Source organism: Sander lucioperca, chromosome 3 (genome assembly GCF_008315115.2).
Source record: "Sander lucioperca isolate FBNREF2018 chromosome 3, SLUC_FBN_1.2, whole genome shotgun sequence".
NCBI lineage: Eukaryota > Metazoa > Chordata > Actinopteri > Perciformes > Percidae > Sander > Sander lucioperca.
In genome coordinates, this window is record NC_050175.1 from 31560873 (window position 1) to 31705051 (window position 144179).

At 40.7% G+C, this 144179-nt stretch overlaps 1 long non-coding RNA gene and 1 pseudogene across 1 annotated transcript; one reads left to right on the top strand and one right to left on the bottom strand.

The window, feature by feature from the left end:
- Positions 1-22616: 22616 nt before the first annotated feature.
- LOC116054508 lies at positions 22617-103483 on the top strand (annotated as a pseudogene).
- Positions 103484-111079: 7596 nt separating this feature from the next.
- On the bottom strand, positions 111080-122029 carry LOC116054769. Its single transcript, XR_004106135.2, has 3 exons — positions 121832-122029; positions 120229-120234; positions 111080-111090 (listed from the first exon to the last, which is right to left on the bottom strand). It is a non-coding gene; the product is annotated as an uncharacterized LOC116054769 (long non-coding RNA).
- Between the last annotated feature and the right edge of the window lie 22150 nt (positions 122030-144179).

The following is a 144179-nucleotide window of genomic DNA, read 5'->3' on the forward strand; positions in this document are numbered from 1 at the left end:
AACATGTAAACAGTTAATGTGAAGTGCCAAACATAACTGATTTGATAATAAGGCTATAGTAATTTATTTAACTCCAACATGAATAACTTTACTTCATTGTTAATGCTGTGGGTTTTAGTGAATTTCAGAACATTTAACTGGTAGGCACGCTTGCGCCTTGCAATGTTCAACCAATAGTAATAGTCATTTCTAGAGTGTTAGTGTTAATTATTCATGATGATGCCCATAGACTTTAACCTCTCATCTTTATCACCTACAGTATGAAGTGTATGTTGCATGTTTCTGTGTCACAAATACATGTATGTGAACTTGCATCAGCGAGCATGGATCTATTATGCATACACTGTACATATCTAAATGCAGTATATGTGGCCTGTGTTTATCTGTAAAGACACAATTTCTTAACAAACATTGGCCAATACCTTTCACAAAACTCTCACATGGTATCCCTATTTCAACATGGGTAAAATTGTCAGGGCTTTCCCTGCCATTATAAAGTTTAGGTGCGGCACCCGAGCCGTTTTGGGCAGCACCTAAGACAAATGAATGTAACTAAAAGACTTTTCTCAGATCTAATGACTATAGATGGACTTCTTTAGCAAGTTTTGCCTCAAAGCTTCTTGAGAGTTATTTATTTATTATCTGCTCTAGCTTTTCCAACGTTTTAGACACAGATATGGTGATAATAACCGTCCAAAATGATGTGAGAAAGGGATGCAAAACTACCACAAAGGGACAGAAACCAACTACAAAGAAACACCAAATGACCACAGAGACCCAAACCAACCCAAAAGAAAACAAAAATGACCAAAAAGAGACACACACAACTACGAAGAGATGCCAAATCCCACAGAGACAAAATTCCACAAAGAGACTCAAAATGTATGGGGAAATTACATTTAACTGAAAAACTTAACATTTTCCTGAGGAAGGATGCCTAAACCCCCGCCAAATACGCGCACCTAATGGGTGTTATATACTGAACGCATCCAAGCTGGCGCGCGCCATCGTGACGTCAAAATGATCTTTTTTTTTCAGTGGCGCGACAAAGCGGAAACGGGAGGCCGAACAGGTCCGCAGCCAACCGGATGCCAGGGCTCTCACAGTGACTGCTAGTCTCTCTTGTAAACTTACTAAGCTAAGATGAGTTCTTTTATGGTGAATGAAAGGCTTGATCCGACGAAGTAGGTCATTGAATCAAATCGAAGCATTGACGGCAATGCTGCAGCCAGTTCTGCCGTTGTTTACCTTTTTCTTCTTCTTCTAGTCCGTAGAAAGAGCAACGTCGGTAGTCTTTGCTCATTAGCGCCACCGCTGTTCAGGAGAAGACTGTAACTAGTGTCGCGACCACCAGCGCGGGTATAAATGGTCACGGCGATCTCATGACGTCACATTTGGATGCCCCACGCGGGCTACGGTTACTGTAAAACGGCCTTAAGTCTTCCACAAAGCTAGGGAAAACACTGGCTGTGCGTGTGTTTGTGTTTGGGAGTAAGGCGTCAGAAGTAGGAGTTGCCACAGAAGATGAGTGTGAACATGAGCAGCAGGCCATGGCAGACTTTCAGAGAGGTGCTGTAGCTCCCCTGCACTCTGCCAGAATCTGCCATTCCTCATTTTCAGACCTAATTGAAAATAAACAGATCGCTTGAGACTGGAGTGTAAATCTGACAGACTGGAAAAGTCCACTACCATTGGTGATGTTTAATCTCACTGTATTATGCTCCAGATCTGCAGTGAGATTAATTAACCCAATTAGACTTGAAGACATAGAAAACTTGTCCATATAAAGCAGAGAGTAATTAGAAGAGTAATTTAAATATAAATAAAGTAAATTCCTAAATGATAAAATAAGCTGATTGAAAATGACTCATATGAATTTTTCTGACCTGTCAACTTATGGTATAGGAATGGTTTAAGCTGCTTTAAACAATATGTTTATATTAAAGGTCCAATATGTAATACTGACAGCTAGTGTTTAAAATAGTTACTGCAGTACAAATTCAAAACACTGGAGGGAGTCGTCTCCTCCGCCCCTCCTGCCCAGACTCGAAATTCACGTTGGTTGCCAGGCTGAGACCGCAGCATTCATCAATGTTAGACAGCGGAGTAGTTAATGTTAGATGCTGGCTATATTGACTGTGATAAAAGCCTGTGCTCACGCGGAGCTCTGTACCCAACTGACAGGCACACTTTTTCGGCTTAGAATTACAGTAGGAACCGTTAAAAACCCGACAACTTCGCTGTCCTCTCCACACGCCAGACAGGCCCACTTCCTCAGCTTAGAATTACGATAGGAACCACTAAAAATACCACTACCTTGCCGTCCTATTCCACCCGACTGAACACACTTTATTGGCTTAGAATTACGGCAACAATTGCTAAACACACTGCAAACTCACGGCCCTCTCCTCCCGTTTCACAGCCTCCCTCTCTTGGCTTAAAATAACTTATTGTACATGTTGTAAACAGCCATGGATTGCCTGCCTGGTCCTCCGGTAACGTTAGCAGTTAGCAGGGTTAGCATGGCGGCGTTAGCCAGGACCAGTCGGGATCACTTTACTGGCTGTGTCTCATTGCGAGTAACCAACTCGGGTACTCTAGCTATATAATTCAATGTGAGTACACTAATGTTTAAATTACATAAAATGCCCGTCCCTTGTAGCTGTGCTAAATTAGCCTGAAGCTAATGCTTACCTGTTCAGGAGTAAATTAGCTAACTCGGCGTCCTTTTGGGCTCTAAGCTGTCTCCATCTTTCAAATACATCTCCAATATTTACCCGGGGTTTGTTACGTCTCTGGTCACGCAACTGTTAGAAACATGCAGTTTTTTTTAATGTCATGTAGAATCTATCTCCGTTGATCCCGTTCGTTTGTGTGCTGCTTTCATGGCTGTCCTAACATTACAGCTGTAGCACGCTGGGTTTACCTTTTTACAGGTATATCTGGCAACCCGGCCTGGCTGTCAAACTGGGCAGTTGATAACAACACACACGCCAAAACACAAACAGAAATTCCCTCACAGAATGGAAATTTCAAAAGGAGAAAATACTGGCATTAGCAATGATGTCAGAAAAGATAGTATTTCAATTTAGCATGTTTCCTTAATATCTGATGACATATTGGGGTATTTTTTTATTTATTACAGTAAATATATTACATATTGGACCTTTAACAACAGATCAAATAACTATGTGTAATATGAAAGGGTTAGCCTGTGGCGATTAACCATCAGAGAATTATTACCCTATCTGCAGTTCCTCTTGGCTCTCATGTCGCCTTTCAGCTCATTGGTTTGTTTTTTTTTCCACCCACAACTTAACTGTTTTGGTTGACTGTCACTGCTTTCAGGCTCTGATAAACCTAGTGTATGCTACCTTTCAACTAAAGTGAAACAAGATTTCCATAAAAAGTTTATAAGGAAATGATCTGATGTCTCTTGTTTCTTTTCTTTTTCCTTTTTTTTTTCTTCCTCCAAAGTGACCAAATATCAATAGGTTTAACTTTAAGCAACTAAAACTACCAGGTTAAGGTCAGGGAGATGTTGTCTTAATTGTTTATTCTGCCTTTGATCACAAAACCGCAAGAGATTGCTTGTCATTTTACGCATCCGGACAAGCTGCCGATGCTGTCATTTTTTCTGGTGAGGACTGGCTCGTTACAAAGGCCCAGCCCTGCACTGGGCTCATGTATATGCATGACCTGCAGTCATCTGGTGCCTCCCTTCACAACAGACACATATGGTTTGAATCAGCTACATCACAGCATCACATTTCCTTGAGCTATTTGTCACTATTTGTGATAATTAAAACATCTGAGAGTATAGGGTTGCTAATTAATTCATTTATTTATTTAATGGAATACCTGCAGGAATTGAGACCTCAAATTTAAACGACCCTATACATTAAAGGGCCTGTACTTGATATTCAGAACAGTAATATAGCATGTCAAATGTTTTGCTATTTAGAGATATAGTGGAGTAAGGCCGTCCTGGGCAGAGAATGAAGTATACGTGTTTAAATAGTATCCTAGACCATGGTGAGCTTTTGCCATCAGGGCTGTTGGATCCACCGGTTTAGGCTGTCTAAGTTATAATGGATATATTTTATGAAATATATGTCACTGACAGACTTTTTATGCAACAGTTTTTGTTCTTTATCTTTTTTGTGCTGCTTGTGTTTCTTATTTTGTTTTAATCGCTTGCATTTTTTTAGCTTTAGTTGTATCTGTTTGTAAAGAACAGTTACACATTCCTCTTCTTCTTCCTCTATTAAAGTCCTTGTATCTTGGGATGGTTACTCTCTCAAATCCAACATCAGAGAATGCAGTAATTGATGAATTGTTTTAAAATGGGCAGCAAACCAATGCATCGAGGTTACCTTTACAAATGGCAGATTTATGGCAGATTTATGTTTATGTAAGTAATGGGAAATACAGTAGGTGCAGTCATTGCATACAGTGTAGAAAAGAAATACCATACATTTTTACAGGATTTGGTTTGTCTCCGTGACATCTACCAGATGATGGATTTGGCATGACAGCTACAGCCTGAAGGTATGAATAATCTTAATCTACATGTATTTATATAATTAAAGTGCATCTTGTTTTTTGAAATTGTGTGGGCTGTACTTTGCATTTAGATTTCCTGATCTACATTTTTAACTTTGTTATGGTCTCTGTTGCTCTAATCTGATTTTTTGGGTTGCCCCAGTTGTTTCATGTTTTCTTGGAACCTGGATGTATAAAATGTGGCAAATGACCACTGTTTTTTGATAATGCTTTGAAAGAGTGATGTTGACCTAAATGAAAACAGCCGATGTGAATGTAAGATGATTAAGTCTTTCCAGCATCAAAATGATCATTTGATGTTCAAAATAGCAGATATTCAAAGCAGACACTTCATAGTAGAAAACAGCCATTTTTTTTCTTTTTAAACTATTTTTTATTACCTATTTTATTCTTAATTTTTTAATTTATTACGGTTGAAGTCATGTCATCTATGAGGACAGATCTTGAATATTGCAATGCATAATACTTTACCACATTTCCCATATACAACATCTGTTATAGGCCTACTCTGAGCAAATCATGGACATTGGGGAACTTTATACCTCATATTGTCACTGGTAATGTAATGTATACGTTGTGTACACTGGAGTCGTGCTATAGGTATTTGAAGCAGTTATTTCTGAGTGGATTTGTCTATACATGCTTATGTATGCTTGTGCAAGTATGCGTGTTTAGTTGTTGGGACTGCATTATGTCACTGTATTTGTTGTCAATAAACAGAGTAAAAACAAAAAACAAGACCCTGAAACTGAAACTGCTACAAAATTGAGCCATCATTAATTTAATGATTTATATCTGTGTGTTTCCTACTGTGACATGTCAAATGTCTTCTTTAAAAAAATAAAAAGACCTGAATAAGACAAATACATTGTTTGTCCATGCCCTCTGGAGAGACAATGCGTTTTCTGATCTGATGCCCTAATGGACATCATTATTCTGTACCTTCCAAAACCGTTACAAATCACCGCTGAAAAAAAGAACTGTGTTTTAAGATGTGGCGCTACAGTCGTGGTTTGGTTAGATTTCGGCACAAAAACAACTACACAAATACAAAGGTACTTTATTTGGGTTTGTGGACCTTTGTCATCATGGTCAAAATAATACACATATGGTGAAGGTTAGGAACGATCGTGGGCATGCTTTAAAAAAACAAAAACAATGTTGACTGTTGGTTGGAAACAGGAAACAAACACCTTTCTCCCGTGTTAAAGGATGATATTTTATTTACCCATCCATCTATGCAGACTTTGTCGCTCTATAAAAAAAAAATCCACTTTTGTTTCTCTTTCTTTCTGCATAAATAAAAACGATGCACATGTTGTATTGTTCTTCATCATTATGTAAGTAATTTGTTAGTGGGTGGCATGTTTGTCTGAAACTAATATAACCTTATGCTGTATGATGGTTTTGTTCTTAATTGTTTCTCATTAATAAAGTGATTTGATGGCACTGCACTGTGGCTATATTAGTGTGTGTGTTCTTTTTAAATTAAGTCACTGTCCCATCATTTTTATTTTATGAGAGAGGTTATAAAATATGCATACCAAAACTCAAGAGATGCTACAGACTCAGTACTTTGAAGTGTATCCAAACATAACCTGTTAGCACCCAAAAGTCAGTGAGAAATGGTCAAGCATGCTTTTGAAAATAAGATTTACAAAGGTTATCATGGCTGTGTGTAACTAATGGATGAGAAGCAGTGGTGTAGTCTACATGATACGCAGGTATACGCTGTATACCCACTAGGAAAGGTCAAAAATTTCCTTATACCCACTTACAAAAGTGCAGGTATACGTACAACTGTTGTTTTGTGACAGAACCTTCACAGTTTCGTTCATAAATTCACTCTGTCTGTGTTGTGTCTGAGTTGCGTAGGAACAACAACACAGTTGCTTGGTGGTCATTCTCTGCGCAAATTTGAAATGAATTAATGTGAATCACTAAAGGAGATATGAACCGAAAGCGAATTTACTGTAAACTACAGTCCTTCTGTATTTTCGTAAGCCAGCCCCTGAAGCCACTTCTGGTGACACTGCAGCAGACGTTAACGTTACAGAAACTACGGGAAATGAGCCAGATGACGCTGATGTTATAATGTTACAAAAACGTATGGGTTGTCGCTCTGGGACGGGCAAGCATGAAGCTGGGAGGGAAAAATCACAGTATACTCACTACAAAAAACTGGACTACACCACTGACAAAAACAACATCCGACAAGCATTAGCGAAAATGTAGCAGCCTCTAACTTGTTTATGTTATAATCCTTTATTATCGAAATGGTGATCGAAAAAGGCTGAATTATGCAATTTGCTTTCACTGAGTTTCGATAAGTGACCACATTCCGGTCATCCCAAGAAAAAGAAAATTACATCATATTCAACCATTTATATTTATATATTTATATTTATATTATATTATTATATTTTTTTAATTTTATGTTAAAGAAAATACAAATGAAAACAAAGTAAAGAAAGTCAAAACATTACAAATCAAAACACCCTGCCTGTTTGGAATGACTTCAGACAACACAGTGGTTTCTCTTTAAAGTACAGCCTCGGGCCTCTTCTTAACTCTTTCGTGTAACTACTGATCCCATTCAGTTGTCTAATGTTTAAGGATGTGAGTTGAGTGGGCTGAGCTTCTCAGCAAGAGGATTCTCTTTCACAGTGTTTTCCAGCTCATCCTCTTGCATCACCATTATCATGGTAAATAATTCAACTTTTTTTTTTTTTTTTTTTACGATATAACCTCCCTGCATTTCCCTATCCCTCTTTTCTCTTTTCTTCTCTAACACATAGTTTGGTGATGACAGAATAACCTGTTAATGCACACCTACAAAGATGTGCCTCTCTTTCTCGTGGACCTGGTCATTTAATACATTGTGTAACCCTTTTTACACATGCACGCGCAGTCCCACTCACATTAATGCAACCCACATACTGTAGTGGACTGATACTAGTACCAGTCATGATAACAATGATTAATGTGTTCACTACTACTATCATTCTACTCTCACTGACTGAGTGCACCGATAATTGCTTACTGCTGATGCTGCCCTTCTCCAAATCACAAAACGTGTATATACAATCCACATGACAAAAAAGCCTCTGGTCCTAAAACAAATTGTGAACAAGGTATTGAACACGGAGCCAAAAAGTCCTTATATGTCTCTTTCCTTTTATTCTGTGCATTAATGAATGTTTCCATGTCTGTCCATCCCCCAGAACAGACATTCAATTCAAAACCATAAGACAGACACATCTCCAATTGTGAATGGATTGCATTAAGCAAACAAACACAAGCAGTAAACGCCCAGATATATGCAGTAACAAGTGCAGTAATTTGATTCAATTCACTTGTTCTGTTCATTAACTATGGCATACTGTTTTATTATTTAAGTTTTATTATATAAGTGTTATGAATATGCTAAAGCTATTATTGTGGTCTGTTTCGTACAGTGCAAAACAGCAGATGAGCATTATTGGAACTGTATTAAGTGCCCTTTCTCCTGAAATACTGATGAGAAAAATGAGATTTCATCAGGACTCAATTTAAAACACAACCAATAGCCACAACACAACCTGTGTACTATAAAACTATGAACAATGTGCATTTTCCAGCAACCTGTTTTTATGTGCATTTTTAATTTGCACCTTAATCAATAAATCGTGATGTACATGCATTAATTTGAATTTTCTTTTGCCAACTTTTTGGAAATTTAGTTGAACTTTGGATGAAACCCTGGCTAAAGAGCAGTGTTGATCTCTGTTGACTAAAACTAAGGCTTTAACTAAGGCTGACTTTCAAATGGAAATTCATGGTAAGAAAAAATACTTAACAATTTCATATTTCAGATCACATTAATAGTTTCCCCTTATCCATCCATCTACATTACTTTCTACACCCACTTATTGCTGTTCAGAGCACTGTGGCAGCATCATACAGGGTCCAGGATCACAGCTATAGCTTTACCTATACTGTGGGTATCACTTGTGTCTGCCCATATCATTCAACACCACATACATCAAATCTGAGGCCTATGAGTAGGAAAGAATGATGATGGTGCAAGGGAATGCAAAATCAGTGCATTAGTATTTAATTGTTTTTAGCCTGAATTCCCATATATCTATGTCATTATGAGCTTGGAACTTTGCCTGTGCAATTTTCTCTTTTTCTTTTCTCTTCTGTTCTATGCCGCTTTATCTTCATCATCTTCTACTGTATTTTCCATGTGATTAAGTCCCCTGTGGTTATGCGCTTTATAATGCCTTCTAATCACAAGCTCCATTGTAGAAAATTCGTCTTGAACTGCCATCTTAATTCCTTTCTGTCCATTGACTTTCATATGACATTCACCCCTCTAGCTCTCCTCTGGCATCATAATGGCATGGCTATGTGACAAACAGCATGGCAGCGGTAAAAAAAGGTTAAATGACTTGCCTCTAAGACAAGGAGTTCATCGTTGCATCTGCTCTATAATGAAGGTAAAGGATTACTGGCCTCTTTACCTCTGGGGAAAGAAAATTAGCACCTTCCAAACATTCTGCCATTTCAGGGAAAGCTACTCACACTGTGATATGCTCCCTGGAGCCTTTTACATAATATTCTGATTTTATGGAGGAGAATATTAGTGTTTGGTTATTAAATTCAAATAAGCCAATGCAGTATAACTTAGATAGAGGATATTGATAAAGGCAAATAATTGACCAGAGCCTGGTGAGCACACCTTAGAATTAAATTGATGTTGAAGGTTTGCATTATGCTCTATGTTATGAAAAGGTGAGTTCTAACTGATTAAATCTGACCTAAGAGGTGAGGGCTGACCTATTTAAGATTATATTTAATCCAAACAATTTGGCCCCTGGTGCTCAAGAGCTCTCTCATTATAGTACAATACAAATCATTTATATTGTATTGCCGAAGGCACAGTTTTTGAAAAATCATCAGCTTATGGGGTAAAGTTTATGCTGCCTATCCATCATTCAAAAGTTCTCTTGCTGTCATGGTACTTGTTTGCTGCCTAAAGTTTTTCAGGATGTCTTGTGTAGTCGAGCCCACCTACCTTTAGGTTTATGGATGTAAGAATGTACAGTGTATGTATTCTTATTTAATATTGCTAAAAGACGTGAATTTTGGTAATTATTTGTATTTCACAGTAATGCTGCAGTACTTACAATGATACAAACAGTGTACTATTCAGAATTTGTAATAAGACTGAAAACAGCTACAGCTGCTAATTATGTGTCTATTATTAGTTCAGAAATATTAGGTAGGATATCTCTTCGGAATCACTTACTTTTACTTTAGCTTTTTATACCTGTATCCTAGCAACCTATCAACAGCCGTCGGCTTGGCTCGACATAGTTATTTGCATCAGTGTTTTTCGAGCGCAGGCGAAAATGGATTATAATGACATTGTCAAATTTACTGACTTTGAATTTCTAAACAAGTCTCTGATCGGTTGTAGAAGGTATTTAATGAAACATATGGAGTTTATATCATTAGCATAATGCAATTCCAGTCAGAGTCACTGGCTGTCAAACATTAGCACCTCCCTTGTGTCCACCAAACACCAACAGTTTATGGACAGCTACAATTCAAGTATCACTGCAGGCATGAGAGATCATGGCTGTAAGTGGACGTAAAACAGAAACCTCTCTTGAGGTTTAGTGGCATGATGGAGCCATATTTTATTCATTGCTTAAAGAATGTATCTATATCAAGGCACAACTGGATTTTCTCTGTATATATAAACTTTCTCACTAAGGTTTTTGTGTTACAGTTGTCTCATCTAATTATAAATCTCTCTAATTAAACTTTTGGAGAAGAGCATTGACACCCACAATGTTGAGTTGTATTTGTCACACTCTGAAACGCACTCTCTCACATAGGCTATTATAGTTATTATTAAAGTTTCTAGTTTTCCATTATCTCTGTCATGTAAGGGGTTCTTAACTGGTCTAATCAGTTAAAAACACGATGTTATTCCTATATTTCACCACTTTTGCAAGCAAGTAAGGACATTACATTACAGATATTACGCTTATTTTTCAGAAGCAAATGCTGTGCAGCTGTAAGTGTCACAAGGGCAAAGAGAACAACAGTGCAACAAGTGTTACATGGATCTCATTACAAGGCAACACAGTGTTTGACAACCTAATTTAATAGTGTAGCTAGTATAGATGTACGAGGAAAACTTACGAAACCTAAACAGACAGAGAGAACATGGTGCTTATCATTTCTCAGACTTCACTAATCATTTCCATCCATTCATTCCTTGTATGCCTGTTCAGGGTCATGGGAGAGGGTGGGCATCTATGCATTGGGAGAAATGGGCATTATTGTTCTTTTTAGAGGAAAAGAGTTTTTAACAAAAGTTAGTACATGTTTAACTTGGTACCTTCAAGGTTCACAGTGTTTGATCTTCAGCCCAACACTCTTTGTTAACTGTATTTTTGTTTCCAGGTATAGCCAGTTTATTTTAAAGCAATACAGGTTAGCTACTAGCCTACCCTAAGCTAAATCACCTCGCTGTCAGAGACTGCCTGAGAGGTTGGAACCTGTCTTGCTTTCTTTTTCTCGGGGCTCCAGAAAGCTACCAATGGTCAAGACCTTTAATCATTTTGTCCCTACTCCTGACAACTGAATGACTTTCCATTGTTTTCTTTCTGTCTCCTTGATACAGTATGTCCTGGAGACACTTTCACCTTTTTTAGCAGTCATTGTTTGTCCCTAAAAAAAATAATGAAATATTATAAATTGCTGTACTAATGCCATGCTTTAGATAAATAATTATATTGTATTTAATATTAAGACAAATATGATATATATTTCTAGTTCCATTTGCAACCAACTGTTGTTCCTAAAAGCTATCTATTAGTCAAATGTAGTTAAAGTTAATTCATTCACCAGACATTTGTATCAAGCTTCTTACTCCCCTCCAATCATAGTTAATTTTGCTTTGGTCCTGTTTGCCCTGTACACTGATGTTCTAGTGCTTACCACACATATATCTGAACACTCCTGACATTAAGGCAGGCAGTTCATGAAGTACAAGACTGCAAATGTTGGTATTAGAACAAAGCATTTAACCTCTATCGTTTTAGATTTAATAACTTTCTGAAAAGACCATTGAGAACTGACACTAGTGTGACATGGTATGGTTAAACTTGAGATGTTTGACTTGGAGTTTTGACAAAATACACACCACCACAGCAAAGGGCATCTTTTAGAGCAGGCATCAAAACCTGCTGCATCCCAACTGTAGAAAATAACTGAAAACAGCTATAGTGAATTTAAAAAACAAAACAAAAAAAGTCATCCTGTCTTATTACGATTTCAGCATGGCTGATGTTTCATGCCTGCAAATTAAGTCTATGAATTATTTAGCATGCATGCTAGTCTTGAGGTGTGAAATGAGTCACATTGACGCTCAATCTGTGCTCAATGTACACCTCAGTATACTTGAATTGTCATTGCTTCTCAAAGCCAAATGACCACATTCCCTATTCGACAAATATAACAGTATAACAATAAGTGTTCAAGTATAATTACTTGGAGAGGAATTCAATAGAGAGTCCATTTATCAAGATGGATGCTTCATTTGTTATTCTTTAGTGTTCCTTAGTGTTCCTTATATATATATTTATTTAAAAAAAATAAAATTCAATTGTGCGCAAAATGATTTTTACTAGAGGCGTTTTTGAAGTATTGAAGGTGACTCTCAGAATTGATGTGTGAATGGGATCTTTGGCGGTAATAAACTGTTGTTGAATGATGCATCCTTTCTTGTTTGAAACTGTGTCTCCTGAAGCTTTTGTTGGGGCACATCTAGGGAAAAGGACCGAGAAGACGTGTTGATTAGACTTGGCACGGTGAATCATATTGTTCAGCTATCTCCTAATGATGAGACTTAATATTAAGGGACTTGATACAACTAGTGCAGCAGGTTCCTTATAATTGTTATACTCGGTTTGGAATGTTCATGATAAATTAGGCCAGATCATCTAGTTTCTCTTATTATTGAAGTTAATCACTGAGATTAATTGTAATGGAACCCATTTATCAAAGTAATAATGCACGTCTGTAAATGTATCCGATGTACAATTATTATATGTAAATGCTGTATTTATCAGACCTCCGTGCAGAAGCGGGTAGCATTTATGTGTCAACTGTTCGCTTGATAAATCTTTAATCTGTGCAAGCTCATTCACAAAATGTTGAGTTGATTAACATACATCAGCATAGCATAGTTTATTTCAATAAAAGCAAAGTTAATGTTCAGTGCAATCTATGGCCAGTGACAAAATATCAAGTAATCATGTTTTTTTTGTTCTATATGATGTTATGAAATTTTAAAAATGATAAGGTGGAGGCTTCAAATAAGCCCACTGGGTTTTTGCTTCTCTCTGCACTGTATTTGTTTGTTATCTTAGTCATTCTGTACATTTTACATTGTGCAAATAAACCTATGAACTAAAAACCTATAAACCATCATGCCATCATGAGTGTCCAGGGAAGAGGCTCTTGCATAGGAGGTCACATATAGTAGTTAACTAATACATGTGCTTGAATTTGTGATTCAAATATTCTAATTCTGAATATTTTGCATCTTGGTTTAGGACAACAGCTTTACTCTAAATTTGAGCTCTCTGGTGTCCTTAAGACCAACGATAATAATGACCTCATTATTATCGTTGGGCATACACTGAACACACACTTCACTGTCTTAATCTTATTCAAAATAGGATACTTTTTCTCGGACCTCATCAAAAAGAGTTTAAGTAACATCCAACTTTGTGGCTTGTGTCCACAGCGGCTATTTTGTGCTGTGGGCGTAGCTATTCTCCCATAAATCTCTCTTATAAATGTGAGCCACAAACAGTCAATAGACACCCACAGGCTTCAAACAAAGTAAGTTTGGTAGCTGATGTTATTTACTGTGAAATCAAGCATCTATCACAATCACAATGGTTTTAAGTTTTTCTAGCTTTTACTTACTTACTTACTTATATTTGTGAACCTCTGAAAAATTTTGTAAAACTGGGTGCACATGTTAATCTTTTTTTCAAATTGAAATATTCAGTATCTATCACTGCTATACAGTATAATCTGTAAATACTTTATTTACATTGAACAAAAGTTACATCGGCAGACATTAAGAGAGGAAATTCTTAACTTTTATCTGACTAATCGGAAACAATTCAGAGCAGCATTCAATCATGTGTGAAGGAGAGCTACGATTATGATGTGAAATATGTCCTTAGGGGCCGCACAAACAGTAGGTACTGCAGACTTATTGGCTCTAGATACTGCAGACATCTGCACAGCAACTTTAAAACAGAATAATGGGAAATCAAATGGACCTAACCGGGACCATGACTATGCCTCTACTACTAATAAATAAAACATTCCTTTACACAGTATTACATTGTGGTGTAATGGTTTTGTGTTAGAAATGCATGATTGATTACCATTGCATAAAGGTTATATGCTTAATTGGGAATGCTAGTCAGTCTCACTGACAAATGTCACTCGAGGCCCTTCATATGCTGTGTAGTGACAGCATTTCATCCACAGGCACAGGCATGCTCACTATAGTCATTCATAGTCCCCTCACACAAAAAACTTCAATAAAAGGTTGTCTCTTAGTATTTACATTATTTATCCATGGGTTGTCACCTCTGAGGTCCAGATTGTTTTTCAGGCCCTCAGGCCACAACCAAGGGATTTCATTCATTTCAGCTCAATGTGCAGTGGTGATAAAGTCCCAGTATACTACCTATACTATACTACTATATATACTATTAGGCTGTCAATGTTTCATGCCTTATATAAAATGAGCCAGGCGGTTCATTGCATATCCTTATTTTGAACAAAAAGGATAACAAAACTATACATCTATTTATCCACTTCTGTTACCTGTATTGTCTTGGCATACCAAGTATGTAATTTTTTTTTAATATCTTTTAGGGTTCATATTAAAGTAATGATTTGAAGTAGACTGAATAATAACAAATTATGTATGTCAAAAGACATTTTTCAGTCAATTTAGAACGGTAACAGATTTTTGCCAGTGGTACTTGATTGGCACTCAGTTTATGATATCACCATATGTGATATTTCTAATAAAACCTATAAAGAAAAAAAGTGGAAGTACAAATGATTGCGTTCAGAATCGGAAATGAGTATGTTTATTCATAGTTGAGCCTATTAGCATTACTTAGTAATAATTAATTAATTAATAATTAATAACTGTAAGTTTTGGTTAGGGGCCATTGTTTAGTCACCCTCTCCCAAAATCGTTTCTTCCTTGGGTGAGTTAACTCTTTACTCATCTGGCCTTCAGTGGGAGCTTCCTATGATGTTCAGGTCTCTCTCTTGTGAGCCCATTGAAGAGATTTCCCTTAAGTTATTCTTTCTGAAGAGAGCCTTATTGCTGGCTCTGACAAAGCAACTGAGTGATCTGTGCACGTGGAACAACAGACTTTGGTTAAGGGAAGTGCTAAATTTGAGAGGAATGACAAAAGTAGCTTACCGCCACCTCCTTGCTTCAGCGTAAATGACTAGTATTAAAGCTTAGGGCCTAGTGGGCACATTATCCTTGTGTAGTTCTTTGGGACTGATAATGTACATTAGGTGCAACCCCTTCCCTGTCCTCAGTTGAGTGTTGTGTGCCTATTGTGCATGATCAGTCAAGCTGAATTGAATGTGCCCCATCTGCCCTTCATCACTGGTATGGAGGCGTTCTTGAAGGCTGACCTGCTCTTGCGTCATTTCTTGCCTTGCTGGTGTCACAACAGGGGATCATGGCAGGATCATTTAAAGGAAACAGTGTGAAACTGATCGAAGGTTATATACTTGTAACCCTAATTCTGAGAACAGGCAAATCCCTCTAACCTCAAACCTGCTGGAGTTACTTTGAGACATACTTTGAAGATGCTGTTCATGGGTGAGGTGTGACAGACATGAATAAAGATGATACTGGGTGGGTTGTTGGTTCGTTTGTCCTGATTTGCAAACAAACATTCAAATATCAGCCAGCCAGCAGAGCTTCTTATAGAGCCGGTTAAGGGGGATTTACCCGGGCTCAAATTACAGTGCATAACCTTCTTTCTACTTTTATATAAAAGTCACCCCTACATAAAAGTCTTGCTATTATTTATCCTAATTAGCTGTGAATAAATAATGACCTCATGCTTTACCACATGACTACTGCAGCATGCTGCAGGCAGCGGCCACATGCAATAAGCTAAGATATTGCAGTAAGGCAAAAGAACATATTATGGAGTAGTTTCAAGCACAACAAAGATTGACCAAAATGGAGGTGAAAGAATTTACAATCCCATAGGACAAAATATTTATACACTTGATAATTCAATATTAAACATTTAGGTGTATAAAAATAAGTAAACCATTATCTCATTTATTTACACCATCCCTTCATTACTCCCCTAACCTCCCAAAGCAGAACAGACACTGTTTAATGTATCCCTGCGTCTGTGAATCTCCCAGAGGCACAAGGAGAGTACAGAGGCCATCACTTATTACTTGGCAAAAGACAGAGTTCCCATCAATGCCGTGTACAACGGGGGTTTAAAGAAAATGATTAATACCCTTAACAAATGTTATATAATCCCTTCTTGCAATTGTTTCTCAAAAGCGGTGCTCCGTGTTCTGTATACCAAATGTGGAGGGAGAATTCGAAGGATCTGAAGAAAGCTGAATATATTTCTACAACAGAGCCTTATATGAGCCTTACAGTTCATTATATCAGTGGTGACTTAACGAGGAGAAGTCTGAAAACTGCATTTTTTTTCCCCTCAAGGGCCTGGGGGAGGATTTGAAAAGGAAAAGATTGTCTACATTAATGGTTTGGACTTTGGTTTGTCTAACACTGTGATTTCTTCGCAAATTATACCATATTTCGCCAAACACAGAGATTGTGTGATAATATTAGTCCCATGCGATTCAGCATCTCTGTGATAAGGGGTCGTATTGGCTGCGTTTGCAATTATAAATGAAAGATTTCACAGAGCCATGACATCACATACGGGGGATAATGTCAGTAAATTTGAGTAAAGTACAGACTTTGCTTATCCTGTGTGAATGTGCCGCACAAAACACTGACATTGGGGGGTAATTTCGTAATCCATGAGGTCCCCTGGTAATACTAGTCCAGTGAAAATAGGGCTAAAAACTACATATATGTATAAGCAGGGGTTAAATTAAGCGGCCCACCATAAAAAGACAAAGATTCGACCTCAGCGCACTTGTTAGTCAGTCAGACAGAAAAGATGGCAGAGAAGTAAGCAGCAAGTTAGTTAGTTTTTTTAAATATGAAGTTTAAAGCCTGGGAATTGCTGCTGATACATGGGGAGAAAAAAAAGAAGCTGATGAAGCGATGTGATGAGGCATCATTGACAAACTTTTATAGACAACTCTATGTTTTGTTTGATTTGTAGAGTCTTCCTTTAAATGGATCAAGTATCTCTTTTTAAGTTTCTGGTGTTCATAAGAAGCCAAGTAAAACCTTCCCTGGACATTCATGTCTAGTAGCTAGTATGCAAAGAGTGTTGTATTAACCCTCTAGGGGGAGCGCTAAGTGGAACAGCTTGATGTTCAACCTCACGTGGAGAAAGAGAGAGAAAGAGAGAGAGAGAGAGAGAGAGAGAGAGAGAGAGAGAGAGAGAGAGAGAGAGAGAGAGAGAGAGAGAGAGAGAGAGAGAGAGAGAGAGAACATGCCTCCCACTTCCAACTTCCCATATCTGGCCATGTTAAAGGAATAAATACACTGGGGACTGTGACTAATTAGATGCAGCATTGACAGGGGAATGCAGAATTGCATGTGTGGAATACACCTGGGAAAGCACAGAGAAAGACCAGAAAATAGAAGCTAGTGTGGCTTCCCCAACAACCATGACACTTCTTCTGTAAGAACAAGCTAGCAATAGAACTATAGTGCTTCCTCAAAATAACCTCTGCAGCAAAGAAGACTCTCTAGACCAGTGGCCGAAACATGTGCGACAACAGCGATAAGCCTACTGTATTCACCAGAAAAATACAGAAAATACACCTTGATGACACATATTGGCATAAAAGAACAATAACCAAACCTCTTATGATGGTATACAACTGAGCAATTAGAATTTTGCACAGGAAGCCGATAAGATCTCATCATTGCCATGTTCTTAAGAAAATAAACATGTTTCATTTTGATAATTGTATTAAATTTACTAATCTTAAACTTGTATATAAATGCCTACATAGTCAGGCTCCCCAGGTGCTCAGTGACCTTGTGGTTCGGTTACGTAAATCCTCATTAGGACAAACAGCTTTTTCTGTTCAGGGGATCAGCATGTGGAATTTCTTACCTACTGAACTCAAACTAGATCCTGACAGGGATAATTTTTAACTTGATCTAAAACCCTTTTTGAAAAGGGGGCAGTCATGTTCTGGTGCTCCTGTTTTATGGTGATTTATTGTATTAGTCTGTGTCTTGCATTGTTTTGTCTGTATGTTCTTGTTGAGCATGTGTTCCCTACTGTCTTCTATGTAAGAGCTGAGTTTATTGTATTTAAAAAAAAAAGGTCCATCTAGGGAAATGCATTGCAAATTAGCTTAGGCTATAAATGCTGTGGTGTGTAGCATAGTTCTATGCTACATACTGGTCCCTATACAAATAAACATACATTAAAAAAAATATGTACATAATATAATGTATATTTCAGCATATTGTGCACATGTAGACATGTCTGCACAGCTACACGGACAACAAATATATATAATATATATGTCCATATATCTATGTCCCCTAAACCTGGTTCTATGAGCAGAGGTGGCCTGGGTTTAGAAAATGGTTAGGACTTTAACCAGGAGTGGCCTACCACAACAATTGTGCAGATATTAAACAGATGTTGGCAGTTTTGTCCCTAGTAAACGATACATTTGGTAGTACACACAAAATCAGGACAGCTCTGCATTTATTTCATTTTGGTCAAAAAAGTTAGAAGAGGAATGGCAAAACTTTCGTTGGCAGAGCCACAGTTTCGAGACAGCTGTGTCCAAGCCAAATTCCCTTTTACCAGACTTAGTAATATTGTCTAAGGATCATTTTCAAAGTGTGTGTATATGGTGTGTGCGTGTGTGTGTGTGTGTATGTGTGTGTGTGTGTGTGTGTGTGTGTGTGTGTGTGTGTGTGTGTGTGTGTGTGTGTGTGTGTGTGTGTGTGTGTGTGTGTGTGTGTGTGTGTATGTGCATGCGTGCGTGCATACATTCAAGCACACTAGTATTGGAAGCTGTTCTCCTTGAAAAGCTGCCAGTCGTGAGACAGCCAACACAGCACGGGGAAGTTAGAGAGAAGAACAAAGTAAACAGGGTACATACACTGGAGAGAACTATGACGCCAGTCCAGCATTAGAACACACAATCACCTACACAAACGCACACATGAAATCACACATACATACATGCATACATCCTAGTGGTGCAACGGACCATAGTTGATCCATCCGTTGATCAACACTAAATGTTTACTGTCGCTGTTAATTAAAGTAGGCTGATAAATCTCTATGGAGGATTGCCGTGAAAAGATAAAGGCAACACAATTTTCAGTTCAAGTGAACGGCGCATCAAATCTGGTGCTAAAAGAAACCAACGTTAGAGGCAACAGAAGCATTGCTGCATGTCACGTTAGTTAACACTAACGTTACACTTGGCAGCAGGTAACTATGGTGGCCGACAGGGGCAAACACACTGCAACTTAATGAAACACACGCAAATAGACAAAACACAAGCAAATTAAGCAAACATCTTCATTAATTTGATAACACATGCGCAGCATTTAGCAAACGCACTGCAAATACACACAACACAACCAAATACACAAACGCGCTGCAAATACACAAACGATGCAAAAAGAAAAGTACACAAACTCCAAAAACAGAAACAATTCAAAAAGAAAAGCACACAATCCCCGAAAACAAATGCAACAAAAAAAACGCTGCATCCAGATTACACAACGGAAGTTCTGCAGGCCTCTAGGGGGAGCACTAAGTGGAACAGCTTGATTTTCAACCTCACGTGGAGAGAAAGAGAGAGAGAGAGAGAGAGAGAGAGAGAGAGAGAGAGAGAGAGAGAGAGAGAGAGACGGGCACGTTCAATCTCAGAACGGTGTGCACCGTTGTGAAATGGTGTGCAACTGCTTTGAGATCATAGACTGTAAATATTAATAGAGAACTTCCGTTGTGTAATCTGGATGCAGCCTTTTTTTTTGTTGCATTTGTTTTTGGGGATTGTGTGCTGTCCATCGTTTCTGTATTTGCAGCGCATTTGTGTATTTGCTAAATGCTGCGCATGTGTTGTCAAATTTATAAAGATGTTTTCTTAATTTGCTTGTGTTTTGTCTATTTGCGTGTGTTTCATTAAGTTGCAGTGCGCTTGCCCCTGTCGGCAACCGTAGGTGACGTTGATGTTAGCCTACCGTTAGCTAGTAGCTGGATTAAACACAGTTGAAATGCTGACAGCTAAACGGTGTAAAGTGTGACTGTATTTCACTGTAGAGGATTCCAACACAGAGACGTACAACAGTCTGTCGCTAAAGCTATGAGCTAACAGACACAAACTAGCACTTGGTTACTGCTGTTGTCTGAAAAACAACACAGACCTAACAAAGGTTGCATTTACTTAAAACTGGTAAACTTCGTGGTGCATTCAAAGTTATTGTAAAATACCCTTTTCTCATCTGTATTGTTGTTTAACAGCAATTTACTGGTGAAAGAAGTAATTATTATTACATTTTTAATAAATCACTTAAATTTATTTAAAAAAAATTGATCTGATCCGTGACTCAAGACTGTGATCCGATCCAAACCGAGTTTTTTTTGTTTTTTTTTAAGATTATTTTTTGGGGCATTTATACGGTGGCCGACAGGGGCAAACGCCCTGCATCTTAAGAAAACACACGCAAATAGACAAAACACAAGCAAATTAAGAAAACAACTTCATTAATTTCATAACACATGCGCAGCATTCAGCAAACGCGCTGCAAATACCACAACACAACCAAATACATAAACGCACTGCAAATAAAAAACGATGCAAAAAGAAAAGCACGCAAACCCCGAAAAAAGAAGCGATGCAAAAAGAAAAACAACTTCATTAATTTGACAACACATGCGCAGCATTCAGCAAACGCACTGCAAATGCACACAACACAACCAAATAGATAAACGCACTGCAAATACACACAACACAACCAAATAGATAAACGCGCTGCAAATATGAAACGATGCAAAAAGAAAAGCACACAAACCCTGAAAACAAATGCAACAAAAAAACGCTGCATCCAGATTACACAACGGAAGTTCTCCAGGCCTCTAGAGGGAGCAGCTAGTGGAACAGCTGGATTTTCGACCGTTATTAACCGATATTAAATTCATATTATTATTATTATTATTATTATTATTAATAACATAATATATTATTAATATACAGTCTATGCTCCCGTCTCATGCCCTCCCGGCTGGTGCCGTCCCCGAGCTTCGGCTTTTCAAAATAAAAGCTTGCGTCTGGTCCGCTATGTGTTTGTACTTTGGTGTGTTGGATTTTTGTGAACTAAACAGTACGGCAATCATGCTGATGAATACAATAACTTTTTCAGCAGATGTCTTACTTACAACACGTTGGAGTTAGCAAAGCAGTTTTGGCGAGATTTATTCAGTTTGATAAATCCCACGGTAAATTGTCTGGTTTACTAAACAGGGAGGGACTAGAAATCCTGTCTGGTTTTTGTATTTCAAGAGCGAATTGCTCCACAATATGAATACAGATTGATCACTTATTTTGTTGGTAACCGTTGTTGTATAATCACAATATTACACTTGAGGAGGCCTACACTTCAGTAATTTCGGACCTCGAAATGAAACCCTCTCATGTAATATGGCTTAAACAAACGTCAACATTAAACGCTGATGCAGTTTTAAATGTTTTATCACCACAAGTTTACAGACGTCTCTGCTGATTGAGTATCACCTGTGACCTGAGCCGAGACACACCCACCAAACGAGAGTAAACATATCTCAAACATCGATTTAATATTTGCAGTCTATACAGTTTCTCTCTCTCTCTCTCTCTCTCTCTCTCTCTCTCTCTCTCTCTCTTTCTCTCCCTCTCTCCCCGTGAGGTCGAAAATCCAGCTGTTCCACTAGCTGCTCCCTCTAGAGGCCTGGAGAACTTCCGTTGTGTAATTTAGATGCAGCGTTTTTTTGTTGCATTTGTTTTCTGGGTTGGTGTGCTTTTCTTTTTGCATCGTTTCATATTTGCAGTGCATTTATCTATTTAGTTGTGTTGTGTGTATTTGCAGTGCGTTTATGTGTTTGGTTGTGTTGTGTGCATTTGCAGTGTGTTTGCTGAATGCTGCGCATGTGTTGTTAAATTAATGAAGTTGTTTTTCTTTTTGCATCGCTTCTTTTTTCGGGGTTTGCGTGCTTTTCTTTTTGCATCGTTTCATATTTGCAGTGCGTTTATGTATTTGGTTGTGTTGTGGTATTTGCAGCGCGTTTGCTGAATGCTGCACATGTGTTGTCAAATTAATGAAGTTGTTCTCTTAATTTGCTTGTGTTTTGTCTATTTGCGTGTGTTTTCTTAAGTTGCAGGGCGTTTGCCCCTGTCGGCCACCGTCATTTTAGGCCTTTAATTCCACAGGTCAGATGAAGACATGAAAGGAGAGAGAGAAGGGGAATGACATGCAGCAAAGGGCCGCAGGTCAGAGTCGAACCCGCGGCTGCTGCGTCGAGAAGTAAACCTCTAGATATGTGTGCCTGCTCTACAAACTGAGCTAACCCGGCCACCCGAACCATGAGTTTTGTGATCCGTTACACCCATAATACATCCCCCACCATCCAAGCAAATACATGTTCCTATATCAAGATATAAAGAGCACAGCCTTTGATCCTTAGCTACTTCATCTTTTGAAGTACACAACTCAGCTGTCAATCAGAACCACACCTGCAATAGCAATTCAGGTGAAAAAGATAAGTCCGATTTGAAGGATGATCAGGTCAGTTGTAAATGAGAGCAGCAAGCCACATAGACTGACAACATTCCAGATGAGTTCTACATGTGTAAATAACAGAAAACAAACTGTCGTGATTGCAATTATAAGCACATGCCAACCTTGAAATGGATTTGTAACGTTTCTGAAGAACCTGAGTGCAGATAGCAGCCAACAGATGAATGTGAGTAGATGAGATTAGATGTAGAGCAACTAAGGATCAGAAACTGATAGCAGCATGAACATACTAGTAAACACAGAGAACGCTCAATAATCAGAGGCATAATATCAAGCAGGTAGATTTGACAGTCTAGCAGAATCTGTGACTAGAAGTTAAAAACGGGCCTGGAAACCAGAAGAAACTGTCAGCTCATGTTTCATCTGCTCTGGCAGATACGTTTGGCACCCCTCCTATTCAAATAGGTTTTCCAGCTGAAGAGAACCTGGACGAGCCAATCACAGCAGTTTATCTCACAGGAGGCGGGTTTAAGACAATAACTGACAGAGGAGCGTCATGCATGAATGTAGTTACTGGACGTAACTGGCTCTGTCCAGCGCAACAGGTTCACGAAACTCAAATTAAACTGTTAAACTAGGCCCGCACTGATCAAATGCAAATCAAGATTCTGTTACTGTATTGCATATTTCTCGCCTAAAACGTTTTCAGAGGCTTTTCCTTTTTCTTTTATTTATGACCTGTCATATTTCCTGTTTTGTTTTCTTTGTATGTTTATGCTTGTAAAGCACTTTGAATTGCCATTGTGTCTAAATTGCGCTATATAAATAACTTGCCTTGTCTAAACTTTAACAATAAGATTAGAGCAAATCCATGAGTTAAGTCTTTTAATCATGATGTATGGTTATTAGCATATATCCAACAGCGATTGGCTCTTCAGACTCTGCTTTTGAGAAATGATTATGGATTGCACCTGTCTAGTTGTCATGTAAACCTACTTTATTGCACAATTTCTAAAATAAATTGGGGAATAAGAGATGTGCCGACGAATATGTGTGGAAAATATCATGGAGTTGTAGGATTGATTGTATTCCTCCTTAGCAACACATCCTGCTCCTTCAATTGGTGCTTGAGCATCCTCTTTTCTCTCTATTCAGCACCTGGTAATGTCGCTGTGACAGTTTACTGTTTGATTTCAATGAATTGCTTCACAATGATTGACAGTTTGATGGGCCCTGTAATTGGCTGCCTGGTATGCTCAGTCACAAAGTAAATAATAGAGATGGTGATGGGAGACTGGGGCCTTTCATGTCTATTCATTATGGAAACACACATTTTATTACTTATACATTCTCTTTATTAAGTTTCATTTAGTTTCATTCTGTACTTTTTTTTAGATTGGCCAGGTCCCCAAATGGTGGGCACTGTGGGCTGTAGGCTTAGTAATTTGTTTTCCTGTGAGCATGGGAAAATAATCTGCAGTGACCTGCTGGCACAAATACAACCACAAAAACTCTGTGAAAGTGGGCATAAGATCAATTCAGTAGTCTTTGCCAACTCCGGTTACGCCACAGTCTAACTTTTACAACTTTGACAAAAATGTAATTGATTTGTTCTTTTTTAAAAAATGTAATACAATTAGATTATGTACATAGGGAATTTTATGTGAATGACCAACCGAAACAATGAGTTGAAAATGTGAAAATGCTCCGTAGAGCTGAGGGTGACTGTAAAAGCAACAAGCAACCACGTTTACATACATACATATATATACATCTATTTGATCTAGTGTTAACGTAAAATGTATTGAATAATGAGCTTTAATTCAACAGTGAATTTGGAAAAAGAAGAGGTCACATGAACTTAGTGGGTTCTGTCCTGGATGCTTTACCTTAATTTAAATTTACAAACGCATTTACTAATATCGATAGAATGGATTCATGTGGTTCTCTGAAAGCTCAAAATGTGGCTAATGTCACACCAGCTTGAATTAATTACCTCTCGGTACCATCTGAAATTTGCTACAGCTTGTTTTAAGAGGGTTTTCTAGTGTGACCTCTGATATGCCATTTATAACACTTCATTCGTTTGTAGACTTGCCCAATCACATGAGCCTCAGGCTTGATTATGGTAAATTGGTTCAATAGCGCCCCCCACAAATTTTCAAAGAAGTAGCACCTGCAGTGCGTTTCACCTAGACATATGAGATTTGGTATGCATATGTATCATCTCCAGACTTACAAAAAAGCCTCTTAAACCCAACAGGACGTCAGCTATATTAAAATAAATGTGCAAATTATCGATGACTACTTTAAAATACTTCTCATACAGATTTAACCTGATCAACTTCAAAATTAGTCAGTACAATTGTACAATTGCCAAAGCTAAATTATGAAGCCTTTGTACTTGTGTCCAACGGTGTGGGCGTAGCTAGGTGTCAAATTACCATATAACGCCGCTAAACAGGTAGTTGTTTCTTACTCGCGTGTACATTGTCCAATCAGCCCCAAATGTATTATTCTTGAGCACATCTATAAGTCAATAATGAGTTATTTTTCTAACTCCGTTCGGTGTTTCACTATGGGAATCGCCGCGGCGTGACCAACTAAGGAAGCTCCAATAACACCACGTCTGTCCGTGACAGACAGGTCGAACTGTACTAGGGCCACGCCCCCTCATATAATCACAGTCGACCAGCTCCTTACAAATCATTCTCACTTTCTTCCCGTGAAGAAACTATACTAAGCTCCCTCAGCGCTTCTGGGCTAGCTTGGTTGGTTATCTGCTTACAGTTAGACAAGCCGCTGGTCAACAGACTAGCCAGCAGTCTCGGTCAGACAATTCCAAGCCGTGGGGAAAACACTCCTTTGCGGCTGCAGCAGCAAAGAGCCGCCACTCCCACCTCGGAGAGGGGAAGAAGAAGCGGCCATCCTAACCCCCCCAGCTTCTCTCTCAACCCCTCCTACAAAGAGGAGGAAGGTTGGAGAGGTGGAGCAGAGCCCCGAGGTTTGTGGTTCAGGGGCCCTGGTGTTTCACAGTTCTCCAGGGGGGCCCTCTCAGTTTCTCTCCCTCCTCATCCACGAGGAGAAGAGTCAGGGGCAGAAAGTATTCCAGTGTCACCAAGCATTTTCACCATGTTCTCAGTGTCACCAAGCACCATGTTCAAAGAGGCAACAAATAAAGCCTGCATTCTCGCAACCAGGCACAGAGCCAAGGGCGAAATGCTACCCATAAAACAAAATAAAAATAAAACCCAAAATAAACCTGAACCATCAGGTCCCTGCAGGGGGAGCTCACACTCCTCCAAGGGCAGACCGCTCCCTCCGACCCAGGGAGGTGACGTCACTGCAGCGCGACACCAGGGGTCCCCTTTATGCTCAAACGGACCGGTGGCGCGCATGCGCAGTTCACCCGTGGGTTTTATCCACTGTTTGTCAGGGTTACACGCTACAGTTTGCTATGAAACCACCCAGATTCAACAGTGTGATTAGTTTCAGTGCCGATAGGGGATGCAGCACAAGTCCTAGAGGACGAAATAACATGCCTATTAAACAAACGAGCTATCAGAGCTGTGCCGAGTGAGGAAACGCATCAGGGGTTTTACTCCCGCTATTTCCTCATTCCCAGTAGATCTCCGTGTGTTAAACAGACACCTACGAAAATACACGTTCAGGATGTTAACACACAAAGTGCTCTGTCATTCAATCCGCCCGGGGGATTGGTTTGTGACAATAGATCTTTCAGATGCATATTTCCACATCGCCATTTATCCCACACACGGAAAGTTTCTATGGTTTGCGTATCGGGGCATAGCCTACGAATACTAAGCCATCCCATTCGGGCTGTCGTTAGCACCGAGGGTGTTCACCAGGTGTGTGGAGGCAGCGCTGTCACCGTTAAGGAATAGCTATCAGGTAGGTATCAGAATATGTTCGTACATAGACGACTATCTGGTCTGCTCCCACTCACGGGAGCAGGCAGTCAGAGATTCCACTACGGTGATAACTCATCTCAGGGATTTGGGGTTCAACATAAACTGGGCGAAGAGCCGAGTAGAACCCACACAATGTACAGAATATTTGGGTCTCAAAATAAACTCCCTCTCCTACCGCGTCACGCTATCGGAGGTTAGATTATTTAGAGATTAGGTTAGAGATTAGCATCTCTGGGGCAATGTCTCTCCCTTTTCTGGCTGAGCAAAGCCGTGCCATTCAGACTATGCCTGCGCCTGCTCGGCCTGATGGCGTCAGTAGTGTCTGTGGTACATTTGGGGCTGTTAATGATGAGGAATTTTCAGCATTGGGTTGCAGCATTACACCTGTGCCCACGCCGTCATCTCAACAGAAGGGTGAAAATAACTCTGGCGTGCGTAGCAGCCCTCTGCTCATGGAGAGACACGGCGGCGCTTGCATCGGGCGTCCCGCTAGAGGCGCTGTCATCCAGAGTAACCATGACAACGGACGCGTCCCTGTCAGGATGGGGAGCGACACTGTTAGGGAGAACTGTGAATGGCACATGGAGCCGGAGGTTAGCCCAGGCTCACATAAACGTCTTGGAGCTTATGGCGGTGTTTCTGGCTCTGAAATATTTTCTGCACTTTCTCCAAGGTCGTCATGTTTTGGTGAAAACAGACAACTCCACAGTGGTTGCGTACTCGTTCACTGCAGTTGCACAAGTTGGCTCGCACAGTGCTTTTGTGGAGCAGCGGGAGACTGCTGTCTCTTTGAGCAACACACGTGCCAGGCGTTCTAAACAGGGGTGCAGATCTTCTGTCACGGGGAAACCCTCATATACTATCCTATACGGCGAGTGGACTCTCCACCCACAGGTGGTGGGACAGATACGGTCAGGCAGCTGTAGATCTCTTCGCCTCGCAGGAAAACACACAGTGTCCAATGTTCTTCTCTCTGGCAGATGTAAATGCACCGCTGGGTGTGGATGCTCTAGCCCACCCGTGGCCAAACGTGCTACTCTATGCATTTCCCCCCCTCAGTCTGATCTCCCCCACCCTGGAGAGGGTGAGAGGTCAGGGCCTGTCACTGATCCTGATAGCGCCGCGGTGGTCATACAAGCATTGGGTAGCAGAGAACTGCAACCCCTCCCCACCCCGACTACGCCATCCATAAATATTACAAACAGGATTGGTGATAAAGCGCAGCCCTGGCGGAGGCCAACCCTCACCTGAAACGAGTCCGACTTACTGCCGAGAACCCAGACACAGCTCTCGCTTTGGTCATACAGAGATTGGATGGCCCTGAGATGGGACCCCCTCACCCCATACTACCCGCAGCACCTCCCACAGTATCTCCCGGGGGACCCGGTCATATGCCTTTTCCAGATCCACAAAACACATGTAGACCGGTTGGGCATACTCCCAGGCTCCCTCCAGGATCCTTGCAAGAGTAAAGAGCTGGTCCGTTGTTCCACGACCAGGACGGAATCCGCATTGTTCCTCTTCAACCCGAGGTTCGACTATTGGCCGAACCCTCCTTTCCAGCACCTTGGAGTAGACTTTACCAGGGAGGCTGAGAAGTGTGCTACCCCTGTAATTGGCACACACCCTCTGGTCCCCCTTTTTGAACAGGGGAACCACCACCCCGGTCTGCCACTCCGTAGGTACTGTCCCAAACTTCCACGCAATGTTGAAGAGGCGTGTCAACCCAGACTGCCCCTCCACACGCAGAGCTTTTAGCATTTCTGGACGGATCTCATCATTCAATTTACCTGAAATTTACACAATGTGGTTTAAACATGATATACAGCAACATGACGTATAAATAGTGTGTTCTCTAGCGCCACATAATGGACAAAAGAAGTGGTGCACTATATGGAGGGAATTGATTTTAAATCTTGTGTGCAGTGTCCGACAGTCCCAGAAATACACAGCCGCATCGACAGGGAGCCACTGGCACCCCCAACAGTGCGAGGAGTGAAAGAGCTGGTACATTGCCGCTTGCAGCTTTAATTTTTTTAGTACATTCTTATTATTGTAGAGTAAAATGCAATTTAATTGCACAGTTTATCAAAAGCCAAATGTTTCCACCAAGACCACTAAACAGTATGGGAAGTAGCACAGGAAGTGTGCGGATGATATAGAATATTAATAACAGGTTGGGATGAAAGTGTGAGAAGCGGATCCAATTTCATGGATGTATCACTCTAAAAATGCTGGGGCATGTCTGGCGGATCATTATTATTGCATTGCTTTTGAGCTGAAGTAAAACGACTGTATTTCTAATAAACTCAAATGTGGATTAGACACACCGGAATGGATCATATTGTGTTGGTTTTGGATGAAATAATGAAAGTGTAATCATTCATTGAGAAGGAATGTAAACAGAAAAACTGACTTTGAGAAGTATTTCCTTGGATGAGTGGCGTAACTTACAAGATCGTGTTGTGTGTCTGATGATGTAAGCCTTCCTCCTTGGTTAAAACAAGGAGGATTTGAGTATAAAGTTCCACAGGAAAAATGGCTGGTACTATGCTCAAAGTCACACTGTTATCCATTTCACAAGTAAATGAGACAACATTAACTATTATGTCAGGTCATCAAATCTTTCATCACTTCTTGTAATGGTACCATGTTATCATCTTAATCGATCAAACTGCTGAGAAAATGGATTACTTCAATACCTTGAAACTCTTTTCCATCAAAGTCAAAACTTCATTGCAAGCTACTGCAAGCAGCATTGTGGCAATGAAGGTACTTTAGGCTCAAGTGTTTCTTTGAAGGCAGAGTACCACAGCTCATAATCAGAAAGTCCATGAACTTTAGTCACTGCTTCCCATATTGAATGAAACGTCTTTGAAAACAGAAAACCCATCTTCAGATATTGAAATGGGCTCTGTTGTTTTTTCGCTGGCTCTCTAACATAAGTGATGGTTTAGTATAGTATGGACTGGACTGGCTGCCACTCTGTATATAGTAATACAGACTATTAAAGTCTTAATATAGAAACATATAGTCCTATAATAGCACTAAATGTTTCTGCCAGCTAGTTTGGATATGCTGCATTGTTTTTTATTTTCCTAAGCCAAGTCACCATCTAATGTTTTGGTTTTTTTTTTCTTTTTATGGCTGGCCCGTCCACTTTATCTTTAACTGTTCTCTGTCTTTGGCATTTTTCTTTTGGATTCATATTTTGAAATGTTGCATATTAGATATCTAAGCTCAAGGGCTCTCTATACACTCCACACGCACGCACGCACACACACACACACACACACACACAATTTGGCTCTTACCCCCCATGCTATACACAATGTTATGGCTGGTTTAATAATAGTAAAATTGTGAGTGCAGGTCAGCAAAGAGAATAACCACTAAATGGGATTAAATGACTGAAACCCAGAAACATCTGCATTTACTGACACTATACATTTGTGTAAATGTACTAATACGGTAATTATGATTTAACTGATGTGTGAAACACATATTGTGCAAATGCCTGAATTATCTTAAAGCAGCATTAACTGATGTTTTTGGCCACTTAAGGGGCACCAGGGCAAGCTGTTAACACAATATTGACATATTAGAGAGCAGAGAAGGCAATTGGCTGCAATCTGCCGCCACTCCAGGACCTATACACCACCAGGACTCTGAAGCGAGCTGGAAAGATTGTGGCTGACCCCTCCCACCCCGGCCACAAACTTTTTGAGCCACTCCCCTCTGGCAGGAGGTTGAGGTCAATCAGGACCACAACCACACGCCACATAAACAGTTTTTTCCCCTCCGCCACTAGCCTTATCAAAAAGGCCCGGAAACCACCCTGACTCTCTCCAGACTACACCCTACATGCCACTGTACCTACTCTGCTGTAGCGTTCCTTTTTACTACTGTTTAACTAATTTTGTTATTTATTTTACATTTATTTGTATCTTTATTAATACATACTGTGTGTATATGTTTATACTTATATTGTTTATATTCTTCTTATATTTAGAGAATGTGTGACATGCACCAACAACACCATGACAAATTCCTTGTATGTACAAAAAAAGGCAATAAAGCCCTTTCTGATTCTTATTCTGATTCTATTATGCCTGATAAAGTAGCGTTTCACTGATTTATTGGCAGAACATCGGTATTGACCCATATTTGCCTTGTTGACTGCCATTGGCCTATCAGCAAATAAGATGGCAGTGGCCGATGTTTATGTGTTGTTTTTTGCGGTCGGACTCCGACAACATTCCGCTAGCATATGCTGCTACTGCAGCTGCTGATTCAGAGAAGAAGCCACTGACTGGACACTATGCTGACCTCTTACGTATGATGTGAAAGGTCAAAGGGTGCTGTGCACACACCTGTGGTTTGTTTACAGTAAAAACAAATGTTGGCTGTGTGGGAGTATTATTAACACATCCAGCAGATGAGTAGAAACATTAGCAGGCATTAGGAGTTTTGTTTGTGTCCACCCGGCGAATGTAAGTCCAACACTCACTCACGCTTTTTAGCTCTGTTTTTGGTCTCTACCAACTCCTAAGGGTAAATATCTGCAACGTTAGCTGCTAAATGCTCTACTATGTTCACCAGCTAATTGCTAAATCTGACTTTGTCTGTTACATGGAGATGGGCCAGTAGCATACAGCTAGTTTATCTCAGCTTGTTCGGTGATAACAGCTGCTTGCCGCGTCTAGAAAATACATTGATTGGAGCATGAAAGTGAAACAAATAAAGATGAGTGCTGTAACAATGAGCTGCAAGAAGCTAAAACACTACTTAGAGCTAATGGGAGCAGCTGAGTTGGCTGTAAACGTAGTTACAAATTACTTATTTCACATTACACAAAGTAATTTGATCCCTGTTAACAAAAAAAACGATTTACAAAGCTTTGATCAGAGTGAAGTCACCGTAAATAAAAAGTTAAATAACCCACCAATATTTCTAAAGCTGGATTTATAATGTTTCATCATTCATTTAATAATTTGCATGTTGGTACCAGAGGTTGTATTTACGAACCTACAACATGCATTCAATGATTTGGCAAGCAGCAGCCCACTTATTAAATTTATTCATTCACTGTGTAAACTGGTTTGAAACCATGCAGTAGAACCATATAATCACTGTAATTAAAATATTGCCTTGAACTGATTTATCAAAGTAATAGGTGCATTGATGTTCATGTAAAATTATTCGATAAATTACTATTCAGTGACAAGAAATCTACAGCAATGCCATGATACAACGTACACACAATGCAACACATGACAATGCCATCTGGTGATCTAACAACATGGCAAGGGCTCCGATAATGAAACACTTAACTGCCAAATCCATCCATCAAATCAGACAGCAGGTTTCTGTTGTGCCAAGACATTATACTGAGGGCATACCATAGACAACAGTGATCTTTTAAAACCAGCACATACAGTATCACATCAAACAATACTGGGGATGTACACACAATGGTCCTTACATTGACAAGTTCGCCTTCCTTGTCTTTGCCTTTGAAAACTGGGTTATCAAGTCCTGAAAAAACAACCCTCTCAGTAGCTCTGACTTAGCGGGCATCAAAGAGAGTGCCGAAAGCAGTTTCTTACTCTTGGATGTTCTTGTTTAATATTTGATTTGCTTGATTTGAAATTGACCTGTTTCCCTCACATCTTGATACAGGTAAACAGACTAATAATTGAAGCACTTCCATCATGTGATTTAGAATTTCTCTTCACTTTGTTGTGCCTTTTCGGAAAAGGTGCAGCGCCCCTGTGGCTCCACTGTTACTGCGTGCACACAAAAGTCACACTGATTGAAATGGGGAAAGTCATGGAGGACATGTGGAAGGTGAATGGACAGGACTGTATATTTAGAAATGCTTTTCAAAAGCTGTGACCAGATGAGGCAAAAAGAAACAGCAGCATCAAAACATGGTTATTTTTCTACCCATGCCATTGTGTCAGCAGGTTGCTACAGTAACAGCAGGGAAGGACCCACTGACTAATCGTTCTTTAATCCCGAAGGACATCTGATTCTGAATATGTAATTTTGGTGGTAAAGCAGATGTGCAGTTACAAAATTAACTGTTCCTCACTAATTAAATCCAAGTGCATATTGAATGTTTAGGGGTAGGCATAATTAAAGGAGTAAAATCTACTTAAAGTCATGCAAGTTAAATAAGTGCAATTAAACCAAAGAAATTAATGTATTGATCTGAATCCTCCTTTGTTTATGTGTAACATTCTGCCTACAGTGTGCTCCATAAGTTCCTGTACCTTGTAACACTACAATGAACTAATAATACTTCTTCTGATGCACAGGGAGTAATATAGCATTTCCCAGTGATTTCCGGTATCAGTTTGTCTGTTGCTGGTTTTGGTGATGGCGATGCTAAAAAACAGTCACACCATCGCCCTAAAGCTTAATTACACAGTGAGAAGTACAAGGGCGACAATGATGTTACATGAACAACAACGAGCCCTATTGTCCACTTGTCACTGTCTTTCCTTTTATGTAAAGTTAAGATTCTTCTTTTTCCATCAACCCATGTGCTTGCCTCGTCACGAATGACTCATTCAATTATCTGACTCACCAAGCCACTCAATCTCCAACTGTGCTCAGAGCTGCATGTGGGCCAATTTCTACACACAATATATATCTACACCAATATATCTATGCCTATTTTTATGTATTTTATATATTTCTCTATATATCTACTGTGTGTCTATATGTATATGTATATATATATATATATATATATATATATGTATATGTATATGTATATATATATATATATATATATATATATATATATATACGATAAAGATACAGACCAAGTCCCTCCTCTTTCTGTGTCATGGTGATTTGCGTAAACAAGGCATCTGTCTCTGTTGCCAAAAATAGAGCAACATGATGGTTCACATGCCCATTACACCCTGCTGTACCAAGACACACATGCATGCACATTCAAACAAACAGGCTTGCATGTACAAAGACCCAAGGACAGGCAACCTGCGATGCCATTTTTAGAATAACATCAAGCTGTCTTGCCTGTTAGCAATTCTCAGTGTCGAACTGGAGGTGAAGGAGGTGAGCCGTTTTGTTAAAATCATTATCATGGCTATTCCATTCACTAAGTGCGGTCATGACCAGAGGGACATACGGATGTTAAAAAATGTCTTGAAATTGAAGTAATGTCGATCCTTAATGCGAGAGCATCAAGCTGATGTCAGAATGTTTTAAAGCTTTTACTTTCAGCCATTATTGATATGATGATCAAAGGAACAGAACAAAGAGTATTGAATGTTAGACTGGCTTCTAATCTGTCTCAGCACAATGGACCAGAACTGAGTTATAGCTGTGTTGCTCAAGTCAGCAGCATTGTGTGAAAAGGACAGCAGCTTTCTTAGTGTCCTTCAGTTGTTACGTATTGTTCCTTTTTATCATGGACAAACTTTGGCTGATGAATTACAGCAATGCTGTGGAATCCAGTGTGTGGACGTTAACTTCATTGTATATACTGACTTTAGAAAGACTAAATTTGAAGGCATACAATGAGCAATGTTGTGCATAGCTGTCAATTTCTGTTTCATGCATCTGAATCATCATGCATAGCACATTCCTTTAGATTCACACAAGAGGTCTATGCTTAAAACAAAGAGCCAACTTAGCAATTTTCACAAGTTTTACCAGGCACATGAAAGCATATTCATACTATGTACAGTACAAAGGCTCAATGAATAAATAAGTCACACAGTGATTGTGCTTTTTTTACCCGCTTCACTTTCAAGAGTTTTCTCTTACTTTATTACTAATTCTCACCTACTACCCTCGTAAGGATGATATACGACCAAGGGATCGGCACGATGAAACACGAGATTGTCTGCCACTGTCTGTAATTAACATGAGCAGGTACACACAGAAAGCCCAATGATCTGACAGTATTCCCCTTGAATGGGCTGAGAGGGCCAAGGGACGCCATTACCCTAACTGATGAGGGCTATTTCTCATTCCTGGCCAGTCACTTCACAGCCATTAGTGTGTGCATTATCGACCTGTGGAGAGGTCTTTGTGCTCAAGGGGAAACACCTGCAGGTCAAATCATCCCACCTCCCCTACCCCCTCCACAGTCCTCTCTAACCCTCATCAGCAGGCATGAGAATAAAAGCTGTGGTCCCCGTGTGGGAGATGAAGTGACCAAAGAGAGAGCGAGATAGTGTGTGTGTGCAATGTAATATATGAAGTGGGTGTGAATAGATGTACAGTATGCATTCAAATGCCTGGCACGAGTAAAAGGGGAGAAAGGTAGAGCAAGAACGATGGAGGTGGTAACATAACTTCACCTTTGCTTTTTAATGGAGGATTTTTTTTTTTCCTTGAAATTACTAATAGTTATATTACATCATTTTAGAGAACTAAATGATATGTGACATTTAAAATGAAACAGGCTTTTGCCAGACACAAATTATTTTTTGTTATTTGTTATCAATTTCTAACACACTCAATTATATTAACAATTTAAAGGATAAGGCTGCATTTTTATATAATATTTTTTTTATTGTCAACAAATCCTATGAAAAGACCATTAGTCCATCTCTTGATACTTTCCGACTTCCCTGCCTTATCTCTGTTGCTCTCAGCCTCCAGTCCCTTTGTTCGTACTGAAGACATGAATCTTTACAAATTAGTCATTTTTAATAAGGCTAAATAATCTCCAACTACTGGGCACTGTAGTGTTTAGCAAACTGCAACAAATAGTATATTTTTGGGAACTATTTTCAGTCATGGATTTTTATGGCAGCAGGAGGGTGTATGTAGGATTTCTTCAAAATGAACTATGCACATGTTTATTGTAATAAAGGGAGATGTCAGACAGCACAACAGTGTGGCTCATTGATGTGTTTTTAATAGGTTCTGGACAATAATGGAGATCTATGGCACAGAGGAATATGATATCAGACATTTAGCTCCACAGGTAATTATAATTAGTGGCAGCAATTCATTGTTGGTTTTGGTCTGTTAATGGGATTTGATGACAAATATCACCAGACGTATCCTTTAAACAGTTCTTCCACTCATTTGGGATTTTACACAAATTAATTGTCCAATTTTAAGAATTAATGTACAGTAATTGCATCCCATGGTCAACATTACCTGTAGTGTTTCTGAACACTACTTCTGAACTTTAATGATAATTTATTTAATTCATTGTATGGGTTATGTACCATTATGTTATGTAAAGTGTTCAGTTTTTTTTCTTCTTTTTTTTTCTCTGCACGCATCAGCTAAGGCAAACTGTTAAGGCTGAGAGGGTGACTAGCTGTCATTTAACATAAGTTGCCCTCTGTACACACAGTCAACTAGCCTCCTCTGGTGTGGCCTCATCTCCTTCTCCACTGTCATTCCAACTGACAAGTGACCTAAAAACTCACCTTGGAACTGCACACATCGCCCTGTTTAGACGAAGTGCCAGGGAGGCCACCCGACGCTCGCAAAATGCTTGACAAGAGACACTGTACAAATTTCAACAGCCCCAAGCTGTTTGTCTTAACAACCCCTGGGAACCACTTCGATGGATTTAAGTTCTCTTCAGCTAAGTAGATTGGTGGAGGGCTGCAGTTAATCTCATGACTGATGTATCTTCTCAGCCGCTGGTCACAGCAGCATCAATGGCCCGCGCACAGATGAAAGCATTCATCTGTTATTCAAAGTGAGAAGCTTCAGACCTCTGAATGCCTTCTATTCTTTGCTTTATAGATACCATTAAATATTTTTAAACATGTAATGAATGTTAGGCTTTTCAGAGGCTGATGTTCATCTGTGTGAGTGTGCTTTACTGCAGAAACAATGTGAATGTTCACCCAACTTCAAAGCCAACTCCTCATTGCAATATTAAGCTGCTTTGAAGCAAAAGTGTGTGTGTGTGTGTGTGTGTGTGTGTGTGAGAGAGAGAGAGAGAGAGTGAGAGAGATAGAGAATAGACCTTTAGTCAACCACCACTGAACCCTTATTCAGCTTTTATTCACCCACCAATATGATTATATTTTAATACACATGAATTAATCCGAACTGTACACATTTCCACCTGTCCTCCTGTCTTGTTCTACTTAGTACCAAAAGGAGCAAAGACACATGTTAGCCCTTGTTACAGGCCTATCTATTCTCTGTGTGAGAAGATCAAAGCATTAATGCTAGACAGGTAGGAGACCTGAATGAAATGCTAATCCTATTAACATTCTAGGCATGCAGAGTGGCTTGCTAATGGCTGGCGCTATGGGTTGGATGGGAGTCATCTTATTTAGGGAGATCGAACTGAAGGCATTCATCAGAGCATTGATATCATCACACATTATATGAACAGCTGCATATATTTTTCATAGGGTTGACATCGTAAGGAGATGCAAGTGTGGCGCCACATAAATCAAACTGACAATACAATGGACCTGAAATGGATCAGGGTAAGACAAAGAGGATGCAAGAAGTAGCATGCATATTACCTCGCACTCCCACACACACTGTATCTTTTCTCTTTTCATAGCTAAATCTAAATGTTTCGCTTTTTCCATGGTTCATTTATCCGGTATTTAATTAGTCTATTCTATTTCATAAATCAATGACTACAGAATCTTCCACTGGTCTTTGACAACCAAGTTCTTGTTTCACAGAAATGAGAGTTTTATGACCTTGCGGTGGGGGGGAAAAAATGATACATTTGAAATTTTACCAGGGTCAATATGAAAATACATATTCAGTCAAATCATTTTAATTTTGCTGACTGTACTGTATGGTACTTTTAAGGCTTATGAAAGAAGCTGAAAGCCTTTTAACTGACAAAGTCTACCACACTGACATCTTACTCATTGGTTCCCATGAAAGCATTTTTTTTTTCTTCTAATTATTAGGAATGTTTTCTAGACATGATCATTGCTTTTGTCTACATTGATATTCCTTTGGTTTTTATTGTGTTGAACATCATTTGTTAGCATAGTGAGTGTTAATATCAAACCTTCAAAGGGTGAAACAAGATTCTCCTCCCCAGAAAAAAAGATCCCATAAGTCATGTTCAAGCAGCAATTATGACCGATATTTATGTTTTATTGTTTAGTTGTTGTAATTGTGATGGTAAAAAAAAAGTAAATGGCGAGTTTTTTTAGCTTTATGGAACAAACAGACCTATGTCACATATTGCATCACGTGCAAAACTAGAAGTGGAGTAATGTCACAACAGCCCAGTCTCATGGCAGTTCGTTACTTTATTGAATCTACTGATTCGTGAACAGGACACGATTATGTCGTTTTTTTCTTGTGGTGATTACGAATTTTAATTTTATGTATTTAAATGGGAAGCATATTTCGTGATCACAGCACGACAATGGTAGGGAGTAGTATGAAAAGCAGAAAATCCGCGTAGGGAGGTTGGTTGGGGTGGTGGATGGCTCAAACAATACAGGACTTTCACCCCAGAGAGCGTTGGTTGGTCACAAATGTACTGATTTTAACCCAAACCATGATCTTTTTCTAAACTTAACTAAGTAGCTTTGTTGTCTAAACCTAACCAAACTGTGACTGTTATACAAGTTCAACGAAGTGTTTAAATCTGCGACCTATACGTTTAGATATGAGGATGAAAAATGCTCCTGTGGGTCGGATTGTTGTTGATAAAGCATTACCTTAAATCTACAAAACCCTAATATATTTGTTAAGTTGTAGCATTTTAATTGCAAAGGGAAATTCAGAATGAATGAACTTCAATAACCAAGGTAGAGAATTTTAAATCAGGCATTTCAAACTAATTAGGCATTTTTGTATAATTCATGCAAGAGAGGTAAGAGGTTATCTTTAATTATTCACTAAACATCTTACATGTTGAAAAAAAGAGTAGCTGTAGAAGCTGTCAAATGACGTTTAGCCATGAATGGTGTGTTAAATGCACGTATTTGCCTAAGGTCTGTAAACAAGACAGATGGCTAAACTATTCAATGAATTAAAATCGGCAAGTCATCCACACAGCTTTTTTGAAAATACTCTGCATATGGTGGTTGATCCTCTGTCACTTCATCATGATTATATATCTGCAACACACGTGCAAACCAATGCATTCATCAACTCAGATGCCTGCAGCGTGCTGGAAGGTGTATATTTTTTTCATAGTAACTTTGCCAGACCCCAAAAATAATTTTATCTTTTGAACCAACCAGTCTCAATATATTTCAAGTCAAGGACACTTATTGTGGAAATTCTCTTCCAGTGTTGTGCTGTTGTACATTTCCAAGAACAATCTATATCATTCACTGTCTTCGGCCAGAGAGCAGGGATTTATATAAAGAACAGGCAGACGGGCAGAGAAAAAATAGATGGCATTTTATTTCCTGCAGAGAGAGAGAGAGAGAGAGAGAGAGAGAGCAAGATGGAAAGAGTATGGAGTACAGTATGTCTTCTGTCTCCTATTCGTTGGAAAACACTTTTGGTGCAGAGGTCATTATTTAGTCTTGTGATCTGGATAGCCAGTGCTACAGAAGCCTAATGAAAAGTGCCTTAAACCCCCTTCTCCATGTGTCACTTTTTGTTAGACAATATGATGGATGGTCCATTTTACAGCCTATTTCATCTGCTGTGCTGTTCTAAACTGTATTTTCAGGGTGATTTTACTTGAAACATCCATTTTTGTGTGACATAGTTATTCATCAGGGAGGAAGCTCAAATGCACCAAAGCTTTCAGGAAGGTGGGGAGAGAGGCATGAACCCCGTCACACCCCAATCCTAGCTTCCTCAATATTGTGTCAGTCTTATCTTGTCCTAAAAACACTTAAAAATGCAGATACTTACTACTTACAGCAGTATACTGTACTTGACTCCGACAGAGGTAATCTAACATCTTATTTTTAACCTTGCTGATGGCACACCAGGGAGGCATTATGAGATTGACAAACAAGTATTTGTCAATTGTTAAAAAAAAATAAAAAATAAAATAGAGAGAGGAAAAATGATCAGCTATGCCATCCCTCTTCCGATTCAATCACAGCAGCCCAGACAGCCTTTCTTCTTGTTCATAGACTTGTCCCTCTCACGTTGTGACACTCTGAGGGGAAGGCTGGGTAATGAGCAGACCTACGGGGGGTTGATGCACAAAGCTAGTCAGCCAGTCAGTCCTCTCCAGGTCACACTAACACAGAGAAGAGGCATTAAAAACGAGCCCAGGGACCTCAAGGGGGTTTATGTGGTTATAAGGTCTCATCTGTGTCCGGTTGTGAAAATTATGGCTGTAATTTCCATTCTGCCTGATAAATGGCATCTACAGTTTTTACTTGGGTGATTGCCTTCTATAAATCTCCTCAGATTAAACAGTGTACTCTGTACTGATAGCACTTAAAAAGCAATCTCCTTCTCTAATGGCATCTTGTGTGCTGTAGTTCATAAGGTACAGTGGACTCAAAATATTCAAGTAGGTACTCACCTCACAGTATTTAATGCTGATGAACTCTCAAAATTATATTTATGTGATATTCTGTCTCAACCAGACACATGCAGTGAGATTCAAGCTTAAAGTGGCCATATTATGCTCATTTTCAGATTCATAATTGTAATTTGTGATTGTATCAGAATAGGTTTACATGGTTTAATTTTCAAAAAACACCATATTTTTGTTGTACTGCACATTGCTGCAGCGCCTCTTTTCACCCTGTGTTCAGGTCTCTGTTGTAGTTACAGAGTGAGACATCTCAACTGTAGCTAGTTTTTAGTTACGTAGAAAGTCGTGCAGATTTTGAACAGCTCACCCGGAGACTGAAGGCAGGACACCCGTATCTCACTCAAAACAGCATGGATGTTTTTTTTTCAAAGTTTGTATGCGTGTGGAAGCACCAGAGACACAAAATAACACCCCAAATCCCAGAAAAAGTGATTTTTTTCATAATATGGGCACTTTAAGGTTTGCAGATGAGCTGCACTTGAGGAATCCTTTGTGATATTAGGTTTCCATATGTGACTTTTCTCATATGTGACTACTCTTGTACACACAGAAACACACACATCCAAAGCCACCAGTGCACTCCCCATACAGCAGTATTCTCTACCAAACTAGTGCCCTGCCCCAAGGGTAGGTCATGTCATCCAAGGCCACGGTTGACGCACCGCTCTGGGGTGTTCACACATCTGGAACCCCTCGCCCTGCCCCCTGCTGGTACCCACAGGCTGAATAGCCCTTGCATAGACCTTTGGACATCACTGTGTCTAGCAGCTGGGGACTACACATGTTTTTTCTCCTACCCTGTCAGCAGAAGGTCAGGGTCCTACAACACCAACTGACACTCACACACATGAGGGGGCACGCATACATTTTTTAAACACTTCCTACTGTATACAAAATGTTGTACTGTTACATACTGTATGTGCAATAAACCCCTGTGTTCTAGTACTACCTGCATCAGAGCCATGTTGACAAGGCTACCTTCAAATGTGTTCCCCTAATCTGTTGCACACACACACACACACACACACACACACACATGATCTGTTGCACACACACACACACACACACACACACACACACACACACACACACACACACACGCACACACACACACACACACACTATCACACACAATTGTATTCTTTTTCTCTCTCTGTTCCCAGTTGGTAGCTGGACACTAAAGCACCACAGGGGAGATGTTGACCCTGTTTGAGTAGAGTAAACCCTGCATCTGTCAGCAATACTACTTCATCAGCAGAAAGCTTGCCACAAGGTATATGTCCAGCAAAGCAATTGTTTATGCAGAACAGCCTTTTCAAAGACAGGCACTGCATCACTACAGTTAACAGCCTCACGGCAGCAAATGGGAGAGATGGAGGGAATGACAACCCAGCATGTTACCTATGCAAACATGTTTAAGGGTTTTAAAATATATAGTGAAAGAAGAATAGCATTTATAGAGATGTAGGGCAAGCTTTGAATATGGTGCCTTCTTTCTTTTATGATTTAAATAAATTGAAAGGTACATACATACTTAGCAAATAATAATTTAATTCATTCTAACTAAGATGTTGAAGAATTGTGAATGCGCTGCATGCCTGCTATGTCTGACAGACATCTGGAGAGGCATCATAAACAGGTACCAAGAGCACTTATTGTAACAGCAGCTGGCAGATTTACAATGATGTATCCTTTTAGATAGTCAAGCTCGTCTGGCCTGATACTCCAGAGGTATGAAGTGCATCAGTGCTGTGGAAGAAGGAAAGAGAGAATGAAAGACACATGGAAAAAAGGCAGACACAAAAAAATAATTATTTAAGTCTTCAACAGTCTTTAGATATCTTTGCCCAGCAATTTTCTGATGAATAAGGTCATCCATTGATCCAGCACTACATGTATTACAAAGGCAGATGGTACATGAAAAAGTTAATACAAATCGTTGGCAAGTATTACACAGATCTATGATACAATTCCAACCACCTTCATCAAATGAGTTATGTGATATTAGGTAATCAAAGTGTGAATTCTCAAAAAAAACTCATTGCACAAATATATTTTGTATACATGTAATGTAATGTAATGTATTTGTATTTAGGGTCAGTGCACAACTAAACATTAACCTTGTATAAAAACAAGAAGAGGTGCATTGTACCATGTTTTAGTACAATTGCTATTTTCCACCCGCATTCCCTGGGCAGGTAGATAGAACAATGAATTAATAACAGAGTTCAACACAAATGGAATACAAAACCCCAGGTTATACAATTGTTCAAACATTATCATTCACATTTCACACTCCACCTAATTACAATAATTCGCAAATATGTGCAAAGTTGCAGCAATAAAATTATCAGGGGCTCAGTCATTCCCACATCCTAAAAAAAACACTACAAGGCATCATGATATAGCAAATGGAGAATAATTAACCCTTAATTTAAGAGGTTATAAGAATTGTGGAGATAATATTAACAATGCAGCACATTGTTTCCACACAGCAATGAATCATTCAGTCATACCATTGCTTCAAAGGGTGCTTTGGAAATACACATGGAGTCATCAAGTCATAATACAATTTGCAGACAGCCTGCCCGTGAGCATAATAGAATCTTGTCACTCAGACGGAGCACAATTGGAATTAATTCAATTTGTCACAGTGACATGTCGGACTTTGATTAAAAAGGACTTGCAGACAATGGCTTTGGTGCTAATGTGTATTGTTTGAGTGTTTTTTTTTTTTTTGATTGTTTGAACCAAGTTTGCTTGGTTGTCAGTGCGCCTGGGTTTATTGACTAAAATTTAGACTCTGCGACGTGCCTGCATGACTTTTCAGTAAACAACTATGGCTGCTAATGCTCATGTCGCGCTGTGAGTCGAATGTTAGCAGAATACAAACTATTCAAAATGATCTGCATTTGCTTTTAGTGCGTCTAAGAAACAAAAGCTCAACAAATAAAAGGAACAATTACAGATAATGAACTCTCCCTAAATTAAGGCTCTTACACAGCAGCTAGAGTTCATTACACTGAATGCAGGAGTATGAAAGAGACAGTGTTCATATAATGCCACTGTTTACCTCTAAAGCCAATTTATTGTAAGTCTCCATGCATTTCTTCTCTCCCTGCTCTTCCCTCCTCCAAATCATCCAACTCCTCTCCCTCCCTTTTGGTCCTGTGAATAACCTCCAATCATTTACAATAAGCTCTCCTCAGAGAGCTTAGTAATATGATGATGCTGTATTTCTAAAACTAGGTGGTATAAAACAATAGCACCATGTAAAAAATGGAGAAGGAGGGCTCAAACAGAGGCCCTGCTCAGCCATACATCACAGTATAGATGCAGGACAGGGAAATATGCTGACATCAGGCCTCTATCTACCTTTCTTACCCTCCGTGGACACTTCATAAAACAGAACGGTGGGTGTAAATTTAGAGGATGCAGCCGTAAACAATAGGCCACTGGGAAAAGTTTAGAGAGTTCAGCTCGAATAACAGTTTAGCCAGGAGAACCTGCTGATGATAAATAGGTTTGTTTGTCACCTTTCTTCCCTCTCCGGGGAACAATGATATGGATCACAGAGGGAGAGGGTGAAGAGGATGCGGTGGGTGGGTGGGGAGTGTGGGGGGGGCACAGCACAGAAAATAGCTGGTCTGTGAACCTTTAACAATCCCCCAAATGTGTCATGTCAGATTGTGTTTTTCAACATTCTGAGTTTTTTTTCAGTTGTCATGTAAAGACTACAGTCCATATTTCAGCCAAAACTCATTATTGAGTGGTTTGCTTATATTACTGTTTAAATGTCCCCTATAGCAGGCATGTAGATACGCATTAGTATGCACACACAATTACACACTCAGACACAACCTTTGAGTTTATAATAGCCTTACGAGCGCATACCTCATAACGTACACAAGTAACAAACAAGCTCCCTGGAGAATGCACTGTTCATTCAGTTCAGAACATAGCATAGCTTGACAAATGATGCATCACTGTTTCTGCAAAATGAATTATTGTGTGTAATGCTGGAGCCTTTGAGTGAGAGAGAGAGAGAGAGAGAGAGGGATAGAGAAAGAGAGTGTGTCTGCAAGTGTGCTGTATCTTTCAGACTATCTCAGGGGAAATGTGGTGTTTTAGATAATGACAGGTCCCTTGTATTTGCTGATACCTGGCTCTGCATTATGCCATGAACAAAAGTCTGGCTGCTGTCATCTATCAGCAACACACACTCTGAATAGGTAAACACAGTCACTGCAAGGCTATAAAGCATACAAAAATCAGGTGTGATGGTGATGATAATGGTGTGCGTGGATGCACCTATGGATGCCATGCAATTTCACAGATTCAGCCTGAAGATCATTGTAAAATAACATAATTCTGTAATTTACTGCTATCATGGGCAGTACAGAGGGGAATATAGATATATGCACCCAGACTTGTGTACGCTCAACCAGCCAGTTCCTTGTCAGACTGAAAAATGAAACAAAATGATCTTTAACTCTTAATGAAAGTTTTGTTTTAGTAAAACAAGCCAGTTGTTATTTCTTTTATTGATTAAAGCTACAGAAGACGCTGAATCTTCACTCCAAAACAGGTTGTAGGAGTTGTGGTTTGTTAAAAACATTGATGTGATGTGTAGCTGTTTTGTCCTGATCAATAACCTGATTATAACCTAATCCTTATAGTTCAAAGCAGAATGCTCTTAATGAATATTATTATTGAAGGATTAAATGAAATATGTTCATTTTAAGTGTAGGCATTTTAACATTACACTACACAAACAACTAGTTAGGCCAGATAGCTGTCACAAGAAAATGTTTAGTCACTCTTATGGCCAAATCTGTCAATAAAACTGTACGGTTTGAATGAAATGGATCACTGGTTGATAGCTAGTGGCTGTAAATTTGAAGAGTATAAAATCAATGTAGTTTTTAACCATTCATAAGAGGGTATACACTCACTTCAAGGTGCAATCTTCTCACGTAAATCTAAGAAGTGGAGTGGAAATAAACTTGGGATGCTTGTCCCTATGATGGATGAGGGTTCTGTCATGGAAAGGGCATACTTCACTGTTGTTCCACTGACTGCTGTTTTGAGAAGCATATCTATTGTCAAAGAGCAAATGTGCCTTGTCCTTCAAGAAACCAGAGAGTAGATTTGGAATTCGTTATGGAGGCTATTGTCTGAATTCACACTTCACAAAAAAATCAAGTTCCGTGCTTTGTAACATCAGAGGAAGGACAGGCTTGCTTGCATATACAGTATCTTGGCTCAAATCTCAGGGAAGCTGTTTGCACTGTCTTTCTGTGTTAAGATCAAGTCATGCTTGGAGGAAGGGTAGGCAATGGGATACAGAAGTCACAACCTTGCCCTTTGCAGTTTGTGGACTGATCATGAGAAAGGCTTCTTCAGTAACTTAAAAAAGGACATATTGTGAGACACTTGGGAGATATGAACCTTGAAATCACAGTGCCCTGGAGACTGTGAAAAAAACCTGTAAAAATCAGTTTCACTCACTCTTTCACACTCTCTCTGACACACACCCAGACACACAGCATTGTCACAGGGTGGAACATATAGAGAAAAATCTGTATTTACTTAAACATTGTCCCCATATCTTCAGCACATTAACGCATTAGAGCTGTCAAAGGCATCTCAATTACATGTCTGGGTATCTAAAGAAAACTGATAGAATAAAAAAATGACTCAGAGGCAGGATTTAAGGTGTTATTTTGCAACAGCAGCAAACCGTGAGTCACAAAAAGCTGTATGCACGCACGCATGCACGCACGCACGCATGCACGCACGCACGCACACCCACACACACACACACACACACACACACACACACACACACACACACACAGAAATACAAATTAAAGTGTCTTATCACTGGGTCATCTGTTCATGGGGCTATACCATTTCCTTGGGCAGTTATAGATACACTCATCTACATTGGTAATGACATAGCTATTGCTGCCTCCAGAGATCAAATCAATTCATCTCTCTGTAGACACACACACACACACACACACACACACACACACACACACACACACACACACACACACACACACACCAGGACACATAGCAAATCTAACTGTGTCTCTTATGAAATGCATTCAGACATAACCACATTAATACATTTCAGAGGAAATGTAATCCCAGCTAGATTGTTTCTTATTAATCATATGATGAAATATGTATATTGAAAGTATCTAAAAAATGTTAACTGCCAACACAAAATGTTAATCTTGTATATGCAGTATATACCTGTAAAGTATACATCTGCAAAACATCAACTGTCAATGATTTTATTATTTGTTTTTTTATGATTATTTGTTGCTTTAATGGACATGTTGAAGGCAATTTAAAACAACAATGTCATACAACTTCCTGCACCAGAGCAAAATGCTACAGGTGAACATAAATTGCTATTGCATACACAGTTGTGGGGACATTTTTATTTTCAACAGAAATGTTCTTTGCAAATAATAAATAATCTAATGCAAATTAGTTTCATATGAACATCATTTGTAGGAGAAAGCTTTGACCAACCACATATAGGTGTTGGCAAAAGCAGCCAACAAGTAAACCTATTCCAAACATAGTCTTGCACCTGTAAAATTGTGTAGGCCGCTTGACTCAAAATAGTGTTGGAAAAAGTGGCCCTTGACAGAACCTAATTGCCGACCCCTGACAGAAACCATCACTTCCTCTGGCATTTTCATAATGAGAATTCCATTCAGTGGTGATTCTACACCTGCATGTCAACAAAGCTGCTTTGACGCACAGGATTTGTCAAACTAATGGAAATAACGTCCGATGAAGGTCAGTAGTGTCACACGGTGATGAACAATAAGAGGAAGCAGGGCAGAGACTACGGGAGGCTGTTAGGTGACTACATTAAACAGAGACCGGGGTTTAGCGAATGAACTCACCACAAAGCAGGATAATGAAAGGAAGAGGGAAAACAGGAAGCAACAGCGTGAATGATGCATGGATGGTGCTGAGAATATGAAAAACAGATACACTGTAAGGACAGAGAGGGGTGAAAGGGACCAGGGGTGAGAACTCATGGCAAATGATGAGCTTGGAATTATAAGATTCCCAGCTGACTTTATATTTTTTTTAAATTAGATTAAATTTTTCAAATGACTTTGAATGTTACTTTAAACTGGGTGGTACTTCTTATTACTCCATACATCAGGAAAAATATTGAAAAAGACTGAAACTACGTAACAGTTTTTCCAGGTGGCATGTAAAATCTTTAATGTGCTGTTTCCGTGCTGCACTACACTGCTCGGTTAGAACCTTATGATAAACTAGCTTACAAAATGGTACTGGTGGGGTAATCACTGGTGTGTGTGAGAGAGTGGGTGTGTGCGCAAGCAGTTTATCCACAACTCAAGCGCATATCCATCTTTGTCTGCTTAAATAAAGCATATGGATTTGGATTCTTCAGGCAAAAAAGCTGAGCTAAATTTGCCAAGAAAAGCCAAATGTCTGGAAATGTAGATGAATGGCTCATTTTAGGCCACATTTATGGAGATGGACTGACAGAAGGGAAAAGTAGCCGTCGGTCAGGGCCCTGGCTAGGATTCATAATGACCCCAGGCCAGATTACCAGCCATCTGCCCAGTGCTATAGATATCTGCAGACTGCTCCAGTGGTGGAGGGATGAAACATCGGGGATGGAAGAATGGAAGACTGACCTTTGGGTGAATGAGTAAAGACACAAGGCTCATAGGACAGACAGAGCGGGTGAGACGGACAGAGGCAAAGAGAGAGAGGTGACTGATAATGATGGATGGAGACCCTCACAATCTGGAGGAAACGGAAGGAGCATGACTTACACCCGGCCATGTCCTACAGTATATCACTTATGCCTGCTTGGCACAGCCCAAGGCTTGAAGGAAGAGGAAAGGTGAAGGAGTCTGTCAGTTCTATCTTCTCGCAGGTGCTTGGAGACAAGCCATTCGTCAAAGTTTGGCATTGGCTCTGAGGTTATCTTGCTTCTCTGATAGAAGATGATAGGAGGAACATCAGTGTGTGTGTGTGTGTGTGTGTGTGTGTGTGAGTGTGTGTGTGTGTGTGTGTGTGTGTGCGTGCGTGCGTGTGTGACAGGGAGGTGTGTGGAAGTGGGGGGAAGGAGGGTTTCATTTGGTCTCTATATATAAAACATCCATCACCCATCAGACGTGTAGGTGTCACCTAACCAGGCAAATCTAATGATGTGATCCTGTGGAGGTGAGGAGGAGGAAATCGATCTCGAAAAGTTGTGAGTGAAGTTTAACGGTGCTCTGCTTTGCAAGGGCTATAAGCCAGCATCAGTCATTCAGAAACAACATATTTATTTTGAATAAATAAAAACTGTCTGCTGTACAGCCACAAGAGAATAACTTGATAAAAATGTTCTGCTACAGTATGCAAATATAAACACCATTAGCTGTCAAACAGGATTTATCTTTTATAAATGTTACACATAAAGTATGCCATGGCTAAAAAAATATGTTTTTTAGTTTGAATTGGTGTAATATGGGAGTAATACTTCCATTGCAGTCTACAGAACCATTTGTAAAGTGCTTGTTGGTTTGCTCCATTGGATCAAGACCAGGAGCTTCACAGTGGCCAGTGGCAAGTGTTAGTGTAAAAAAAGTGACCTGTCGCTCTTAACCACTGATGTAGTTCTATGTAGATGTCAGTCCTTACAAAGGACACCTCTGACCGCACTGTCTGTAGAAGGATGATGTCCCCTGGAATGGTTAGTGACACCAAAGCTGTCCAAATCCATTTCACAGTCACGCTTCAACTTTTCTGACATAGCATGACAATAAGAGGCATCTGACATCTCTTCAACATTTACTGTAAATGTCAAACATGACCGCATGTACAAGAATATGACTGGCACTACTGTTGTTAGCCCAACTCCCTGCTGGCAGTCGTACCTCCTGTTACTTTATTATTAGGGCTGTCAAACAATTACATTTTCTTAATTGCAATTAATCATTGAATTTCTATAGTTAATCGCGATTAATTGCATATTTTATCACATGATTAAAATTCTATTATTTTGCATTTCAGAACTGTTTTTAAGTACATATTAACAACGGAAAGCAATTCTTACCAGTGTATCTTGATTGGGAATCAAATGAATGCAAAGAAAGTGACTTTATCAACTTGATTTTAAGATTTGTATTTGTTTATTATATATTTAATCTGGTCACACATTTGAATCTAGAGTCAATATTGGGGTTGGGTATTGCTTGGTTTGGATACCGGTGCTAAAGCGGTACTTTTAAAACGGTACCGGTGCCTTAACGGTGCCTGAACCGATACTTTTTAAGTAAGTTAAAAAAAGAAGGGTACTAAACAGTTGGCAACATTAAAGAACGGCTTGTTTATTGCTAAGGCCATATCGTCAAAATTAAATGTTAAAGTGTTATAGTGATTACATTAATAATAATGTAATCACTATAACAATAACTTATTTCACTAGTAAATAGCTGTTGAATGACAAAAACAACCACCAGATGGGAAAAGAGCATTTAACAACAACTTTGAATGCACCACGAGGCTGTAAATTACCAGTTTCATTGAATGCACCGTCTGTGTTTTTCCGACAACGGCAGCTGCATCCCGGTGTTGAATCCTCTACAGTGAATACAGTCACACTTTACACCGTTTAGCGTTAGCTGTCAGCATTGTAACCGTGTTTAATCCAGCTACTAGCTAGCAGTAGGCTATCGTTAGCTGCTGTCGAGTATAGTGTTAACTAGCGTCACGTGCAGCAATGTTTCTGTTGTCTGTAACGTCTGTTTCAGAGCATCAGAGAGAAGTGCAGACATATCAGTGGCACCAGAATGAGGCACCGAAATCCGTGTTGCTATTCCTGCAGCAGCAGGATGTGTTACGAGGAAGTACGGCAAAATAGTAGCCTGTTAGGCACGACGCAAAGCCGAGTGAAGTGAAAATAAATTAATAAATGGCGGCATACGATTAATACGATTATAAAAAATGAACGCATTATGCTCGGCCCTTAATCGCATCGCGATTAACGCGTTAATGCTGACAGCCCTATTTATTATTCAATCTAATAACAGTGACCAGTATTTCGCTCATCAGCATGGGAGCAAGTGATGTCCAACTGCTGAAATTGTCATGTTTCATGCATGTCTGTCTCATCTCTCTCTCTCTCTCTCTGAGGCAGCCTTTTCCACGAGCTCATTTCTGCTCATTGCAGGATTTTATTTTCACAAAGGGGACTATTGGCAGCATTAATTCAGTCAGAAAATGTGCACCTTGTGAAATTAACATTCAAATATTACATTAAACCAGACAACACAGAAATGGACATACGGTATTGATAACAGACTCCTACAGACACTGGCAAAACGATTACAGAAATATAATTCAATAGTTTAGCTGTCTCTAACATGGCACAGTGCCCGAGAACAGGTTGGCTTCTGTTCTCCAAAATAAAATAATAAAAACGATGACCTTGAATTAGCTTGGTCTGACTCTCTGGCGCAGCCTACATAAAGTCTAAAATTACTGCTGGGGGGTCAGCAAGGGCCCCTGTCGAGGGAATGGAGAACCACAGGCTGTGTTTTGCCTTGCCAGTGAGGTGGAGGAGAAACAGTCAGTGACAGATGAGTGAAAGATAAAGAGTGTGACTCTGTAGTCACCAGATTTCTTCTGCTTTGTTCTTTGCATTTCCTCTGTTCAGGCTGGCCATGAAAATGCAAGGAAAAGCCAAGGTCACGCTAAGTGAGCATTATAAACATTAAACCTTGAAAGCTAGAATAGTAAAATCCCAACGCTCGTTCATTTCTTTTATGGAAATGGAAAGCAATCCTCCTGAACCATTACTATTAATTGGGTCAGAAGGATGTAAAGAATATCACATATTTTGTGGTGATTATATCACAGGGTAGACTGAACTATAAAGTAGTTACATAAAAAAGGTAAAAATAGATTTAGATAAATTTGAAAATGTAGAATTAATTTCAACATGAAACTGATTTATTCACAAAATATGAGCACTCATACAGAGTAGCATCTAAATTAGTTTTTGGAGCAGATTTAAATCACTGAAGATACAACATTAAATGAGCTAGATTGTCTTACTATTTGCATAATCACTAAGGCTATTTACTTCACTGAAACTCTGTTGTCTGTTTTTAACACTTGCTCTACTCCACTCTTTACAGAGCAGTTTATGGTCTGAAATATTCATAGACAGAAAAAAATGTTCTGCCTTGTACCCCTAAGAAGAAGAGTTAAGATTATTGGCATGGTGAATTTGGCAAAAATTAATTGGCAAAAAAACGTACAGACAGTCCAATTTCTTGACAAATGCCTTCAGCACAACATCTTTGTGGCCTCTGAACCCAACATGCTAAAATTCATGGTAACCAGATGGAGAAGAGATCATTTAGATGTTTTTCTTCATCTGCAAAAATGACCATTATGTATTTGTAAAGTATCTGTAGTTTACATTTGTGTCAGCAGAATGTGGTTTTATTCAGTTATATAATTTAATCTGGAGACTCTGGAGAAATTTTAAAATGAAATACCCTGCATAATCTTGTTTTGGCCCCAAATATTGCCCCTACACCAATGCTGTAGAAATGTAGGCTGCTTATTAGTTGTCCCTATTTGTTGACCTCAGTTATTATGCTGTTTGTCACTCACTGCCTGATTAACACTTCTGTCTATAACTTGTCAACACACACGCTAAATACTAAATTATATATATTTATAACTCAGCTTACTGAGCAGAGATACGATCAATAAAAACAAACATGAAAGCATGAAACTGTCGACAAAGACAAGGCAGGCAACACCACTTGACCTTGTGATGCTTTCCACATTCCAACATCCACTCGACAGCCTCTTTCCTGCCTCTCCTTTTTGGAAATGCTTCACTGAAAGACAGAAAAGCTTAACCTATCATTGAGTCCATAACCTTCAACCTCTGTGACAGTGTAGAGCAGCTGAGGTATGGTTGAATTTCAGCACAAATGAATAGAGGGTAGAAGGGCGTTTGGCTGTAAATGGTGTCCGTCTGGAAGATCACAGGGCAAATGAGTATAACTGGCCCTTTGCCAGCCATCTATTTAATTAACAATGACGGCGGGAAAAAACACCCAAAGACACTGCCACACGTTCCAACAATTTGTTAGGGTTGGAGAAGCACAAACATTTGAGAATTAAAATAAAGTCAAAGACTCCTCTTAAACAACATGAGAATATAAACAACTGTTTACGGTTGCTGAAGCTGTCATCTAGATTTGAAATGTTTCTCATCTAGTTTTTCTCAAAGGAGCAATAATTCATATCTAAGAAGAGGTGATATTGGAGTGTCACAATGGCTTCAATAAAATCGCATCCCCCTGAAGCTATCGGCAGTCTATCTCCATTACAGTCAAGCACTCTGATGAACCCTGCCTCTGTTGATATCACCTTTCATGAAAGAGCCTTTCCTCATTGTCTCTTTTCATTTTTGTTTATTCATTGTTAATAGAGACCCCTACACTCCAGTGGACACAGATATTCTCAAAAGGTAAATAAAAGCACAAAAAAGCCCTGTACATGTGAACAGCGTCCAAATAATATGCATAATATTCACTGATCTGTTACTGCTAATGATGTGAGCTGAGTTAACAATGCTTGAGGATGAGGATGATAAAAGAAGCCAGTATAATACTGATTACCGGAGAGTCTCACTCATCAAATAGACTGTTGACCATAAGGAACAGGAGGATATTATGAGCATATTGATATACCAAGTGTAAGCCCCTTCAGCTATTGTATCCGCTTGACTGAAGCTACATTTTTCACGCCTGAACCGATAAAGTAGTGGCAGGTATCTTACTTTGAGTTTTGAAATTGAGTTTGAAACAAAGGCTACATCATACACTACTAAGTTTTGGTTTAAAAACCAAAAAAATGTTTACGCCTCGTGTCCACACTGCTTTCTGAGCCCCTAAAACGGAAACATTTGAAAACACTGCTGCCCCCGTTTTAGTTTGAAAACTCCGGAGTTGCTTTGTTGTCTGACTTATCAGTTAGGTAGGCTTACATACCTTTCAGTAACAGTTCTACCTCGTCGTCGGTCCAAGCAAATAAATCCTTGGTCTTAACTTTTGGCCATTGTTGTTCTTTCTCCAAAGTATTTTCTGTATTTTCAATGTATGCCTACCATCCACTAGAACAGACTTTAAAAAGACTAAAGTCTGACGCCATCTCACATCTAAAGACAACCATCTCACATCTAACGTTACATTTTAGTCATAATATGTAATGACTGGGGATCTTGCAGGGTCACAAATTGCAAGGCTACAACTAGATTTGTTTTGAAAAATTTAACCAAGCTAGCTAGCTACCGCAAGCGTTAGCTGGTAACTTAAGGGAAACGTTCGCCGATTTCCTGTTCTGCCGTTCATTTGACGCACTCCAGAAGGGTTAAAAAACTGCAACTTTCCCTCTTTAGCGTTTAGCTTAGTGCGGCACTTTATGAGGTTTTTTAACATTAATATGAGTTCCCCCAGCCTGCCTATGGTCCCCCAGTGGCTAGAAATGGCGATAGGTGTAAACCAAGCCCTGGGTATTCTGCTCTGCCTTTGAGAAAATGAAAGTTCAGATGGGCCGATCTGGAATCTCGTCCTTATGAGGTCATAAGGGGAAAGGTTACCTCCCCTTTCTCTGCTTTGCCCGCCCAGAGAATTTGGCCCGCCATGAGAAAGAGAGAGACATCATGGCTTGCAAACAAGCAAAGTGGCAGTTGGTCAAGGCCACACCGCCACCCTCCACCTTGCCCTCCCCTCTCTCCTCCTCAATAGCATTTAAAGCTACAGACACATAAATGGAACATCCTAAGTAAAGCTCATTGTGGGACTGGCTCTAGTGGCTGTAATTCTGCACCAAGGCTGAATTTCGGTAAGAGACTTCATACAGTATTAGGGGACCACTAAGGCCTATATAAAAGCATCCAAAAAGCAGCATGTCATAGGACCTTTAAAACTTACAATAATATCAAACATCAAGACGGAAAAAAGACTGTCTCGGACAGAGTTTTATGACCACCTTACACAAAATGATAGCAAGACTGTCATGACTTCATTCCGATATTGGAAATGTGTATGCGACAGTGTATTCGCTTGAAAAGTTGTTTGGTGTAAGGTCAGCATTATACATCCATGATTTTCAACCGCAACCCAGTGGCCAGAAGGGATACAGCTACAGCGTTTAGCCGAGAAAAAGTGGCGACAGCAGTTCAATTTAGGCACCAAACCGACAAGTTTGGAAAAAAGATTGTGGTTTGGATTAAAACCCTCCTGAGGAAGGAACACGCGTTTCCTGGGTGAAAGTATTAAAATCATATCATTATATTAGATTAGATTTTGCGAGTTTTACGTAGCTGTATCCCTACTAGCCACAACCGAGTAATGTCACACAATCTGCTTTCTGTTTACACCGGCACGTGCATGCCCAGTTTCAATAGGTGAGGCGCACCTCCCCTGGGGGGCGCCAAAGAGCCACAGGGGAGGCGTGACACGCGAAGAAAAAAATAACTCTGTATGCAGCTCTATTGATATCGGTAATTGTGCGTGCGTGTATTAGCTTTAAAATGCATCGTTTCCTTGTCCCAAGTCAACAGAAGTCAGCATTAAGTGAGGAGATAGGACCCAGCAAAAAACATAGGAAATATGATCCTGCGTTAGGTTTCACCTGGTCGTGGTCCGAGGCTGCACCTCTGCTGTAGTGTGACAGAGACTGGGAGAAATGCCGATCACGCTGTCTGTGGAGAGCGAGTTCCCCCAGATCTCCACTAAGGCTATGAAAGTCCTAATCCCCTTCACCTCCATCTACTGACGCACTGACCCTGATTAAAAACAAATAGAGATCAAGGCTGCAGGTGGAGGACGACTTACGTTTATTTCTCTCTGCAATGCAGCCCCGCATCGAACACCTCTGCGCATCAAAAGCGCGGCCTCACCACTGACACAGACGCGGCGTCAGCTGATTTTGCCGGGGCTTCAGCCCCGAATGTTTTGAGTGTATTCCCGAATGTATTTTGAAAAGTTGACTGACAAATATGAAACTGGACGTCGCTTAGTGTCCACTCTCACTGTAAAAAGCTGTGCAGCTTCAGGTTTATGGATGCGCTCTGCTGTCGACATGCTGAAGCAGATGTAACGCGTTTGTGCTCCGTGTATTTCTGCCGTAGTTTAGGTTTTCCACCTCCGATGTAGAGCAGCGTACAGCCACTTCCCTAAACTTTGTCTCATTCAGAGACCAGAGTCTCAAATGGGGCTCTGTCAGAAGGTCTGAGATCTACCGTATCAGCAGAGCAATCACGTATTGCACAGCAGGCTATGGTGCAGGTAGATTATTTTCTGAAATATAGTGACTTTATTCTTGTAATAGCCTATTATCACTTTATTTTTCACAAAATATCACTACTCCTCCGAACCTCAGAGAACACAGATGGGATGAGTTATATTTTGAATGTGCACAAAGTTTTGGATGAGCAGAGATCTTGCTCAAACATCTGAAATATTACAGTCCAGGGGTTTATTAATAAATTAAAATGAATAATGTATCATTAATTGTCATATGCACATTTACGGAGGTTACTTCCCCAACAAAAGATGCAAAAGAGGAGGGAAGAGTAAATTATGCCTAGGCTACATGTGTGCTATATTCCATTATGTTTTTATATTTGGATTGTAATCTGTTTCCCTTTACATAAAAATATTTCCATCATATTAATTCAGAAAAAGGTAGAAATAGGGGCATAAAAATTCACCAGAATGCAGGAAATGAAGTGTTTAATGCTAAAACAATTCTGGAGGTGGACCCCCAGACCCCCTGCATCATAAGTTGCCACATACATCTGGAAAAACAACCTTGGCCTTTGGGTTGCCAGGCCAGTTATGATTAGGGCAAATGTTGGTGCCATCTAACTTGCCAATGCACATGTTAAGCATGTTATGTTGACTTGTGGATAGGCCCACTGATGTTCAGTGATTTAAAAAGTAGCCTCAATTAGGCCTGCATGAAGTTGGAAATTATTTGCTGTTGCAAAGAATCGTTTGATGAATGCACTTTTAAAAAAGTTGTGGAAATAAAATGTCTTCAAATAAAATATTAAAAAAATATTTACATTTTATCAGTTGTTATTGAAACTCATCAAACACACAAAAGATGGCATTTACTGCAGAGGCGTGTGTGGGTTAGGGCAGGCGGATGGGATTTTGGGGAAGGGGGGGCTCGGCTGTCCTTACCTACTCTAAGGGGAGGCTCACATTCACCCAATTTGAAAACCCCTGCTCTATAACATCTTCCTTTTGCATACAAAGCTTTGTAATGGTGACCAGCTCAGGTGACTCTACCTACTTATCCCTTGCATGTCAAGTAACACCCTACTTGACATGTTGTAGCAGTCATTGCACTTTGGTTGATGCTCGACCCTGCTCCCCGCCACAACCAGTGTCATTTCCTGTCTGTGGTCTCGTAGGATCTCCTGAGCCCTGCTGTTGCCCTGCCTATGAACGTGGATCCAGGCAACAGAGGGCAGCCTCATGGAGGTTTGTCATTGGACCTGTGCTTCTTCAGTGGATTCATGGTTCATGTCACGTCTAGTTTAAATTGTCTTTTGATTAAATTTTGCATACAGCCCTTTTAGGGTTCACAGTGCCTTAACCTAGACAGGCTTATATAAGTCACATGACTTGACAGGTGCCTGATCAGTTGACCAGTTCTGACAGGGTGAGCTGTCATACTGCCACACTCTCATACTTTGTGGCAATAGGAAAGATGAAAATGTTCATTATGATGACTCACATTATTAAATCATTATATACCAATAAAAAGGATTGTGTAGAAAACATCTGGAGCAGTGGTGGCCCCAGAGATATTCTTTTGCTGGTGCTATGGGGTTGCTTGATGTTTCAGTGAGGGTGCTCTGAAATTTAGAGTTTGCCTTGACACGTAGCCTACACACACGCGCAGATACGCACCCACCTCTGCTGTGGTTTACTAAGCGAGAGGGAGAGAGAGATTGATTTATGTTTTTTATGTAAAAAAGTTGCGGATACAACAGCACCATAAAACTCTGATTAGCCCACTGAACATATTTTAAATACCAGCCAACAGGTCGGGTTTATACAATCATTACTGCAGGTTTCATACATAGGCTCAGAAGAGTAAAGCAGCAGGCCAATATACATCACACACAGCCAACCACACACATAAACACACGCATGCATCCTCACACAGTATTCATACTTGCACACATGGTAAAAATAATGTAGTCATATCTGTAGTGACTTAATATATCTGAATAAGCCACTGAGAGCAAACGGCTGAAACTGTTTCGAACACGTTTTCTGGGATAAAAATAAACCAATGTCCAGTGTGCTGTATAACTTTGGATTTGGTGATCCATTTATTCACAGTACTATAGAACATGTTCACTGTAATGTTCTACTACGAGACAGAGAAAAGTTCTTGCATGGATCCCTATTAGACTCCTCACCCACTGTGGCCTTGATGTGCGATCCCCTGGTCTAACGTCATTTACAGCAGTGTAACATTAAACATCCTCAGCAGCAATCACAGCCGCGATCAGGTCATCTTCCTTCTTTTCTTCGTCATGGTTGGTGATAGGTTCACCATATCTCAAAATCTCATTTACAGGTTTTGATAAAGTCTCCACACGTTGATGTTTAGGGAGTAAAAAAACGATACATTGCTAACGTTACACTCACTTCGCTAATCCTAACGGCTACCAAATATCGCGCTCTTCTTCAGTGTGTAAATACGTTGCTGCGGAAGTAACGTCAAAAGTTGAACGTGTGCTGCGCCCATTACCTGTGTTGGCTTTATGTTTTTATTCTAAAAAAAAAAAGGTATATTTTATTAATGTATTTATTCTTTTTTCAAATATAAATTATAGTATTTACACATTAACGAAAATATTTTTCAGAAACCACGGCAATTTCTTAGGGGTGCTATGGGAATCCTAGGGGCCACAGCACCCCCAAGCCCCTCCCTGGCACCGCCTATGATCTGTAGTAATGCCACATGCACAATTTGCTCCGCTATTTTGGCGGACAGCCTTTGTCAATGGAATCACTGGTCCTGGACAGGCAGAGTGGAGCTCTTTGCTTGACAGAATTCGACAGAATGGCCAAAACAACATGAAGGAGAGCCTAGTCCTTGCTGTGTCCAGGTATCCCTGCCTTCATAACCCAACATCATTATTGATAGTGTGTCCAAAATTCAAAACTTGGTTTGCACAGTTTGGTTCTCATGATTAGAAACGGTCTAACAATGGCAAATGTCAAGTTTGTGATAATGAGACGAAGCCCCCTTAAAATGATACATTTTGGAGGGAATGGGTTGGGTGAAAAAAGGCATGTTACATTATAATAATCTTTTTATCACCGGTGACATTACAGAGCGACAGAGTCCACTGGAGGAGGTCAGGCTTGATGGATGAGTCTTAAACATGGGAGACCCCAATTCCAACCATGAGTTAAAGTTGTCTTATTTAAGCCATGACCACGATCGTTCCCTAACCGTGAACCACATTTTTATTGTTGTAACTATGACAATGATCCCCACTCCTAACCTTAACCCAACCAAGTCGTGTTTTTGCCTAAACCAGTTTAAACAGATGTATCTTTTGTTTTTGGAGACACAGACAAATTATGTCCTGCCGATAGGTGTGTCAGATCAGAAAACGCTTCTAGTGCTTAATTTTAAAAGGGCAGTTACAAACAACATATTTTGTCATTTAATTTGGTTGACTGTAGCAATGATTCAATGGCCAGCAGATCCAAGTGGGCAATAGTTAATTACTATCTGTCATTCACTCTCCAACTTTACAATGATATTAAAACCATAATTTAGGATTTAAAAATAACTGCTTAAAAAAAGGACATGTAGAAATAAAATATATACTATACCTCATTTTGTCATATTGAGGCCCTAACATTCTAATCACAGAGCACTTTATAGCTAAACCTGATTAGTGTCGAACTATCAAAATTCAAAAGTACCCCTTGGTTTAGTTTAAATTAAAGGGTATATCAGTTAAATAATAATCAAATAATCAAACGCCAACATATTCGCACACGTAAAAAAGCTAATACCTGATGCTGTATCTGAGAAACTGTGAAATGCAATTTAGCTGACCAACACGGCCCTCAGTCTGATCACCCAGTTTGTATCTCACAGGTAATGGCCTGAGTGTGTTATCCTTTGCTGCACTGCAGGAATTGTTATGTTCAGTTAATGGCCTGATGTGCTCAAACTGCTGCAGACTGCAGTCCAAATTGAATTAGTCAAAGATCCGTCTTACAACTTAATCAGATACACTTTCAGACCGCTAATTAAGAAGAATAATTACATATGCCTGTCCCCTGTGGGGCAGAGTACGCCTAAGTGTGTGTTTTAGAGGGACTATTATTAATTATGGTGGCTAAGGACTAAAAATGATTATGGCTTTCTGCATTGTCAAATCAAGTGTGGCATGACTGAGGAAATAATTGTTTTGATCTGCTTCGCTGCGTTCAAAGTCTCAAGTCATCCTAATAAACAATTCAGAAACGTCTATTCTATAATTGTCTTCTATGAGTTATCCCTCAAAAGTGTCTCTCCTAAATTGAGCAGAAAAGTTTCCTTCCCACCCCCATCTGCTTTTTCTCCTCATTATTTTAACTCCCTAATCCTGGCCTATATTATACAACTGTGACAATGGCTGATCCACACTAAAATCCTAAAGAGGTTGAGTGAACCTCTGCTGGATTGTGGGATCTGGAAGACGGGGTCAATATCAGGTATCTCGACAATATTTAGACAAGAGAAGAGGTGCAAAAGCCTTTGTGAACATTGGGATTGTGCCCTCTTTAATGTAATGCATTTACTTCTTGATTAATTGAGTGAATTAAGTGTGTCACAAAATGATTTACTAGCCAACTGACTATATATTGTAAAGTGGGTTAATTTTAAGCATAGAAAAAAGTATAATTCATCACATATCTAAATAAATTCATCATCATTCATCATTACAACCTGGTTCTCGTATTTACTGGATGAAAGGTTATGAGGTACATAAACCTTGCACAGATGAATCTGCAAAAAAAGAAATTTAAAATGTTATATACCTAAACATAAACCACTACTTAAGCGTGAGTTAGCCCCTCAGCTCAAAAACGCCCTGCTCTCATATGAGCATGTACGATGTACTATGTGATGTACTGTATTTGCAGAATATAGAGGTTGATTGCCAGAAACATCAGTCCCAAGAGTTTCTATTATAAGTCTGGATTTCTTTATTTAAATGCCTCCAGCACCAAAGTTATCATTAACAAACTCATTACCTCCACCAAGGAGGTTATCCTTTTCCAAATGCTTTATTTTACATGGTTCTCTCTGCCTCCTATTCTGTAATGGCTACAAATGATCCTTTCTAAACTTCTGTCTGTAAAGTGGAAGATGTCATTAGCTGGAGACGTTTCATTGCATGGGGTGACAGTAAATCTTGGGTAGCAACACTAAGGAGATATATAGGTCGCAGTAAGGTCACATTTAAATGATTTGTGTGAAGAATTAGATTTGTAATGTAACAAGACACAACACAGACATCCTTTTCTCATCAAGCATAATTGCTTCGGGCATATACTCTGTAATACGCTTATAAGATTAAGACTCGCAGAATGAATGTGTCATCTGCAATTCAGAAAGAGATGGACATTTTCTTTATTAAGTGTGACGATATAAGTCACAAAAGTTGAGCCATTCTGCAAAGAATTTTCAAATGCACAAACTTATATTGCTGAATGTCATACTCTCTCTCTTTTTCTAAATCTCTTTTACATATTTTCAGTGTCAGTGGGTCTCCCTACATATAGGCAGCGCAAAGAGAAAAAGGGGTATAACAAAAGTATGAGATAGAAAACAGATAACCATCAGTGCTTCACAGATGACACATTGGTATGGGCACTGTAGATACAAGCACCTCCTTCCTGCTCCTGAGTGCCATTCCATATACACCTCTGTTAGAGCACAGAGTGATCAATAGAGTCACACAGATAAGAGCTCTCCTCATCTGATAAGGCTCTTGAAAAATCAAGCCTTTTACCTAAAGGGTAATCACGGATTAGAGCCACTCGCAATGCAATTTAAGATACGTTGGGGATAATATGGGGTTGCCATGCCATTCTTTGCTTGTACTTTAGTATTGTGTATGCATTGATATTTCTTTTTTCGCAACAAGAAAGCTGTAATTAAGGAATAAAAGAGGTTTAGGCATGATAAAAATGTCCCGTCCTTTGCATTATAGAAATCTGCTATTAATCATTCATCCTGAATCAGAGCAGGCATACTTAAAACTTTTTTTGTATCCAAAGACTATAACACAATAAAAGCAAATTATAACTTGCATCAACTGACAACTGAAAAGAAAAGTATTTAATTCCAAATTCATGTCCAGGATGGCGAAACTGCCACTGTGCTAAAATGTACATAAAAACGTACAAGCATAAAAGTACCAGGTAGATATTCTATCTTCTACACACAAAATAAAATAAAAAAAAAATGTAAGACATGCAGATTATAAACCTATCAATCATGGGCTATTTTTTCTTTTTATATATTTTTATTTTATTTAGCTGTCTCAAATGATTCAGTTAGATTTCTGTTGTTCTTCATCAAATACACAGTTTTTGAACCAGGCTTTAAAGGGTCAGTTTACCAAAATTGCAAAGATAAGCTTTTCCTCACTTTACCCAAAAACAGCAGCACAAACATTATCCCTTTCACCCTCTTTTGATCTTTAGGTGAACTGGCCCTTTAGTTATTTTGATGAAACACAGATCAAGCGATGGTTAAGACACTTTAGTTATCCATCTTTGAAATTGTACCTGCTGACACTACTTGTTGACTATATGCACATTTTATACAGCATGATGTGTGTTTATAAAAAAGGGCTGATATACAACGTGATTCCACAAGGGGACAAGGAGGTACATGAGAATCACAAATACCTGAATTGTTAAAGTCAGGGCTGTTTTAACCAGCAACTTTCAATTATAATTGACAAATTAATGTGTCATGCGAATCAGTTGTTTACCTTATTAAATGCCTGGGAGTCCCTTCTAGCCAGTAGAACTGATGAAGAACCTTTGATTAAGACGTCGAAAAAGTCTCTCAATCTACTACTATAGTCTGGTAGATAGTTCCATTTCAACCTGACTTCATTACAAGCCTTTTCCCAACAGACAACGCTGATGGAACACTACTTGCTTTATTGTCTGTTGCCTTCATTTAGTCCTCTATTGTTCCTAACAAATCTGTGTCATTTGAATAGCTGCACAATTGCAAGCCACGTAAATCAATAATAACACCATACAAGAAGGGATGCCATCATAACTTAAACAGGGCTCTCATTCATTTTCATAAAAGTCAATACACCCTTTTAAAAAAAGGGATGCAGAGAAATTACTTCATTACTACATTCCAGTAGTCAATGCATAATGAATATTTTCCCACTTGGGTTAAAAAAAAGTCATAACCACAAACATGTGGCAACTATTCATCAAGGTTTCAGGTCAAAGAATAATCATAACGAAGACAAACCCAGCAACAGTTTTCTGTGTACAGAAGATGTTTCGTGTCAGTATGTTTTTTTTGGAGCCCAATTATTTGTGAATGTCTGAGAAAAAGGCAGAACAGTCCTGTTGAAAATGTATGTGCAGTACTTTCGGAGGTTTAAATTGGTTTAAAGTGGATTTATAACTGGAGGTCACCAAACCCATAGAAGAAACTCATGTCAGCTATAATAAATCCAGAAGGAGAATCTCATTATGTTTAACCTTGTCACTGGATCTCAGCTTCTATACACGATAGTTATTATGAAACAGTGACAGACTGTGTTAATGTTTAAAGTCAAGTTGGCAAAAAGATGAAGGTTCATGGTTGAATGTTTTTCATCTCTCCAGTTAGGTAAGCCTAAATGTCCCATTTTACACCATCTGTCTGTCAGACAAACCAAACTGAGTGGTAAGGTGCACAACGATGTATACATGTGTTGTAAATGTAATATTTGTTCTTGACAGCACAGTATTGACATTTGCATACCTCTCATCAAACGGCACAGAGCAGTAGCATTAACCATTTAAACCAACAGATTTATGGATAACATCAAGTGAACTTAATACACGTTATTAAAAGTATTGCACTTATCAATTAACAATGCTTGCCATTGTTCAATGAGTCATAGGTAATCGTCTTAGCCCTAGCAGATGATAATAAAGAAATGTGTATGTTGTTTTGCCAATAACTAAACTATCCATGCTCCATAAAACATAAATCCGTCACAGGGACATTTATCTTTTTAATCATCATCCCTTTGCCAAATGACACAGTAATGAAATGTTCATATTTTTCCATTTTTATTTTTTCGTTCTCAGCCAGAAGGTGCGCCAAGTTGTCTGTGTGACCATCTGTGTGTTTTCTGCGGGTCACGATAGTGAGCAGAGAGATGGCATGTGTTACAGACAGGTTTCAGTGGCAGCCATAATGTGGAGTTACCACACTGCTACGATGTTAAGCTTTGCTGCTCACAGGCAATGCGATAGGATGTTAAGGAGGCAAGATTCATTTGTGATTTTGGCATTTTGATACGCTAGCACTGAAGCATTTTAATGTTGACTAGACACTGATGACAACCTCTGATAATATATTGCCACGGGTAAAGTTGAGGCTGTGTGAAAGGTTGGCATTGCCATGCACTGACCAACACATAGTAGAGTATTTTGTCTAATTCTATGGTTCTATGGCTATATTTTATTGTGAGATGATTGGGAAAACAAAGCTTTGGGATTGGACAGAAATGTGGTATCACTATGACAACAAGACTGTTATCTTAAATTGTTTTTCACATGTTCTGTCCTGTAATTCAGAGCTTTAAGTACACAAGAGCACTTATGTCGGTGTCTCGGCAGACTAAAATCTGTGTGTATGTGCTCAGTCGACCAGGATGAGCATGTTCAACCTAATGGGGGCTATCAGTTTAAAAAGGGCATCAGCAACTGTGCTCCTCATACACTTCTTCAGCTGGTAAAATGAAAGTCAAGGATCACTTTTATCTGATGGCACACTGATCAAGTGCTCCCCTTTTTGCCCCAGCTTGGTCATCACAGTTAATCCTCACTGGCTCGTTTCTATGTGTCAAGAACACTTCTGGGATTGCACACAAATTGTATTGTGCAGACTGCCAGGCTTTGTCAGGTGAGAGATTGCAGCAGCAATAAATGTACTTTAGGGTATTTCCTGATGACAAAGATGACTCGATGCAGCTCAAAAGAACCAAAATGACATCCTATTGTCTTTCTCCAGAGCAGTGCCTTCACTGTTCTGCCTCTCTCATCAGTGAGGCCTGACTTTTTGTTGCTGTCAGAGGGGAGGACCAGCATGTTGTGCTGCAGCAGCTTACATTGAGAGTCTTCAAGGCACAATCGGTGTTCCAAATGTAAAAAAAAGTGCAGAAACAGAAACACCATCCGAATTTAAAGCAAAGGACATAGATTCTACTACCACTTCGAGATGGAAATGGACAGGTCAAACAAATGACTATATGTTATTTTTTTCAGTAAAATGTCTAAACACAACAGTAAAGCTGCCATATTTTTTTTTAATTATGACCAAAATGATCAAGTCCCTTTTCTCCCCAAGTCAATGCAAATGTTTGTAAGTCAATTGCAAATGTTGTGATTTATTCAATTATTGAATAACATGCAAAGACCATTTCTACAGGTGTTCTTGTTTACCTTTATTGTTGGAAGTATCAGAAGATTGCACCATCTGTTTTACTATTTCCTTCAGTCTGTTGTAGGTACTCAATTTGTCAGACCAAAGTGATTGTTGAGGCTGTAGACCCTTGCCCTTGGATTACCATACTGAATAGCTTTCTCCCCAACAAGTAATACTGACTATTTTATGATGAGCTAATCTTTCTTAAAACATTTGAACACAAAACAGTCTATGCTGTTACATTTCTAATATTGTAGTACGTGTACTGTATCTCCAAAAAGAGGTAGAGAACAAAATGGGGGGAAACGATCACTATTTTCATAACAGTGAGAGAACAGAAATAGCCAGGTCAAGGTTGGACCAGATGAATGCAGATTGTTTTGGGTGTTCTGCATCATTGCTGCTTGACCTAAGAAGTGCAGCCCTTGACATGATTGATCATGGAAGTCTGGATGATAAATTGAGAAATGGTATTGACATCAGCGGGACTGTCTTGGACTAGGATTGTAGAAAAACTGGGGTTTACACAAAAATCCATCCTCACACAAATGTTAGTCTGCATCTATTCTACTGTACTTACAACTTATAACAAACAAGTGTTTTAAAATGGCACAATGGACACCAATATGTCGTAGTTGTAATAGGAAGTGTAGGTGAGGTAAACCAAACAAAATACCTCCCATTCCATGCCCCATCTCAGAGGCATCGTTGGTAAATATGGTACCCATTTGAAAAAGGGCCCAAAAAGTCTGCTTTGCACAACACATTAATCTCACAATTCAAGGCTAGGGTTCAACCCAGGCCATTGTGCTCCCCAAACGACAAGTGCAGGAGAGAAAGCATTCCTTATTTTCTTTTTTTTTTTTTGAGGTATTTTAGGCCTTTATTTGTATAGGACAGCTTAGATTTGAAAGGGGAGAGAGAGAGGGGGAATGACATGCAGCAAAGGGCCACAGGTCGGAGTCGAACCCGCGACCGCTGCGTCGAGGAGTATACCTCTATATATGGGCCCGCATTCCTTATTTTCTTTTGCCTCTTTGTCTTTGTTGAGTCATTTACTGTCTGCCTGATCTGTAACTTGCTGCCTTGTTTATTTTGTTAATTAAGTCACTGCCTCATGCCCTGAAAGATAAAAGATCAGACTTTGTCACATCACCCTTTTAAGTGTACCAAACTACCCTCACAAAAAGTTATTAGTGCTCCATTGCTTTATACTGTATGTTCACTAATGCATTTCTCCTTCTGCTTTTTTGCATTTCTTTTATCAGCTTCACAGGAACCAACGCCATCTGTTTTCTCTAAGGCTGAGGGACAATGGTTGTGTAGATGAGATGTTTCTTAGAGCAATCTTTTTTCCTCCTCCATTGTCTGCATTAACTGTGTTCTATCTATCAAACTCTGGCATGCTTGTTTTAAATTAGATACAAATAACTTAATTTACTTTCAGAAACACTTAACATGCATGAAATTAACCAAGCTCATATTAGACCAAATGTATTTTTTTTAATTCACATTTACCTTGAACATCATAAAAACCACAATGGTAATACAAAATTGCAAGCAAGCTGAATTATAGTGATTTTTTTTTTTACAGGCTTGATACTTTGGACAAGCGCCTTCAGCTACCTGCAGATGAAGGTAAAGGAGGTGTTGCTAGCTTTAAGCTCACCCACAGGTGTAAATGACAGTTAGTTATTGTACTTGTATACCAAAAAAAAATATTCCAATTAGACCTTTCACACTAATTTCACAGTGTATTCAAACAGTCACTTGTTCCTGTATTTGTGTCACTGGAGCAAGTGAAAATTATGTGCATATATCAAAGCTGTGGTGGTGCTGCAAAACAGTTTCTACACACAAACACACACAGCACAAAAAGTGGATGGGGGTGTAACAGTGGGATGTACCAGAACCGCAGAGAGAGTAAAATCCACTATGCTCTGCTACATCTGCTTTGATAGTTTTGCAGGGAAATTATGACGTCTGGTTAATTAGAACATATTCAGCAGCACCCAAGTAGTGTTTTGACATCCTGGCCATGTACTGGGCCTTGACTGGGTACAAAAAGTGGATGGGGGTGTAACAGTGGGGTGTACCAGAACCGCACATAAAATCCACTACGCTCTGCTACACCTGCTGTGATAGTTTTGCAAGGAAATTATGACATCCTGTTAATTAGAACATATTATTCAGCAGCACCTAAGTAGTGTTTTGACATCTGGTTCATTAGAACGTATCATTCAGAAACAAAATGCAGTTTTGATCACACCTGTTGCAGTAATCTTACTTACATTATCAAATTCATCCATCAACTGAGACACGTTTTCCCCATGCTTCATGAATAACAACATTACTCACTTCCATGTACTCGCTGATTAGCTGCATCCACTTTCTTTTATGTGAAATGGCTGTTTTTGTCTAGAATGTAAAGGTTTGTTTCACTCGGTTGCTTTGGAAATTTAAGACCAAAGCAGTGCCAGCATGCTGGCAAAAAAAAGTCACTGCGCTTCTCTGCAGAGAAAATGGAAAGAGAAAAGTTTTTTTTTCTTCTTCGTTTTCACATTGAGTGACTCAATTTCACGCTCCATTGGCATATCTGGGGTGAAGCACCATGAAATCAGTCCAATTCTGGGATTTCAGAGAAACAGTATTTTGAAACCTCCGCAGATATGGCCATATTACGTTCTCCACCTTCGGACAGATTACACTATTATGTGACAGTTACAAAGGTGAAACTGTGGTGATGGTATGTTCCCTACATTGGTAAACTGGTTTCTGACATCCCTCTGAACAGAAACTATTGAACAAATCACAAATGATTCAACTAGAGGCATCAATTCATTTTGCAACTTACTTATTTTTTCATGTTGAAAGCTAAGAGCAGACAAAGAGAAAAAAAATACTCAACCAGGGTTTTGGTCACTTAGTGACCTCCTGAACATTTTTACAACAAGGTATACGTGTGAAGGGTTTGAAAAGTACTATATTATTTAACGCTTTACTAAATATTTAATAAAATTATTGAATGTGAAAAACCTTTTAAAAAAGAATGTTGTTAATCAGAATGATGTTTGACCCATTAATTTTGGGGGAAGGCTTCATGCAAGCCAATTAACATCAATAAAAAAGCAGTTACTAACATTTGACCTTGATGTCTTCTTGCATTTATTACAATAAATCATTATGACGACAGTTACGATTAATATAGCGTACACTAACTTGCCAGTTTATTAGGCACACCTTGCTGAAAAATTAATGGAGTCTCATACAGCAGCTCGGCAATAAACACAACCTTCATTAAGGTTATGATGTTCAGTTTTTGTTAAAACCGTTTTACAGGTGTTGATTCAGCTTTAGTAATATACAAATGAGGTAGGGTAAAATATATAATGCATTAGTAATAAATAAAAAAACAGATTCCATGAAGCCTCCTTCCAGAGGGAAGAGAGTTACGCAGTCCATTGGAGGAGTCCTTAGAGATTTTCATCTATAAACACGTCATGTCATGTTTGTGCAAGGTATACTGTATATTGTATATTACACAATTGTTAATCTTGATTTTCCAGTAAATAACTTTTAGTGGAAATGTTGTTGTGTTTTCATAAAGCTTTGAAAGTGTTTCTCTCTGGACTCAGTTGCAGGCACATAGTCACTTTCGAGGAAATGAGTAACTGGAGCTAGACAGGAGAAGGTCGGCAGGCAGCAGGGGGACAGGCTGAAGACTACAAGGAGTGGGCACACTGCTGGGAAAGACTGTAGGCAACTGAGGAGTGTAGGCTTGAGTCTAGTGATCACCAGCTGGTGGTAAGCCACATGAGAAGACTGGTGGGTGACTGAGAAGCGCAGGCAAACCACACAGAGACAAGCAGCAGAAATAACTTTCAGCGAAGTAAGAATTTCAACCTATCTCTCCCTTATCAGAGCAAAATGAAAAATTGACAAACCAAAAAGAGGGGGTTGAAGTCACTGCCTTAAATACTCAGGAGCAATGAGCAGCAGCTGGGGAGTATTCAAGAAGATGCAAAGCAGCTGGACCTGTAGCCAACCTAGGACACACTTAGGAACTTAAAGGTCATATATTATGCTGTTCCGTGTTTTCTGTCATATCTACAATGTTATAATGTTGGGTTATCATGTAAACGTGTTAATAATGAGGTAAACTTATTTTAGACAAATCCCTGTGAGCTAAAACGTTCAGATTTCCAACTATTCTGAACACTCCGGTTTCGACTTTTTTTTTCTACTCTCAGCTAAGTGTTAAGCAACTCTAAGCCGGCCTTCTATGATTGGTCATCTGCTCCAAGTATGCAGGACTGGAGTGTTTTTTTAAGCCCCTGCAGTGTTAACATTGTCTCATGTAACTATATGCTAACAGCAGTAAAAAATGTCACCTTGGTTGCCAGTGTCGTTAAATTCTCCCCAATTCCAGGTCACATTACTGCTGAAACATGTCCGATTGGGTAGTGTTTGGGTCAGAACCCTTTATCTGCAATTTGTGACGTAGAAAGTGCTGCTTCATTCCACTACAATCTAACGTTAGCATACTGCTAACTATTAAGTAGCTACAGTACATACTAACGCGACATAGCTGCAATCTCGGCCAATGCTGGCCATTTCACCCAAAATTCCAGTCACTTGCTGGGACATGTCCGGTTGTGTAATATTTGGTTTAGAAGCCTTTATTGGTGATTTTTCACGGTACAAAGTCCTGCTATATACTCTGTTGCAGTAGCTCCAGCTTCAACTAGTGAAACACGAAGCTCCGGAGATTCCCAGAAGCGCGCTGACCAATCAGAGCAGACTGGGCTTTTTCGGGAGGAGGGATTACAGAGTGTCTCATACAGAGGGTGAATACAGGTGCAGCAGCCATGGGCAGTATGAGAACAGTAAAGTTTTTTTTAACATTAAATCATGTAAACATGTTCTAGTACACACAAAATGCAAGTATAATCCTGAAAATGCTATATAATAGTTGCCCTTTAACAAGCTCCAACTTTTAGCTTCATCTTCGTTTGTTTTGGAAGTTAAGACTGTTAGTAGCTGGAATTTGGGTGCATGCAGTATATGGCAGAAAGGCAAGGCCAGGCACTGCCCATATTTTGCACAAAACCGAAAACCGTATAGCCTTAAAACAAGTATATTGAACTTATTGGTTACAGTGTAGGTACTGGTGAACAGGTACGCTTACTAAAATTAAAGATTAAGTAGGTAAATTAAGACAAAAAGAGAGAAACATGAGGTGCCCCCATGGTTTAGGGGTTAAGACAAAACGTTAACCGCGATGTCTCCATTTAAAAAAAAAAAAAAAATTGTAATATAAAATGTACTTAATAAATATAAAACTGTCTTTTTATGCTCCACCTTGCACGCTCTGTGCTCAAATGCAGCAGCAAACAGGAACATTTAGTCTGCAACGCTAGAGTTTTTCACATCCTAGCGAGGCAGGTATTTAGCATCCTTCTCAGGGATGTCATTTCTCTTTCAATCTCAATCCCTCGTCCCTAGAGAAAGGAGCTGATCATTTGCCATTGCAGTCCTCTCCCTACCTCATCTGTCATGATTATAGTTGTTCCACTGGCTGGCTTTTCAGGTGGGATAGAGAGATTGGATATATATTTTTCAAGTTGACATCAAGATGTTTTATTTCTTGACAAAACCTGCCTGTGTTCCATTAGAAGTAAAATACTGTCCTAGTTGCATGTGATCAGCAATTTATAAAAGAGAATTCTACAGAAAATAAGTTTATACTAATATTCCCAAATTTACAAAATTGCATGCAGCATGTTTTATATAAATTTGTTTTCTATTGAGTTCAGTTATATTTCCACTTAATATTTTGCTAGAATGCAGAACTAGTAAGAACACTATGCTATAATAATAATTAAGATGAGCAACTAAGAAGAAGCAACTAAATTGGTAGCATCTCCAAGTGTTACATACAGGCGGGTATCGGCTGCATGATAATGAATACATCGCAAACAATATGCCATAGAGTAATTAAGTATTAGCAAAAAAAAACTAAAATTGAGCCTTGTGCCACACCAAGAGTGAAATGAACAACAGAAGAAAGTACTGTATAACAGACTGGATTAAAATGTGTAAAACCCCTAATTTTGATTTTGTTTGTGAAGTATCGAAAAAAAATTGCTTTATTGCATACTTAATAAACTGCATGACAAGCACATATAAAGGTCCTTTTTTATTTGAAGCACAGAGATTAGGATGGAAACTTCATTCTTCATTTCATTGTGCCACCTTCCTCGGAGCACACAAAGCATGAATGAACCAAATTGTGTCTGATTGTGTGTGTGTGTGTGTGTGTGTGTGTGTGTGTGTGTGTGTGTGTGTGTATGTGTGTGTGTGTGTGTGTGTGTGTGTGTGTGTGTGTGTGTGTGTGTGTGTGTGTGTATTTACATTTTAAACAAACCAGAATAGAAGATGATACAGATCAAGTGTAGCTGTGCTTCGTTAATTAAGTCTGGTTGGTTTGTCATTCAATTTTATGGTTCAGCAGATAAAATACCTGATTAATGTAACTTAATCTTAAAACCATACTATGATCAATACAGAAATGTTATTATAAATCTCAACACTGTGCGCATAGCATGTCTCCCCCTAACACCTGTTAAATCATATTACACTAAGGCTATCCGAAGTTAATTCTTGTTCATTTTGTTCGTTATAGATCATTGTTCATTTTAAGTGTTTTAATCCGTGATTTGGGGATCCTAATAATGTTATACAGTATACGCTGTTTTGTACTATACATGCCTGTGTTGCACATCATTAAGAGCTCATCTAAACAGATTATTGTCATTCAAACAACTCTGAATTATAGTTAAAAACTTTTACAGCCAAGTTAATAAAATGTCGGGTTTTATTCGTGCTTGATTGCATAAATCCAGTTAATAGATACGGGCAAGGAGAGGATGGGACTGAAGGCTCGGTTAGCAACGATTTGCACCGGCTAGCGGTTAGCTCCAGTTAACTCCATTATTTAGATCAGCTCGAGCGGAGCATACTGCCGCGGAGAGGGTGAACAACCAGACTCTCGGGGTGCTTTCACAGTGGTGTAGTGTGGTGTCTTAAATAGTAATGCTGTGATGCTGTATGAAGAGGAATCCGCCGACACTGTTCTTGATTATAAAAAGGTTTATTACAAGCAAAGATTCAGCATCAATTTTACAAACTCCTGCAGAGAGCTTGGAGAACGACCAACCCAAACCTCAAAATTTGTCGCTCTGACTTTTCTTTGTGTGAGCAACGTATATATCCTATGCATTGTATCAAACATAGGACGTAATTTTGTAAGTATATCATTGGACGGATAACTAACCAATCAATGCCTGTTATCTGGCACAACTCCAAAAAAGGTCTCTTCTGTCTTGGGGGGACCCCTACTCATGTTAACAATTTCCAGATGTTCTCAGTAAATGTAAAGTTCATAGGACTCCCTTATAACAAACCTTTAAGCAAAGTTTATAGAAAGTTATAGAATGGTCATATACTACAGTAGCTCCAGCGTTTTTACGGTTTATCAGTACAGTTAATCCCAATGCAAGCCACACCACCACAAGCAGCATGCTACTACTAACGTTAGCCTCTGAGCCTGAAGTGAATCATTGGCGCTGTGTCATGCACGCGGCATGCAACTTTCACAAGAGAGGGGCTGGATGCCACTGGTCTGTGTGCTATAAAATTACATCGCTGATTGGGGGAAAAATAAGTTGTATTTACCTATCGGATTTTATCTACCTGGGCAGATTTTGATCATCTCTAAACACTGTCTACAAGAGTAACTGTTCTCTCTCACCACAGACACACTCTCTAACCCTAACACATACACACACACATGTGTTTCATTAACATTGCCTGGTCGCAGTATGGCCAGGGGTTATGAGTTTGGTCAATTCATACTTGTCTGAAACCCACTGGACTGAGTACTCCAACGGTCTGATGGAGAAAGCTCTGCAGGATTGAAGCACTTGTATTATTATTTTATTTGAAGTTTATATATAAAAGCACCTTCTACATTTAGTTATTGATACATTTGGAAACATGATTTGAGCATTCCAAACATGGTGATTGTGTTCTTCATGTTTGATTGCTAACCAAACATACTAGAGTACTGTTGTGATTTTGTTTTATTCTTTGTATTTTCTGTAAACACGTAACATGGTGCATACTGTGTTGTTTATTTTGTTGTGTGTCACCCTACAACACTTCCACAGGCTTCAGCATGACCTACTTCTACCTTGTTCTTGAAGTAGATGCACTCATTTGGTTACATTTATTTACAGAGGGTTACAAGAAGCCAGCTGGTAAATGGCTACTTACTATAAAGTAGGAGTGCGGTGCCAATGCGTATTTTACCATCTTATTTGAATTAAGCAGCTAGCATTGGAATAAGCTCTTGTTACATTAACATATAGAGTCAATTCATCCTCAGAGAAGTCAGTCAACTGAGGTGAAAAGGCTTGACCACACAAACCATGGCAGCAGTAGGATGCATCATCACTCACTAAAATAAATTGATATTATCTACAGAATAATCTTATCAGAATTCAAGAGGTTCATATTAGACATTGAGAAAAATTGTGTTTTTTCTAAACTCATTGCCTTGGTCAAGACGGGCAGCCAAAGTCCAAACTCCCACAGCCCCGTGGAAAAGGTCTTCATGTGTATGGCCAATCTACAGTAGACAAAGGACATAGGCAAACAACTTTTCAATTTAAGGCCTTACCTTTCAGTCTTGTCTAGACCACACCCAAGCTTTCTGACATTGACTTGGACATGAAAATGCTATGTTGCTCACTGCGCCGGGCATCAACGGACTTCTCCCACTGTATTTACAGTATCTTGCTGGTTGTGGATCACAGCATGATCTGTTTGGCACATATAGAAATGATAGAATCCTTTTGGATTCTGACCTAACATTGCAAATCTCTCATATGTTTTGATGATGATCTGAGAGGGGCATACTACAAAATTGATAATCCACTTCATCTCCCGCTGATTACCTCATATTTACACACTCTCACAGCCGTTAAGTGTTTAACCTAATTTCTTTGTTCTTCCTTGACCAGAGATACTTTCAGACTCTAAGGGGTTCATTTCTGCTGCCCTCCCTCTCCCACTGTGACTCAAAAGCAGGTTTTATGTACACTTTGAAACAGATTCTAGTTCAGGCATGGTTGATGATCTTCTTTCGCCATAATATTGTTGAGTAACATCATTAACACTTGCTGAGTTTACATGTGATGTAGCTGGTAACACAATTAGCACAGTCTGTCTACTAACAATTTTCTTTTTTTCATACCATTTCATGCACCTCACTGTGTTGGATAGTCATAAAATATATATATATATATATATATATATATATATATAAATTAGATAGAGCCTATAAAAGCTGTTCTCCGTATATATATATATATACACACAGTATTTATTTATTTTTTTGCATTTTAGGTTAACTATAATTTAGTATATGTGCATGCTCAGTACCCTGTATCATATCAAATGTTAGCTGGATCTTTATGTGGGATGTCTATCCAGTAGGAAGTGAGAAGTATTAAGTCAAAATTATACTTTTCGCTTTTGCGAGTGTGCTAGGGTCCCCAAGACATAAATGTCGTCATTAGAGGATGACGCGTAGGCTCTGCGCTAAAATCTGGGTACCACCAGTTTGTTGTGACCACATTGACTTGTCTGAACATGTCCGCGCAACCACTCCGCTACAAGTGGAAGCATAGCGATCTACTGAGCATGTGTGGAATGCGTCCTCCAAGCGGATAGTATAAACTATCCCAGAAAACGACCATATGGGTCGATTATGCAAGCAGCTCGTAGTGATCCACAATTATGTTCCTTGTCAGTCAACGACCCTTTTGCGGCTGTAGTAATTATCGCGAGAGCAAACGAAGAAGTGAGGTGTAACAGCGCGAAATTGGAAGAAGGTTAGTTGTGGCGGCTGATGGGTCAAACAAACACAGAACTTCCACTCAGGAGACTGGGGTTCGTGAGAAATTAACGAGTTTTATGGACCTTAGTCCATGACGCAATGATGTTGGTGACGTCGCGTTACGTCCTCATTTTAGTAGTTTTATGTAACTCATTTAAGCCAATGCCTGATGTTTTACCAACCCTAACTATATATACGTATATGTATTTTTGTTGTCTAAACTTTATTAGTTCCATTTCACAACGTTTACTACGTGTTTAACACTGCAACCATTAAATACATCACATGGCAATAAATAGAAAAGTCGTGTGTGACCTATAATGTTGTTTAGGTATGAGGATGTGTTGTTTAAAGGAACATGCCGACTTAATGGGACTTTAGCTAATTCACTGTATCCCCCAGAGTTAGATAAGACCATATATACCCTTCTCATCTCTGTGCGTGTTGTAACTCTGTCTGACGCCCATACGATGACATACTGGGAACTATATTCTCAGAAAGGCGAAGCACTGCTACTCTCTGCTCCTCACCACGGGGCTTCTCAGGTGCTGCAAGCAAATTACTCCGCCCAAGAAGCAGAAGTAGCAGTGCTTCACCTTTCTGAGAATATAGTTCCCAGTATGTATACGGTTAGAAGATGGCTGTGTCTCATGTGACCTTGTTATCTGTACACGCTGTGACTATACAAATCACAACATGTAAATAGGAAAATGTTGGCGTTATTTTGTCACTTATTGGGAGCAGTAGGCTAGTTGGAGCCGGTTACCTCCAGAATCTGGGCTAAGCGAGGCTAGCGGTGGGTGCGTCAGTCAGAGTTACAATACGCACGGAGATGAGAAGGGTATGTATGGACATATCTAACTCTGGGGGACACAGTGAATAAGCTAAAGTCTCAATAAGTCGCCGTGTTCCTTTAAACAGAACCAATATGCCTCCGTGGTGTCCACAGCTGTCCGTGTACGTGTCCGTTTGGGAGCATAATCAAGCCTTTACTTAGCTACATTAATAAAGTCTGTTGCATGTAAATTTTCCAACTATGGAAAAATCCATTGTAGTTTTTAGAATCAAATGCATTAAACTGTGGAGTATGAATATGATACCTTGTTCTTAATAAGACTAAAAAGCATATTGAGTCGCAAAGTGAGACTAGCTTGCTTGCATTCTCCATGCACTCCATTAGACTGCCAAGGCTTCCCCTACTTATGTGGCTGTGCTTTATTTTCAGTTAATCCAATGGTGTAGCTGTAACTAATGGGCCATAATATATCATAAGCCGCTTTCCGACCGGAGGGATTTTTGCAGTTCCTAGAACCCTTTTTTTCTCCTGTTCTGACTGGACCAATTTGGGGATTTTTAAGTTCCTCTGGCCACAGTTCCTGTAACTCTTTCAGCTCCTACTTCAGGGCAGGGTCTTTTCCCTTTTCCTTTTCCCTTTCCCACATGTGGTGGTTATATGGCTGTGATTATAATAACAAAAGGTCAGTTCCTATGGCCACTTGGCCATCAAATGGCAAAACCGGTTTTGGGGGAGAGTAGTTAGTAGAACTGTTTAGAAGTGGACTGTTCCTATAACTACGTTCCTGTAACTACTTAGTTGGAAAGAGGCTATAATCTGTTTTTTTAAGACAGTATTTAAAGCATTCATTAACTTTCATTTTTCTTACAAAGTAAGCAGAGGATAGCAATGAGAAAAAGGCAAACCACAGAAAGTCAAACCATGGATTCAAATGCAGAACATTGCTGCATTTTACACACTGTTTAAGGGATTAACCCTAAACTCGCACTAATCTAAGAAGACACCTCAACAAACCATAGCTAATGCTTTGAGTGTTTTGACCTTTGGTATAAACCAGTGAAATCACATCATGTTATGCATTATTAATAATTTAATCTGCTAATTTCCAAGTTTACAAAATGAAATAGTTCCAAGTGTGATGCCCTTTTTAAACATCATGATTCCATTTATGGCCTTAAAATTCATGTAAACTTGCCAAATGACAGCAAGATGAAAGAACCCCCCTCCCCTACCCTTCCCGCCCCTCTCCCCTTTTTGAGAAATTTTAGTTGGACATTGAAAGATGGGCTCCACATTTCTTTTTTCTCTGTCCAAAGTCTAATGTGATGAAGATGAATATGATCAAATTCAATTACACTTTGCAGTTATTACTTATGGCAGTCCCTGTGATATATTTCCACGAGTAGGGCCATGGTGAACATGAAGTTCTGATAATGATGATTACTGTCCATGATACATTTTAACGATAATGTCAGACCAAAGGAAAAGAGCATTGGTGAACATGAAAAGAGTTGGCACCCACAAATTAAAAACTTTTGATGTCCACATTCTTTTGATGTCTACATCCACAGCAAAACTAACCTAACTTGAAACTTAACTTTTTAATTTACAGGACACCCAAAAATCAACATTCATAATTTTATTCATAACATATTAGTATATGAGGGTACAGAGGGTATGTAGGCATGGCCATTACTTGATTATATAAGACACAGCATGAGAGCAGCATGCATTTTTATCTTACATTCACAATTATATACTGACATCAGATAGTAATGCGTACCACCTAAAATTATATATATATATATATATGCTTTATTACAAAGAGTTTATCACCATGTATTCCACAGAAATTAATAATCCACAGACATATCACACCTGCACCCAGTGCACCTAATCATACTGTTGTTCTTAATGTATGCAGTATGTGTAAAATCGTTTGATGGTGTTTTAATACCACTCATCACTTACTTAGACACTGTCCTCTGTGTGTAAAACAGCCATAAACATCCCACTGCATGTGTATGGTTAATATTATGGTAAAGCAGGAGGTAGTGTGGGTGGATGGGTGAATGTTAGTGTAGTTGGTTTAGTATAAAAAACACTCACATACTTTTCATTGCATAATGGTAACATGTTCATTTGGTTTGGAAGAGGATTGAAAAAATGTTTAACTTTTGATCTTTCTTTTTTTTTTTTTATCTGACCTGACCATAACTTGATGACAATAATACTGCATTATTCATCATTTACACTCCCACGTGGCAAGCCTGTAACCAGCACTGCGCATGCTCTCATCACTTGTTTGAATATCACAGCATCAGTGACTGTAGCCTACTACTTGTTCAAGTGGACTGAGGTTGTAGCTTTTTTGTGTCACTTACTAACTACTTATATATATATATATTATGATATTTTATAATCACAGCCAAGTACATTGAAAAAGCATCATTGTTTTGAATTGTATCAATGTAAAATGTAACCGACTGCAGGGTGACCGGTTCGAATCATACGGACCAAGTATGGAGTGTGGACTGGCAGTTGGAGAGTTGCCAGTTCCCCTCCTGGGCACTGCTGAGGTGCCCTGATCAAAACACCAAACCCCCCAGCTGCTCTGGGTGCCTTTCCATGGGCAGCATGCTTGCTCTGACATCTCTTCATTCAATGCATGTGTATAGGTCCTGTTGCATGTGTGTGTGTATTTCGGGCCTATATGTGTGTAATGTGTAAAATAACGGAGTGAAAAATATAATATATAATAAATATATGTATTACAATATACCATTATATATATATATATATATATATATATATATATATATATATATATATATATATATAAAGTTAGCTTAGCATCTTGTCTCACTGTATGACATGCAGTGTTGGGGTAGTTAAAAAAAAAGTAATGCCTTACTTTACTACATTATTCACTGCTGAAAGTAACTAGTTATACTACTAGTTACATTAATTTTGTTACTCCGTAACAGAACCTGAAATGCACCATAACTTACTTGCCAAATAACAATATAAAGTTAAAATTCATGTATGCCCAGATCAACACAAACCCATATTATAATGAGGGCATACACAAGATCTCTCTTTTATGCGCTTTAGTATCACAAATCTGACAACAAAGTTGTGAACATCAGCACAAAATTGGTCAAGAAGTACTGGCTGCCATCCACTCTTCATTATCTGTATTTTGCCCAGTATGTTTCGGAAAGACGGTAATTCCACTGTGGAAACAGGCAACATTTCCTAATCTATGTATGCTGCCACAAACTTATCTCTGCTCTGTTTACCTGCTGTTGAAAATCAAGTCTTGGCTGCTTGTCTGGTGTCCGCAACGTGCTCTTTTCATCAGTGTCTCAGGGTCCGGGGACTTTAGCAACTAGCTTAGATTGGATGTTGTGTTCGTGGCTGTGGAGAGGTGTTTGTGGCCTGGGCGCAATTTACACTTTACAATCAAGTTTTTGTCCTTTCGCACAACTAATTTGAAGTAAAGGGCATACCTCCACCCCTCAAAAGACGTTTTAAGCGGTAGCTCTGCCATTTCTGTTTCGTCAACTCGGACGAGTGTAATAGTGTTACGCAAACAAGCACGAAAACGGACATTTGATTTGTTATTCTCTCCTCACATTATGCACATATTTGAAGAACCAGTAACACAAGTAACGCGATAATTATTTGATAAATAACTGTACTGTGATTACTGAGTTATCAACAGTAATGTGTTACATTACTGCGTTACAGACAAATGTAATCAGATGTGTTCTGAATGTGATATGATGAATCCTGTTCTCAGTAAGGTACTGAATTCCTCAGTAAAAACTCATAATCTACTTGTTCAAATAGTAACGGACTACATATTCAATATGATGTCTCACATTTTTGTGTACCATATTGTGTTACTAACTGTTCTCTAAAAAAGATATCAAGCAAAATGTACAAGCGTGTCAGGTTTGGTTACACTGTCAAAGACCTAATACAACAAAAGCATGTGAAGTTAGTCCTTTGTGTGTGTGTGTGTCCCAGGTGGTCATTAAATAATCATATTGTGTCTGACTTTGTTTAAATCAGATATGGAGAGCTTTTTTGTCCTTTGTGACATTTTGATTTCTGCTTTGTCATTAAGTGAGGGGATGTGATGAAATTTACATAGCCCTAATTCTTCAGCCTGCTGACAACATATTTTTTCCAGTGACAGCCATCTTTAATATTTAGAAGAGTACTATCCAATGCCCTTCAACTGTGCCTGCAGTATTAATGTATCCTTAATGGGAGCGGTTCCATAAATGAGCCTCAAATGGAGCTAGACACTTTAATGCTTGCTAGAATGGCTGTTATTTCCACACTTAGCCATAATAGTCTTCATTGCATATTTAATAAAGTGTAGGCTTGTATTAATTGTTTAGCAGCCAAGGACTTCATTAAGTGGTTGTGATGTTCTGGATGGGTTTTCCCAGTCTTCAGCCATAAATTTGTCCCTTCTCATCTATTCTACTTATATACAGCACTGGTGAGATTCATGCATTTTTATAGCTTTTTATCATTCAGCCCTGCTGGAGGAATGCCTTTGTGTGTGAGTGGGTAGGAGGTAAAGTTGTTATTGTTATTAGTTAAAAACCTTCTTTATTAACTAATAACAGCATTTCTTTGTTGTTCTTATGGTACTTTGTAAGTGAGGCAAGTAAGCCATGCTGTCCCACAAATATAGTTATTTAATCATAAGGATTGAGCTCCAGAGTAACACTGGCCATGTGTAAGTTAAGTTCATTTATGTTTGTCTTCTGTACAGCAGACACAGGGTAAACAGTGAAATGAAATGCTTGAATGTCAAGACTAGATATTAAAAGAAAAAAGAATGTAATTGACAAAAAATATGAACAAATCAAAAATGAGACACAAGTACATTTACACATACAAGGAATGTATCCTCTGCATTTAACCTATCCTAACAAATTAGGAGCAGTGGGCAGCCATAGTCTGGCGCCTGGGGACCAGCTCCATTTGTAATGCCAGTACGCCAAGGGCAATGGCAGGAGTTACCTAGCATGCGTGTCTTTATAGTGGGTGGAAACCCACGCGAACACGGGGAGAACATGCAAACTCCACACAGAAAGGCCCTGCTTGGACCAGGGATCAAACCCACTACTTTCTTTGTGAAAACCCTCCACAAAAGCATCAGACAGGAATTCAGATTTTATCTTTTCTCTCTCAATTAAATAGCTAAGTAAATGTTTAGAAATGTATCTAAACCTGCAACTGATTTTTTTGGGCGACAGCAGAAACAAGCTGCAAACATAATTCACAACATTTTATCGTCTTACCATACATTTAGCAGATACGGACCAACATTATCATTCATTTGGAGTTGTGTTGCACCTAACAAATGTAGGTCTCCACCAATTCCTGAAGGAAATATCTGGCTCATTAGCTCCCAAATGCTGTTTACCAAGTAGTCAATAACTGTGTCTGTATGCTGTTGGATGCTAGGCCTATCTGGGCAGGTAGTGTAAAGTGGGTGTATAAGCGCTCAATTTCACCGGCATGAGAGCGATGACACTGAACCAAAACATTGAGTTAAAATCTTTTAGAAAACTTTGTACAGCAGAGTTGTGTGATAATTATCTGTGGATTCGTCGTTATGATCGACCTCTTTCACATTACACAGTCATTTGATCCATTGTTATTATAAAAGTATTGATTATAACCACATTAAATAGCAGTCTTGTCATGTTAGATTACATTTGTGTCAGCACAAAGATCTTAATGATAGGACAAGATAAAGACAAAAAATGAATGACTTGTTTTCTATCTTAAAAGCCATATTAGCTCCAATTACTATATCTACAATCTCTGGAAAGCATTAGCCCCTTATGGGTGTGTTTAAATATGTCTATTTAAATTGTTTGATGATAATCAGTGTGTTTGTAATCCCGCTCTATGAATTTCTGCAGCTGGGGAAATTAATTCTATTAATTTCTGTAAAGCTCTCCATCACTTTGTTCATTGTGCTGCTGTTGTTATTTCCAAGAGAGACTGCATAAATAACCTATTCAACTCTAGTACAGTACATTGTTAAAGTAAACACCAGGTTTATCTAGTCTGAAATTAAATTAAATTGTTTCTATTCATATTTTGTCTACAGAAGTCGCTGCAACAAAAGATTAGCTTCAGTTCATTATCTTACAATTAATAACATGATTATAAACCTGAAAGGAGTTTAGATTAAATGGTTTTTTTAATTTAACTATTGATTATTTTAATGATAAAATATTTACTTCCATCAAGTGCTGCCTTTCGTGAGCTTTTTTTTCTCCTGAGATTCCAGACTCCAAAATGTGTAAGAACAATTTGATTAGATGAGACAACTTGTACCGACTGGTACCATTATTACCGACATACAGAATGAAAAGCCATTTTTGCCTCCAAAGGTCAAACTCACATTAGAGAAGGCGCCATCATTTTAGGAGTCATTAGGAGTCGACTGCAAAGAGTTTTGAATCACAGTCCTTGCCTTTTGAACTCACTTCAAAGACATCAGAGTGCTTAGCACAGTGGTTTGACAGCTTCACACTCGTAAGGACAGGCTGATCTTTGTCCCCTTTCACTGTTTAAGTCACTGAATGGATTCGAGCTAATTGGAGATCATTATCAGGATGGTATGATGTATTAGAATGATGTCTTCCCTCTTAAAGACCTATAGAGGCATTAGGAGAAATGGGGAAAAGACGTCTTAACAGCTGCTGAAATATAAATAAAACATATTTTACTTCTTCTTCCACAGTTCTGCAGGTTAAGCAATGATTAATGAGAGCATACCATTATTGCTGCAAATTCAATATAACAAAACTGTGCTACTGCAGTTGTTGGTTTAAATTGATTTGCATAACAATGGAGCTTTGGGTCCAAACCCAATGAAAGTTGTCATGGCACTCTCTTAACCAGTATGTGGATTCAGTGAGGACAATGTCTTCCTGTGGGTGCACTAAATCCAAAGTTGATAAACACTTGAGTTAGCACCCCTGTGATTCAGCACACAGTCTAATGTACTAAGTTTGATAAGTGAAGGGCAAAACCACCCTCATGCATTTTCATCAGCAGCTCCTGGACAAGGCTCAGACACACATTTCAATACCTCAGAGAGCCCTTACACAACAGATAGGCAGACTGTAGCTGTAATGTACATCCCAGAACAGCCATTATTGGAAAGAGGTTGTGAGGATGTCGTATTGAGGAGACAGTTAAACCGGTTTAATGAGAACTTGGATACTTGCTTAGAAAATTTATGATTAAGGATAAACTTAGAGTGTCCATCGATAGACAAGCCTCAGCAAAGACTAAATAGAACACCTAAATTTGGATTAAGGAGCAGATATACCACATACTGTGGCTGTTAGTGGGTGTGTGTGTCTGTGTACTGCACATATACAGTACTTCACACAAGCTTTGTAATAGGGGTCAATATCTTGACTCTTTATCTACGTAAGGCTTGTCTGAACCCTCCAACGCATTGTCTATCTCAGCAACCTTTCCCTGACAGCAGAGAATGCCAGCTATAAATACTGCCCTCCAGGAACATGACAATATATCCCAGATCAAATACACAAATGTGTTTCATGGAAGTCAGCAACCAGCCATCCATAACTAAAGTTGAATGAGCATTACGTTTGCATGAAGGTTGTTTCAAGGAAGCTTGTTAAGCTCAGGAAATGCATGCCAAACCATTTTCCTACCATTTCCTTTCTGTTATTTCTATAACCCTCACAACTGTTTGAACCAGTTCGGTTCACATTTAAGCAAGCAAATATTTTGTATTAATATTTAAGTATATTGTTGTGAATACAACCGTGAACAATGAGCCTTTTTAAGGCATTGTGCCTCTGGCCATTTTTATTTGTCCATTGTGTAACCCAAAAGAAGTAAAAAGTTCTGACCTATCCATGAATGAAAGTTTATATATGATGACAGGAAGTCTGAAAGGTCAGTCCGCATTTTGTTACCTACAGTATAATTTCTCGGTTATCATTTGGCTGCATTACTTTAAGGGATATTTTAGCGTTTTGGAATAAGCTGATATGACTTATTAACCAGTCCGGCAATGTTATTCATAAATGCATGCTAGAGACCTCCCTTTCTGCCATTGGTTTGGCAAAATGGAGAACAACACACGGGTCATGATAACGGAAACTGTTTAAGCTACAATGACTTTCAAAAACAAGTTAATACTCACATATCCCTAGGCTACAGTAATGATCATTCAGACAAAAAACATACAGTGTGCAACAGCATTTGCTTTCAGTCTGCAAGCTAATTCACTTTTGAATGGCAGCTGTTAGCCTCAGCTATGCATGAAACCACTACCAGTGATTGTTTCCAATGTCATTCAAGCATATAGCAAAGCCTCAGCATTTTAAAATCTGCAATTCTGGACCTTTAACTATGGAGACTTGAACTTGAAATAATGCAATTAGTGAAATGTAGTGAGGAAGAGATTGCTTTCTCACCTTCCCTAGAAGACCCCCACAGGAAAGCGACTAGGAGTTATCCCTACCCAGGGCTAGACTGGCCATCTGGCATACCGGGCATTTTCCCGGTGGGCCGACGCACTTTTGGGCTGAATCGCCGATATAATTTATAGGCCTTTTTTATTTTTGTTTTTTATTTTTTTGGTCGTGCCGGCCCATAAAGAACTGACAGCGGCCCATTGGTTAATTTTCTTTATTGGCACGGGCCTGACCCAATCAAATCCAGGAACCCCCTTCCCCACTCCCAGCCCTGAGACACGAGCTATAATAGTTATGCTTATGCTGGAAGTTTAGCATCCACGTTAAAATGGACAAACAACCACCAAAGCACAAGGGAGGTGCAGAGAAGTTACGGCAGAAAAAGATTAAGAATCTACAGGCGGATGCCTCAAAATGTGCCAAAATTTGTAACATGTTTGGGGCTGTAGTAGCTGCTTTAACATCAGCATTACCTAAAGTAGAGGAAGGAGGAGAGGTGGCTGGCTATACAGAGAAGCAGAAACAACATCATGACGGGGAAGAAGCCGAGGAGGAAGAGAGTGATCATGACAGGGCCATGGGAGCGAGTGAGGAAAAGATGGAAGAGAGTAGTTGACGACGTGGTAAGGAGTAGGCAAATTAACTGGGACTCTCAGGAAGGGAGGGAGGCTGTATGTGTGTGTGTTTGTGTTTGTGTGTGTGTGTGTGTGTGTGTGTGTGTGTGTGTGTGTGTGTGTGTGTGTGTGTGTGTGTGTGTGTGTGTGTGTGTGTGTGTGTGTGTGTGTGCGCGCCCGCGTTATGTGCGCCTCACGTCATTACGACAACAAGCAGTTCGGCTGTAACATTAAAGTTAGTGGCTGTCAGGTAACCTAACTGCTTAAGCTTACATTGAAAATGCTAGCGGTTGGCCTGTTGGGTAGCTGAAAAGTCTCTGTGATCTATAAAATCAGTGTTGATACAAGCATCAATGTTCCTTGAACTGCTTAATTAGCTAATGTTAATAATAATAAATATACAAATTGTAACTCTAAGAATTAATTAATTATTTACATGTAAGATCAACAGATAAGTCTTGAGACCCCTCTTGAAGGATCCAAAACTATCACATGAACGCAGAACACTAGGCAACACATATCATAGAATGCACGCATATTTTAAGAGGACTGTCTGCAGGGAATGTGTCTGACCAATTACGGTGGGTGTGGGCCGCCTGGGCCAAAAATGCCAGGGCCGATTTCTTGTCCCAGTCCAACCCTGTCCCTACCTGATGTCTTAACCGTCTCAACTTGGTCCTCCGATTTAAGCAGCATACTGTCTCACTGGGTCACTAAACTTTCACCTTCATCAGATAGTGATACCAGAAACCTCATCTCAGCTGCTTTTATCCACATGCTCTTTATTTCAATAAGTACCAAAAGGATATCGCTCTGGGCAAGTGTTGGAAAAAAAGATTGTTTTCACAAATGTATGTTAAGTAGGCCTATGTGAAAATTCCCCATGTATAAGTAAATGCACAGCTGAGATTATGAGGGTTCAGCTAGGCCCAACAATTTGTTGACATAATTCTAATAGTTTTGGAAAAATATCCAGACATATATAGTGTTTGCTCTTGCAGATTTGCACATCATAGAAGACAGACTATTGGACTTGGTGGAGGACTGCACTCTCAGAGTGCCCTTCTAGTGTAATGTTGGTTGTTTATTGGCCATGACATGACTAAGTGGAATATGTGCCTTTGTAGATCACAACATTTACAGGCCAGTGTCCTAGATTTGTTTGAACCCAACCAGCATATTCAGTTTCCTGGGCCCAGGATGAGCTCTTACCTGGGCTTCTTTAATCAGTATATGATGATTATGCCATGTAAATAAATGGGATAATCCCTAAATCCAAACCTGGGTACTAGTAGTTCACATATTTGTTATCAGCAATCGCTTTACAGTTTACTCCACAAATTCAGCAGACTATCAGTGGGTGTAGGAGATTTGGCAGCAAATTACATTATGATGCAGGGCTTGTGCCCATGTTCTGGACACACATACCGAAGAAGACACACACACAGAGCATGTTACACTCTGCAGAGCAACACTGACGGAAAACCTGTTTGTTTCCCATCTGTCTCTCCCTTTCAGTCTACTGAACTGTTCTCTGTCTTTTCTGTTGGGGGAATTTCATTTCTTAATTGATTTGTAACTGTGCCTTTGCCAATTTCGATCACCCTGGCACAAAAACACAAATATGTGTGGAGTCTGTATTAAAACTAAAATCTTTGAATCTGACAGCACCATGTTTTACCACGTTGTTGGTGTCAGAGTTAAATAGTATTTTTTTACTGGAATAAAAATGAATTTATAGGGAATGTGCCAATAATTTGCCAAATTTGAATTTGTTGTTGATTTCAGGCTCACATATTCCATTATGCTTTTCTTCATCATAGATTTGTGTTTTTTGGTAAAATATCCTTTAACCAAGTTATTAAACTGACACTGCAGGAACAAAATTAGGAAGATTCTTCAGTTTGTCAGTGAGCATTTGTCATTCAAACAAATGGACACCACCAGATAGCTTATCTGCTTGTGGGCTACTGTAGCATTGTGGCACCTATTAACAATTCAAGCCATGCAGCTAGCTGAAGGATAAAAGTAGAAACATGTTTGTTCCAGAGTTACAAATCCCTTGTATAGGAGAATAACATTTAAATTTAAAATGTCAAGCTTTCCCTTTTAGCTTCAGCTTCTACTGCATTTATTGATTGTTATTGATCCTGACTGATGTTCACTGTTCAACTCACAAATGTAATTTCCATCTTCTGTTTAGCATTTGGGATAGAGACGTGACAAACATGTGAAACAGCATCTTTTACGTCTTTCTTGTTTTTTTCCTTGTTTTGATGAACGGTGATGGGGATTTCAGCAACCTCTGGATTCTGTTGTGTTCTGTAAATCATCAATGCTGTATGTCGCAGCAACTGTGCATTTGTCACCAGGCTGTTACCCCAGTTGAAGCCAATTACACCTGATCCTGGAAATCCTCCACAAGCACAGATCCATGTTATAGACTGTGTCTGAGGGAGGATGTATTTCAGCTGCATCTGGGGGTTTGTGGGCACCAGCCCATGAATAGGTCAGTATGCAGCTAATTTACTGGTGTGTAACTAATTTACAGTACTAATTTTTAGTCTCATCAGATGTTCATTGTGGGTTGATAGATGAAATGAATAACCTACTCCAACCTCACTGGTACAGTAATGTTATAGCAGCACTTATATGCTCGGTAAGTCAAAGGGATGCTCATGAAGGACTATTACGGATATAAATCAGAATTTGCACTTTTTACATTCTCTGTGAATGTCAGTGTGAGGACCATACATGTCTATGTAAGTGGTGTAGTAGACCTGGTTAATACATCACTATAAAACAAGGCAGACAAAGAAGATTGCTGGATGACTTCTGAGTGGTGAAGACACGGCACAAAGACTGATGCTATGAATAGCTACAGGAGGTGGACACAACAGTGCAAACAGTAGTTGTGCAATATACAGTTGATTAGCAGTCTTCAAGATCACACTTAATTCCTTTGTGATTGAGACCTGACCAGGGACCCAAGTCATTCTGGGTCCAGGTAAGGCCCCATTGTATTGTATCTCAGGCTGTGTGTCAATATGTCTAATCCCCAGATAATTCCCTGTTGAAAAAAAAGCATTTGTGAATCTCTCCTGATGTGGGAGTCTCAAAAAACACACACACAGATGCAGTGAGGTTCACACATGTCAAGCAGTTTGTATATGCAGGTTCAACAGTCAGTATATAAATGTAACAACATCCAAATATGTTATATTTGGATTTCTATTACATGTATTTAAAACAAGAAAGATGTGTTTGTGCAGAGAGTCATTTATACAGAAATCCTGAGATAAATTTTTTAATCCTTCTTTAGAATCACAATCAGAAAAGGTTTATTGCCAGAGTAAGTTACACTCTTCTTTGTACATTCATTATTAATATTGAGACTTATCTGACTCCATAAACTATCAACTCTGATCATGTGGTTTGTCATAATCATCAAAGGAGAAATGTCTTTTTCAATGCATATCAAAGATTTTAATGTCGAAGTGCAGAATAAAATGACATGTCTTGCTGCTCTTTTCAACCATGGCAACTAGATAATTTGTGGTGCATCACGCGGCTGCCAGCGACGACCGCATCTGGATCAGGTTGAATTACCCTCGGGTCTGAAGCTGATATTTTTCATTTTGTTAAAACTGTGTTACCAAAGTTTGGTTTTGAGTGCATAGTGATGATTGATACCATAGCATGCAGTGGCATTGTATTGAAATTAATTATAGATTGAAATGTGAATTTGTTCCCCAGTTCACACAGGAAAAGACATTGCTGAAAACATCAGTCTATACATCCTGTATACTGCAAACCAAATGGCAAAGCCACATTTGTGCAGCCATGAGACATGTTAAAATGTACCCGTCTTTTAGTATGTTATATAGTTTTTTGTATGTTATAGATGTATTAAGTACAAAAAACACATTTCACTCCAAATGGAGTTTTCTCTCCCACCTTTTCTCAACTGCCTGAAAACGCCTCGCCCACCTATTTGAAATTTCTCAATTAATAATGTCATTGATTAAGAAAGCCAGCCTAGTTTTTTTCAAATGTGCTGCCCATTGGTGCTGCTTGAGCAAGCACAGCCCACCCAGTGGCTTGTTTGAATGTGGTTGACCAATCACAACAGAGTGGGCCAGCTGAACAATCAGAGCAGGCTGGGCTTTTCAGGAAGGGCGGGCCAAGGGCTCAGACAGAGTGTTTCAGGTGGAGGCACTGCAGCAATGGGCAGTATGAGAAACATAATATGTTTTTTTGAACATCAAAGCATGTAAACCAATTTTAGGAGACCCCAACAATACAAATATAATGCTGAAAAGGAGTGCAATAGGGGCTCTTTAAATGAGATGTTGCATACTGTTGCTGTTCAACAGAATGTTTTTTTCCTGTCCTGCAATCTACTTTATGATATACTGTATGCTGTAGAAGTAAAGCAGAACAAATCTCAGTTACACATTAAAAGCCTCAGGAAAAGGTACATGTCTTAACCTGTACATGCTCACCGTTAAATATCTAAAAATAAATAGTCAGTACTGCAGGTAGTACTGTCCGTCCATAAGAAAAATTAGACTTATGTCTGACAGCTCACACACAAATTGTGTTAGCCTTGTTCTGACATTTAGTTAACTATAGTTTGGTTTGTATGTGGCTCTAAGAGTCTTTTAACTCCCAATGCACTCATGATTGTGAAAAATAAAACTGACCTATTTGGAAATGAACGGTCTCCTAAACTGTTATTTTACCATTGGTGTTAGATTATGAATAGCCTCTCGAAGAGGAAAGTACACAATGCTAAAATCACTAAAACTATAGCAAATAAGTTCCTCTACAGGCAATGAAGAATAATCAAATTAAAGGTGTTAGCTCTGTCTCATGAGGCAAAAAAGTCTTCACTCCATCAAGCACTCTTATTGTGTCAGAAGGTGGAAAACTGCCATCATGTTATTTTTTTCCTCCTTCATTGAACAATGGTTTTGTTTCACTGTCTTGTGTTGTTGTAAAGCACGCATTATTATTGTCATAACCTCTAACTACTTGCAACTTGCAACAGTTACTTGCAAACACAGATGTCTGGCACTTAACACTTACAGCTGAAAGTGCAGTCAACCCACTTTTTCAAGGGTCATTTTCTCAAAATGTTCCTTTTTTGTTTTACATTAAATGAAGCTGATACATTGCCTTTGGTGAATTGAGCCTGATGGCAGTAAGAGCATCATCTGCCAAGATTCACTTAGATGTGATTGGTAGTGGTGCATGTCTGTGTTCTTCAGAGAAGTACACCACTTTTCATCCTTAATGCCCCTGTTGTTGACTTAACTGATGAAACTATGGTTGGATTAATACCTATTCTGACTAGGTCGTGTAGAGGTAGCTGTCAAAGAGGTCAAATAAATGTCACCGATCTAAAATTTAAACGTTTGTGTTTTGTTATGGCCTGAAGGAAGGAGAGAAAACATAATGTTGTGTCTGGTCCATGCATTAATGCACCTTTTGAGATTAGATAATGATCCTTAATCAGATGTCTGTATTTCAAACTAATATTTTACTAACTATTCAGTTTATTTCATCACGTGTGAGGGGGGCCTGCAGAGCGAAGTCACATCCTTATAAAAGAGGTGACACCTGTCCTTCCTTTCTTTAATGCTTCTATGAGACTAAATCATGTTCAGCCTGGCACTTTGCAGTGCGACGAGAGCAGCTACACACATCTTGTTAAGGGCCAGTGGAGCCAACAAGTACATTCACTGTGATTTAGTTCCAGTGACGTGAACAGCAATCTTCAGGGCGAAGTAGTGTGTGTGCGTGTGTGCGTGTGCGTATGTGTACGTGTGTGTGTAGGAGGGTCAGGGTCACACTCCAAATCACTGAGACCCCGGAGGGAACAAACTGAGCCTGTTAGAAATAGTGCGGAGACAAGCTTAACCTATTTTTAATAGTCCCTCCCTCTCCATCATTCCCTTCCCAGACCTGTCCTCTGTAACAGAAGGCTGCTGTTTTGAAGGTTAACATACTATCAATAAACTGACATTGAATAAAAGTCCACATAGTATTTTAAGACTTGACACTATAGCACATTAGATGTGCAGTGTGCACTCATGTTCAAGAAGTTGAAGATTTATAACACGTCTATGTTAACCGCAGTTTAATAAACAGTTTATGGTGGCAAAACAGTGCAATAGTTACCATTTAAGTGCCCCTAAACAACAGTTAATTTAAGGAATTAATATGCAGCAGAGCTGACAGCTGCAAATTATGGCTGTTTCTTGATGCCGGAATAATAATTTTACACTACATTACGGCAGGTATTTACAATTCATAGACGGAGGGTGCATACATAACTACGTCAATTAAGGAAATAGTTGTGGAGATGTCAGATACTCCACTGAAGCAAATCTCAAGCAGGCGGGGATATGCCATGTGTTGTATTATGAGACCAGCTGCACCGGCTTCCCAATGGGAAATAGTTTTGATGTTTTCCATAACTGCCACTCTTCCGCTTCATCAGGATCCCTCAAAAATGTTTTGACAGGTAAACATGTGGTGATGCACACCTCAAGTGAGGGACATTACACAAGTTGAAGAAAGACTGACAGAGTTGCCTATATTGCTCACGGCAATGAAGGAAAAAAAAAAAGGGGATATTGACATTTGTTTTTACTGTAATTCAGCTGTGGTTTAACAATCCTGCACTGGTGGGAACTGGTGGGAACTGGCTACACTTTCTTTTGCAAGTACTAGCTTAGTTTAGTGTCAGTTTTAGTTTATTTTGCACTATACAACAGCACAAACACAGAAGTAAAACCGATATGACAGGAGAAACTGTAAATGTATACAGTATGCAATGTTGCCATTAGGGTTCTGAAGCGACAACTCTGTCTCTTAGAAATGGTGTTTATACACTGCTTATTTTCAACAGCAAACATGTTTCAGAGAAAAATAATGCCACCCGAATTACATTTTATGTCAACACAATGTATCTGCCAAGTCAGAAAACGTTGACAGTTGACACTGAGCATATCTCCAAATGATGTTTTTTCACAATATCTGCTCTCACAATACAATATCCGCTTGTAGCAACTGAAGCATGATCACAATTTATTTATGGTTCGGGCACCAAGTGCTTGGTTAAGGTTAGGGAAATGTCATCCTGTTAAATTTCGAAAGTCAAAAGTGACTTAAAGCACAGGACATGATGTGTTAATTAACATTTAACCAAAATCACACTCTTTACCTGATCTTAACCATTTGTTGTCTGAGCTTTACCACACAGGATGCATTAAGTGAGATTACCGCAAATTACATATCCAAACATTAAAACTCATATTTGAAAGGTTGATGGTTTTAAAACTGAAAAATGACATTCAAACATTTGAAAATAAGATTTGAAAGTCTAAAATAATTGCTTTCAAATTGTGGAGTGTAATGTTTTCAATGTTACAAATCTGTGTCTTCAAAGTTTTGAAACTTGCTATGCAGACATTCACCACAAGTCTTTTCAGAGATTCAACACTCTTTTCAGACATTTGAATCTGCTCTTTCAGCTTATGAGAAGCTAGTCAACAAGTATTTAAGTTTGTTTTTTTTAAATAAAAATGAACTTTAATCTTGTGTATTGCTAAGCTCTCTCTGATGGAAGAATCAAGCCACGTTGTTTTGCATACTTAAATGCTTGTCGAGTCACTTCTCAAAAGCTGAAAGAGCAGATTTGAATCTCTGAAAAAAAGTAAGTGGAACCTTTGAAAGGACTGTGTTGATTGTCTGCAAAGCAAGTTCCAAAATGTTGAAGACAGATTTGCAATATGGAAAACTTGACACTGCACATTGTTATCTTAGTTTTATTATTTTGATGTGACGTAATCTAACCTCATATACAAGCCCTGAACTACATGCGTTCGAAAGATTCCTTCAAACTTACTTATACTACTAAAACAAATGTAAATGTAATGTCTTAACCTGTATGAGCTATTATCACTTCATAAACTATTGTAAATAGGTAATAAAGATGAATATTTATAGTAGTCTTGCTGTTATAGTTATATGTAGTTAAGTATGTCAAAAGAAATTGTTCAGAAAAATTATTGGTACCTGCCTGGAAAAGTGGTTTAGAATCTTACCTAATACAGTTTCTTTGATAAAGAAAGCTCACAGAAAGAGATTGCAAAAATATAACTTAGCAGCTGTTCGATGTACCTATGTGAACCTATGAAAGGTATTCTTAAACCTTCTCTGGGAGGAAAACAGAAACATGTAGGCAGGACTGGACTGTGATGACAGTCGCCTTTTTGTGACAGAGGCAGCTTAGCCGTGGTGGTAGGGATACAGTATGTTAAGGAGGTGACAGAAGAAGGAAGACATGTAAGGCAAGGATTGTTAGGGGGCCTCGTAGTAAGTGAGAAGTGGAAGCAAAAGAAGTGTCAGAAGGTTGAGAGGACTGTGAATGGAAACACTGGCCCGGGCTTGTCATGTCATTTCAGCAGCCTCTCCAAGGACAGCATTGTTTCCGGAAGCTTCAGCTTCCTCCTGCCGCCAGAACAAGACGTCCTCTCAGCGGCCGTCGCTGCTAACAGACGCCATCAGTCACACTGGCTCAGAAACCACTTGCTTCCAATCTCACCACTGCTGTGAAGGCAACTGCTCGAGCTTGTCTCACAAATCTGCTCCTCCGTGTGCTCAGAAAGACATATATTTACCCACCGTCACAACAACACACACCCATATACACACACACACAAATAGACGAACGCACACAGAATTCTTTAGTCACTTTGCCAGAACCAAAAAGGACTCCTACTGAATTTGTCGCTGTCCTGTTTTTAAATCCCTCTCTATGTAGTTGGCTGCTGGATTTACACTGACAGAATCCACCTCATGTCCACCATGTTTCCTGGGCTTACTCTCTTCATTTGAGCATTAAGGGCTCACCACGTCATAGTCTCATGTACTCTACTGGATGGAAACTTGTCCATGGACCATTTGGGAGATTTTGCACTAATAATAATATAAAGCCGGTTATTAATTGTTTCTTTTTTGTGATTTTTCATGCCCAAGTGTTCCCAATTTTCAGCTTTCAATACTAATTTCATACACAGAGACATCTTACATGCTGTGTAATATTGTAGTGTACTAGCTGCCTTTGTTTTTGTGGGAGATTTCAAATATGCAATGACATTCTTGTCACTTTAGTGAGGAAAGTATTGATGGTGCACACAGTAAGGAGGAAAAGCAATTATGATTAAGTTGAATGGTGATGGCAGAATGTACACCAGGTTTTACTGTATGTTAATGGTGTCACTTTTATCTACACTGTATTTTATGTGAACTTATATAGAAGGTTTAAACAGATGTGTATTTTAATGTTTTATGTGTCTTATGGTCAAGTATGTGGGCATTCATTGTTTCACATGGCTGCAAGGCAAATTTTCCTTGGGGGCCAATAAAGATAAAGCTTGAAGGTAAAATTGTTCTCTGCCAAGTTAGTAAAAACATACAATAACATAGTAGAAAAAAACTACCTTTGCAGAGATTGACTACATCAAGAACTGTATTCATTAGCCATGTAAATTAGCCAATAACAGTATTGAGTTTGGTGACAAGTGAAATGTAAAAGCATGACGCTAAAAGTGGAATATCTTTAGAGCTCCCATATAGTCTCTTCTTATCTTTTCATATACCCCGTACCAAATTCATTACCATCCCTCCCTATACGACTACATTAAATGTGTACATAATAGTTTTCTAGTCTCCTCGTCACTGCACCCCCAAGCCTCTATAAATGCACATTCTTCTTCTGCACAACCCCTCCACAAACCAGATCAACGCGTATTCACTCCTCCCTAATGAACACAAATGCATAATTCAACCTCATTACCTCCTCTACTCCTCCCATGCACTGTAAGTGACAGACTAAATAATATCCATAAGCAGTTGAGTTGTTGGTGGATTTAATCTTTGATCTCAAAGGGAACCATGTGTTGTTGAGAATTGGTAGGCTAGTCAGACAGTCAAGGCTACACAATAATCAACAAGGCATGAAGTGAAGTTTCATGAACTGACATTATTTCAAAACAAGGGTCGGGGTTCTAATTTTCTTCATATTTTGTATCACACTGTATTAAATTCGAGACATGTTTGCTGAATTTTTTAATGCTTTGTCCATTAATTGAATTAAAATTAAAATTTTAGTTTTTCAACATTACTTTAAACATTAGCCATTCTTAATAAAAAAAAATAAAAAAAATGCTGAAATTTGATATCAACAACAAAATCTCTAAATCAACACTTATTGACTTTGGCTCCAGATACTTTTTTCTGCATTTTGTTTTCATTCCTTCCTGCTGTGTAGATTTTAAATGGAGCTTTACATACTCAATATAAATCTCAGAGCCTGTTTGACATGCCTATGGCAGGCTTCATCACAACTATGCTTGTTGAACTCATCTCTCTCTCTCTCTCTCTCTCTCTCTCTCTCTCTCTCTCCCTCCCTCTCAGCTGCTATTATTTATTCAGTTTGTTTGGCGGGACTCAGTAGCCGTGGCAGCCCCGGCCTGGCAGACCTATCGAACTGTGGCATAATAGATGTAATACATCAATGCGTTTGAGCTGAGAGCCTTTAATTAGGCCTTCCTGCTCGTTTCATCAATTCCCCCCTGCCCTCCTGAGATTTGGGGGAGGGGTGGGGGGTGATACTGAAAGGCCTCCTGCGCTGCATGTGAATCACTACACCTCCACCTCCCCAGCCCATTCCTCTGCCTCCTCTTCGTCCCTGAAAATCACCAGCCCCCAGCCTCCTGCCCTCCCTACCCAGGCCACTGCCACTTATTTCTGCAGGGTCAGACAGCATGAAATGCTAATCCTCACCTGAATGTCAATAATTAAAAACATGTGGCCCTTCAGGATTTGAAAAAAATGTGGCAGCAGAGATGTCCAATATGAAATGAATGATTCTGAGAATGTATGTGTCTGTCTGTCTGTCTATGTGTGTGTGTGTGTGTGTGTGTGTGTGTGTGTGTGTGTGTGTGTACATACATGTGTGTGTGTTTTTGTGTTAGTGTGCAGCCATGACCTTGCTCCCCAGGTGCTGTTGAAATGTGTCATGTTAAATAAACGCCAAGCAGGACCCACTGGTGACCAGCACTGCAAACACAGACCAATCTTCTGCTGATTTTGCCATTTTCTGTTTACCATTTCTAGCCATTCGCATTCCACATGAATCATAGCAATAACATCTGACATTTACCACAAGTTAAAATATGACCACACCAGACCACATAACTGAACTGAGGGCCACTAGGACTGGAGGCAGAGGCTGATCTAAGTAAGCATAAATTGAGGACGACTGCTCTACAGCTTTCAGTGCTGAATGTCAGACCATTAATTGCATTCACACGTATTATAGACATTATAGATTGCTTTTGTTTCAGATGAACAAAACTATTGATTGGAATTCAATCCTGAATCCAAATGTGACTCTATTTATCTTGACATTCAAGAACACAGGTTATTGGAAGATATTACATCAGGCGTTTAAAGGGGAGCGTGTGTGTGTGTGTGTGTGTGTGTGTGTGTGTGTGTGTGTGTGTGTGTGTGTGTGTGCGCACACGTGTGTGCGTGCGTGTGTGTGTTACACTATGTTCATACATTTCTTCAGGGGGTGTTTTTCTCACAACAAAAAAAACTACAGTGAGATTAAGTTAACCAAGGCTAATGTCCCTCAAATCTACCTCCACTTTAAGTAAAGATTATGTTAGTATCTAACATTGACTGGCTGATGATGGTAAATCCAGCTCATATAAAAACATTAGAAGGACCAGCTAGTACCCTTACAGATAAAAAGAAAAGAAGAAAAAAAGGTGTCAGGTAGAACCATGCCAACAATCAGCACATAGTGGTTATATATATGGTAAAGCATGTTTATTCACTGTCACTGAGAGACATCTCAGTGACAGTGAATGAAACTAAAGTTTTCTGTCTGCTCTCTGAACCTGAGTAATCAATAGCATTGCCTCAGTACATAATGATACTTTCTTACAAAAAGGTGCGAGCTTTTATAAAAGGTTTTTCAAAAGATGTGATCCTGTACTGAAAAAGCATCTTAACCATGGAGATCAGTTGAAAATAAAAAGTAATTTGAGATGGTCACTGTTATGCTGGGAAAGTATATTCCATATGAAGAACAAAGCATTGAAAACATCCATAGATTTTGTCAAATACAGTACATACAGTACTCAATATTACCATGCTGGGAAACAAATTAAAGCAACCCATTCTGTACACAACAGGAAGTTTATATCCTGATCTAGTACTGGGATTGAGGGCCAAAGAGTTGAAATACTGAGAGGCACAGTGAGAAGGGGAGTAGCCCTGGTAGAGCTGCAGATCAGAGGACATCACTGGAACTTATTATGTAGCTGTTGACTTGCTTGGCAGCTAAAAGGGCAAGTCCTTAACTGTGGCTCAGATTGCTGTTCCATAATCATAAACTTTGTGACAATAATGAAAAGAAGACACGAATTATGAGAAAGTTTTGAAAGCTGACAGCAGTTTGTCCATTGGATGTGCAACTCCAGTGAACAGTATATAAAATTGATTTAGGATTTAGGAAAACACACTAGACATGGGCTGCATAATGAACGACAGATGGCATCATTCTGTTATCCATCTTGTCAAGGATGCAAAGTATTTTTTGCTTGAAAAAAATAAAGCATGTGCGTTTACATACACAAGCATATATGCACATACAGCACTCACTATGGTATTGGTTTATAAATATTGTATAAATATTGTATAGTACCTTCACTCCATATAATTAACTGCCCACAGTCTGTTAATTCCACAGAAGCTAATCCCTTCAGTCTTTTGCTAATATATCCATTACATGAGTGATGCTCCCATAAGCCAGCCCTAGTCAGTAAATAATTCTGGTTAATTAAAGCCAAGACATCCATCTTTGCCTTGGCTTTGTGTGCAGACTCTGCGACAGGCATGTTCTATTAATAAAACAGTGGTTATCACCACTGTTGATGTAGTTTCAAACCTGTTAATTAGAATGTAGATTTCAAATAGAAATTAATAGCCAATAATTCATTGGAAAAGGGGAAATGACAATTCATTTCCATGATGGCATACCCGTCAGGAGGCACATCAGCAGGGGATGGCTGTGTGAAGCAGACACACTGAAGTAAACTGTTATTTTTTTGTGTTTAAGATATTCATGTCACTACACTGCTTCTTTGCCAGGGGAGATTGGTAGCTAATGAACAGTTAAAGAAAGCCCACAAGCCTGTTTGCAGCAGCATGTCCCTTTATGCTTTATCCTCCAACATACTTTATGTTAGGCAACCACCACACGTCACATGGTAAAATGAAGAATTATTTAATTGTTTTAGCACTTATTTCTCCAGTTCATTTACCAGTTTAAAATAAGCCATTTTAAAAGATACAATGTATTTGTTTACACGGAAGAGAGGGCTTGTTAGCAGACACTTGACCTTTAGTGATCTTCTGTATCTTTGTTTCAAATTTCCATTTAATTTTCACAAATGGGAAATTATACCCAAGAGAAAGCAGCCAGTATTTATATTTTCTATTAAACAGCAAATTAATTTCATACGCCGGAAAATGTTGATAATTTAACTAGCATTGGTTTTTTGCCAGTATACCAGGACCAAATTAATAATGTCCCAGGGCATTACTCCAAATATGATTATACTCTGCTGGTAAAATAATTAAGTGTGGAAAACAAATTAGGTCTTTCTGCCTTCACAACAACAAATTAACACGGTGGCCACAGCGCGGCAACTCTCAGACCGAATCTCTCCTTTGTTCCCCAGAACTTAGGGAGCTAACCCATCTCCACAGCCCACAGTCAGGCTGTAAGAGACCCTCCTGCTGTGGTTTGGGCGCACTCCACACGTGGCGTGGCAGTGTCGGCGGCCTTGATCGGTGGGATGAGTGTCGAGGACATATGTACGGCAGCGTCGTGGTCTATGCCTTGTCTGTTCATACGGTTCTGCCTCTTGTACATGTCAGGCTCCTTTTCGGAGTCTGTGCTCGCTGGTACAACACAGGACTGGTATGGGATGGGTGTGTGCCAGTTGTGTCAAATCTCACCCCCCTCTAGGCGTGAAACATCTATATGCTTCCCTGCTTCTTGATGACTCTGGGGATATGATGTGCGGGGTGTCCTTGCTTGTATTTTGACCCCTGCAAGGTTAGGCCGTGGCTCTACCCAGCTCAGTCGGGTACTACATTGGTGAGCAGGGGTGCCTTACTTTTCCACTATGGCGGCGTGGTTTTCAAAAGAAGGCGGGCTGCGGCCACTAGCCTTTATTAATTTATAAATTGGGCTCCATCCACTGTACCCATACAGTCCAGTAGAGGACGGAGCCTGTGTAAGATAGAACGAAGGTTATGCTAAGATAACCCTAGTTCTATAAGCACAGGCGGAGCCCTCTACCTAGGGGCCCTGTCGCTCCTATGCTGTCACTGGCCAGCTTCGTTTATGCAAATTTCAGTGTGTGAACGTGTGCTTGGTTTGGTCTGCCTGTGCTTATAGAACTAGGGTTATAATAGCATAACTTTTGGTTCCTCCCAACATAAAGACATGCATGCTAGGTAACTCCTGCCATTGCCCTTGATGTAGGTTTTGGCATTACAACTGGAGCTGATCTCCGGGCGCCAGACTGACCACTGCTCCCATGGTTAAATTCAGAGGATACATTCCTCGTATATGTAAAAATGTACTTGGCAAAAAAAAGGAATTATTGTTTTATTATTATTATTACATAAATGAAAGAAATGAGAACTATGTCTACAGATGATGATGAATGGTGCAGTATTTGAAAAATAAGAGCTAAAGAACCTTGATGCTAAGAGAGACCTGTCATCTTAAGCAGTGGCAAATAGTGACAAATAGGGGTCTATTGCTGTGGTACAGTAGCTGTTATCAGAGCTATACTGGTGTTTAGCTAACAGTATTAAAGGATGCATGTCTATTAAGAAAAATGGTATGTGTCACAGGGTTAGCTGTGCCCTGTAGAAGTAAGATGCACACTTGCACGCACAAATGCTGCATAGTTATTTTCGTTTATGATTAAATCAGGCCAGCGAGTGGGGTCAGTGTTGTAGGGTCAGCACAGCATGATGTTGCAGCGTCATCTTGACGCTGTTTTTTCATATTGGAAGGCAGCCGACAAAGCATGTTTGTTGTAATACTAGTGTGTGTCATGGTGTAACAAAAAACACATCAAATGTATTTTTAAATTAGTCACACAGACACATATTTGTATAAATTGTTTTTGAATAAGTACTTGCCTAAAATGTTTCTTGAATGTTTTGTAATTTAATATTAAATGTGTGGATGAATTTGTGGACCAGGTGTTGTTCTCCTCTAAGATAATTGATTATCAAATACTAATCAGCATCTCTTGGTAGGACCCTAGCGGATAAAGGAGGAGGCTGGATTGCATGAGGGATTGATGGACAAACATGGAAACTGAGTGAAGCGAGCGTGGAGAGCTACCAGGGCCCATAGTTAAAGGTGCATAGCCTGTGTAGGGGGGTTATTTTTGCTGTTTTACAGTTTTGCATTTAGTTATTACTTGTTTTTCTATTGGGAAATATTTGTTTTCTCTTCCGTTAATTTATTTTCTTGGGCCAGGCTTTGCACTGTAAAATATGGCAGCACAGGCTTGATGTTACCATCCTGTGAATAAATACATCTGGACAGCAAAGTTTGATAGGCTAAGACCAAAGGTATGTATTTCATATGTAGTTCTGACAAGACTAAGACTCTACAGTCATCCTAGCCATGTTCATAATATTAGTTTAGCTTGTGAGCATGCAAACATTTGCTAATTTGCATTCAACATAAATATAGTGCTAATAGCAAAATAGCATTAGGATTGATCCTCTGGGCATCATGGATATCCATACACAAATGTATGGAAATCCATCCAATAGTTTTGAGATATTTCAGACTGGACCAAAGCGATGGACTGACTGACCAACATTGCTATCCCTAGAACCCTAGAACCAGTGACGGACTGGCCATCTGGAATTTGGGCAAATGCCAGAAGGGCCACGCTCTATAGGCCGCTATTGGGCACTACTGATAAAAAAATAATATAATAATTATAAAATAATAACAATAATTTGTCTTTTGTTATTTTTCAAAAGTTATTTTTATTTGCGATCTTATGGAGAAAAACTACACTACCCACAATCCTAGGCAAAACAGTGACGTCTACATCTTTCTGTTGCCATGGAAATGTTTACAATACCATGTACCTGCGAACGGCAAGAGCAAGCATCTAACATAGAAGCCTATGATAGTTTCAAAATGTGTTTTTTGCGGCGAATACATTATCACTGACCACCACCAAGCTTAAAGAAAATGAATCGCGGCACGAAACGACCAAAGGGGAAAGCCGAGAAAAAGAGAGAGAAAACAAAGAAAGCACTGTTGGCTTTGAGTGAAAATATGCTAAATTAAGTGATTTATTTTCCAAACAAAAAGAGTGTGCTGCTTCAGCTAATATTAACGTTAGCAGCTGCAGCGCTGATGTTAGCATGGGTGCTGAAGACACTGCTGAGCCAGACCAGGGAGACAAACAAACAAACAAAGAGAAAGAGAAAGAATTAGACTTGCACACTGGATCTGTGGCAGAAACTGACGCAAAACAACAAAAAGTCTGGAAAAGTGGATTACAAGCATAGGGTCTGAGGCAGCAGCCAGAGCGAGCAACAATTCAGATGCCCAAACTCCAATAAACTGGAGATATACTGGAGATTTTTTCTAGGCTAAAACCATGTCTAAAACCTGTAGCAAGTGTCCCTTGTTGACAGGTCTGCTAATCACTATAATTTATTGGCATTTGGTGCCATTATTTTCAGATATTGACCAAGCTTTTTAGAAGTGGTGGATCTTAGATTTCCTGACTGGTGGCAGCAGATTCAGCTAAGTCCTCAACCGATGACATGCATTTGTGAAGCTTTTCAGTATAATTGATTTATTTAGACAAATTACATACCTGTCTACAGGGGCACAACTACCCAGTGTCAGAGGGGTATGCAGCAACAATTTTATATATATATCAGGGCTCAACATTAATGGTTGCCCGGTTGCCCTTAGCAACCAAACTGTGACAAGTGGCAACCTAATCATCACCCCTGGTTCTATTTCGTATAGGCTTCGCACTCTAAGCCACGCTATTGGGTTTATCCCTTCGCGCACGCGCAGTCGTGAAGATTTTCTTTCCCGCCCTAGTGTACCACTCGGGCTTCAACTACGTCCGCAAATACTGTATATAAACAGAGCGGACTCGTTGCTCTGCTCCCACTTTTTCTTCAGAAAAGCAGTATGAAGAAGGCTATGAAGACCTCCGGCTCCAGCGGCGTCCGCCTCTGCCCCTCCTGCGAGACCGGCTACATCTTTGCGCCGGATCTCCACCCGCCTCGGTGCTTCTCACGCCGACCAAGGCTCTCACCTCCGACGCGTCCTGCCCCTTTTGCGCCCGCCTGCCTTCTAAAGAGCTTCAACGGTGGGCAGACGCTTTTCTGGCTTTTGAGGTCGACGGAGAGGGGGACGGCAGCTGGGCAGACCGACATGACACCGTCGACGCCCTGGAACCGCTGGAAGAGGGCGTCTTCGACGGGCACGGGTCCGATGACTCGTCTCCCCCGAATGACGATTCTCTCACCGGTTTTCCCTCCTCCCCGCTGGGAGAACTGGAACACGAGACAGGGGTTGATGCCTTTCCACTATGGCTCTCCCCGTCTCCAGAACGGCCAGGGGCACCGCCTCAGCGGTCTTCCCCTCTGCCACAGGCGGCTCCACCCTCCACCACCAAGGCTCTTTTTCTGGACCTGCCGGACATCATTAAAAAGGCAGCGGACCAGAGAGGCATAGCGCTCCCAGCGGAGCTTCCAGCCCCCGCTCGCGGCCTCTTGAGCGGTGACGTCTACTCCCAGGAACCGCCGTCCAAATGGGCTCCACTCTGGCCACGCTTCACGGAGATTCGGCCATTCATGGAGGAGGCTCTCTCTCAGCCCGGGAAACTGAGGGCTCCAGTCTCTCGCTATGCCCCGTTCACACGGGTTCATGGCGACACAGAGGCAGGCTTCCCTTCGGCCCCCCCCCGGAGCAGAGCCTGGCGTCGATCCTGCTCCCGAAGGCTACTTCTTTTGGCCACCAGAAAGCCGACCCCCCCCGTCCCCCCAGGATCAGGTTACCCAGGTTACTGTCCGGTCACACCAATGTGCGGCCCAGGGCTTGGCGGCGCAAAACAACATCGCCTTGCTAGCCTCCACCGTCTCCACCATGGCCACCAACCCGGAGGCTCTTCCTCCGGAGCTAGCCACGGAGATTGGCAAAGCGATGACCGCTATCCTCACCACGGCGACCACAGTGGCGTTGTCGAGGATCCAGGCGTGGCAGACTGTGGCCCAGCGAAATATCTGGCTCCACATGTCACAGCTACCCACGGAGGTCAGACGTGAGCTTCTGTACGGCCCCATAGCTCCCGATGGGCTATTTGGGCCTCGCTTACAGACAGCCACGTCCCACCTTCACCAGGCGACCTGAGGAAGCTGAGCGGCTACGGCGGCTTGGCTCCTGGAAAGCGGCTCCCCATCAGCAGCGCCACCGCTCCACCAACCGCCATAAGAGGAAACGCCCCACAGCCTCTGCTGCGGCTGCGCCCTCCCAGGCTTCGACCTCCGCTCCTCCGCCTGCCCCCCCACAGCGGCAGCCGGCCCCTGACCGGCAGGTTTCACTGGGCCAAAGGACCATGAAGGCGGCTTCCACCTAGTCAAACCCGCCCCCGGAGCCACCCAGCAAGCAGCGGCAACGGTGGCAATGATGGGGCACGGGGAACGTCTGTCCCTCCACGGTTAGAAACTGGAAACACAATGGCCCTTTTAAGGGCAAGGCAAGGCAAGGCAAGGCAGCTTTATTTGTATAGCACATTTCAGCAACAGGGCAATTCAAAGTGCTTTACATGAAAACAGATTAAAAAATGTAAAACAGATAAAATACAAGAATCAACAGGGCAATTCAAAGTGCTTTACATGAAAACAGAATAAAAAATTTAAAACAGATAAAATACAAGGATAAAAGTTACAGTGCAGTATAAGAAAAGAAACATTAAAGAAAACAGTTAAATATATAAAAGCAGATAAAATAGGAATTTCTCTTTATATGCTTATATAGATTGTTATACAGCGTCAACAATGCAACTTCAGTCTTTGTTTGTACTTAGTGTTCCATTTTCACCAATATGACAAACATCTCAAGCAGTCCGGTCCATATTTTTCCAACCATCTCACCCACAATGGGCCCAGATGCTTCGCACGGCTTTGAGCTTTCATTACTCATAATAACAGAAGCTAGTATACTTATTTCTTACAATGTGATCGTCACCACAAGGCTCGGTTCTTTTTTCGGCAAACCTTGTAAAAACCCGGTACAGCCCTGCAGACAAAAACCTTTCAGTAGTCAATAACTTTTTCTTAAACTATCTTATTTCCTTCTGCAGTCTGTCTCTAAATAGACAGGGACCCCCTTGGAGTATGTTAGTCTATTTGTATTTAGGCCTTCTGCCTAATTTTAGTTAGTTTTCTTCTTCTAACTCTTGATCAGCCCGACGTCTGACTCTTCTGTTATTCCCTTGCCATGCTGTGTCAGAGAATTAATCAGGTATATGCCCGTTTCTGCAAGAGAATGTCACTTGTAATATAACAAATGAACAGTTATTTAAAGAAAGGCAACATCAAATAGATAGGTCTTCAGCCTTGATTTAAAAGAACTGAGAGTTGCGGCAGACCTGCAGTTTTCTGGGAGTTTGTTCCAGATATGTGGAGCATAGAAACTAAACGCTGCTTCCCTCTGTTTAGTTCTGACTCTGGGGACAACAAGCAGACCTGTCCCAGACGACCTGAGAGGTCTGGGTGGTTCATACTGTAGTAGCAGATCAGAAATGTATTTAGGCCCTAAACCGTTTAGTGATTTATAAACCAACAAAAGTATTTTGAAATCAATTCTTTGAGGCACTGGAAGCCAGTGTAGAGACTTCAGTACTGGCGTGATGTGATCCACTTTCTTGGTCTTAGTGAGGACTCGAGCAGCAGCGTTCTGAATCAGCTGCAGCTGTCTGATTGATTTTTTAGGGAGACCTGTAAAGACTCCGTTACAGTAGTCTAGTCTACTGAAGATAAAAGCATGGATAAGTTTTTCCAAGTCCTGCTGAGACATAAGTCCTTTAACCCTTGATATATTTTTAAGGTGGTAATAGGCTGACTTTGTAATTGTCTTAATGTGGCTGTTAAAATTCAGGTCTGAGTCCATGACTACACCAAGATTTCTGGCTTTGTCTGTTGTTTTTAACATTATCGTTTGAAGCTGAGTGCTTACTTTTAATCGTTCCTCTTTTGCTCCAAAAACAACCACCTCAGTTTTTTCTTCATTTAATTTAAGAAAGTTCTGGCACATCCAGTCGTTAATTTGTTCAATGCACTTAGTCAGTTGTTGTATTGGACTATAGTCCCCTGGAGATAAGGTTATATAAAGTTGTGTGTCATCCGCATAACTATGGTAACTTATTTTGTTGTTTTCCATAATTTGAGCCAGTGGAAGCATGTAGATGTTAAACAGGAGAGGCCCCAGAACTGAGCCTTGGGGAACTCCGCACGTCATATTTGTTTGCTCAGATGTATAATTCCCTATAGACACAAAGTAGTCCCTATTCTTTAAATAAGACTCAAACCACTTTAGTACTGAGCCAGAAATGCCAACCCAGTTTTCCAATCGGTCTAGTAATATGTCATGGTCGACCGTATCAAATGCAGCACTGAGATCAAGTAGTACCAAGACTGAAATTTTGCCACTATCTGTGTTTAAGTGGATGTCATTAAAGACTTTAACAAGAGCTGTCTCAGTGCTGTGGTGTGGTCGAAAACCCGACTGGAAGGCATCCAAACTGTTGTTTAGTGACAAGAAAAGGTTCAGTTGTTGAGAAACCGTTTTTTCAATGATTTTACTTAAAAATGGAAGGTTTGATATCGGCCTATAGTTGCTCATTAGTGACGTGTCTAGATTGTTCTTTTTTAAGAGTGGCTTAATGACTGCAGTTTTCAGGGCCTGTGGGAAGATACCTGAGAGAAGAGACGTGTTTACAATCTGTAGAAGATCTGGAGCCAAACAATTTGCAACATTTTTGAAAAGGCCCGTTGGTAGAATATCAAGGCAGCATGAGGAGGTTTTCAGATGTTGTATAATGTCCTCCAGGTTTTTACGGTTAATCATATGAAATTGGGTCATATTGGAATCTGTTTTGCCTGGACACTGTGACAACACATACCCTGTACTCGATATGGAAGCACTGACTGTCTAATTTTCTGAATTTTGTCATTGAAGAAGGTGGCAAAATCATTGCAGGCCTTTGTGGATAAAAGTTCCGATGCTACTGGAGGGTTTGTTAACCTATCAACAGTAGCAAACAAAGCACGTGAATTATTATTGTTTTTGGCAATAATGTCCGAGAAGAAGGACCACCATTCCTCAGTTCCAAATTATAAATGCGAAGTCTCTCTTTATAGGTGTTGTAGTGGACCTGGAGATTAGTTTTTCGCCACCTGCGTTCTGCTTTTCGACACTCTTTTTTCTGTTCTTACCAGTATGGAATTTCTCCATGGAGATCTTTTCTTATCAGAGACAGTTTTTACCTTAATGGGAGCAATGGTATCAATAACATTTGTAATTTTACAATTGAAATTGTCTACAAGCTCAGTGACTGAGAACCCAGTGAGGGTGGGTGTGGACGAGAAAAGCTGAATGAATGTTTCACTGGTGTTGTCAGTGATATACCGTTTTCTTATTAACTTTGTTTGGACACTTTTTTGCACAGAGATAGTGCCATTAAAGAAAACACAGGAATGATCAGAGAGAGCAGCATCAGTCACCACAACCTTGGAAATGTTCAAACCCTTCGAGATAATCAAGTCCAGAGTGTGCCCCTTGTTGTGTGTGGGCTCCGTCACATGCTGAATCAGTCCATAGTTCTCAAAAATACAACACAGTTCTTTTGTCCCTCTATCCTAGGGGTTGTCAACATGAATGTTGAAATCACCAGCAATAACTACAGTCAAAGTTAATACAGATTAAAGACAGCAGTGTCGTGAGAGTGAGGAATGGTGGACCCAAACGCAGAGAGAGGGAGGCAGGCAGGAGCAGCGTTGAAACTCAAAGATTTATTGGACAACAAAGAGGGGAGCAAACAACAAAGGAAGTCCTGAAGGCAACAGGCAAAAAGGTCCAAAGTACAAAAAAAACAAGAACAGGGAATCCAGGGAGCCGAGACAGGAACAGGAACACACAAACTGACCGGGAGGAGATACAAACAGACGGCACCAAGACACAAAACGATCTGACACGAGACAAAGGGAACACAGGGGTTAAATACAAGAGGTAATGAACAAATGAGGAACAGGTGACACAACAGGTGAAACACATCAGGGCGGGGCAGGACAATCAACAAAGGCAAAGAGTAAAACTAGACACGACAGGACAGAAAACAGACTATCAAAATAAAACAGGAAACAGAACAACAGACAGGAAACAAGAAACGACCTAAACACAGAGACTAGACACACAGAACACAGAATACAGGAATTAACGAAAACATATACAAAAAACCAGGAGATAACTAGAACAGAAATCTACAGAAAATACAACCACAGGGAACAAATAAACAATAAAGACAACAGAAATGAACAAACAGGTAACAGAAATAACCTAAAACCATAACAGAGCCCCCCCCTCAAGGGCGGATACCAGACGGCCAAAACAAAAAACAACCCAAAAGGGGCGACTAGAGTCCGGGTGAGGCAGAGTGTCACTGGGGCACAGGGAGCAGAGTGTCACTGTGGCACAGGGAGCAGAGAGTCACTGGGACAAAGGAAACAGAGGGCCGGTGAGGCCTGGGGGAAACAGAGGGCCAGTGAGGCCTGGGGGAAACAGAGGGCCAGTGAGGCCTGGGGGAAACAGAGGGGCCACTCGGGACAGGGAACAGAGAGTCTTGGGGGAAACACAGAGCGGGGCCACTCGGGGGAAAACACAGAGCGGGGCCACTCGGGGGAAAACAGAGTCACTGGGAGGCCTCAGCAACAGGGGACTGAGAGGCCTCGGCAACAAGGGACTGAGAGCAGCCATGAAGGCAGAAGCCTTCAGGCGGCCTGCGACGAAGGCAGAATCCCTCTGGCGGCCTGCGACGAAGGCAGAATCCCTCTGGCGGCCTGCGACGAAGGCAGAATCCCTCTGGCGGCCTGCGACGAAGGCAGAATCCCTCTGGCGGCCTGCGACGAAGGCAGAATCCCTCTGGCGGCCTGCGACGAAGGCAGAATCCCTCTGGCGGCCTGCGACGAAGGCAGAATCCCTCTGGCGGCCTGCGACGAAGGCAGAATCCCTCTGGCGGCCTGCGACGAAGGCAGAATCCCTCTGGCGGCCTGCGACGAAGGCAGAATCCCTCTGGCGGCCTGCGACGAAGGCAGAATCCCTCTGGCGGCCTGCGACGAAGGCAGAATCCCTCTGGCCACCGGCGACGAAGGCGGAATCCCTCTGGCCACCGGCGACGAAGGCGGAATCCCTCTGGCCACCGGCGACGAAGGCGGAATCCCTCTGGCCACCGGCGACGAAGGCAGAATCTTTCAGGTGGCCGTACTGGACGTCGAGGGCACTCAGGCAGCCAGGCGGGACGTCGAGGGCAGCGCCCCTCCGGGGGCCTTGCAGGTCGGCCGAGGCGGAGCCCCTTGGGAGGCTGCGCAGGCGAAGGGGCAGCTGGGCCAGAGTCAGGCGGCGGGTCATCTGGACTGGAGTCAGGCGACGGGTCAGCTGGACTGGGGTCAGGTGACGGGTCAGCCGAGCCGGGGTCAGGCGATGGGCCAGCTGGGCCGGAGTCAGGCGGCCAGGCAACCGGGGCAGAGGTTGACTGGGGTGCCAACAGGGCACGAGGGGCAGGAGTGGGCCTGACCGCCGACAGGACACGAGGGGCAGGAGTGGGCCTGACCGCCACGGGCAAAGTCTCAGGGGGGCAGAACAAAGGCAAAGTCCTAGGGGTGGTCTCAAGGGCGGTCACAGGGGTGCCGGGGACCGGCAAGGTCTCAGGGGCGGTCTCAGGGGCAGCTATAGCCAGTTCAGAGGGGCTGGACACCAGCCAGGATTCAGGAGGGTGGCTAGCCAGCCGGGGACTAGGGAGGCTGCTAGCTAACCTGGATTCAGGGAGGCTGCTAGCCAGCCGGGGATCAGGAAAGCTGCTAGTCAGCCAGGGATCAGGGATAAAGGACCGCCTAGGGACACTAGGAAACTCGGGAACTCTAGGAAACTCGGGGACACTAGGAAACTCGGGGACACTAGGAAACTCGGGGACACTAGGAAACTCGGGGACACTAGGAGGCTCGGGGAAGCTGGGCAGTGCTGGGACGCTGGGCAGCTTGGGGAGACTAGGAAGCTCGGGGACACTAGGAAACTCGGGGACGCTGGGCAGCGCTGGGACACTGGGCAGCTTGGGGACACTAGGAAGCTCGGGGACACTAGAAAGCTCGGGGACGCTGGGCAGTGCTGGAACACTGGGCAGCTTGGGGACACTAGGAAGCTCGGGGACACTAGGAAGCTCGGGGATGCTGGGCAGTGCTGGGACACTGGGCAGCTTGGGGACACTAGGAAGCTTGGGGACACTGGGCAGTGCTGGGACACTGGGCAGCTTGGGGACACTAGGCAGGCTGCTAGCAAGCCTGGAGTCAGGGGGATTACTAGGTGGCCAGGATTCCGGGAGGTTGCTAGCTAGCTGGGGCTCTGAGAGGCTGCTAGCCAGCCTAAATTCAGGGGGGCGGCTAGCTAACCTGGGATCTGGGAGAGTGCTAGCTAGCCTGGTCTCAGGGGGGTTTCTAACTAGCCTGGTCTCAGAGGGGCTGCTAACTAGCCGGGGCTCAGGAAGGCTACTAGCTAGCCGGGACTCAGAGAGGCTGCTAGCCAGTCGGGGATCAAGAAGGCTGCTAGCTAGCCTAGATTCAGGGGAGCTGCCAGCTAGCCTAGATTCAGGGGAGCTGCCAGCTAGCTGGGGCTCAGGGAAGTTGCTAGCTAGCCGGGGCTCAGGAAGGCTGCTACCTAGCCTGGATTCAAGGGAGATGCTAGCTAGCAGGGAACCAGGGGGGTTGCTAGCTAGCTGGGGCTCAGGGAGGTTGCTAACTAGCCGGGGCTCGGGAAGGCTGTTAGCTAGCCTGGATTCAAGAGGGCTGCTGGCTAGCCGGGGCTCGGGAAGGCTACTAGCTAGCCTGGATTCAGGGGGTTTGCTAGCTAGCCTGGATTTAGGGAGGTTGCTAGCTAACCGAGGCTCAGGGAGGTTGCTAGCTAGCCCGGATTCAAGGAGGTTGCTAGCTAGCGGGGAAGTTGAGAGGCTGCTAGCTAGCCGGGAATCAGGAAGACTGCTAGCTAGCATGGGCTCAGGGGGATCGCTAGCTAGCAGGGGCTCAGGGGAATCGCTAGCTAGCAGGGGCTCAGGGGAATCGCTAGCTAGCAGGGGCTCAGGGGAATCGCTAGCTAGCAGGGGCTCAGGGGAATCGCTAGCTAGCCGGGACTCAGGGAGGTTGCTACCTAGCCGGGGCTCGGAAAGGCTACTAGCTAGCCTGGATTCAGGGGGGTTGCTAGCTAGCCTGGATTTAGGGAGGTTGCTAGCTAACCGAGGCTCAGGGAGGTTGCTAGCCAGCTCGGATTCAGGTGGGCTGCTAACTAGCTCAGGGGCAGGAGAGCTGCACGCCAGCTCGGGGTCAGTGGAGCTGCACGCCAGCTCGGAGTCAGGTGAGCTGCACGCCAGCTCGGAGTCAGGTGAGCTGCACGCCAGCTCGGAGTCAGGTGAGCTGCACGCCAGCTCGGAGTCAGGTGAGCTGCACGCCAGCTCGGAGTCAGGTGAGCTGCACGCCAGCTCGGAGTCAGGTGAGCTGCACGCCAGCTCGGGAACAGAAGAGATGCACGTCAGCTCGGGAACAGAAGAGATGCACGTCAGCTCAGGGACACTAGGGAACGAGGACTCTGGGGTGAGGAGCGAGGCGTTGTGACGGGAGCCATGTTTTCCTCTTCCCCGTCTGCGACCTCCGCGGGTCCCAGAGAAAACCGCCAGGCGGGTACCCTCATAGGACGGCTGGTGGTTGGGGGCATACGCTGACTGGGTAGGAAGCAGGCTGGTGGGTGAGTCACTGGAGGTGGCTTGAAAAAAGTGATTTAGCCAGTGCTTAATCGCCTCCAACTGGGGAACAAAGTGACTCACCCACGGTCTCTCCGACAACCACTGCTGCTGGATGGTGAGCTTCTTCAGAAGAGGAGGGTGCTGGTCTGGCGCAGAGCAACGCAGACACTGCACGGTCCAGCCAAACTCCAAAACCTTCTTTTTAAGGAGAAGCTTCTCCGCTGGGTCCATGGCTGGTCAGATCGTTCTGTCGTGAGAGTGAGGAATGGTGGACCCAAACGCAGAGAGAGGGAGGCAGGCAGGAGCAGCGTTGAAACTCAAAGATTTATTGGACAACAAAGAGGGGAGCAAACAACAAAGGAAGTCCTGAAGGCAACAGGCAAAAAGGTCCAAAGTACAAAAAAAACAAGAACAGGGAATCCAGGGAGCCGAGACAGGAACAGGAACACACAAACTGACCGGGAGGAGATACAAACAGACGGCACCAAGACACAAAACGATCTGACACGAGACAAAGGGAACACAGGGGTTAAATACAAGAGGTAATGAACAAATGAGGAACAGGTGACACAACAGGTGAAACACATCAGGGCGGGGCAGGACAATCAACAAAGGCAAAGAGTAAAACTAGACACGACAGGACAGAAAACAGACTATCAAAATAAAACAGGAAACAGAACAACAGACAGGAAACAAGAAACGACCTAAACACAGAGACTAGACACACAGAACACAGAATACAGGAATTAACGAAAACATATACAAAAAACCAGGAGATAACTAGAACAGAAATCTACAGAAAATACAACCACAGGGAACAAATAAACAATAAAGACAACAGAAATGAACAAACAGGTAACAGAAATAACCTAAAACCATAACAAGCAGTCCACTAAAGTCGTCAAAGAAGGATGCACAATATTTAGGTGGCCTGTAGATAATTAGAAATAAAGGTCGAGAGGGGGACCTTAACTGAAGAGCCACATATTCAAAAGAAGCAAAGTTTCCATAAGCTATTTTACTACATTGGAACGAGTCGTTAAACAAAATGGCGACTCCACCTCCTTTCTTATTCGCTCTATTCTCACTCATAAAACTGAAGTTAGGGGGAGCTGACTCAATGAGAACAGCATCACTGTTATTATGGTCTAACCAGGTTTCAGTTAAAAACATAAAATCAAGATTGTGTTTAATAATAAAATCATTGATTAAAAATGATTTACCCGCCAAAGACCTGACGTTTAGTAAGGCTAGTGTTAGTGTGTTAAAATAGTTATCTGTCTCGTTTTTTGGGACAGGCTGTGGCTGACGAGGAATGGATGCTAAATTTGCTAAGTTGGCAGTTAAGTGCTTCTTTTTCTTACTTAGCGGAGTCACCATTCTTTTTCTATTACCTATCACAACATAGATTGACGAATTGAATACACAGGGCCCAGGCTTGTCCTGGAAAGAGTCATGAGTGCCACTAGGCATGCAGCCTGGGCCCAGCACATATCAGTTAAAGCTTGTTTCATTCTGTACACAAGCATACTTATCAGTCTGTTGAGAAGGAGTTAGCTGCCGTCCTTGAGGGGACAGAGATGCCTGCCGTTTTACTTTCAGTGGTTGATGCTGCGGGCGAGTGATGGGAGATGGTAGTGGGGTAAACTTGGTTCCAGCATCTACCAGCTGCTCCATCCGGTCAGTAAACCCCAACATGTGGCAGGGGGAAACAGGGGAAAGGGTGAATGGGGAGAGCGATGGATCCTCAAAGGCGTCGGTGTTGGTAAGGGGGTTTGAGGAGTGTTGGACGGGTGAAGGGGGTTGAGATTTCTCGTCTCCGCTCTGAGGTCCTCCATGGTCAAATCTTTGCTCAGGTGGGGGCTGTGGTGGATCACTGCCGCACTTTGTTGTGTCTTCCTCTTGTTTTGTTTGTGTTGATTTATCTTGTCCTGTGTCCTTGGTTGAGGGAGCAGATGTGTGGTGCAGAAAGTAAAGTAGGCTAGAGGTGAACAGCTTTACTCCTGGCTTGTTAAGGAAAAGTCCATCTGCTTTAAAAAGATGTCTGCGGTCCCAAAAAATGTTAAAATTGTCAATGAACCGCAGAGAGTGGACGGTACATGTAGTTGAAAGCCATTTGTTCAGTGCCAACAGTCTGCTGAATCTCTCAGCTCCTATTCTGACTGGCGGTATAGGGCCACTGATAAACACCTTCGCGTTTAGGGAGCTAACAGTGTTCAGCAGATTCATAAAGTCACGATTCAGCATTTCAGACTGTTGCTTTACAACATCATGTGACCCTATATGCAGTATAATGTTTTTCACAGTTGGGTGTGCTGCCATGATATCCGGGATTCTTTGGGCTAAGTCAGACACCATGTCTTTGGGAAAACAGAGAATTTTGGTGTTTTTACTGCTTTTTATGTCTTTTACAGCAGAGTCACCCACAATCAGAGTTTGGTGCCCAGTCGTTAGCTTTCCCTGTAGCTTTTTACTTTTTGAATTGCTCTCAGTCCTTACCCTGCTGTGTGACAATGAGACGCAATCCAGGTCATGTCCAGGGTCCTGCAGCAGAGGAGCAAATCTGTTATCCAGTTGCACACTCAGTTGTTGGGTAGGCATTTTGTTGCTAATTCTCCCTTTTGCAGCTGTCCACGGCTGTGTCCTACTGAGTACAGGGGTAGAAGAGGCGCTCTGCCTGGATGGTAATGCAGGCCAGCCGTTCATATCACAAATCTCAGGGCGCTGTGCCCTGCCTGTTAGTCGTCCTTCCCAGGAAAAGGATTTACTCTTAGGCTTTGCACCAAAAGAGTTCCAGGGAGGACTATCACTTGTTGATTTGTTACTTATTCCACAGCCCTCCTGTTTGTCCGTAGTCTTGCTGGTGCTAGTTAGCCGTGTGTTGGCATGCTTCTGTCCATTGTTTTGGGTCAATGGTAAAGTGGTGTCATTCCCACATGATCCGTTCACTTCCAGGTTTACTTCTAACCGTTGAAGTTTGGTTTCCAGAATAACAATCTTCTGAAGGAGTTTGTAGTAGTCCTCCATGGAGAAGGGAGGCATCTTGCTGCTAATTAGCTTTAGCTACAATCACTTTAGGACAGGCTTGAGCTATTGGTAGGCCACGCTCACGCAGAAAAATGTTGAAATATGGCAAAAGCCTACTATTTCTACAAAAAATGTATAGTCCAGTGATTTATAAGTATCCAAGAGCCGCTGCTCATAGTTTTCTCTCAGAGGAAAAGTAAGATTATCAGCAGAAATATGCAAGCAAAGGCAGGAGCAAGCAGCAAAGCATCTGCACTGTAAGAAGCAGGAAGCAGGAGGGCTTCTCCAGTCTTTCTAAAGAGCAGTTTCCTTTCAACCGATTAGCCCTTGTTTCCAGTGAACATTACGCTGATGTCATGACAGATGTTCCCCACACAAGCACACACCAGGTCACCGCTGCTCGCGGAGCTCCACCGCTCTCTCACTATGCAGACAGTGGGAGGATACGCCCACCCGCTACAATTAAGTAGTAGTACAATAGCTATGTCTGTGAACAACACAGAGACATGCGCGCGCCCGCTCTCAGAGCACAGCGCGGCATGGATCAGGCTGACACACATGGACTCGTGGATGTCAAAACTGATATCACGGGGCTACACACTCCAGTTCACCTCCCCCCCGCCTCGCTTTGCGGGCGTGTTGGAGACAACCGTGTTATCCCGGGCGGAATCAGACGCCATACGTCAGAACTACGGAAACTGCTGTCAAAAGGAGCAATTTTCCGCATTCCTCCGGGGGAGGAGAACGAGGGATTTTATTCCCGCTACTTTCTCACTCCAAAAAAGTCAGGCAGGTTACGCCCCATCCTCGACCTGTCCCAGTTCAACCGGTGCGTCATGGAGCGTCCATTCCACATGTTGACTATCAGACATGTGTTGGAATGCGTGCGCCACCAAGAATGGTTTACGTCTGTGGATCTGAAAGACGCATACTTTCACATCCAAATCATTCCCAGGCACAGGAAATTCCTGCGTTTCTTTTTCCGAGGTGCTCATTTCCAGTACAACCGACTACCGTTCGGTTACTCTCTGGCCCCCCGCACTTTTTCCAAGTGTATGGAGACGGCGCTTCAGCCATTACGGAAAAAAGGCGTCAGAGTCCTGTTTTATCTGGACGATTTGCTCATCCTGGCTCCCTCTCGAGAAACAACGGCGCTGCACACTGTGGCAGTTCTGCAGCACCTGCAGACACTGGGTTTCGCCATAAACTGGCAGAAAAGCTCATTGGTTCCCACACAATTGATAGTTTATCTGGGCGTAGTGCTAAACTCGATTGTTATGAGGGCCAGGCTGTCAACACCAAGGCAAGACGCGCTGCTCTCTCTCCTGTCGCGCACCACGCCACGTGCAAAGGTGTCAGCGCTGTCCGTCATGCGCCTTCTGGGCATGATGTCTGCGGGCTACATGGTGGTCCCCCTGGGGCTTCTCCACATGAGAAAAATCCAGAGGTGGTTCCTCCGTCAGCGTCTCGACCCCATACATCACAAGTGGCGAATGCTGACCATTCCTCCTTCTCTGCAGTCGGACCTGTCATATTGGGGGAACCCCCGGACCTTGTCAGCTGGGGTTCCCCTGGGCAAGGTTACGTCATACGTGACAGTGTACACGGACGTGTCCCTCACTGGCTGGGGGGGAATGTGCGAATCACAGGTGGTGGGAGGAGGATGGCCACCCCCCCCCTCTCCCACACATAAACTGCCTGGAGCTGTCCACGGTGCTGAAGGTTGAAACACTTTGCCCCGGTGGTAGCAGGGAGACATGTTGTCGTACAGACAGACAATGTTACTGCAGCAGCGTTCATAAATCGCCAGGGCGGCGTACGTTTGGCCCGGCTATTGGAAATAGCCAGGAGCCTTCTGCTGTGGGCACACAGTCACCTGCTGTCCCTCAAGGCTGTCTACATCCCCGGGATAGTAAACCGGGCGGCAGACCTAATGTCGAGGGGAAGGCTCTCTCACTAGTGTGGAGTGGAAATTGAATCCCACTATTGTTCAGAAGCTGTGGAGCTGGTTCGGGAAAGCGGAGGTGGATCTGTTCGCCTCACGAGAAAACACACAGTGCGCTCTGTGGTTTTCCTTGAGCGCACGGGACAATCCACCCCTCGGCGTGGACGCTTTCTCCCACCACCCCTGGCCCAGAACCCTCCTATACGCTTTTCCCCCGGTCCCTCTGATTCCTCGTCTCCTGGAACGCATCCAGGAGGAGAATCTGTCGGTCATCTTGGTGGCACCGGAGCGCACCAGCGCATCCTGGTTCCCGACACTGGTCCAGCTGGCAATTGCCGTGGCGCGAGGACGCCCTGTCACAGCTGGACGGCGCGATATCCCACCCCCCGGTGATAACCCAGCGACTGTGGGGCTGGCTGCTGAGCGGGAATGCTTGCAGAGGTTAGGCTTGCCTCCTGCCGTGGTGCGCACTATTCAGAGCGCGAGAGCCCACTCCACAACAGCGCGTTATGCGGCGCGTTGGTCCGCTTTCCAGCGCTGGTGCAGGGAGAGGTTAACAGACCCCATATCGTGTCCCCTGCCTCTCGTGTTGACTTATCTCCAAACATTGGTAGATAACGACCTGGCTTCGTCCACAGTCAAAGCCTACGCAGCGGCCATTTCATCCTGCCACGAAGGCTATGGAGAGAGAACGTTTTTTTCGCACCCCCTAGTAAAGCGTTTTTTGAAAGGGGTCAGACGACAAAAACCCGCCGTGCGCTCTCTCACTCCCCAATGGGATCTGGCCCTGGTGCTTCGAGCTCTGGGGAAGCCTCCTTTCGAGCCCTTGGCACAAGCCTCTCTCAGGTTGCTATCCCTAAAAACGACGCTTCTCCTTGCCCTGACGTCAGCCAAGCGAGTGAGCGACTTATGTGCGCTGTCAGTTTCGCAGTCCTGTCTCTCCATTAGAGGGGACGGAGCGCAGCCACCCTACAGCCTAACCCTTCTTTCACACCAAAAATTTTAACAAATTCCTTTCGGTCAAGGGTTTTTTCCCTCCAGGGTTTTTTCCTGCGCCTCATAACAACAACGCGGAGGAGGTTTCCCACCGATTGTGTCCGGTGCGTGCGTTATCACAGTACGTTTTATGCACGGCGGACATAAGGCGGACACAGCAGCTGTTTGTACACTATAGGGAACACTGCCAAGGAGCGGCCCTGTCAAAACAGCGTCTGTCTCACTGGCTGTGTAAAGCTATCACCCAGGCCTATAACACGGAGGGGGCGGAGCCCTCCCAGGGCATCCGGGCACATTCTACAAGGGCGCTATCGACATCAACAGCTCTGTTCAGAGGCATGTCAGTAGCCGACATCTGCGCAGCGGCCTCTTGGGCATCCCCATGCCCTTTCATCCGTTTCTATTTGCGGGATATGTCCGAGCCCTCTCTGACTCACTCGGTCCTATCCTCACTCAACGACTAAGGATGCCCCGTCGTATGTGTGTTCTGTCTGCTGCCGGGTGCCAGGAGGAGAGCGGCGTCCCACATATATGTGTAACCTATGCGTATATATATGTACATATGTATATATATTTGTCGCTATCATGCATCCTCTCTCACTACCATGCACGCCTACAATCATGATATGTGCCACTGCATGTGTACTGCCTGGGGTCCTCCCCCCCCCCCTACCCTGGGTGGCTGGGAAGAAATCGGGCATCCCATAATTATCAATCATGTACTACCCTCACCAATCATGCACGCCTGCCCTCTCGGCTTGAGCTTTACAGCCAGCTAGGCCAAACCATTACCATGGCAGGCTCCGTTACCAAGGTAATGGCTTATCTGATACAGTTTCCTGTCAGTGCATGAGAGAGAGACAAAGGGAGAAAAAAAGTTTAGTCTATGTTCCACTTGTGGCTCTGGATCGCAGGTGGCATTGACTACATCAGCTTCGCCCTAACCCAATAGCGTGGCTTAGAGGGCGAAGCCTATACGAAATAGAACGATAGTTACATTATTGTAACTCCAGATTCTATGAGTATAGGCGTAGCCCTCTAAGATCCGGGCCACCTGCTCCAGTTACATTAGCTGAAGAAAAAGCTTATGTTGGGAGCATAGCAACTAGTCCGCTCTGTTTATATACAGTATTTGCAGACGTAGTTGAAGCCCGAGCGGTACGCTAGGGCGGGAAAGAAAATCTTCACGACTGTGCATGCGCGAAGGGATAAACCCAATAGCGTGGCTTAGAGGGCTAAGCCTATACTCATAGAATCTGGAGTTACAATAACGTAACTATCATTGATGTGATTTGAGTGGTGAGTAGCTTTCCATCTCTGTCTGCACTATTTTTCCCCCAAAAAGGACACAGTGAATAGGGTGGTCAACAGAACTTCAAACCATACTGGACATTTAGTTTTGTGTGGTCTAACTAATAGAACTCCTACCTGATGTCATCACTGGTCTCATCTCTACTTGATGCCATCGCCGACCTCAAGTCTGTCTCATTCACTCCTTACCTGTGTTCTTCTCCACTAAGACATATTGTCAAACAAACATTATGTAATAGATTTTCCATATTAGTTTTTCCATATTAATAATATTAAGAAATGAATCTGTTGGTCAAGTGGCTCCCCCTACACTTCCACCTAATGTTAGACCTACCTGTTGCCTTCCCCTGTCTTTCCTGATCCACCATCCTCATACCTGAATGAAATGAACTCACTGTTAAATATAGCAGCCTAAATTTAATTCTTAAATCAGCCTAGTGATGGCATCAGATAAGACAACTGATGCAGTAAAGTTGTGCTGCTGTTGAAATTACATTCATATTTTGGATTTTAAAAAGTACAACTATGGAGAGCCACATACCTTTAAAGAGAAAGATGTGACCCTGTAACTACAGCTTCCATGTCACCCAACAGATGTAAGTATAGCCTGTATGTCTGAGAGCACAGCTAACATAAACAGCTAATGGTAAAACAAAATGTATTAATGATTCCATGGTAAACCACAGTTATTGCATAAGTTATGTTTTCCAGCTTTTTGTCATTTATTGTGCATGCTACCTTATATTTACCAGTTGTTATTTTACCTTAATAAAATTGAGATATGTCATGCATGGGACTGGTACCATAGGGATTAACCAAAATCTAAATGTAGCTGTCAGCAACAATGGTTTGCATTAAGCTAGCCGTAAAACCTAATTTAGCTGCTAATGTTAGCAAACACTAGCTAGACTGAGAACAGTCTGTTAACATGAATATTAGCAAGCCTCCAAGTTTGGTAGCAAATCTTTGCATGATTCCATGGTAAACCAGAGTTATTGCATTAGTTATGTTTTCCAGATTCTTGTCATTTATTGTACATGCTACCTTATATTTTCAGCTCAGCAACCTCGGTTTTGCATATTCTAAGCTAGCTGTAAACCCCCATTTGGCTGCTACATTCCCAGTGTAAGCAAATGCTAGCTAGTCTGTTTACATGCATATTTACAAGCCTCCAAGCACAGACGTCACACTTTGAATCCTACCTGTTGCCTTTCACCATCCACTTATTTAACTGCTGTCGCATCCCTTGACATGCCATCTTCTTTTCCCTTTTTCTATTTTTAGCCCCCGACAGCTTTTTTGCTTTATCCATCTTTTTTCCATAGATGACAACTCACTACTCGTACCTGCTCGCTCAGCGCTCACGGCGCCCACCCGCCCCCTCTTCTATGTCAACATTCTATGATGGAATCTTATGAGATAGGGCGCCTACTCTAGTCTGTTAGTCCTCTAAAATGTTATATAACATTGAGGAAATGCAGAAATGATTTAGAAATGCACAACAGCAGCTACATATAGAATTTTTTTTATTATTATTATTTTTTACTATGCGCCCCTATGCACCGCTTATAGCGCATACCCACTTTTTGCGCCACTGCCTGTCTAGGAGGAAGAGCGTCAATTCAGGGTCGGTTTAGAATCATTTACGATCATGTAATTGTCTCCATCTGTCGAAAGCCCGACCGAAGTTGACTCATGTTTTTACCCATCGCCTGTCAATCTACCTTTTAGCTTTTAGTTGTTCTTCGTTTAATTTCCTTTTTTTCTGTGATGGCCCTACCCCAGTATCAGTCATAACTACAACAGATAACTTCTAAAATGAAATTAAAATACAATTAGGCCTATATAAAGAAATCTTCTTTTACCTGGCTGGCTTTTCCGGTTTTACACTGTAATCTGTGACCCATCAGAATGTGTTACTGTAGAGCCGGTCTGCCTGCCGTAAATCATTTTGTGACTTTGCAGGGAAAAACTGGACCCGGGAAAAGGCATCAATAAAAACTTTATAAAAATAACGTTCTTTTCACGTTAGTCTCGTTTGCTGTTACAGGTCATTTATTATCATCAGATGGAAAATTGAGCTTCAGAAACATTAAAAAGTTCCTTGTAACTACTTTAATAGAAAGCAGCATCCTGTCTGATAATAAATGCGGCAGGCTATTTTCAACTATAATAATAGGAGAATTATAATTATTACTTGCCATTTGTGAATGAACAATAAGGTTTTCAGAGAATCTGCATTCCTATCTGCCACAACACAATGTAGCCTATATTCAATTTCAAAACTCCACTTTAAATGTAGAGTCTACAGAACAGTGATACCAAAGGAATGTTATTATAAAACAAAACAAAAAATCTCTGTGTGACAGCAATCAGCAATCAGCAGTTTGAAAATGCCAAAATGTCAAAAAATTTGAGGCCATTTTCTGATACTGACGACACTATCCACAGGGAAGATGGTGCTAATGAAAGTTTGGGCAGGGAGCCGTTTTAATAGTTATGCAAATGTCATGTAAGACAGGAAAAGCAATTCACTTTGCCTTTATCCCAGTCTTCAAACTGACACTCACACATTATCTGTAAAAATGCAAATCCAGCGCACTACAGCCATGGAAACAACAAACAAACGAACGGGATCAACGGAGATAGATTCTACCTGACCTAAAAAACCTTGACATGTTTCCAAACAAGTGCATGACCACAGACTTAACAAACCTCGGGTAAATATTGGAGATGTATTTGAAAGATAGAGACAGTTTAGAGCCCAAAAGGATGCCGAGTTGGCCAATTTCCTCCTGAACAGGTAAGCATTAAGCTTCAGGCTAATGTATCACGGCTACTAGGAACGGGCATTTGCAGTAATTTCAACATTTGTGTACTCACACTGAAACATGCAATTTAACTTTGGCAAAACAACCGTGTAGCCTGTTCAGCGGCCGTGAGTAATTTTAAGCCAAGAAATTTTCGGGTAGAGAGGACCGTGAGTTTGTGGTGTTTTTTAGCGGTTGTTGGCGTAATTTTAAGCCGAGAAAGTGTGTCTGTCAGTCGGGTAGAGAGGACAGTGAGGTCATGATGTTTTAGCGGTTGTTGCAGTAATTTTACGGCGAGATAGGCTGGCTGTCAGTCGGGTACAGAGCTCCGCGTGGGCATGGGCTTTTATGACTATCAATATAGCCAGCATCTTAAGTTAGCTACTCCGCTGCACTGTGGAGTAATGTCTGGCTATGTGAGACAAGTGTCTAGCAACATTGTTGGATGCTGCGTTCTCAACCTGGCAACCCCGTGAACTTTGGGTCCGGGTAGGAGGGGGCGGGGGAGACGACTCTCTCCAGTATTTTGAATTTGGACTGCAGTAACTACTTTAAACGCTAGCTGTCAGTATTACATATTGCACCTTTAACTCTAAAGCCCTATTCGCATGGGATTAGAATCATCCTAAACCCTCGTGTGATTTAGAAATCACCCCCCACATGGGAGTTTCGTGTGGTGCATTCGAACTGGATATACGAAGCCTGTGATTTTACTCAAATACGACCAGGGCTAGGCCACTGCACCGCACCATATCCGTCATTGCGAAAGAAGGATAAAAGACGCACAGGAAACAAAAACCTTGAAAGAATTATATACAACCCCGTCAAATCACAGGCATGTTGATTTACACGGGACTAATATTATCACAGGACCTCAGTGTTGGGCGAAATATGGTAGGTCATTTGCGGGGGAATTTTGACTTTACAAATTACAGACATGGCCGCTTCGCACGGGATTAAGATCACAGACAGCCTCTGTAATTATTAGAAATAACTAAAGGTCACCAGGTAATACTAACCCCGTGCAAATAGGGCTTAAGAAGTGTAGAAAAGCTGGATCCTCATGTCCAGTTTTGTAGGTAGACAGCAAGCTGGTAAGTTTGAATATATACTCTCCCTAAATAGGTTGGTATACAATAACAGTTGGCACTGTGGACAACGTCTGTTGTGCAAATACAACCAGCTCATTTATAAACTATTTACCATAAACTGCAGATATTAATGTAGCCTAATTATGGGGTTCATTTTACCTGCAGCTCATGTTCTTTGGCCTCAGTGGAAAGTTCTCCTTTTGGTACATGTCCCTCCTCTATTTAGACTTGCACTGCTCATCGACAAGCAAACCAAGGCCTGTAAACAGAAGTTACATGGATTAGTTTACAGGCACACACAGTCTATTATGCTTTAAATGTCAAATTTGAGGCGAGTAAATCGAAACTGAGTTAGCGTATCTGCCAGTACATTTGCTATAATTTACCATCTCTGGTCTTTATCCCAGAAAATATGAAGAAAAAAAAAATTGGTACAAAAACGTGAACAAAGACGGTGTTGTGTGATTTTACGGCACATACTGGCTGCCATTGTTCTCATTTGACAAATCAAGCCGAACTAAACTGTCAAGATTTTTTTTCCTAAAGAAAAGAAAAAAGAGAAGAGTTCACTGCTCGGTGTAAATGTGCCATAATTCCCATACGTCCTGTGTCTAAAGAATCACAGACACTTTGACTTACAGAGAAGACAGCATAACAACAAATGTTGTAAACTATTCATGAAAAAGAACTTTTAAGTACCTACATCACCACAGCTACAAATGTGGGTCATATTAGGCTAGATGCCAGTTAGCAGAATTTGTTAACTCCTTTTATGTGTCCATCATGTCCGTGTTAGATAGTTTCAGCTTCTTCCTCTAATCCCCTGACATATGTATTGCAAGTTTTTTATTGACAGTTTCTCCTGTTTTGGTGACACAGCTAATCTGATACCGCTGTTCTTTTATACCTGACAAATGTGCTAATTGGCATCAAACCTAGTATGACACACCTCTGTAGTTGAGGTGTTTTCAATAATTTGAGTCTACCCCTGCACAATATTAGACTGCTCATATTACTGCTGTTTTGCTATGCAGACAGAATTCTTGTTTTAGACAGTAACTCAAAATTAGTTATTGTTTTGTAATTTTTCTACAATGTATATGCAAAATAGAGTAATAAGAGCAACCTTTTTGGTACACCTTTTAATATAAGGTGACCAAATACACCAGCATGATGGCCATAGAAAATACCACAGAGGTGAATCAACACTGCTCTGGGAGCACAAATAAAACATTTTGAGCTCCAATAAAGTAGCATTTATCACAGGGCTATTGTATTGGAACGTCTTTTGTTCCCACATCCTGAAGGTGAGCAGTATAGTTCACCATGGGAACACATGTGTCTATTTAACACAATAAAGAGGACGCTAAAAGACTTGCAGCCTCGTTCCTAATGAGCCTTGTAAGACCTCACGCTGTTTGATGTCCAGGAGTGTTTCATCCAGCTCAGACACTGTCTCCATTGCCCCCTAACCCTCTCTTTTTAAGGAGGAGACTGGCAGGCTGGCACCCCTCTGCCCTGTGCCTGCCACCCACCAGGCCTGACCATGTTCTCCATTTCATTTACCTTATGCTCTGCTCCTCTGCCAGTCCAGGGCCAGAGGCCAAAACGCAGACAGATATGTACCTGCAAGGGTGCATCCCTTGGGATTAAAGCAGGCAGTTAATTGTGTTTGCATTTTGACAGGGTGTTTTTAATTTTAACTGCCAGCATGGGTTTGTTCAGGCACTCTCTCTGGACCTCTGTCTACTGTGACCTATCATCGCCATATGGTCACAGTTCCCACAGCTCACTACTGATGGAACTGCTGGCACTAAAAGAGTCATTTAACCTCTGTTGATGCTATATCAAGGTTTTATTGTGCTGTATATAGTCTGAATTCTCATCCCCAATTGTTTGCCCTTTAAATGTAATTTGACACAATGTTCCAACAGACAGGATAGGAATTTTTGTTAATGACCATTGTTTTGTTGTTTGTGTTTTTGACTCTCAGTTTTCCTCTTTTCATGTATTTGAGCACCATGAAAACTTGACAGATTTTATACCATTGTTCTAAATCTGAGGACTTTACAGTTAATAGAGTGAGTTAACTTCCTACATCCAATGTTTTCCCGTTTTCTTCATGAGATTAGGTTGGATTTAATAGAAAAGGGTTGTTTTTACAGTAAAAGGCACATAGCTGTTTTGTTATTAAATTGGCTTGTTAATAGACTAAACTCTACTTTTCAACATGTTTTATGTTGTTTGCATTGTATTCATCTCATTTCCTGATAAAATATTATATATATACATATATATAATATTTTCACTTATTTATTTATTATTTTCATAATATTTTCACACGTATGCATATAGCCCCCTTCCTTTTCATATTCACATTCACTGTCAAATCACAGTAACTTCCTGACAGCTACCAGCTCCTCATTACCCCCTCTTACTTTTTAACTACACTAATTATCACTTATTTTTGTCACAGCAAAAAGTATCAAACAGAATATCAATTTGTGTGGCAGGAAGGGTTTTAGCCTCAGATACCAAAATGCCAAATGTTTGCTGCCTATTAGCTAGTTGAGTAGTTGTAGTTTAGTGCCAAGTGGAAAGGTGAACTAATGTGATCAGTTAGCTGTGCTGTTAAAGGTGTTATCAGGAATTACATATTAAACTCAGGTTGTATTGTTTGTTTGTTTCGGAACACTGCCACAAAATACAGTCACCTCCCAGGCATAAATTTGGGGTGGCAGTAGCTCAGTCCGTAGGGAGTTGGAGTGGGAACCGGAGGGTCGCTGGTTCAAATCCCCGTACAGAGTGTGGATTGGTAGCTGCAGAGATGCCAGTTCACCTCCTGGGCATTGCCAAGGTGCTCTAGAGCAAGGCACCGTAACCCCCAACCACCCAGGGTGCTGGTCCAGCACTGGCAGCCCACATACTCTGGCATCTCTCCATTTGTGCATGAATAGGTCCTGAGCTTGTGTGTGTATTTCAGGCCTGTGTGTAGTGATTTTGAACAAACAGAGTGTAAATTGTAATTTCCCTACTGGGGATCAATAAAATGTATGAATTAAATGAATTAATTAATTGACTACTGTGGAATAAATACGCAAATTAGCTTCTCAGTCAGAACCCCTATCAGCCCTTACTTATTTTCTATGTCAAGTGGGAGTTTCACAGAATAGTCGACTATTTGAATATTCAACCATTAAAACTACTAATCGATGTGGCGCATTATGAATATTCGTACATCTGTGGTTTTAACATGGTGCGGTAATGAAGTAGTGACAATGTATCAGATATGCATGTAATTATGCAAGATATGGAGCAGGGGGCGGTGTGGGTAAACAAGTCATAGTTCTGTGTGACTTAAGACACTACATTGCAAGGCGGTTAAGCAGCGGCATTTTTTGAATGCTAACCATGAGTGCAAAATGAGGATAATAAATTATGACTGTAGCAACAGCGAGTAACTGTCAGTTCATCAGGAATACACAGATGCTGGATATATTTTACATTTTTGCACTTTCATTATGGAGTTTAATTGTGTTGAGTAGGCTAAGTTTTTGTAGTTCCGGTGCCCCCGGAGGTTCCGCCGGATGTCCCCTTGTTTTAGGCCAGATGTCCCTCACCTTTCGATTTCTTTGTGTTGGCATTCTAAACTCCGGGTTGATTCGGGAAATATCCTCCATCCGACAATCAAATGATGTTAATCGTTTTTTTGAGTAACATTCTCATCACACACTCGACAGCTAATTTAAATTACAGAGCTTGCCTCTCTATGTGCACATGTTCCACCAAAACAAGTTTCTTCCCGAGGCTATTTTGCAGCGGCACCATTGCCAAGACGATTGTGATTGGTTTAAAGAAATGCCAATAAACCAGAGTCACATTTGTCTCCTATCCAGGAATGTTGTGTGGTCTAGCCTTGTCTCGCTTTGGCAGACCATCCACACACTGCGGAGCGGAGGAGGGTCTGGCTACTCCACGCAGCATTCCGGGGTAGAAAAAAGTGCTCTGGTTTATTGGCATTTGTTTTAAACCAATCACAATCGTCATAGGCGACCCTTAACTCTGCACAGAGCCACTGTAAAATTGTTGTGGGAGTGAAAACTCAGATTGGACAGATAGTCTAGCTAGCTGTCTGGATTTACCCTGCAGAGACCTGAGGAGCAGTTAACCATAGTCCTCAGAAATCCATTGGAGTTTAAAATTCCAACACAAAGAAAGCGGAAGGAAACGGACATACATGCATTAGGCAGAAATGTTTCTGTTTTTTTTGTATTACATTTTGTTTGGCTATTATTTGTCTGGAGAACACTAGATTTATAGACTAGAAAAAGAAAAAAAAGATATCTCTTGGTTTCAACTACTTCTGCCCATTATTCAATGAAAATGATGATGCTTCCAAGTCTTCTGTGAGAAGATACATTATCTATTGAAATCTCTACAAGTCAAATGGTGTTTTTGCAAAGTCAATGTATCAGCCAAGCAGAGGAGCAGACCTACTGGGAAGGGGAACAAAGTGAAATGATTGACCTCGCTAATGTTAAATTAGTAAACACAATAATAAGACGGCAGAATTCCCAGAGTAAACAAGAAGCAATAGAACAAGTAATGCTCTTTTCTTCCCTCATTCTTTTTTATCTGTGTATTTTATCTGAGAAATCAAGCAAGTCTCACTGCTTCTCTACTAAGTTCAACAGGTTAAAAAAAAAAAAACAATTACATTTTCAGTTGAAGCTGTTTTCTAAAATAGCACTACATTGAAACTTCAAAAAAAACATTTGGAAGGATTATCCATTTAAAACACATCACATACAATACTAACATGTTTAACGGGTACACTGTAAGTATTTTCCATGCGGTTGTTGCTGAACAGTCGAGAACACTTTGGTGATTACCTCATTCATTGTCTATGTATTTGTAAGGTGGCAAAATAGTGTGCCATATTCTATGCAATAATGACCTACGTTGTGCTGTAGTTGAGAAATAAATAAATAAATAAACACTGTAAAAATAAGGAAAAGCGTTTTCACAGCTTGTGATGTTGCCATTGCTCTCCTGCTGTTTTCAATTTGAAAAGGCTCTTACATGAAGTTCAATAAAAGCTTTTCTTCAACTTGTGTGGTCTTCTGTACAGTTGCCTTTCAGAAAGGAAGTGAATAGCAAGCACAGGAACACCGTTACCTGTCAGAGTTTATCCTGGTAATAAATTCAAGTTATTATTATTGCTCAGTCAAACAGGAAAAAGAGAAAGTAACAAATGTATCTTTTTGTACAAAATTGTAGGTGGACTGTTGTGTCTCTGTATGAGACATCACAGTAAAACTATGCAATATTATGCCTGCTGGTTTAATCAGGTATCAGATACTCTGTTACATATAATGAACGTGCATGCATAAATCTACAAATGAGAACTTTAAGATACCCTGTGGTGTTTTATTGTAAATTAACAAAGAAGTATTTATGTAAACTGTTTTTCACCAAAACATATTTGTGTGTATCCCTGTGGTCTGACAAACATTTGAACAGCTATTTCTTTTTATATTTCAGAGCTTTGGAACATTTGCATCACCAACTGTCAATCAGTGGAGTAGCAGGAACAGGTATCACATCTCCCTCCATACTCATGCATGTGTGTCAAAACAGGGACCCGCTCACTCCATAGCGCTACTAGTGGTCAAAAACTCCACAGAGTACCTTTAACTGACGGATAGCAAACAGCCAACTCTTTTCAAAAGCAGGTCTTGTTTTATTTACAGTTTACACTAATGAATATGTCTGTCAGGTATTAAACTTTATTTTTAATGAGGGATTGAAATGTCTGTTTTTGTTTGTAATACAGTTTCTGTCCCATTGCAAATTCTGCTGCAGGCGTACTTTAGCTCTCAGTCTTCAAGAATTAATTTAGTTTGTTTTTTTGGTAAATAAGGAGAGTGGGGAAACACTTGGGGCGTCAAAACATCCTGAATACACAGATGTTTACTCTCTCTTAAAATCGTACCACAGTGGCATCTTTTTGAAAATTCCCTGCAAGGTCACCCATGAAATGGTATTTCATTCTCTGCCAACTGAAGAGCATTCTCATCTTGGCATAGGACATAATTAAACTGTGCGCGACATCAAACACATTTCATTTTGCTTACTCAGTATGAAAATGGGCTCTCCAAATCACATCACTACTGTCAACCCGAAAAACACATAAACATGTGCCCACACACCCACACTTCATTAAAGTATAATGCACTCACACACACTAAAACATGCACACCAGCCTCCCCCTCACCTGCTCACATACAGAAGCACCAGCATTACCAGCACCCCTACTGTACCAAAACCCAGCTCTAGCACACTTCACTGACTTCCCCACAGTGACACACTTGCTCTAAACAAATTACTCTTTATGTACTCTGTGGTTTCTTTGTTCATAACATGTTAGGAACACTACAAAATACTTTCATCAACATACAGTATGTTGTCTTAAATATGTACAACTCGAACAATAAAACTGATTCTAATGAATATATGCTGAATGTAATTTATATTTTGTTTGGGATTAAATCAGCTCCAGACTAAATGTGATGTAAGCACTACTTTTTGACTGGTTCTTGGACAATTTTATCCACAGCCTTTTATCTCACTTCAAATAGTAATAATCAAACTTTCTTGACGTGGAATAACAAAAATTTGCATGAAATCCAAGTGGTTGCAGGAGGGACTGAGATTTGTGACAGAGAGGCACATAACAACACAGAGACTGGGAGGCATGCTCAGTCACTGGTCTCACACTGTACCTCAGCACATCATCCATCCGGGGTATTTTGCAACAGTCTGATACTAGTTGGACAAAATTTTGCCAGCGGATCTGCCGTACGTAAGTGTGGCTTGACAGTGATATCATCGCATTCACTCAAGTTAGAGACTGCAGATGGAACAGATACCTGCTGCCTTCAGATGGCTGTCACAGCAATTAAGTGAATTACACATATTACCAAATAGAAATGTTTGAATAGCATCATAAACCAGCAAACAACTTCAACTTTTTAAGTGAACTCAGGGTGATTAATCAGCATCATTTAGGCTATGATGTCTGAAGGTTGGCATATATGCAGATCAACCACACTTATTTATCATTGACCATGGTTATTGATACGGCTTTTTATCGATTAATGCTTTAACCCTCTGAGGACAAAAGACGTACCGGCGCACTCATACTCAAAAAGCGATATTACATAATTTTATATTAGACATTTATTTACTATTTCATTTATTTACGCTACTTTTTTTTAATCCAAAACTTTTGATCACACAAGATGTGTGTGACTTGAACATCTCACAATTACCAACAAAACATACAGCGAAAGACCATGCAAAACATTTCAGACCGTCCTGCCAACCTGTATACATTTTAACATCAATGTACGCTGTAACGATTTTTCACTATAAAGTCGCTGAAAGCTGCTGCTGTTTCAATCCTGTCGGCTGTCTGCAGCGGGCGGGGCTGCAGCTCAGTTCCCCCTGCGACTGACGCGCGCACACACACACAAACACACACGGTGGATGCAGGATAAACCGCAGATGAGATGTACAGGATGACCTAAATTGAGGACAGCTACGTTATTGTAGGTGCAATGATAAGTTAAAGTCCAGTAAGTACTTTATCAAACCGTATGAATGTGTCCCAGGCCAGGATAGGAAATTAACTAACAATGTAAATATCAACAAGCTACTGACAGTGCCAGATATGTTCATATTTGATTCATTCAATAAATTATTATTTTTTGTTTTAAATCCACCAGCCATTTTCATATTATACCAACATTTGCAGCATCCTGAGACTTTTTGGTAAGGTTCCTAGAAAATCCAGCCCAGAGTAATTCATTAATAGTAATAATTATTATTCTCCCCAAAACAAGTTTACTTTTTATTTTTAAAGAACTATAGAAAAAAATGTTTAACTTTTTTTGCAACTTTCACTGTCTATGTGAATCCCTATGCAGGATTATCAAGGCTGGCCCCCCTACTACAGCACGTGATGACGGCGCAATGTCCAAGAGTAGGCTACCATCAATAGGACAGGATAGGATCATAGAGACACAGCAATTCCTGTTTTTCACCTTCATGAGGCAAAAAAAACTGGCTGGTAAAAAGTTACTGTGGCAGGTGGATTTTTAAATGGATAGGTGGATTTTTAAATCTTTTTTTTTAAATCCACCTGCCACAGTGGCTGGTGGTCAAAAAAGTTAACTTCAGGCCCTGCCCACAACACCCTCTGTCCCTCTGTGTGTTGCAAGGTTACAGGGCTGCCAACTTTTCAGAAAACCTTGGAGTTAGATTTGGTGGGGCCAACCAAAATGTTGCAGCGTACAAAGCAATTTCTTTTGGCTCATTCAGCATCATTACCGTACACCAAAAAAAAAAAAAAAAAAAAGTTAAGTTAAGTTAAATTAGCATTGGTCTACCAAAGGGATCTACTAGGACCACTGAAATTCTGAAGAATGAGAACCACTGATTTACATAAATTCTAATTCTTCAAAACTAAATAAATAGAAATAACCATTTTTTTGGACACCAGGGGGACTGGTGGCCAAAGACCAAACCAAAAACCAACCAAAAATTAGGTTAGGCAGTGAGGGAAATTCATTCTTCAATCAAGGCCTTTCCCCACCACAAGGTCCAGCAGAAAATAGACTAGAATAGAATAAAAAAATACCAACAGCAAGACAAAAGCCACAGCATGGCTCATTTTGTGCATGTGTTATATCACAGCCTTTCTCAAACTTTGTGCCAAGGCCCAGTAATGTTTGGCCCTCATCCTCTGTGCCCCACTTACGTAATTTTTTTGGAAAAGAGAGACTATTTGTTCATTTTATGAAACATTTAATGAATTATTTACAGTTACATTTAGAGATGCACAGAGGTTAGAGAACAATAGTGGCCCAAAGTTTCCCAGTATCTGCCCCCCTGGTGAGCTGGCACAAACATCTGGACCAGTCACAGCTGCATGGACTGGCAACCCAATGGCATAGGTTTTGTTTCCAGATTTTGTGAGGAGACATATAATTTTGTAGCCTGGTCCTACCGGACTCTGTCTGGCCACTCTCCATTGACAAGTGTTAACTTCCTTGAAGGTGGGTACTCTGTTGAAGTTTAAAACTATTGGATCTGCCCAGAGCCACTCTGGATCTGCAATAACCAATCGCTAACGTTTGATCGTGACGTATGTCATGCGCATGTGCAACAAGAGGGGAGACCGACAACAACAATTGGCTTATATTTAGCATTAACATCGCTAGCGTTAGCCTTAGCCAACTCCTTAACCACTAACGGAGTGAGCTGGAAAAACTTTTCCCGAACTCCAAGGGGAGGAGGGCCACAACATCATGGCCACCAACAAAATTCAGCAAAGATTGTTCTTGCTCGGGCTTTAACTTATATTCGGCAGCGTTGCCACAACGGACCGAATGGCAACTTTTTCTAATATAAAGCTCAGCGCAAATTCTTTCAGGAAGACGACAATAACCCAATCACTACTCTTTCTTCTTAAATCAAATCAGCTGTTTAGAGGCGCTACTTTTGGTTAAACCAATCAGACTTTGCTATGAAATTCAAGGACCAATCACAGCATTACAACTCTGCTTTAAATCTGTTCTCTCCCTGTGCTGTCAGCTGTCGTTTCAGGCAAAGTGCTCAACCCTCCACCTCTGCTGCCGCCTCTGGTCATCGTTTTTCTTCCGGCTGACCGCTCCGTTGCCTCTTCGGTCTGGTCTCCGGACTCCTTCTCCGCCGCCACCAGTGTCTAGACTCCATCAGGGGTTATGTCCTGTTTCTCTACCCCTTTAAAATAGTATTAATACGATGGAGTCTAATCTCCAAAACTCTGTACATTTTATTATGCAGTTGTACAATAAATCTCTCCTGATTGAATTAACGTTATCTCTGCTGAGTCAACACACATGTAAGCCTAATTTACTCTTCCCTCCTTTTTTGCGTCTTTTGTTGGGGAAGTAACATCTTTAAATGTGCATGTGGCGCTTATTCATGTGAATCATACATTCATTCATTTTAATTAATTTATAAACCCCTGGACTTCAATAGCTCAGATGTGTTTCAGCAAAATTTCTGCTCATGTTTACAACTTTGTGCACATTCAAAATTTAACTCCTCCCATCTGTGTTCTCCGAGATTTGGAGAGTTGTAATAAAAGTCTGCTGCATGTTATTGCTCCGCTGATATGGTAGTATCTCATTCAGACCGTCTGACAGACACAGAGGCCCATTTGGGTCTCTGGTCTCTGACAATGTTTAGAGAACGCTGCTCTTCATCGGAGGTAGAGCACAAATGCAACGCGTCACTGCCCACAGCATAGCAAGTCCACTAGAATTAACTGACTGTATATACTCAAAGCATACATACCTGAAGCCGGAGAAATGCGGGGGGAAATGCGCCTGGGATGGCTTGTGAATTAGCATCGCAAATGTGAGAAAATTTCGAAAATTCCACAGGCAGGGAGCACTCTTGAACCCCCTCACCGTCTCTGAAAGCATAACTAGTCGATCACGAGTGGCTCAACAGGTAGATCTATAGATAAACTCATCTTTCAGGCATTTGACCGACCGGGTTGACACTCCAGCATGAAAAATCGGGGGTGTGGCGTGTAAGCCTGTGAAACCAATCAAATGCATGCGTCTCACAGCCAATGCGTGAGAGTTGGCAGCCCTGAGGTTAACACTCCGACCAAGTGAGAGGCTGAGGAAATATTGCACAAGCATTTGCACAAGCATTAAGGGCACCTCTGGCACTCAGAGTTGTGATAGATAAACAACTACACTTACAGAAAGATCACTCTCCAGCCCGCGAGAGATTCACAGACTGCACAGAACCAACAGATGACTTTAAACCTGGCATCCCCTATTGCTTCAGATGGCTTTAGCTGTGGCACTTAGCCACCTTTCAAGAGGCAGGCCACATCATGTCAACTGGCTGGCTTAAATGGTACATTTAACATCTTATGAATGTGTTAAAGGCACAATACCTTATCCAAATGTAGCCAGGTGAAAAAAGAGAAACCCCTACAGATACATTCTCTGTAATTCCAGTCTTGCTGTTCACACCAATTTCAGACAGCAGGGTGACTAGTTTTACTCGCAGCAAGAGCCGTGTAGTTAGAGATTAGTTGGAAACAGGAAATGAAGATCTTTTTTTGCACATTTCTTTTACAAAAGGGATTCTGGTGATGCTGAGGGTTTAATAATGCTGATACAGATAGGGCGGTAGACAAATTAATTATTATTTTTTTGTTACTTACGTATTTGTGTTAAACAGATGTGTTGAGCTAAGCTGTTCCGTTAGATGGTTTGTTACACAGAACTATCTGAGAAGCCATCATTGAAAACTGAAAACGGCAGGCACATGTTATTAAAAAAAAAAAAAAAAAGGTGAATTGGATGAACCATCTGTCTATCAAACTCTTGCCGAAGCCAGTCGGGAGAAGTTCTGATATAACTGATGCAATTGCTGCATCTACGCTAACCTCTTTAGGAGCCGCCATTGTTGCACTGAATGAACAGTCGCCCAGCACACACACCTACCTCATAGGACGGCAATTGTCCGGGCCTCGGTGGCTCGGACCCCAGCGCGTTTTACTTGACAAGATGGATTTGTGTGATGATCTCGTGATATCGCAAGAATCCAGCGGCCCTGCAAGGTAAGTGTTTAGCAGGAGTAGGAGTGGTTGGAGAAATTTATCAAATTCTGAATCTATTTGAGTGTTACTAGAGATATTGTATAGTGTGAAAAGTGTTCCAAAGTTCTTTTTGTTCTCTTTTGTAGAGGTGCCACTGCCATATTTTCATCTTATTTTGACTGTAATTTGACTATTGTCAGCGTGTTTTTGCCATAGTTAAGCTCCATTTCTGCCTTTTAATTAGATCCATTCTGACATTATTTTTATACTGATTTTTGAAAGCCATTTATTTTTTGTAATAATTTAGTTATTTTGATTTTATTTGTTTTGTATTTAACTAAAGAAAATATTGGGGGAAACTAAATAAGCAATCCTGGCAAAAGCAGAAGACAATGACAAATGTTGATTTCACAGGCTTCACAAATTAAGCAAAAGCGTATCTCAACCTCCATAATTAAAAATACTGAATTAAAACAACAACAAAACTGATTTGAATGTGTTACGGTACATCAGCTAACAATAGACAACAGTGAAGTCTGAGTTACTTATGTTAATAGGCATGCATTATACAACAGCATCCGGGCTGACTGCCACTCAGGAAATTACTTTTGTTTTACTGTACAGTGCAACAGTCAACAATTAACATGTATGTCACAATCTATTTCATTATACGAACTATGGCGCATTAAAATGTATGCAAGAACCACTTCCCAGTGTCAGCAGAGACTTTATATCCCTATCTCTATCTCTGTTACAGTGTCCTACATGTGTGTGACATAACTGTAACAGAGACCTTGGGAGCAGTTGAATAAGGCTGTGTGAACATGTGTCAGTTGAATCTCTAATGGGAACACCATGCTCCTAATATACAGTCCATCTGTAGCCTGCACAATGAATAACAACAGCTCTTTGCAATATTGACTCCTCCCTTCTCCCCCATTTTATTGACTATGCCTTTGTCCTTTGTGGTAAAAAGTCCTGTAGGAAACATTCCATTACTGCATTACAGGTGTGTTTGTGTGTGTGTGTGTGTGTGTGTGTGTGTGTGTGTGTGTGTGTGTCGGGGGGGAGGGGGGGGGAGGGGGCTGGCTCTCCTGTCACATCAGCTCTTTATTATTCATTAGCATCTTTCTTTTCCCAGTGTAAAAGGACCTTGATAAGCTATATTTATTAATACACTAACCTTTTTAAATATTTCCAAGAGCTCTCCAACAAAGACCTACCTGGCATACCTAATACCTAATCTTTGTTTCATTATTCAGTCCTCATGCTCTCACTTCTCACTTAAGATGCAATACATGAATTGAGCCTCCACACTTCTTTGTCTTTCTATTTTACTATCTCCCTCTGTCTCTGTACTTGTCCCCGTCCCTCGCTTACACTATCATTTCATTATTTAGGTTTTCATGCAGGCATTTTTTTTGGTCTCTCTTTAATGTTTTGCATTAGTGCTTTCTTTCTTCCTTCTCCTCTCCCTCCAGTCTGCCCTCTTTTTCTCTGGCTTTCTCTCATTCAGGAGTCCTTGCCTCTGCAGACTGATCCCTTAGGGCAGCCTACTGATTAGTGCAGTCACCCCCCCCCTCTCCACCAGCAGCTCACCTGTCCACATTCTTTTTCTTTTTTTATTATTATTTATTGCACTGAGGTTGTTGTCACACTATGTACTGCTCTATAAAAGAAAATAAGAAAGATAGCATGATCTACTATGCAATGACACTACATGCAATACCACAAGGTACATCAGGCCACTGAAATCACAGGAAATCTCATAGATAGGGCTGGGTATCATTTGAAATACTTTGCAATACTGAAATAATGAAAGACAATACTGACACAATGTATCAGCGTTCCGGCTGCACCGCGAATTTGTTCCGTGCTCCGCCACGCGCCACACCACACTGGGAGCGTCTCAGAAGCGGAGTGTCTTGCTGCCCGACTAGCAGATTTTATTGTCTCTACAAGTACTTTACAGAACAATCACATTATAAGCTAGTAACTACCTTCTACTCCAAGCACTCCTGTAATTAAACTCCATGCCTTCTCTTTTCTGGTGTTGTCCTTAAAAAAAAAGATCTGTGGTGTCTATTATGTTTTTCCACCTCCAAGATGAATCTCACGTCATCCATGGTGTTGTAGAGGAGACATACACGATATTATTTTTACTGGATGTCCTCCGGAACACAGCGCGACGCGCCTGGTGGAAAATAGGGGCGACTCTCCTATCAATTTGCTTATAGGATAAGTATATACAAAAATCTTTGTTTTTCGTTTAAAGAAATAGTTTGACATTTTGGGAAATAAGCTTATTCACTGTCTTGAAGAGAGTTCGCTGAATGTTCGCTATATATGATACTACAGCTAGCAGCCAGTTAGCTTAGCTTTGCGTAAAGACTGGAATCAAGGGGAGACAGCTATTCTGGCTATATCCAAAGGTAAGACACCTACCAACACCTCTAAAGCTCATTTATTAACACAGTATATATTGTCTGTTGAATATTTACGATAAAAAACAGACACATTGTGTGTTATATCGGTTTATGTGGCAGATTTGGCGTGGAGCAGTAATTTCCTGGAGTCTTTGGTGGTTGCCTGGCAACCTGACAGTGATGACAAGACTTCAGGAAGATACTGCACTTGGCCAAAAAGTAGTTTTAACACTTAGTTTTTTGTTAAAACATATACAACACAACAAACAAGATATAGCCTAATATTTAGAGTGAATAAGCATATTTTAAGCATATTAACTAGGCGCGGGAAGTCTGTCAAGCTTTCCAGCGAGGGAAACACGCCGAAGCGTTGTGCGTATGGATTGTGCAAATCTGATACCCGGTATCCTAAAAGTTTGGACGGTGCGGTGGAATTTTTTCCCTTCCCAAAACCTAAAACATAAGGGGAGAAATGCCGGGCGTGGATCAAGCAATGTGGGAGGCCCCAATCACCACTAAATGTCGACAGGATTAACAAAAACACCTACATTTGCTCCAAGGAAAGAACACGCTAATGTTAGCTAGCTATCTAACTCAGTACAGCATTGCTTGGAAATAATGACGGTTGTTTGTTCATAATGCATATATCTGAATGTAAAATAAGATGATTTATGGCAAGACGGAGGCTCACTGACTGATACTTTAAAATATAGTTCAGCATTTTGTTAATCACTAAAAATATAAGCAGGAGAATGTTATCATTGCAAAGTGGTCAGGCCAAAACAATATTTTTTATACCTTACAATCAGGTTTCCGACCACTTCACAGCACTGAGACAGCTCTTCTGAAAATCTTTAATGACTTAAACACAGGTAGTGGAAGAACTGCAGTCTTAGTATTACTAGATCTCAGTGCTGCATTTGACACAGTTGACCACGACATATTATTAGAGTGGAAAACTGGGTAGGCCTTTCAGGAACAGTACTAAAGTGGTTTGAATCCTATCTAAAGAATAGTAATTACTGTGTGTCAATAGGTAACTATGCATCTGAGCGTACAAGTTTGACATGTGGAGTTCCCCAAGGCTCCATCCTGGGGCCTCTACTGTTTAATATCTACATGCTGTCCCTAGCTAAAATCATGGAAAACAACAACATAAGCTATCACAGTTATGCGGACGACACACAGATTGATATAACCTTGTCACCCGGGGACTACAGTCCAATACAACAACTGGCTAGGTGCATTGAACAAATCAACGATTGGATGTGCCAAAATTTCCTAAAATTAAACGAAGATAAAACGGAGGTGATCATTTTTGGACCAAAATATGAACGATTAAAAGTCAACGCTCATCTTCAATCAACAATGTTAAAAACAACAATTTTGCCGTAATTATGGACTTTGACCTAAATTTTAACAGCCACGTTAAGTCAGTAACAAAATCTGCCTATAATCACCTCAAAAATATAGCAAGGGTAAAAGGACTTATGTGCCAACAGGATTTGGAAAAACTTATCCATGCTTTTATCTTCAGTAGACTTAACTACTGCAACGGTGTCTTTACAGGTATTCCTAAAAAGTCTATTAAACAGCTGAGTCCTTACCAACACCAAGAAAGTAGATCACATCACTCCAGTACTCATGCTAGTTTATAAATCACTAAACAGTTTAGGACCAATTTACCTTTCGAATCTGCTACTACACTATGCCGCAGAGATCTTTGAGATCATCAGGGACAGGTCTGCTTGCCATCCCCAGAGTCGGAACAAAAAAGGGAGAGGCTGCGTTCAGCTTCTATGGTCCGCGCATCTGGAACAAACTTCCTGTAAACTGTAGGTCGGCACCTAATCTCAGCTCTTTTAAATCAAGGCTGAATACCTTTCTTTTTAACACTGCCTTTTCTTAATTCATTGCACTCCATTGTGAATTTACTCTTGTATTCAATCTAGTTTTAATTGTTTTTAATTATTTATTTTTGTTTTTTCGTTTATATTTTCGTATTATCTGCTTTCTATTTGTTATCAATGTGTATTCATTTTTGAATGCGTTTTAATGTCTTATGTAAAGCACTTTGAATTGCATTGCTGCTGAACTGTGCTATACAAATAAAATTGCCTTGCCTAATGTCTTGTGTTTATTCCAAAAGACTTATGGATAAGCTGTTTGATTTATAATTATAAGATTATTTTCAACTTTCACTTACCCTGCTGTGCATGAACATAGCTCAATGTGTGTGTTTCCCATTTGAATGGTCAGCGTATGAGGCAGCTGCTGCTTGCGCTGGGACCTATAGGCTTTAGCTTAAATTTTGATGAAATTATTCTCTAATCGGTTGCATATTATGTCGTGGATTTATCCCTCGAATGCATACTGCAGTCCCTTTTGTCTTGCTCTCTCAGATATTTCACTTGTTCGCCAAAAATTACTAATTATCTCCTTGGGAATGTCTGACACCGGTGCATACATACTGTAATTGCCAGGCATGAAAGCTTGTCAGGCGTAGCAATATTTTCAATATGATTCATCCAATATGACACAGCATGTATTTTGAGTACATTTTTATTCTGATCTATCTATCTATGATAATCTATTAAATGTACCAATCTAAGGGATAACATTTTAAAGTTAGTGCACTTATTTCCAACATTGTCCCAATATATTAAAAGACAGGCATAAAACATGCAACATTAAATTAAAAAAACAGAACCTTAAATCCAAAACTGCAATTGGAAACTATACTTAAAGACAAAAAACACACTAAAAGCTCATTAAAATTTCATTGATAGCCTGTCACCTTAATTCATAAATAGGCTCTCAAAAGGTTCCTCTAGAATTACGTTATGTTCCCTTTAAATAAATAAATTTAATAAGTGTGTTTGCATAAATCCTTCATGAATTAGATGTGGGGAAAATCAATGTGGGTTTAACATTTACCATCTTAATTAAGCTACCTGTCTAAGTTCCACTGGGCCTGAAACTCCTCTTCTCCTCTTTTCTACAGCTGCTAAATTGTCAGCACATAAAATCATGTTCCTGTCCAGCTCCATTTGTCTTCTATAAGTGGCTCAGCAAACCTTACTGCTCCTCTATTATACCTACACCGCTTGGATAGGTACAGTAGTTAACACAAGAAGACATGTTCCTTTTTCTCTGTGACCACATCTGCCAGTCTGCCAGCCACCCATAATACTTGGCAGGCTTTCACTGGTGAGCACTGTAGCAGCACCACTGGCACTGTCGGCACAATGCTAAGACATGGGCCAGCTGTAAGCCCAGATACTGATGTACAAACACAGGTGCTGGTCCCAGTTAACACTGGTAATCTGCAAGGTTTCTAGAGCAGCAAGGTTCCAACACAAACATGGCTCATATCCAAGACAAGATATACTGCACATACCCAATATATAAACAATTACTACAAACCTGTGCTTTCCATTTCTGCTGTTAGAACTGATTCAGGTCTTTACCACTACAGTGTTTTGTGCAATAACAACTCTTCAGTCAGGAACACTCTCGTCATAGATTTAACCATTTATTGCAACAAATGGAAATACTGTTATGCTTGGAGCTGATGACTCCGCTCTTGATAATGCTCCCTGGACCAGCCAAGCAGCATGCTAAGCTGAAACAGGGAGCACCATGCAGAAACCCCCCTGGGTAAAAAAAGAGTGAGCCAAAAGAAAGACATTGAAAACCATTTTAAACTTTGAGTCATGTTAGGACTCTGAACTAGGAAGGTGGAGGCAAAACGCTGCCAGCAGCAGCAGCGAGTGAAGCAGCATTAGTGGAGCAGGGACCAGTGAGGAGGGAGTCACATTTAAAAGGACCACCTTGATGTGATGTGCATGAACTAACGCTAAGCTTAATTTTATGTTAAAACACAAATAATTCCCTGACGCCTTCAGGTTATTTGTAACCCAACTCCTGGGTTACAAATAATACTTTTTCACTCCATCTGCATTGAGGCCTTTAGAGCGCTGGCAAATAGGAAACTGAAGCAATTATACCCTTTTTTACTCTCTGTGGTTTAATTGCAGGATTGATTCCTGAATGGCCGTGACTTTATTCCTTGATCTTTCTTATTAAGGTGTTTTCCATCCTCATTCAAAGACAAATAAAGCATTGTTTGGATTGGAAAGGACTGACACAAATAGCCTTGTGAGACCGTCCTGATCTCGCGAGCTCCAGTTTTCCACTCGCAGATCAGTCTGGCATCTTGAGACAGAGAATATTTGGAGCCGTTCGCCAAACGACCGACCAATCAGTGTTGGTTTTGAGGCGGGTTTAGGTGTGACACAATGAGAAGCGACTGTTCAGTCTAAACAACATGGTCGGCTTCCACGGATGAGATGAGCGTAGCTATCGCGCAAGTTTTATCCAAATTAGAAAGTATTCCTTTATTGAAAGAAGAGCAAAAAACAGCACTGGAGGCTTTTCTCGGAGGAAAAGATGTTTTTGCTCTTCTCCCGACTTGATTTGGCCCGTCTATCACCAACATAGGTGGTGATAGACAGATGGTTTATCCAATCAGCTAACCAGTATTTTCGCCCTTTCCCAAAAGTTCTCCAACGGAAGGTTCCCAGATGGACATGCCGAGCAAATGTGAACCAACCCATCTGGCGGAGTCAGGTTATGACACAAGCAACACCATTGCAAAATGTTGGAACATGATGGAGAACAGGTTTGAGTGCAGCAGGAAAGATCTGTTTTAGCTGACAGCTATTGAGTAAATCAAGAAATGTTTATTAGTGAAATGAATTAGTAATTTAGCAACCGTGCCAGTTTCTAATTATTCTGTCTAGGATACTTTATATCTACTTTGTGCTCTTGCACGCTAAGCCTCATGCCGCTGTCAATCTCTATATGTATCTGCCTGTTTGTTTTCCCTTCTCACTCCCATTCTTCCTTCAGATGAACTGTCACATCCCCTCCACTGAGCATCAATCCACTCTTCGCAATCTGCCCCAAAGTTAGTGATGCCAAATCCATGATGGCCTCACTCAATCCACATTTTCCACCCAATGGAATTTGAGGACACATAAACCAAACCTTGCTTGGATATGCACATTCCCACTCAGACTCATCAATCAGGCCTCGTGGGAGCTGCCATGCTCCAGATTGGTTTTTAGCTTTCCAGTGAATTGATTGAGAAAGAGAAACTTAAAGTAATGTGTTTGCCAATAAGTTGCCACACCGGCTCAATTTGAAATGGCATTAGGCATCGTGACTGCCTCTACCTATGATTACTAAGGTTTTTTGATGCTATTTTATTTTGCAGTCCTACCTTCTCTATTGGCCACATAAACTATCAAACTATGTTGAAGTACCCCTGGATATTACCTGCTACCTACTGTGAGAAATAGGTGTTTGTGTGAAGCAGGGAAAATGAGTGAATGTGAGGGTAAGTAAGAGGGGGTGAGAGAACGAGTGGTGAGAGTGAAAGCTCAGCAGTGAGAGTAGAAACCGTAGGGGGAGAGAAGAAAGAGCTGCAATTCAAATGCTGCAATCTGACAGAATAATTTATTGAGTTTTTGCAGCTTGGTAAAGAGTTTCTAATAAATGGAGCAAGTCACATTGAACTGTTATCAAAAAAATGAGAAGGGGGTCATACCATTTGAGAAAATATATCCATCCATCCATCCATCCATCCATCCATTAGCTATACTCGCTCATCCTTGAGTGTAATGGAGGGGCTGGAGCCAATCCCAGCTGACATTGGGTGAGATGTGGGTCACACCCTGGACAAATCACCAGTCAATCACAGGGCTGAACCTGAACTACATCCTTTCATTTGTTATTTAATGGTGACAGATTTTTGAAGGTGTTGACAGCATTGTCTCTTCATCTAGGCTCTGACACAGTTATGATTGGGAATTTGATCACTTTAAATTCAATGAACTCATTAAACGTGAATACATGTTGGTTAGAGTTATGCAGGATGAGCAAACCTCATTCATATGCTCTATACACATAAATAAACAGAATATTTAGGTCATCGTGATTGAGAGGAAACTTCAACCTAAAACACATTAAACAGAATAAGTTCAGTTGAGAACCTTAAAATATATTTGAGAGTTCTACAAACAACCTTACATCAACTGAACCTTGTTTTTAATGCCTTAACAATAAAATGTTTACAAACTTGAAAAAAGTCGGTTTTGCAGAAGAGATTGAGACTATTGAACCATAATAATAAAGTATTGAGGATTTTTTTTCATGTCACATTCAGCATTTTGCTTGAAAATGGAATATCATTTTAAGAACATGTAGTGTTTTTAATTTGTAATAAAAACAAAGCACTACTGAAATGTCACAGCTTTACTGATTTTGTTGTTGTTGTTGTTGTTTCTGTTATACTCATGATGCAGGTCAGCTGATTTGCAGCTTTCAAATGGTTTAAAGCAGAAAGCACTGGTCTCTGTTGGTTTGAAGTTTAAACTTATAAAGAAGAATCAATTGACAGACCTAACAGGGGGCTGTCTGGGCTTTGTCTAGTTAATATTTAAATAGGTTTGGCCCGTGAGTTGGCTGGTTTGCTATTGGACTACTTCTGCACACCCTTCCATGTCGCTGACAAAGTATTTTGCTTTCACTCTGTGTGCTGGCCAGATATATTCTAAAAAAATACATTTAAAGTCCAGTAATATAAATAAGTATTGTTTGTATTTTGACATTTTCTAATACCAGCCATTAAAATAAGATGTTTTTTCTTCACTTCTAAAACGTTAACTTCCAAGGTCCAAAGTCAAATCAGCCACATCATTGACGCTCCACTTATTTTTCCTTTGCTACTGATATTTTAAACCATACAGTAATTGACATAGAATACAAGGGAATACCAGAATACAAGGGAATACCATAAAACATAGAAGTTTTGGAAACTCGTAAAACTATCTAAAGCCTAGAAGTACACCAAATCCCTTTATAAGGTCTTTCCATTGCAGGAACATGACATTTTGAGCCTGGATTCAGCTCAGATACTTTTTGATTTAGCAAACCACGAATCCTACACTGCAGCAGCAAGATTAGAGCAGAATGTCATCTGCTGCTGAATTCTTATGTGAAAGCCAAATATTAAAACACCTACAATGGGGTTCATCATTATAAGATTGCCTGACAGGTCTTTGTGGGGCTGTGTCCTCTGAGATTCTGCTGCTGACATGCAGAATGATGTTCATAAAAGACCTGTTTTAAGTGTGCCGCTGTTACAGTGCTCTGAACCCCCTGTCTGTCTACAAACAATACCTCTGTCTGGCGAATTACAGGTGCAGCATGTGTTGAAACAAAATAATGAACCTCCCTCATTCCAATGAAAACGCATCATGTGAGGTTAATTACTGCATTAGCGAACAGATATTACGCCAGTAGGCTGATAGCTTGATATGGGTGAAGGTAAGGTTATATGACAGCAAATAAAACAGTGATTTGCAAAAGTGATTGCTTGCTTCGTAAACACTTTCGATGGCCAAAGCATGCAGAGACAAGTTCCCTGATTGCTTATTGATCATGAATGAGCACCTCAGTGAGAGGAGATCACCTCAACGTTACAAAGGTCAGTCAAACAGCCTGCCAAACAAATCTGCTATCGATTAATTGTAAATCTTTTATTTTATCCATTTTCTAACTTAATTATTATTGCTGTTATATAGCCACACTATAATACTACAGCATCTTTCAGTTGGGGTATTCTGTCCTGCAACATTAGCGATTTAGATTCACTGTCGCTGCTTTCAACAACGTTGTTTACAGAGCAAGCAGGCAGCTGTTTACAACAAAAAAGCTCTAAAAACCCACTTCTCAGTCTAAATACACAAGGCAATGAGGGTGGTAATGAGAGACAGGTAACATGAGGGCTGATGAACAGTTGAAACACATCAGGACGGGGCAGAGAATCACAAAGTGGGAAAACACACAAGACATGACACATGAGAAGTGACCCTACAAAACAAAATAGTAAACTAAACTAAACCA